General features: G+C 38.4%; 2 protein-coding genes across 13 annotated transcripts in view; both read right to left on the bottom strand.

The window, feature by feature from the left end:
• CHPT1 (choline phosphotransferase 1) overlaps positions 1 to 28,006 on the bottom strand; it is a 30,873-nt gene extending 2,867 nt beyond the window's left edge. Inside the window, exons 1-8 of one of the 2 annotated variants that reach the window (XR_002725414.1) lie at positions 27,496 to 28,006; positions 13,037 to 13,184; positions 12,619 to 12,760; positions 10,459 to 10,543; positions 7,033 to 7,164; positions 3,932 to 4,090; positions 3,407 to 3,532; positions 497 to 700 (exon numbers count right to left, since the gene is read on the bottom strand). Coding sequence is in view for 1 of the 2 variants with exons in the window: in XM_023187260.1 (XP_023043028.1) it covers positions 590 to 700; positions 3,407 to 3,532; positions 3,932 to 4,090; positions 7,033 to 7,164; positions 10,459 to 10,543; positions 12,619 to 12,760; positions 13,037 to 13,184; positions 27,496 to 27,768 (1,176 nt within the window). In the remaining variant the exon portion in view is untranslated. The remainder of the gene's footprint in view (positions 1 to 496; positions 701 to 3,406; positions 3,533 to 3,931; positions 4,091 to 7,032; positions 7,165 to 10,458; positions 10,544 to 12,618; positions 12,761 to 13,036; positions 13,185 to 27,495) is intronic. The other variant, XM_023187260.1, reaches the window with a different exon arrangement.
• Positions 28,007 to 38,305: 10,299 nt separating this feature from the next.
• Positions 38,306 to 137,190, bottom strand: MYBPC1 (myosin binding protein C1). 11 transcript variants are annotated; one of them, XM_023186493.2, is made up of 32 exons: positions 137,027 to 137,150; positions 117,201 to 117,236; positions 113,950 to 113,991; positions 104,467 to 104,505; positions 103,565 to 103,600; positions 101,827 to 101,937; positions 99,601 to 99,749; positions 99,182 to 99,299; positions 96,714 to 96,765; positions 94,608 to 94,664; positions 88,688 to 88,854; positions 86,478 to 86,610; positions 84,410 to 84,534; positions 83,138 to 83,243; positions 81,996 to 82,162; positions 80,040 to 80,202; positions 78,637 to 78,743; positions 78,174 to 78,307; positions 65,079 to 65,238; positions 63,639 to 63,743; positions 62,155 to 62,343; positions 61,138 to 61,272; positions 56,813 to 56,980; positions 54,273 to 54,361; positions 50,820 to 51,015; positions 49,039 to 49,178; positions 47,039 to 47,198; positions 46,213 to 46,349; positions 43,964 to 44,150; positions 41,517 to 41,575; positions 39,749 to 39,791; positions 38,306 to 38,596 (listed from the first exon to the last, which is right to left on the bottom strand). In XM_023186493.2, exons 1-31 carry the CDS (start codon positions 137,049 to 137,051, stop codon positions 39,768 to 39,770), a joined length of 3,516 nt encoding a protein of 1,171 aa, XP_023042261.1. In that variant the 5' UTR covers positions 137,052 to 137,150; the 3' UTR covers positions 38,306 to 38,596; positions 39,749 to 39,767. The 11 variants fall into 11 exon arrangements, with proteins under 11 accessions (XP_023042261.1, XP_023042334.1, XP_023042179.1 ...); XM_023186323.1 differs by lacking the exon at positions 39,749 to 39,791 and adding an exon at positions 57,899 to 57,952 and having other exon boundaries at positions 38,546 to 38,596; XM_023186566.1 differs by lacking the exon at positions 41,517 to 41,575 and having other exon boundaries at positions 137,027 to 137,190.
• Between the last annotated feature and the right edge of the window lie 6,989 nt (positions 137,191 to 144,179).

Below are 144,179 nucleotides of genomic sequence, written 5' to 3'. Positions count from 1 at the left end.
CCTTTTAAATTCTAGTATACTAAAAGCAAGTATTTTCTTTTATGACATACTAATTAACATGCCTCTTTTGAAAAATGATTAGTATAAAACATATCTTAGAACATCACTTGACTCAGTAATTACAATATTATAAGCCATGCACTTAAGCAGTATTGAGCTCACTTTTCAGTTTTTGGCAATCAAAGCAAGCACCCTCAAGATGGCTAAAATCCTTTATGTTCTGGATATTTATGTAATCCTTTGGTGGTGAAAACCCTGTGTCTGATACGTCTCAGAGACAAAGTGCTACTTAGAATTACAGGGGTTCACTTTGTTGTCCTCAGGATTGACATTTCTTTCTTTAGTCTTTCTAATTAATATATAGACTATTCAGAGAACATCTGTGATAAAAAATGATAATACACACAATGGGGGCGTCATAACTGAAAGAGACACAACGAAATCTACAGGGTTTATGTTTTATATTCAAATATAACCTTATTTATGGTATACTAGCCTCCTGCACAGGGGGATTTCCTTCACTCATAGATTCCCCTAACTTCATCTCCTCTTTTCCTTGGGCTATTAGTCAGTCAATATGCTTGTGAACCTGTTCAGGTGCTTGATGACATGTAGTCTTGAATATATTTAGATGAAGGTGTCTTGAAATTTGCAGGCACAAAGCACTAAAGTATATCACCATATCAAATGAAGAAATCACCTTTAGAAGCAAAAAAGAAAATATAAAATGAATTATGATGTATCTTTTCTCAAGTAGCACTATTCTGTTTCTCCTCCAAATATCAAACCTTAACCTAAAATTCTTCACCAAAAATACTTTTTTTTTCTTTTTTGAGATGGAGTCTCGCTCTGTCACCCAGGCTGGAGTGCAGTGGCATGATCTCGGCTCACTGCAACCTCCACCTCCCAGGTCCAAGCAATTCTCCTGCCTCAGCCTCCCAAGTAGCTGGGATTACAGGCGCCCACCACCATGCTCAGCTAATTTTGTGTATTTTTAGTAGAGATGGGGTTTCACCATGTTGGCCAGGCTGGTCTCGAACTCCTGACCTCAGGTGATCCACCCGCCTCGGCCTCCCAAAGTGCTGGGATTACAGGCGTGAGCCACCATGCCCGGCAAATACTACATTTTAAAGCACTTTAATACATTTCAAATTTGGACCTCACTGTAGTCCTCTGGAAAATGCAGGTTATTTCACAGTTATAGACACTGAGGCTCAGAGGTAAAAAAACGACTAAAATACAGAAGCTAGAAAGTAACAGAACCCAAATCTCCTGATTCCACATTGTTTCAACTTCCTGCTATGCCATTAAGCAGCAAATGAACTAATTCCATCATAAACATTTCTATTTCTTTGAGGTTAGTTGTAAGAAGGTAAAAGGTCTAAAAAAAATACCATACTTGAGGCATATACAAAATTATGTTTACAAATTTAAAGATGGCCTCTATTTAGAAACTTTGCCCAGAGTCTACAGTCAAATGCTTCTCTTCAGAAAATGAAACCCAGGAGAAAAAGGAGCCTTATAGCTCTGCCCTTGGAGAGGGAATTCTCACCCATGAGGGGGAAATCTCTACCATTTACGTTAAAAGCGTACTTGAAAAGCACCATGTTGACCTCCACATTGTGGGTGTGGCTTTTTTTTTTTTTTTGTCATCCACATAGTGTTTTAAATAAAAACTGAATTTGACTTCCTCAGTTTACCAGTCTCCATCACAAGTATAAACCAAGCCAATTACTTGTTACAAAAGATGATTGATTTTTTTAACACCTGATATTTTAATTCAACAATTCCACTTGGTAATACATACCTAAGTTCACTGAAAGAAAACTTACATTGAGTTTTCAGTAATTAATTTTGATTAATTACCCCCTATTTTTTAAATTGGATTGTTTTGAAGCCCTAAAAATATTTATAGTGGATACCAAATTAAAGGACATTATTCTGATTTTTAAACATTTTTTTAAAAATTTTGTCTGAAAACATTCATTGTCCACCTCAAAGAATTAAGTACATCTCATTGCCACCATAGGAAGAATGGAAGACTTCTGAATGGACTATGAATGAATATTACGTTATTCACTTACTCCAGAAAAAGCATACTACACAACCTAGTAAAGGATCATCAGATGTATTCCTGTAATCCATGCACAGAATTGATACAGATTTTTAAAAATATCCAAATCTAACAAATATGGTGAGATTATTTGAATTATCAAAAGATTCACTGCAGGGTTTTGGCGAGTTTTGTTTTGGTGTACTTCAGTATATTTATATATCACTTATGAATTTGGTGACGACCAGTGGGGTCCAGAGATAGAAATACAACAAAACTATATCTCAATAGAAAAAAAATGCAATAATGCTCCATTTATCCAATTTTGTAATTGAAGTGTTACCAATATTGATTTCCTTTTCCTTAAATGGCTAACATGTCTCTCTCAAGCACTATATTCTGTATTTTATAATTATTTTGAATAGAAATTAATATCTATGACATCCACATCCTTTCCTTAAGCAGGATATAATCAAAGAGAATTTAATATAATTGATGACCGAGTCATCATTAATACAAATTATGCACTATCCTCAAGGACCATACACATATAAAGGGTTCCTTACATCTAGCATAAAATGGTCTGAGAATCCTGTACTTAGTAGCACTGTCTATTCTGTTTTGTTTCTTCAATATTAGCTGACAATTCTCAATACAATAAAGTGCCCACCTTTGCTAGTACTAACCCCATCTAATTTTCCTGTTACTTGCTGTAAACTGGGAATAAAGTCCTTTGGGCAGAGTAAAGTGGTTTTGGCATCTTTGTACTGGTACTTTGGGGAAGAAAAATATAGTTATTTTCAGGTACACAGTTGTGTTTCCAAGAATCTAGGTTGTTGGAAACCTGGCCTATAGATACGTGGCCATTTCTACACACAATATAAAATTATTCACAGCTAAGAAGTAATTTCAAATACTCAGAAACATTTATTGTATATATTATATAGAGTAGATCTTTTTTTTTTTTTTTTTTTTTTTTTTTGAGACAGAGTCTCGCTCTGTCACCCAGGCTGGAGTGCAGTGGCATGATCTCGGCTCACTGCAACCTCTGCCTCGCAGGTTCAATTGATTGGCCTGCCTTAGCCTCCTGAGTAGCTGGGATTACAGGGATGCACCACCACACCCGGACAATTTTTTGTATTTTTTGGTACAGACAGAGTTTTACCATGTTGGCCAGGTTGGTCTCGAAATCCTGACCTCAAATGATCCGTACACCTCAGCCTCCCAAAATGCTGGGATTACAGGCGTGAGCCACCATGCCCGGCCTAGACTAGATCTTGAGGCTACTGATATCTCACTGAAATAGCTCTTAAGCATGGTTAAAAAATAAATAAAATGGAGAAAAATACTTACCATTGCTATCCATAGAACAACATATTCGTCTATAAAATTATTAAAGTACTGGTCTAAAAACAAAAGACCTGGCCCCAAAAAGACAGTGTCTTGAAGATACAGTTCACTTTTGGTCATGTGAGCTATCTATAAAAAAATGAAACAAAATAATTTTACTATTAAGTTTTAAATGTGTTAGCTTTTAAGACAATTAATTACAACTTTAATTCAGTATTAAAACAGACCATTTAATCTCACATTTGATATAAGAATCCTTTTTACACCTTCTCAAATTCACGATTGGGTAGCTTATTAAAGTTTCCAATGTTAAAATTTCTTGATATCAGAAAACTGTAAATGACAACTACAGCTAAACAATTTAACTGAATATAATATAACTCCTATCACAGTTTGCTTGGAGCACAAATAGCTAATTATTATGATTTTGACACTACAAAAGAAAACCTATACATTTTATGAAATTTCCAGCTTTGTGTTAGAGGACTAAGTATATTATTTATATCATAAATCATAAAAATTTCTTACCACTAATTTTTGTGAGACTTTAGCAAAGACACATCCAAACATTAGGGTATAAAGACAAGGATGCTTTTCAAACACATCAGTTGCTGACTTTTTATAGATCATTATTGCCAGTATAATAATTAGTCCTATGTGGAGTCCAGGTGACAAGACACTGGTGCCCTAAGAGATAAAGCAGAAAATCAGTATTGTACTTTAACACTGCATTTATTACAATGTAGATGACCATCTATTTTGTGCAAGACCCCTAAAGAACAGTGTGATGTAGTGTATGGCCTACAGGAGTATACAAACCTGAGTTGTGCTTTTCAAGCTTTCACAGAACCTGAGGGTGACAGAGACATAATACAGTGCTACAGATGTCTGATTCCAGTTCGATATTTACACACATTTTAAAGTGGCTAAAAATTAATGCAGTTTATTCTATGTCAACTTTTACTATGTTGAAGGCCATCTACATGTGGATTGCCAAATTAACATATTTCTGCGGAGATACTGAAATAGAGCTTATTCTGCCAATTCTACAAAACATCACTGATGAAGAAGAGTAAGAATAGTTTAGTTCTATCCAGGTTTCCTTCTTTTTTCCTATTTTCTTTTCTTTTCTTTTTTTTCTAATTTTTTTGTGTTTTTAGTAGAGACAAGGTTTCCCATGTTGCCCAGGCCAGTCTCGAACTCAGGCTCAAGCGATCCTCCCAGCCTCAGCTTCTCAAAGTGCCGGGATTATAGGTGTGAGCCACTGCACCCAGCTTATCCTGGTTTCTTTCTACACCAACATCCCCACCTCCTGTTTTTTTTTTTTCATTCAGACTGCCAATGTTCTTTTATGTAAAATGGTAAAATCCAGACCTTACATTTTTATCTGTGTGAATTAGTATCCTCTCGGCACTACTTATCCTAAACAAAATATTGAAATAAGTTTGGTATTGAGGTTATTAAATCTATAACCAATTTAAATGGGTTCACAAGAATAGCTTTACTCTTGTTTATGAAGTTTACATGTTTTAAGTTAGAACTTATATAAAATTACAGTAATACTATATTATAAAATTATATATATGACACTGTATAGTAATAAATTATAAAAATCTGATAGCACTTTATATTATGGTTCTTAAATCTCATTCAAGAAAAAAAATCTGCTCCTAAAAAAGTTGGAAAAATACCAGTTTAAGAATTTGAAACCAATCACTTCCTAACTTGTGTTGAAGTCATCCATCAAACATCTAACAGTTTTTTTTTATGAAAAAAAAATTTTTTTTTTTTTTGAGATGGAGTCTAGCTCTGTCACCCAGGCTGGAGAGCAGTGGCATGATCTTGTCTTACTGCAACCTCCGCCTCCCAGTTCAATCAATTCTCCTGCCTCAGCCTCCCGAGTAGCTGGGATTACAGGCATCCGCCACTAAGCCCAGCTAATTTTTGTATTTTTAGTAGAGACGGGGTTTCACTGTGTTGGCCAGACTGGCCTAGAACTCCTGACCTCATTATCTGCCTGCCTCAGCCTCCCAAAGTGCTAGGATTATAAGCGTGAGCCATCGCACCCAGCCAAAAATATTCTTTAGAGTAGACAATGATCATTACTAAATCTTGTTTTCTTCAATGGAACTTAATGTTCCAACTAATGTTCTATGTTATCATCCACAATCAAGCAACATGTATTCCTAAGCACAGTACTATACTGAGATCAACTGACAAAACACCTCAAAAACTGACAACTTTTCCAAATATATCAGAACTTATATTTCTAGATGAATTGTATACTTTGCTTTTGAATTATGTATATGGTGTATTCATAAATATTGATAATTTATCAATTATGAGGATCCCTTTGAAATTGTCTCGAAAATCTATTTACGAGTCTTAAAAGAAAGAGACTTTTTTTTTTTTTTTTACTAAAAATGCTATATCTAATGCCACATCTAATGTTTAATACTCTTATTAGACCTTGCTCCAAATGACTTTAAGGATAGAAATTTTGAACTATACAACAAAAGAAATTAAAGTAAATATGCTATAGTTTAAAGCAATCCTAAAAAGGCATTCTTTTTTTCTTTTTCTTTTGAAACAGAGTCTCGCTCTGTCACCCAGGCTGGAGTGCAGTGGCACTGTCTCAGCTTACTGCAACCGCCGCCTCCTGGTTCAAGCAATTCTCCTGCCTCAGCCTCGCAAGTAGTTAGTTGGATTTACAAAAGCATGGGCCACCATGCCCAGCTAATTTTTTTGTATTTTTGGTAGAGACAGGGTTTCACCATGTTGGCCAGGCTGGTCTCAAACTCCTGACCTCAAGTGATCCACCTGCCTCGGCCTCCCAAATTGCTAGGATTACAGGCATGAGCCACTGTGCCCAGCCCTAAAAAAGGCATTCTAACAATGTTTTGGTATAGGATGGTATCACTGGAATAAGTATTTGTCTTCTTCTGTTCAACTACCTTGAAAATGACAGTAGGCTTTTTAAAAACATAGGAGTTATATTTGTTTAAAAAGTTTGCAGGAATTCCAACTCTTGCCCACTTAAAATTACTGAAGTTTTAAAAAACAAATATGAAAACATACAAAAGCGTTATATTTAATACTTGCATGAGCAAGGTGTAAAGAACACAAGCACAAAGTACACCCACTTAAGAATTAAGGCTAAAATTTTACCTTTTGAAATATTAGTTCTTTTAAATATATTTCAGTAAAATTTCAATAAAATTTACTTGATGAGTAATAAATTGCCCCATACGTGAAACCATTGACCTCTGGCCACTTTCCTGCCTTCAATCAGGAACTCATACATTCCCTACCCTTCCTCCTGTCCCCTACCTCTTCTCCCCTATTAGTTCAAGGCAAAAAATGCAGGAAAACAAATGGCAACGCTTAATTATGTGCAGCAGTGAAACTAGATGTCAGAAAAGTCTATGTAGAGCAAGCCTGTAGAAAGAGGAAAGTATCAGTTTAAACTGTTTTTAAAATGCTTTTGTACTATGTGCCTAAAATAAATTCTTTAAGATACTTAGTTTCCTTCCCCATTCTTGAACTTTGGCATATTTTAATCTTTTTATAGCTGGTGATAGGAAAATTTATCATAAAATTGATACTGAATGATGAAATCAATGCCTTACTGCTATAGTGGATCCATTCTTGCCAACACCACCATGGAGGATAACATGGAAATAATTTGAACAGGAAAATATTACTCCACCTAGAAATCCAAGAACTGGAAGGATCTTCAATTTTATTTCTAGAATGGGAATCTTTAGGGGTAGAAGAAAGAAACAATTAAGACAACAGAATGTTGGTTTTTTATTAAATAATAAAGAAACAATGATAAGCCCTATACAATAAGCTGTCCTTTTTCTTGTGATCAAACCTTAACTTCTGGAATATAGTCCAAAGTAATAACTTAAAAACTTTTTTTATTTAACTTTTTTTTAGTTTTTAAATTTTTATTTTTATTTTTTAGAGTAGTCAAGTGCAGTAGTGAGGGGGGGAAAAGAGAAAAACAAGGAATTTGACCTGTAACTGACTGTGAGCGATCAACTGAGATAACTACCATTGGACCAGCCTAAAGTGACTTTTTTTTGAAAATGCTTTCTTCATAAGTGAAAAATGAATCCACCAAACCAGCTTAGTCTGTTTACATAACTATGATTAAATGTTTAATGTCATAAGCTTTCATCTGACTTAAACATGAAAAAGGATAGTTCACTTGAATTTAGTAGCTTCTAAAAAGTAGCATCACAGGAAAGGGAGGCACCATGATTTGCATCATAAATGTAACAAATATCATGATGTGTATGCAAGCAAAAAATCTGTGTAGTTACTATCCAGGATTAAATCTCTAGCAATATATTTACCTGTTGGTCAACTGCTGTTCAAGAAAACTTCCAAAGGCAGCAAAGGATTTAAAAAACAGTAACAATGAATTGCCAGAAGCTATAGGCTACTATGTTTAGAAAATAGACTGAAATAATGTACCAAAATTTGTGGAAACTACAGGTTAATAATTAAATTTAGAAAACCTGAATCAAAAGTAAGTATTCTTGTTGGTAAGAATAAGCAGGTATGTTTTCTTCCTATGATATCTCCAAAACATTGAGTGAAACAATTTTAAGATTCAATTCCAAATTTAAGACAACCACACCTGACTTAATAACTAGAGTTATCTAACTGCTTCTAGGTCTACATTTACCTTCTTTTTTATTTTTTGAGACGGAGTCTCCTGTCACCCAGGGCTGGAGTACAATGGCGCGATCTTGGCTCACTGCAACCTCTGCCTCCCAGGTTCAAGTGATTCTCCTGCCTCAGCCTCCCAAGTAGCTGGGATTACAGGTGCCCACCACCACATCTGGCTAATTTTTGTATTTTTTAGCAGAGACAGGGTTTTGCCATGTCAGCCAGGCTGGTCTTTAACTCCTGACCTCAGGTGATCCACCCATACATTTACCTTCTTACAGGCACAACCTGAACAGTTACTATAAAAAACACATAGCATCCCTCTGTTATCTTGTATGGGCCTATAATAGTGTATCCTTGATTCTATTTACTCTTACATGATAAGAGGGAATATGAATGTACTGGGGAATGTACCACTACTATTTAAAAACACGCCCAAAGTCTATTTCGGAGCCTACTGACAAATGATAATTGGCAATTCTGACACTAAATGCTACAGGGAATTTTTTTTTTGTTTTTTTGTTTGTTTGTTTGTTTTAAGAGATAAGGTCTTGCTCTGTCACTCAGGCAGGAGTGTAGTTAGTGGCATGATCACAGCTCACTACAGCCTTGAACTCCTGGGTTCAATCGACCCTCCTGCCTCAGCCTCCTGAGTAGTTGGGACTACAGGTGTATGCCACCATGTCTGGCAAAAATTTTAAAGAATTTTTATAGAGGCAAGGTTTTGCTAAGTTGCCCAGGCTGGTCTTGAACTCCTGGCCTCATACTGTGTTTTTAATGGACTTAATTTTTTTAGAGCGGTTTTAGGTTTACAACAAAATTTGAGTGGAAAAGTATATAGCCACTCCTTCTGCCAACAACATCCTACACCAGAGTGGGACATTTGTTAGGTGTACCTACATTGACACATCATTATCACCCAAAGTTCATAGTTTACATGAGAGTTCAATCTTGGCGTTGTACATTCTATGTGCTACGACAAATGTATAATGACATGTAGCCACCATTTAGTATCATACAAAATAGTTTTATTGTCCTAAAAATTCTCTGTGCTTCACCTATTCATCCCTTCCTCCTCCAACCCATGGTAACTTCTGATCCTTTTACTGTCTCCATAATTTTGCCTTTTTAAAGAATGTCATATAGTTGGAATCACACAATATGCAGCCTTTTCAGATTGGCTTCTTTCTCTTAGTAATAAACATTTAAGGTTCCTCCATAACTTCTTGGAACTCCATAAGTTCCTCGCATAACTTCTTTTCATGGCTTGATAGCTCAGTTCTTTTTGGCATTAGTTTATCCAACTAAGATGAAGGACATCTTAGTTGCTTTCAAATTTTGGCAATTATGAATAAAGCTGCTATAAACATTTGTGTACACGTTTTTGTGTGGACATAAGTTTTCAAATCATTTAGTTAAATAACAAGGGGTGCAACCGCTGATCATGTGGTAAAACTATGTTTAGTCTTGTATCACTTACTATTTTTACTAGATATACAGCTTAGTGATCACATACAGTCTGGAATCAGTTTTGTTTAATTCCAAGCTCCAGTACTTCTCATGTGGCCTTGGACAAATTACTTAATCACCCTAAGACTTATTTATAAAGCATAATAATAATCATATCTATTTTCATAGGATTATTCGGAGGGGCAGATAAAACTGATGGCAAATGTTTAGGAACATAAGTATTGAATGACTGTTAGTTGTTGACTATTGATATCCTTATTATTATTCTTAACACTATGAGCAGAAAGTGTGAGTCAGTTAGACAGTATGGTGGACTTAGGTTGTGGTAACAGGATAATTGTTTCTTCAGAAATGTTCTTCTTTTGCAAAAAAGCTTCAATTTATGACAGTGGCTTCCTAAGAGCCAACTTTTATGAAAATACTGAGGTCACCAAGCAGGCAGAAAATAAAAACATTCCTTAATATGGGAATCTTCACCTCAAAGTAGATTATAAAAATGCAAATTAACTACTTTCCTAATATTGAGTGACAAGTTTTAAATGTAAAATATTTTACTGGACTTATTTTTAAAATATTTATTTTATTTCACTCTGGAAAAAGTTATTCCAATGTGTGTTTTTTGTTGTTGTTTTTGTTTTATTTAGTATTAGGGAAATGAGGTTGTTTTCTTCTATGTGGCAATATATTCATGCATAGTAGGAAATGCCATAAGGTATATAGGATAATACACATTATAAAATGAAGAAAAAAATGTTAAGAAATGGAACAAATATTAAATACACCAATAAAAAAAGAAAAAAATAAATACAATGCCAAGGATTTTTGAAGAAAATTAACAATGCAATACTTTTTCCTAAATATTTGAAAAGTACTTAAATATAAATTTAAATATTCAGATTTACCGTATAGTCCCACATTGTTGCTCCTCCAAATGCAGACAATACAAAGACAATCACTAAAGCTATCTGAATTTCAGTTACATCCACTCTAAAGAGGAAGGACAAAAATAGATAAGGTGTTTGTAAATAAAATTTCTGAATATGGAGGTTAATCACATATTAAATAGCAAAGATGTAAAAATCTCTGTAGGCTTAGTTTATTTTTACCTTTACTTCCATTATTGAATTATCAGCTGACTACACTGTTAAGTTAAAAAGGTTACAGAACAACATATGCTCACACAGAGTTAACAGTATAAGGAGAGGGAAGATATATATATATACACACACACACACACACCATATATCAAATTGCTAATAGTTATCACTGAAGTTATGAAGACTTTTATTTTCTAATTTAGGTACTCCTGTAAAGTCTGAAGTTTTTTTTTACAACACTTACCCACTACTTGTGTACATAGAAAAAATTATAATAAAAACAACCATATGATTTAAGGCAAATTTAAACACTCCCAGGTCAGTTTCACTTAAAAAGTAGGGAAAATCCCAATAGTCTTCTTTATTGAGGTACTAATCGTCACTGTAGTTTTTTTAGTTTCCATAGGCATTTTCCCCCAATAAATATGCTTACATTTTTCAAAAAACCACTAACCAACCAGCATCAGTCCCTCTAGTCTATATTCCCCTGAAGCTGTCATTCTCTCTCCTATGCTCAATGAATAGGCTCACCGAAAATTAGTCAACATTTGTAATTTTCTTCTCTCTTCATGTTTGTTGCCTAACCCACTGTAGCCTGGCTTTTGGCCCCATTATTCTACTAAAATTGTTTAAGGTAAATTGACCTTCGATTTTCAATTTCAATTAAAGGATACTAATCTAAGGGATATACTTCATTAATTATCTTGCATAACTTCTTTACAATATTTAAGATGCTGATCACACCCTCTTTCTTGAAAAGTTCTGCTGTGTTTTTATCTATTCCATGTTCTCGCCTGATTTTCCTACCTTGCTGGAGCTCTTCTCATGCTCCTTCTAGACTGCCTCTTCATCCATATCTTAAATGATGCTTTCAGAATTCCATCTGAAATTTTATAGTCTGTGAACAATTTTATCTATACTTAAAACTACCATCTATATGCTAATGACTTCTAAATCCTTATCTCCAATCTATGGTTTTTCCTGAGCTCTAGATTTTGATATCTGTCTACATATTTTACATCTCTGCCTGGATGCCCCAATGTCTTTAGATGGAGGTAATACCCACCTTACGGGATAAATATAAGGAATAAATAAGATAATGCCTGTGAAGCACTTAGTACAATGCCTGAAACATGTAAGTGCTTGATAGGTGGTAAATACAATTATTCCATAATTTAGAATCAACTGCCTGAAGCCTGTCCTCTGCTAAATGACCCATAGTTTTGAGCTTCTCCTGTCATTTATCATTAGAGATTTTTTTCAGAGCTACTGTTTCTCCTTTTCAGCAATAAAGTGGGGCTAAAAAGAATCAGTAGACATGGGAAGCCAAAGCCCAAAATAAGCAAATGACAAAGTTCTTAAAAGGATCAGACTGAGAGGGAGCTATATGAGAAAGAGGAACAGAGAATAGCATTCTTACTTTGTGCACTATTTCCTGGTCTCTAAGAAAGAGGCACCAGAGGCAGATAATACTATCTAATGTTTAGCACTAGCATTTACAAGGTGCTTTTACATTGTCTCAGCAATTGCCTACCACAGTTCAGAGACTGTTGTCAAGGGGGGTCCCCTTTTTGTGCACATGAAGATTCGACCAAAAAAGGACCTTAGACTCCATACTGCATTATTTTATTATATGAATCAAATGCTTATTTAAGTACTGCATATCCCTTTTCTATATTATCCGGGTCCCTTAATTTTCTTTTAATCCTCTCTGTTGTAAACTTGGGCTAGTGATTAAGTTGGAGAAGGGGAGAAGAAAAATAAAATTATTATCAAATAATGTAACTATTTATAACATGCAGAATACCTAAAAGACTAAAGGTATAGCATTTATGAGTACTCCAACGAATTAATTTAAATTACTGATTGAAGCTTTGTTCTCCTTATTATCAGTGAATGACATAACAGATTGTGCAAATGAATTCAATTATATTTTTAAATGTACAACTTAAAAAACATACTTACTTTCCAAATCTCAACACGCCTGAAACATAGGTCTGCCAATGAGCGCAATAAAACACAAACATCCCAATAAAAGAGCAGAAAAACAACCAGTCAGGATGAGTTCCTAAGCGAGCGGCAATTGAAGCTCCCACTGCCATAAATACTGAAAGAAACAAAGTTTAAGAATCATTAAGAATTAAAAATAATTTATGAAATAATTGCCCTATGCTGTTTAGAAATACAGAGTTCTAAGGAAATAATCAGTGGCATTAAAATAAAGTACACTTATCAAAATGAATTCTTGACATACTTTTTAAACAACTCCATAAATTTGCTCCCAAATGTATATCCATCCAAAAAACTGAGCATTCAAACAACTCAGTTCATTTTATTTTTAAGGTATCATAAGAAAAAAAAAAAAAAAACTCCACTAATTTACCTGTGGAAAGAGAGTCACAACCATGGTCAAAGAGCTCCCCTAAAGGAGAACAAGAGTTTGTTCTTCTGGCTTGTTTCCCATCAATGGCATCCAGTGACTGGTAGATAAAAAGTCCCAGGGCACATAAAAGGTATGTCCAGTATGGTGCCTATAAAAAAATTTAAATAAAATAAAGATTGTTAAGTGATAATAAGCTTTTTGAAAACAGCTCAACCTAAGGCTTCACACTTTGTAGCACCCCAGTGTGTCATAAAGAACGTTGCTAACCCTCATTCTACTGATGAGAATTAAATTGAGAAATGAAATTAACTGCTTTAAGTCATCTAGGTAGAGGGTCACAGAACTCCATAATGTGAGAAACAGAAAGTTAAGCAACTGAGCAAGGGTTAGGACCCTGATCTTGATTCCTACATCCATGGCTCTTTTAGTATAATACTATGCATTATGCCACAGATTTGAAATTACTCAGTTAAATTTTTGCTGTGAAAAAAGACTTTAGGGGCCAACTGCCGACCTCTGCTACCATTCACAATGGAATATAAGGGACTAGATTTACTCTCCCACCTTATATAACTAGAAAGGCAAATACACACACACACACACACACACACACACACACACAAACAATTTTCAAACACTACAAGCAGTGCAGGCTTGTGATCCCTGACAGAAGGGAAACAAATGAGATAAGCCCTGCGATTGCTCCAGCTAACTTCCCAGGGTCAGTTTCCAGGCCACGGTGCAGGTCCCATAACCAGAACAGAGCCCAGCGTTCTTGCTGTGTTGAAGAGAAACACAAAGTTCAGGAAGGTCAAGGCAGTTAGGATTTGTGAGGCAGAGTGCCTGAGAGGATGGAGCTGCACAGAGAGGAGCACAAGTTGTGGAGGTCTTACAGAAGGGTATCTTTCTTTCAGTCTTCGGCTAAGAACTCACCTGTGCCTGAATGAGACGAAACTAACAAAGGCCATGGAGGGAAGCACTGCAACGTAGAAGGTCAGATAATTCTCGAAGCTCATACAAGGCTGGGACATTCATGTTCCCGCCAGGCAAAGCAGAAAGCCTCATTAATACTTGGGGCATTGGGTAAAGTTCTCAGAAGTGTACTGCCTTACCAGCAGGCATAAATTAACCATAGACTGAAGGCTTCTCTGGACAGCCCTAATGAAACTTAAAATCCAGCCTCAAAAGGATCCAAGTAATTTCTGGCAACTTAACTACAGTCAGCACAAAGTACATCTTAGAGGAAAAAAATCTAGTATCCCAAATGTAAAATTCACAAGGTTTGGCATTCAGTAAAAAAGTACCAGTCATGCAAAGAAGCAGGAGAATATAATTGACAACTAGGAGTAAAATCCGTATAATCAGAATACAATCAGAATCAATATGAACAGAAGTTAATAGAATTAGCAGATGAGGACATTAAAATAGTTATTATAAATATGTTCCACATGTTCAAGAAAGTAGAGGAAAACAGGAAAATTATAAACAGAAATGGAAGAAAAGACTCAAGTGAAACCTCTAGAAATGAAAAATACAATATTTGAATTGTAAAATAAACTGGGTGAGATTAATAGCATATTAGACACCACAGAAGAAAAGATCAATGAGCGTGTACCAATGGACTACCAATGAAAACTACCCAAAATGACGAAAGAAGGACTAAAAATAATTGAACAGTGCTGGGACAACAGAAAGATGTCTAGCACATACGTAACTGGAGTCTTAGAAAGAGAAAAGAGCAGATGGGGCATGAAAAATAAAAGAAGAAATAAAGGATGAAAAATGTATAAAGTTGATGAAATCTATAAACCCACATGTCCAAGAAGCTCAACAAACCCCAAACAGAATAAGTGTTTTTTAAAAACCCATCAAGGCACATCATAATCAAACCAATGAAAACTAGTAATAAGGAGAAAATCACAGGACAGGTGCAGTGGCTCACACCTATAATCCTAGCACTTTGGGAGGCCAAGGTGGGTGTATTGCTTAAACCCAGGAGTTCAAGACCAGCCTGGGCAACATGGTGAACCCCATCTCTAGAAAAGATATAAAAATTAGCCTGGTGTGGTGGCATACACTTGTAGTCCCAGCTACTCAGGAGGCTGAGGTGGGAGGATCACCCAAGCCTGGGGAAATCGAAGCTGCAGTGAGCAGTGATAGTGCCACTGCACTCCAGCCTGGGTGACACAGCAAGACCCTGTCTCAAAAAATAAAACAAATAAAATATCATATTCAGTTCCAATGAGCATGTTCTTAAAAGTTTATATGGGAAACTATGAAACAATTTAAGAAAGGGCAAACAGAAAACTGAGCAGTGATCATGACAGTACAAAAATGAAAAACAACACATCCCACCTAGAATCTTTCGAAAGAATCCCAAAGTGTCTTGCAGAGAACATTCTGTTAACCTAGTAAATTCTTTTCAACTAGTTAATTCTTTTTTAAAGATAAATTTTATTATGTATACAATATGATGTTATGGGATATATAGATAGATGGAAACAGTACTAAACTGAAGCAAATTAACATATCCATAATCTAACATAGTTACCCATGTTTTTGTTTTTGTGGCAAGAGCAGCTAAAATCTATTCATTTTACAGTTCAATTTTTTTTTAACCTACACCCCTCAGGTTGTACATCAGATCTCTAGACCTGCTCATCTTCTAAAGCTGTAATGTTGTTTCCTTTGACCTGCTTCTTCCCATTTCCTCCCCTTTATGCCCCTCTGCTCTTGATAACCAGTTTCTTTCTCTATCTCTGATTTTTTTTTTTTTTCAGATTCTGTATATAAGTGAGATTAAGATCACACAATATTTCTCTTTCTGTGTCTGGCTTATTTCACTTAGCATAATGTCTCCCAGGCTCATCCATGTTGTGGTAAATGGCAAGATTTTGTTCTTTAAGGCTCAATAATATTCCATTGTGTATACTACAGTTTCTTTTTCCATTCATAGGTTAACAGACACTTAGGCTGTTTCTGTATTTTGGCTATTGTGAATAATATCACAGCAATCATGGGAGTGCAAATATCTTTTTAAGGTGGTGATTTCATTTCCTTTGGGTATGGTTTTATAGTTTGTGTTCTTATATTTAGGTATTTTATCATTTTGTGTTTATTTTTGTATACAGTATAACACAAGGTCCAATTTCATTCTTTTGGCCTATGGAAATCATTTTCCCAGCATCATTTATTGAACAGACTATCCTTTCCCCATTGTGTCCTCTTGGTGCCCTTGTCAAAAATTAGTTGACCATATCAAACTAGCAAATTCTTACCCATTTTTTCTACTATGAGAAATTGTTTTTAATTTTGATGATCAAAGAAAAGCAAAGTTACACGTCAAACATATGTAAAATTGGAAGTTGAAGTTATCAAAATTTCTGTAATGACAAAATGTCAGAGGGATCTTCCATTTCTCTATGTAATTATACTGAAAATCTGGAACTTCTCAAGGAGAACTCTAAAAGTCAACGTTTAAAGCTTAATTCCGACCTCTGATCTGAGAAACTAGCTGCAGGCAGGTCTAACGGTCAGGTATTAACAGAACTTCTACTGAAATAAATTTGATTAACCCTTACACCACATGATGGTGACTCTGCCCCAAATTATATCCCGCTCTTCATTTAGAAAAGGGAAATAAAGACTGTTCAACAGTTTAAAAGTACTTCATTAGGATACTAGAGGCGTTTAAATAGGGAGAGACTGGGAATTTAAACAGGGAAGAGAGGAAGTCTAGGCGGAAACCAAAGTTTCTGGCTGAAAGTAAAAGGTTTACTGAAGTCAGTGACTAGATCCATGTTCCTGGAACAGGTAATTTACAAGAGATAATATTGCAAAGGTAATGTGATCTTAAACAGTATAACAAAGGGCATTTCTTTTCTTTCCTTTTTTTTTTTTTTTGTTCTTGAGACAGGGTCTCCCTCTGTTGCCCAGGCTGGAGTACAGTGGAGGATCTTGGCTCACTGCAACCTCCGCCTCCCAGATCCAAGTGATCCTCCCCCTCAGTCTCCTGAATAGCTGGGATTACAGGCACACGCCACCACACCCCGCTAAATTTTTGTATTTTTGGTGGAGATGGGGTTTCGCCATGTTGCCCAGGCTGGTCTCCAACTCCTGACCTCAAGTGATCCACCTGCCTCAGCCTCCCAAAGTGCTGGGATTACAGGCGTGAGCCACCACGCCCAGCTAACAAAGGGCATTTCTAATGTATTATTTCAATTAATACAGAAATCCACAAAGATAGGGCAGTTATTACCATATTCTTTTTATTAAAGATGAAAGTGAAACATACGGAGGAGTGATAATTTACATCAAGGCAAGCACTTAGGCTGGGTCCAGGAACTAGATCGAGTCTTCCGACTTGCCCTTTGATGAGATTTATTGATGAGATTTATCCTACCACAGGCCACACAGACTGAATGGAACTCTTCGCCTGAAATCTTCACAAACTCCCTATTCCATCAAACCAGCTGATAAGCACTTTCCCCCTCACACAATACAGTTTCAAGTGGCAATGAGCCACAGGAAATGGTGCCAGCCACAAGAGTCTTTCTTTAAAACCCAGAAAGGCACGATGATCTGTCAATATTTGATTCACTCCTTTTCCAATTCTTCCCAAATCTTTCCAAGTTTTCCCAGTCTTCCCAAGGCCTCAGAAGCCAGACCTATCTTCTCTTTTCCATCGGTCACCACCTCCATTCCTAGGTGAAAGCTATTAAATAGTTTGCATATTCTCACTTTTTTTCTAACTTCCTAGCCAGGAAGTTATACACTCCTACCATAGTCTCAAAGACACAAAGCTTATACTGGAAAAAAGCAAACCAAGTCTGATAGTCCATCAATTTATTCAATTTCACGCATGATTTACTTTTCCAGAAAACATCCAGAGGTGAACTGCACCTCTGACAAAATCCTGTATGCTCTCTGCATTCTCTGGGAAAAGGCCCATAAGTATAAGAATCTTAACATTTCCATATTAAGAGACAGAAGTACGCAGTGACTGAAGGAGAAAGACTGAGGTGAGAGAGGAGGCATCTACTTCTCTTCTTCCTTGCCCACAACCCTGTGACTCACTGAGAAATAGCACTAGTCCTTTCATCTCTGTCTCCCTAATCAACGCCACGTGCCCCCCACATACCCAATCCAAAACTCCAAAATTAACTCTTCCCTTTTCCTTGCCCTCTCACCTAAGATATTTCATTTTCTAAGGCTGAACTGATAAAAGCACAGAGAGGGCAGGGATTGTGTGTTTCTCACTCACGCCTACATTCCCAGTACTGTAGACCATTACTCTGGCACAGAGTATATGTTTAACCAATATCCCTCAATTAATGGACCGAGTGTGACAATAAAGGTCTTTGTGCAAAAATAATTTTCTATTTGTATTACAGGAGATTTAGGGGAGGGCCTTCACGTGCTTAGTTTAGGAGCACATCAAGGAGCACATCAGTTTAGGAGTAGCTCTTCTGGCCACTCCTAAACTAATCTTAGAAAAAATAAAAGATGGCCGGGTGCGGTGGCTCAAGCCTGTAATCCCAGCACTTTGGGAGGCCGAGACGGGCGGATCACGAGGTCAGGAGATCGAGACCATCCTGGCTAACACGGTGAAACCCCGTCTCTACTAAAAATACAAAAAACTAGCCGGGCGAGGAGGCGGGCGCCTGTAGTCCCAGCTCCTGGGGAGGCTGAGGCAGAAGAATGGCGTAAACCCGGGAGGCAGAGCTTGCAGTGAGCTGAGATCCGGCCACTGCACTCCAGCCTGGGAGACAGAGCAAGACTCTGTCTCAAAAAGAAAAATAAAATAAAATAAAGAAAAAGTAAAAGATATAGAATGATCACAAGCTCTTTATTCACTAATGCGTCTCTTCACAGCATAACTCTCAATCACCCACCTTCATACTCCAGCTCCATTCCACCCACAAAGTCCTCTTGTTTATTTATGACTTCATACTATTTCATGGCTTTTTCCTTTCTAAACACTCTTCTCACCCAATTCAGCAAAGCACTCATGTGCTCCCTCCTTCAAGGACTGCCTGATATACCTCTTACTCCACCTAGGGGGAGTGGAGTAAGGGAGAAATCAAAGGACACAAACCTACCTATCTCCAATCATTCCATTCCTACCTACTCCCTTAAAAATACGCCTTCTACAAATATTTTTCAGGGTTAAAGCAGTCTTTGCAAATATATAGGCCTTCTGTTGTACAAAACATGCTCATTAGATGGTTAGTACCTCAGGTATACAAATATAAGGAACTACATAAGGATGATGTTCATGGCTTTATAACAATGCACTGTTTCGGTTGTATAGTTTCCTTGATTTTAAATGATTTCACAGGCAGCAGAACAAATTTAAAAAGCAAAGCTTTGAAATTATTGTCTTTAGTTGGAAGTAAAGATCTAATTTAACCAAGGGAAGTAATTCTATATAAGTCATTAATTGTTTCATAATTATAGCCTCCCATTTTTTCAAATAAGAGTTGTCTAACTCCATTTTCTGTTGCTATAACAGAATACTAGACACTGGGTAATTTAGAAAGAAAAGACTCATTTGGCTCATGGCTCTGGAGCCTGGGAAGCCCAAGAGCATGACACTGGCATCTGATGAAAGCCTCATGCTGAGATCCACTGAGCTCACTGGACAAATTTCACTTACAGCCTCAAAATACTGATTTTTCTGGAACATCTTCTTAGGTCTTCTCTAAGTGAAAATAGTAGACTAGATAGTTTCTGAGGTATGTTTCAGCTCTAGACTGATGTGATCTCATTTGTATGTGGCCCTATCTTTCATATTAGAATGTAATCCTCTCATGGGCATGAGACACGTATTTTCTTTATCTCTCTTCCTCTCTTCCTCTCTCTTTCTCTCTCCCTTTCTCTCTTTCTCTCTTTTCTTTCTTTTTTCTCTCTCTCTCTCTCTCTTTCTCTCTTTCTTTCTTTCTGAGACAGAGCCTTGCTCTGTCACCCAAGCTGGAGTGCAGTGGTGCAATCTTGGCTCACTGCAACCTCTGCCTCCCAGGTTCAAGTGATTCTCCTGCCTCAGCCTCCTGAGTAGCTGGGATTACAGGTGTGCACCACCATACCTGGCTAGTTTTTGTGTTTTTAGTAGAGACAGGGTTTCACCAGTTGGTCAGGCTGGTCTCAAACTCCGGACCTCGTGATCCATCCACCTAAGCCTCCCAAAGTGCTAGGATTACAGGCATGAGCCACCGTGCCTGGCCACGTATTCTATTTTTAAAAATCTTCTATAGGAGCTAAATACATAGATGATGAAAATCAGGCTGGGTGTGGTAGCTCACACCTGTAATCCCACCACTTTGGAAGGCTGAGGCAGGCAGATCACTTGAGGCCAGGAGTTCAAGACCAGCCTGGCCAACATAGTGAAACCCCCGTCTCTACTAAAAATACAAAAATTAGCTGGGCATGGGGGTACAAGCCTGTAATCCCAGCTACTCGGGAGGCTGAGATGGGAGGTTCACTTGAGGCCACTAGGCCAAGGTTGCAGTGAGTTAAGTGAGACCCTATCTCAAAAACAAACAAACAAAACAAAAAAGCAATGGGAAGAATACATGCCCCAGGTTTTTCTTGCAGAGTGGTTGGGGCATAGACTCTAGATTCTACTTGCACCCACATTTGCTCTACTACTTACTGTCTAAATGAGTTGGATGAATTACTTTACAGTGCCTTAGTCTCTCCATTTGAAAATGGTAATAATCATTGCTCCTCTCTCATTGTGAAAATTAAATGACTTATCACATGTAAAATGTTTATAAAAGTGCTGGGCATATGGAAGGAGCTCAGTATTTGTTACTGTTACTGTTATTACTGATACTCCATCAGATAATTTTAGGTGATCTGTAGGTAAACTTTTCATCTGAATATTTATATTTATTTTAATATATTTTGAAAAAATTTAATGTATTTTGAAAAATAGGGCCAGGTGTGGTGGCTCATGACTGTAATCCCAGCACTTTGGGAGGCTGAGGTGGTTGGATCACCTGAGGCCAGGAGTTCGAGCCTAGCCTGACCAATATAGTCAAACCCCATCTCTACTAAAAACACAAAATTAGCCAGGCATGGTGGCACACACCTGTAATCCCAGCTGCTTGGGAGTCTGAGGCAGGAGAATCACTTGAAGCCAGGAGGCAGAGGTAGCAGTGAGCCAAGATTGCACCATTGCACTCCAGCCTGGGCAACAACAGCAAAACTCCATCTCAAAAAAAAGAAAAATAGCATACCATATCTATGATTTTATCAATGCTAAGTCAGAGTAAGAGTCTAAGTTTGTAAAAGAGAGTTGATTTAAAGTTGACGTAAAGAAAAATAGTAAATAAAAGTGAGTATAGATAATATATAAAAGCAAAAATCTTCCCAAACTAGGAAATATTGGAACTATACAATGTTCATTATGTAAATTTTTATACTGAAAACAAACAAACAAAAAAAAACAACTCTTTGCTTGAAATGGCCTTGGATGAATTGACATCTATGCAGAAGAGAATTAGATAACCAATAACCATTAGGTCAGCTGGTAACAAGAAGATTTCAATTATCCAAATATTGATTGACTTCTTTCTTCATGAAAATAGAAACTGCATTTCTAAGAGGTAGGAAGAAAGGAAATTAGAAGACATATTGTGCATATGTGAAAAAAAATGTAATGCTAGTATGCTGTTAAAGGTAGACTTTCTACCCAGACAGGTGACTCTTAAGATTTTTTTTTTTTTTTCATTTCATTATTCTAAGGGTCACAAGAGATTCTATGATTTTTAAAAGAGAATGTATGGAGTTTCTAATAGACTGCTAACCTGACTCTGGAAGACATAAGAAGTAGAAATGACTGATTGCTCCATTCCTGCAACTGCTCTAACCCAGTAAGTGCCTAAGATGTGGTTATGACATTGTTTACTGGGAGCCTGTGATGGGCAGAGCGCTTCCTTGTTTACAGAGGGAGGGTTCCCACCTGAGACCTGGGGAGGCTCCAGAGGAGCCTTGGTGGTCAGAAAAGGTAAGACCATTCTCTGCCAAGCCAATCAGGAAGGCCCTAGGGACTTACTGGTTTCCACCCAGACCTTTGGTCTTGGCTCAGTTTAAGAACCAGCATTTGAGAAGAGCACATCCATTTTCAGGAAATTAGGCAGGTTATAAGCTGCAGCAAAGGAAACCAGACAGACATCGCACATAAATGCAGTTAAACCAGCACTTCAGGGCCAACGGGGTTTTCTCACGACCTGAGAAATCTATACTTTGAAAGGTGGCCTTTATTTTTATATTTAGTGTGAATCATTTTGATTTTCTTTCTTCTTTAATACTTACTAGGGTTCTTGTTGAAAATGCCAGCCTGTCACTGTGCTAAGAACAAAAAGAGCGAGGGGTGTGAAGAGAATTGCCCTGAGGACAAATGTATTATCCACATCAATTGTACTGGGTAGCTTCTGTTCTGTTCTTTAACTTCACAAAACTCAAGTGGTCTGGTTGTAGCCTTATACCCCAATCAAATGCACCAGGGGGAAAATTTAAAGCTTCTTCTAAATACCACAATGCCATGTTTTATCCACACTTGAACCAGAATTTGAAAGGAGAAACAATTTTATTCTTTAGGAATTAAGTATAGTGAAGCCATAGGAATCAAGGGAAGCTACCTCCACATTATCTGAAGAGTCTCCTTCTAGAAGGCAGGGGACTAAGGGTGAGGCAAGGAGACACCATGGCTGCAGAAGTTAAGGAGACATTCATTCTCACGGTCCTGCAAAGGCCTCCTTAAATTTTGAAACCTGGCTTGCCTCACCCCAAGTCCCTCCCTGCTTCTATCTCCTGGAAATTTGGAGTTTACATTTTGTTTTAATGAGAGAGGTCATGCCCTTACAAGAGTCCTGCCTTAATAAATGATGCTTGAAAAGTTACTGAGCTGGTTTTAAAAAAGTGGGAGTAAAAGAGTGATTAAAAAGGAAATATACTAGATCTCAAAGAAACTAAACCTATAAAAAAAAAAGTCTGAGTAGGAATCTAAAGGTTATTTTCTTTTCTTTCTATTATTCCCCCCACCAAAAAAAACTCTTCAATATGTAATACAAAGACAATATTTAGTACACAGATAACCTTAAGAAATGGTTTATTCTCTGTTTAAAATATGAGTTATTTAAATGAGTTTTTTAAACAGAGAATAAACCATTTCTTAAGGTGTTTCTGGCATGCTCAGGTATACCTGCTTTTCAGTTCAACTCTTTATCATCATAAACACAAGAATTGCATGAATTAATGCCCTTTGAACTGACCTTAAGCTAGGCACTTGTTCCTGCTATAAACATATTCTTAATAAAGACACTCACATGGATTTATATGTACAGATCACAAAGACAGGGCAGAAACATTTAATCAGATATGTAATAGAGAATGGAGTAAGAGTTTATACCAGTCAAACACAAGTGCATGGAGTTAGTAGGAGAGAATGCTACTAGGCTGGAGCTAGAAGAACTAGATTCAAATCACTGGGTAGGAATATATATGTAGGAATTGCATTAAATAATCTCTAAGGTCCTTCCAAACTCTAAGAATCTGTGATTCTATTTTAAGATTAGGTAGCCAAGGAATGGGGGCCAGGGACTACCTACTTAGGGTGATGTTCAGATAGAACTGCTTCATCAAAGTGAGGAGACAAAGTTCTTGTTTTCTCCATTCGCCCTAACACTTGCTTACTCTACTTAAAACTACCAAGGCCAAACAATTGCTAGGTATTTAACCCAAGAACAGCTAAAACTGAATAAGGATTGAAAAACATCATCTCTTGACATTACATTGTGTTATTTCATTCATGCATCTGTTTGATGCAAAATTATAAGCATCTGTTTGATGTAAAGCCCTGTGCTATAGAGATTATACAAATGAATGAGCAATTGCTGTCTGAACTTAAAATCCAGTAGGTTGTCCTGCTCAATAAGGACACAGACAACCAAAATAAAATGATGAAGATCCACAGGAGAGCTACAAAGCCCTACAAAGGAAGCATAGCTTCTGGCTTGGAATCCTGGCCCCCACTTAAATATATGTGACTCTAGAAGAGGTTAATTTTCCTTCAGTTTCTCATCTATAAAATGAGGATATTAGTAGTACCTTATTCATAAGGTTGTGAGAGGATTCAATGAGATAATAGGATAAAAGTGACTTAAAGTCATCTCTGATACACAGTAAATACCCGGTAGAAGTTATTATTGTCATTATCGTGGGAATTCAGAGTGGTAGATTTGACTTAGGAAAAGGAAGATAACTTTCATTAGGATATAGTGTTAGAATTGGGTGTTGAAAGATAGGTACATAGTTGGATAACTGGTACAGAAGAAAGGAAGAGGAAGGGGAAAAGAGAAGGATATGAAGGAGAAAAATCCTTGCTATAGTAAGAAGTTCAATTTGGCTGGAGTAGAAAGTTCCTTAAAAGAAATGATGGCTTGAAAAGCAGTTTGCAGAAGCTAAATATTAATCACAACTTTCTTTTCTATTAGTTTTCCTTTATCCCCAGTCATGTTCTAGAAATTAGCATTGTAGTTAAAAACATGTCAGATGTTATTATTAATGCACTCAGCATTAAAGCCTATATGAGTAGATAAGGCCAAGCATCTAAATCCAAAAATCTTATGTGTTTTTTCTGACCCTTTCTGAAAGCAATCTGTCAAGTCTGAAAAAGCACTAAGAATTCTTAAGTCTCAGAATCAGAAAACAAGTCTCAAGCCAGGTGAAAGTCACTTAACATCTCTGGGCTTCAATTTCCTCTTATGAAAACATATACTACTGTTACTTTAGGATAGATGGATAGAAGAAATATTGAGGTGGTAGGAAGGCCATTGCAGGGAGTGGAAAACTTGCCAACCTCTTTGGCTGATACAAGACACAAATGCAACCATGGATGTAAAAGCACTTTACATATTTGTATTATATAAAACATAAGAGCTTTTTATTTTTGAAGTCATACCAACTTAGATCTGAATCCTACCTGATCCAGTCATTTGCTAGTTCTATGACCTTAAGGGAAAATAGCCAGAAACTGCTATGCTCTTCACATTATTGCTGGGCTTTCACCAAACAAACAATGTGGATCCTGTAATGGCATATCCCCTCCCTGCATCAGTCACTCAGAAGCATATGCAGGTTCTAATGACATACATTTCAGAAACTCTTGTTTTCAACTCTAATTTTCCCTTTTGGGGCCATTTGATTTTGCACTTTATTTTTAAATGCCTCCAATCCCCACCCTCCACCCTTTTTTAATTTTTTTCACATGAGGCTGATCCTAAAAACTAATTCATCATAAATGTACCTCTTCCATCAGGCCTCTATTTACCTCCCTAAGCAGAAGGTCTTGACTTTTTTTGTATGCCCTGCTCTTTCTAAGTGTTCAACAAATGCTTCTTAAATTAATAATAACATTGAAGAGTCCACAACTTAACTGGCCAATATCAGAAACATCCAAATGCTGTTAGCTAAATCTGGACCCAATCAAAACTAAATTTCATTATGTGTTTTCAGGATGTGGTCTAATAACAGTAATATTTTGAATGTGTTGAGTAATATTTTTAATTTGTTAGGCACATCACAATCTTTTACATTTATCTGCATATATATCATTTGGTCCTCACTGCATCCTTGTCAAGTTGTTTTGGCAGGCATTATTTTCTATTTTATATGTGGGAATACAGACCCAGCAGGTCTGTGGTGGAAGAGGCAGTTAGAAACCAAGACCTCCATTTCCAACCCAGCAATCCTTTCATTCTAATACACTCCCTCTGGTAAATTCTAGAAACAGGCAGCAAAACAACCAAAAACTAAAGCAGTTTACCTTTTCACATATAATATGTAAATGAATAGCAATGGCAAATGACAATGGGAATGTCTATTAATAAATATATAATAAGCCTGGCACAGTGGCTCACCACTTCTGTAATCCCAGCATTTTGGGAGGCCAAAGACGGCGGATCACTTGAGGTCAGGGGTTCGAGGCCAGTCTGGCCAACATGGTGAAACCCCATCTCTACTAAAAATACAAAAATTAGCCGGCCATGGTGGCAAACGCCTGTAGTCCCAGCTACTCAGGAGGCTGAGGCAGGGGAACCGCTTGAACCAGGGAGGCAGAGGTTGCAGTGAGCTGAGATCACCACACTGCTCTCCAGCCTGGGTGAGAGAGCAAGACTCTGTCTCAAAAGAAAGAAAGAAAAAGAAAAGAAATACATAATAAGCATATCGATCTATTGACAAGATATTTTAAAATGTAGGCTCAATCAAATTTTTGTTTTTAAAGGATGCATGAGCCTGGACAACATGGTGAAACCCCCCGTATCTACTAAAAATACAAAAGTTAGTCGGCCATGGTGGCGCGCGCCTGTAATCCCAGCTACTTGGAAGACTGAGGCAGAAGAATGGCTTGAACCCTGAAGGCGGAGGTTGCGGTGAGCTGGGATCGAGCCACGGCACTCCAGCCTGGATGACAGAGTAAAACCCTGCCTCAAAAACAACAACAAAATGGATGCATGCATGGAGGGCATGAAATATTTCCACTGTATTTCTGTTAATCCAACCTCAACCCCCATGAGTCCTCCACAAGGCCTACACTCAAACTATTATAAAGGGACTTCACTATTTGGAGCAGATAATAGAAAGTAATGTCACAGAATGTGCAATGTAAGATTTATCCCACGTAGTATAAACTATACACGGGCGTGAACTCCACTCTGCCCCCTATCTCTCCACACTCAACCCCAAAGGGTGCTTCTGATGAACAGCTATCCAAAGCCTAAATTTACTCCTTATTTTGGACAAAGGTCAAATGTAATTATTGCTGATAAAATATTGGGCTTTTTTAATCCCTAGGTTGTGATGACAAAAAAAAATTTTGCCTTGATAATATTCCAGTTTGTTTTTCTTGAAAAAGTCGATGAAGCAAAGAGGAAGTTACCTCTTAACTTATCTTTGATCAGCGCTACCAGTCATTTCAAGATCACTAGCTCAACCTTCCAGAAACGAACGGTTATGAAAGTATTCAAAGAGCGTCTCGGGCTTGGCACAAGTCCCTGTGCCAGGCAGGACGGAGATGGGGGGTTCAGCCCCTAGTGTGCAAAGCACCCGACCGCGGGTCCACCCCACAGGTTGGCGCCCAAGGGATAGCGGCTGGGCAGGCGCCCTCCGGCCGGTCCACCGCCGCAGGGAGGATCTGCGCGGACATAGGCCCGGGGGCAGTGACCTTAACAGCCCCTCCGCTGCCCAGGGAAGGCTCAGGATGGTCACGGGATTGGGATAGTGGCGTGACAGTCTCCAGGCGGCCCGGGGTGGGCCCCGCCCGGGACAGAGGCCAGTCAGCCCCTCCGGGACCCGGGAGAGGCTCAGCCGCGCGTGGGTCTGCCCTTTCCCCGGCGCTTCCAGCGACCCGCCCGCAGCGCATCTGGGGCCAGGCTCGGGCGAGCGGCCAGCCCTACCTCCTCGGTGGCCGTGGGACAGTAGGAGATGAGCACGAGCGTGGTGACCACGTTGACAGCGAGCCCGAGCAGGGTGATGGAGTTAGGGGCCATCCAGAGTGGGATCCACTGGAGCAGCCAGGTCCAGTAGAGCTGCAGCGGCGGCTCCAGCAGCGAGACACCCGCCGCGCTGTAGCGGTGCTCCTCCAGTCGCCGCAGCTGCGCCGCGCTCAGCGGCTCGCTCAGCGCCCTCAGCCAGCGCGGCGCGGGCCTGGCCCCGGCGCCTGCCGCCATGGCCGCCTGCGGGCCCCGCCGCAGCCACCGACCGCAGCCCGCGCCTGGTGTTGGGGGCAGGGAGAGGCGGAGGGAGGGGCTGGCGGCCGGGGCCTGCGCCGGCCGGGCTGGACTCACCGGTCGGGCCCGCACGGCGGAGGTCGAGGTCAAGCCGGGCTGCCCGGGTCCCGGGGCCCCAGCCCCGAAGCGGTGGGGCCGCGGGTGCGGCTCGCGGGTGGGGCCGGACCTCTGGGAGGGGTCTGGCTGGGGGCGGGGCGGAGGGGGTCCGGCTAGGGGCGGGGAGGCTGTCGCGGCGCTCGCGGGTCACCCTCGGCGCCCGCCAACGGCAGCCTGTTATTGGCGATCCAGGTCCCTGACTCCCCAGGGGCCGGCTGCACTGCGCCTGAGGTCTGATTTCTTAACCCACGGCGTCGGATTACGCCCTGAGGTCGTCTCCTCGCGGGCTGCACCGCGCGACCTAGCCGATTTCTCTCCTAGGGGTGGGAACACGACTCCTGTCGCCCAGTGTCAACCGCTGCAGGACCGCGCTGCCTGCAGAGCCTGGGGGTTTTCGTGTGAGAACACAGTTCTGCAGGTCTCGGGTCACCGGGGTGACGACCCCATCTGTCCCGCTTCGTAAAACACATAAGCACGATTCTCCCTTTCTGCACGGAGGAAGGCGGCCCTGCCATGTATTTGCCCTAGAGACCCCTCGCTGCGGGTTCAGAGACCAAGGTTTTGAAATTGAAAATCAAGGCTGAGAAACACTAACAAGGAGACCCAATGGCTGAAATCCCAATACCTATATTCTTCAGCGCATTTGATACCAACAAGGGTGGATATTTTTACACATACTCTTCCCTGGAATAGAGGTCAGGAACCCAGGAGTGTCCTCCCCCTGCACGGGGGAACGGGCTGGCTTGCCATATGCATTGGTAGGTCACTGGCCCCTTATCTCACAGTGCGCTCACTTGGACAGGGGTCATCTGTCATAAACACGTTCTGTTGCACAACCTGAGACAGGCCTGTCTCTTGCTTTGCTCTTCACTTCATGGTTCTGATCTGCACGCACTCTCTAAGGTCTAGGACAAACCAGAAATTGCTTCCAAGGCACTTGTGTGGCCTAACCTCTATCAGCGAGTGCAGTTTGCCTCACAGGCTTAGTCAAACACTTGGCACAGGGGTCCACAAACTGCTGCCTGTGGGCCAGACCCAGCCCACCACCTGTTTTCCTACAGCCCTCCAGCCAAGAATGGTTTTGACAATTTTAAATGATTGGAAAAAATCAAAGAATACTATTTTGTGATGTGAGGTTATATGAAATTCAAAGTTCAGTGCCACAAGTAAAGCCATGTTTATTCCTTACATATTGTTTGGCTGCCTTCATGCTACAAGGGCAGCCGAATTCAGTTGTGACAGAGGCCATATGGCTGTCAAAGCCTGGAATATGTCCTACTAGGCCCTTTAAGGAAAAAAATGGCAACCACTACCTTAGAGCAATGAGTGTGTCTACAGACCAAGCATATATGTTTTAGGAATATGTACCTCCTCATCTTTAATGTGTAAAACGATGCTGACAAATGCAGGAAAGGAAATGGAATGATGGAGATCCACTTTTAACAATGCCGGTTTATGTGCAGTGAACTTGACAGTACTTTTTAATTTACCAATTACTACTTTTTAATTTACCAATGCCATGAACAGTCCAAGGAGAAAATCCTTTTCCAGATTAGCAGATTTCACTATATTAAAGATTATTTTTAATGTACATCAAAAGACATCATCAAGAGAATGAAAAACAAGCCATAAACTGGGAAAAGGTGTTTTCCTCAAAACCCACAATGAATAGTACCTAGATTATGTAAAGAACTCCTAAAAATCAATCAAAATAAAAAATATTCAACTGGGCTATGTTCAGTTTCTGTAGGAGAAGCCTTGGAACATGGTAATGTTCCAGGGTACACTTATGAACATGAATGAATTGCACAAGCACATGTTAAGTGAAAAAAAAAGCAGATGTATTAGTCAGCTTGGACTGTCATAACAAAATGCCATAGACTGAATAGCTTAGACAACAGGAATTTATTTCTCACAGTTCTGGAGGTTGGGAAGTCCAAAGTCAAAGTGTGTTTCTTAGTGAGGACTCTCTTCCTGGCTTGCAGATGACCACTTTCTATGTCCTCACATGGCCGACAGAGAGAGAAAGAGAGGAAGCTCTCTGGTGTCTCCTTATAGAGTCCTTATAAAGGCACTAATCCCATCATAAAGGCCCCATCCTCATGATATCCAGTATCCTAAAGGCTCCATCTCCAAGTACCATCACATTGTTGAGGATTAGGGCTTCAACATATGAATTGGGGGTGGAGCGGGGGCAGGATACCATTCCGTCCATAACAGCAGGTCATAGGCAAAATGCACACAGTATTATTTTACTTATATAAACTTCAAAAACATGCAACTGTACTTTGCAGCTCCCATGTGGCAAAGTTATGAAGAAAAGGGAAAGAATTATAAATACAATCCTGATAGTGGTTACTTCTGATAAAAAGAAGGGAAATGCAATTGTAGGCACGTTTCAAAGGTATTGGTAATTTTTTAGAGTACAGCTAAGCAAACTACAGCAGCCTAAATGGAATAGAAGTTTAGTTTTCCAACATCAATGTCTGGGTAGGCATGGTAGGGCTACATGGCAGCTCGATGGTGTCAGAGACACAGTCTTCCTCCATTTTATTAGTCTGCCTTAGGACCCTTAGGATGTTGCCCTTGTCCTTGTGATCAAAAATGACTGACCAAGACTCCCAACCAATTGGAAGGGGAAAAAGAGAAGGGGCTGCTATGCTCCTTTCTTCTGAAGGCCATGATCAAAAGTTGCACACATCACTTCTGCTCTTATCCCACTGGCCAGAACCTGGCCACATGGTTGCTATGCCAAACTGTAAAAGAGCCTGCAAATGCAGTCTTTAGACAGCCAGCCACCTGCCCAGCTAAAATTCCTTCTATTTATTTATTTATTTATGTATTTATGTACTTAGAGACAGAGTCTTGCTCTGTCGCCCAGGCTGGGGTGCAGTGGCACAATCTGAGCTCACTGCAACCTCTTCCCAGGTTCAAGAGATTCACCTGCTTCAGCCTCCTGAGTAGCTGAGACTACAGGCATGTGCCACCATACCCAGCTAATTTTTTTTTTTTTTTTTTTTTGAGACGGAGTCTCGCTCTGTCGCCCAGGCTGGGGTGCAGTGGCCGGATCTCAGCTCACTGCAAGCCCCGCCTCCTGGGTTTACGCCATTCTCCTGCCGCAGCCTTCCGAGTAGCTGGGACTACAGGTGCCCGCCACCTCGCCCGGCTAGTTTTTTGTATTTTTAGTAGAGATGGGGTTTCATCATGTTGGCCAGGCTGGTCTCGAATGCCTGACCCCAAATGATCCTCCTGCCTTGGCCTCCTAAAGTGCTGGGACTACCGGTGTGAGCCACCACAACTGGCCAAAACATTTCTATTATTATTGAAAAGTGAGAGAGTGGGTATTGCAGGGGGCCATCAAGCTACCTCAATCACAGTTTTTTAACTGAGTAGTAGTAGCATGTTCATTTTACTATGATTTATGCCATCTATACAACTATATATCTACACAGATATAGATGGCACGGTTGTATATTTTGCAAATATGAAATGTCATAATTTAAAAATAGTGAAAGCAATAAATATAAAAACCATTTTTAAACTACTCATCATGCTCTAAATTGATTTTTCCCTGTGCTGCTTTGTTGAATTTTTGGAAATTTCAAATTAATTCAAGACATACTAAGGCATATTTATTTCTTCTACCTTACCCCACTCTAACATACTCTAAAGTCAAAAAAGTATATTAGAGATTTTCTACTATTTTATTTCTTGCATCATGACTCCCCTCCATTTTCATGGTTTATTACATATAGTGATTGATACATACAATGTTTCCCTTTTTTCTTGAACTAACATGGTAGCTCACATTTATGAGTTTCTATCCTACGCCAAGCACTGTTCTAAACATCAGGAGTTATTTCAGTTACTCCTCAAAAAAACTCTGTGAAATAGACCACTGTTATCCCCATTTTATGGATGAGGAAATTGAAGCACAGTGAGGTTCAAAACTTACCCATGGCTGCACAACTAGTATGGTGGATTCAAGCCCATGTAGTCTGACTTCGGAGCTTATGTTCCCAATGACTGCAAAATGCCACCTAATAACTTACATGTATTAAATATAGGACTTTGGTGGGTACTTTTGTCAATATGGAACAGTCCAGTTTCTATATATCATGTTGGTTTTGTGCCATTCCAGGCTATTCTAAATATTATGAAAAAAGTTATTATACTAAATTTACTAAAACTAATAATATATCCCATGTTCAGAAGCCTTTGCTAAAGTCCAACCTCCCTCACATGGCATTTGAGGGCCTGGTCTACCCTCCTAGTCTTACCTCCCTAACATCTCTTCCCCCATTCTTCTCCCTAAGTCTCATGCTCCAGCTGCATGGGCCCATTGGCTGTCCCCAAACCCACGCTCACTTGTTCCCTGTTGGGCAGCTGTCACCAAAACCCACTCTCACTTGTTCCCTGTTGGGAATCCCTTATTATTCCTATCACATTGCCCGTCACTCAAGACTGAGCTTAAATTCCACCTTCTCAAAAATGAACTCCCAGATTCTTCCAGTTTGATCCCTCTTACTCCCACACAACCAGAGCGCTTTGTAGCTTGTAATGCAGGCTATCTTTGTTCAGTTATTTGTGTATTGATCAGCCTCCCTGCCCAGGTCATAGAGTGTCAGATCAACCCTGCACTGAGTGTGCTCCTCAATGCCTGGCAACCAGTAAACATCCATGATTAAAAATATATATATATTTAAAAATGATTACAGACACACAGGAAGTTGCAAAAATAATACAAAGAATCCCTTGTATACCCTTCACACAGCCTCCTCCTATGGTAACATCTTACATTTCCATAGCACAATAGGGAAGCATAAATGTTTATTTGATGATTTAACTAAATTGAGTTCCTTTTCCAAAGGAGAAAGAACATCTTGATTTAGGATCTTGGTTTTACTACTAGTTCTTTTGTGTAACTTTCACTCATATTTCAAATCTTCCTTAACATCCTCAATCTCTAGGCCAACTTTCCACAAAATATTAAATCGTGTCATATAGGCAGATTAGGCACTGTTGTGTGTGAAACAACCAGTTAGAAGCCCATGGACTTTCACTGGTTTGGAAGAAAGAGTGGGTTGCAATAAGAAATCATGTGGCTAGAGGCCGGGCGTGGTGGCTCATGCCTGTAATCCCAGCACTTTGGGAGGCTGAGGCAGGCAAATCACTTGAGGCCAGGAGTTTGAGACTAGCCTGGCCAAAACAGTAAAGCCCAGTCTCTACTAAAAGTACAAAAATTAGCCATGTGTGGTGGCATGTGCCTGCAATCCCAGCTACTCAGGAGGCTGAGGCAGGAGAATTGCTTGAACGCGGGAGGCGGAGGATACAGTGAGCCCAGATCATGCCACTACACTCCAGCAGGGGCAACAGAGTTAGACCCTGTCAAAAAAAAAAAAAAAAAAAAAAAAAAAATCACCTGGCTACGCTTGCATTGCAGTAGAATTTTATCATCAGGGCATCAAGCTATCTGTGTGAGTGTTTAGAATTCTGAACTTTAGATCCACAGGCTGGAGTATTTGTGATAAGCATAGTTTGATGGGATAATACTTGCTTTACTTGCTTGGGTTTTATATTTTTATAGTTTTGTACTTTGAGACTCTGAAGTCTAAATTTTATGGAACTCTGATACTTTACAAAATACATGGGTAGATAGTATTCAATAATAGATTGATTAAAACCTTTGCTCTCCTCTCTAAAAATGCTTCATTTCCTGGACAAGATCAGAAAACAAAATTTCACAATACAGTCCCCGAGATGTTATGATTGTGTTATTTATCTGAAATTGCAAAAGCATTTTAGGGTTAAGAAAACTGATTTCCTTCAGAGACACAGTTCTTAGCATTGGGTCTTGTTTATATCCTTTAATTATATTTTATATATAATCTTTTCCGAGTTTATCTTCTACTGCTCTAAAATACTTTGCATGGTATGATTTGAGAAGCACTAGAGGGAACACCCTTCTTCAAAAATTCCTTTTTCAGGAACCCACTTTGCCTGACATCCCACAGTGAGTTAGCCTTTGAGTTAGGGCTTTTAGGAGTAACAGGTTAAGTTATATTTAGACATTAGACTAGGTCATTATCAGCAACACCTGGGAGGGCATACATTTCTCAGGATGCTTTTCCTCTGGGACATCTAAGAGAGAATGCCTCCAAATAATAGCCATGCAAGGAACAAGACAGAGAGTCTGGAGCATGGCCTCTCCAACATGAATGAGCACATGAATCACTGGGGATCCTGTTAAAATGCTGATTCTGAACTTAAGGATCTGGAGAAGGGCTAGAAAGTTTTCATTTCTTTTCTTTTTTTTTTTTTTTAGATGGAGTCTCACTCTTGCCGCCCAAGCTGGGGTGCAGTGGCGTGATCTTGGCTCACTGCAAACTCCGCCTCCAGGTTCAAGTGATTCTCCTGCCTCAGCCTCCTGAGTAGCTGGGCTTACAGGCATGCGCCACCACGCCTGGCTAATTTTCGTTTTTGTTTTTTTTTTTTTTGTTTTTTTTGAGACGGAGTCTTGCTCCGTCGCCCAGGCTAGAGTGCAGTGGCCGCATCTCAGCTCACTGCAAGCTCCGCCTTCCGGGTTTATGCCAGCCATTCTCCTGCCTCAGCCTCCCGAGTAGCTGGGACTACAGGCGCCCGCCACCTCGCCCGGCTAGGTTTTTGTATTTTTTTTTTTTTTTTTTTTTTTTTAGTAGAGACGGGGTTTCACCGTGTTAGCCAGGATGGTCTCGATCTCCTGACCTCGTGATCTGCCTCCCAAAGTGCTGGGATTACAGGTTTGAGCCACCGTGCCTGGCCAATTTTTGTGTTTTTAGTAGAGACGGGGTTTCACCATTTTGGCCAGGCTGGTCTTGAACTCCTTACCTCAGGTGATCTGCCTCCCTCAGCCCCCCAAAGTGCTGGGATTACAGGGGTGAGCCGCCATGCCCGGCGGAGAGTTTTCATTTCTAAGAAACACCCAGGTGGTCAGCTGAGTAATGAGGGACTGAAGCACACAGTCTTAGGAGGTTTGGGTGGGGGCACCACTTTGAGCTCTCTGGCTCTCAGGCCTTCAACTACACCTCCAGCCTTCCTAGGTTCTGTGGGCAGCAAATCATGGGCTCTCAGCCTCCATAATTCCATGACGAATACCTTATAATTGATCTCTTTCTAGATTTTTCATTCTTTTTCTTTCCTCTTTTCCCTTTTTCTTTCCATTCCCTCCCTCCCCTTTCCTTCCTTCCATCCCTCTTCTTTCCTTCCTCTCCTATTAGTTGTTCCTCTGAAGAACGCTAACATAATAGCCAAGTTACAGCCTTCAAGACTGAAAGACCCCAGGTCCACACTTGTCAGGGATGTTTCAGAGTCACCTGTCCTTGAGTGAACCATACCGGGTTTGACCATTAAACTAAAAGAACTACTTTTGCTTATTCTATGGGTGACTTTTTTATAAAGTGTAATACAATGACAGGCATCTCCACAGGCACCAGTGTGGATTGAAGACCAGAGGCCTTTCCTTCTCTCCATTTTCTGGGCACCAAGAAAGATTCCTGTTGACTCTGGAATCTGAATCCCTAAACATGACAGAAAATTTCTCAATCTCCCTAGCTAGTGGAGAGCTCAGAGTTACATTTAATCTGATTTTGAAAAGTTAAGTAATATGGTAAGTCCTGTACTCCATCCTAGTATGATACACACATTGACAATAACGAACACAGAAACCACATTACCCAGTTTCTGTATTGTTGTCGTCCTCTCTTATACCTGCATCCTGCCCTGTTTATATGTTCCCCTCTGTGTACTAGTCTCATACATTATAAATTCCTTGAAGGCACGAAGTACGTCTTCTTTTTTTTTTTTTTTTTTGAGATAGGATCTGGCTCTGTTGCCCAGGCTGGCAGTACAGAGGTGAGATCTCAGTTCACTGCAATCTCCACCTCCTGGGTTCAAGCAATTCTCATGTATCAGCCTTCTGAGTAGCTGAGACTACAAGTGCATGCTATCACACCTGGATAATTTTTTGTAGAGATGGGGTTTTGCTGTCTTGCCCAGGCTAGCCTTGAACTCCTGCACTCAAGTGATCTGCCTGCCCTGGCCTCCCAAAGTGCTGGGATTACAGACATGAGCCACCACGCCCAGCCTGAAGTACCTTATTTATCAAGTTGTAAGCTGAATCCATTACAGTGCCATGCAGATATCAGACATTCAATAACTCATTTGTTGAGCTGAATAGTGTTTCAGAATTTATTCTAAAAATGAATGGTTAAGGGCATATTACCTTGTTCCAATGTCTCTTAGAATTAATTTTTTTCTACTTTGATATTAATTTAGATGAGAACATTCATTAAGCCTTCTTTTAAGGTAAGTAAAGAAACATGAGCCTTAAAAAAATTTTTTTTTGAGACAGGGTCTCACTTTGTTGCCCAGGCTGGAGTACAGTGGTGCAATCTTGGCTCACTGCAACCTTCACCTCCCAGGTTCGAGCTATTCTTGTGCCTTAGCTTCCCAAGTAGCTGGGACTACAGGTGTGTGCCACCGCATCCAACTAATTTTTGTATTTTTAGTAGAGACAAGGCTTCACCATGGTGCATAGGCTGGCTCGAACTCCCAGCCTCAAGTGATCTGCCCACCTCGGCCTCTAAAACTGCTGGGATTATAGGCGTCTGAGCCACTGTGCCCAGCCTAAAATTTTTCATGAATGTTTAGTTTCCCAAAAGAATTTTTGGTAAATTCCTGTGATATGTTATTTTTTAATACAGTGAAATTCAAACAAAATTATAGAAAACCTAATAGTAATAACAGCTTCTGATATTTTTTGCTCTTTGCAGTTTCACAATAGACTTTTTCTTCCTTATTAGAACTTTGCAGTGTATGTGTACCCTTAATATAAGGAAAGATTATATGTAGAAAAGTAACATTATCTAATACAAAATATAATTAAAGAGCCTAAGTCATAAGTGAGGAACCAAAATTCAGCAGGGGGGTTTTACAGTCTCTTTTAGGCTATGTAAAACCATACATGTATAAGCAGCCTAACCAGCTTGGCCAATGTCTTGGCAAAACTGCTCAGTGCATATTTGAGTTAAGTAGCCAGCTCAGCTGCTGCACTATGGCTAAGACCCAGCAGCTGGGCTGCAGGGACCATGTTGATTGGGTTTGCCACATTGTCATTTCTTTGGTTTGTACATAGACATAAGGCCTTCGTGTCTTTATAGATGAGCCAGACTTCCTTTATATAAAATACCTTAGCCAATGCTGTGCACGTAGACACAATATTATTCTGGAGTTGTTGGGAGCATAGGAGCAGGGATGATAGCCAATGTCATTAACAACCAGTAAGGCAACATCACCAACCAACTCCAAAAGAGATATATAGAGCCACCATAGTTTGGACATAAACTAGACTTTCTCTTGTTCTCAAATGTATTGCAACGAACTGAATCATTCACCCTTCCCTTTACGAGCCTAACATCAACCCAGATCCATGACGACCATAGAACTTCTCAGCTAAAATCTGGAAAGAAAGCAGAGCAGATATATTTAAAATGTCATCCAAAGAAGCCATGGGCCCACCAACAAGTGACAACATATTTAGCCCCTGCAAAAAAAGACCGAAAAGAAAAACAGAAGGGAGGCAAGGGAATAAACAGTAATGGTGTGGTACCTTACAGTTCAATTCTACTCCCTTAACTGAAACTTTGTATCAGGAAGAGTAAGGGAAATTGCGGAAAAGATTATGGGTTAGTATAAATGTTTCTCAGCTGCTAGATCTTTTTTTATAAAGGTTTCCATCAAACTGAATGGATACGGTCAGCAAACCCTAACTCTATAGTAGGTCTGTTGTCTGTAACAGCCCTCTGTCACTATGACAAGCTGTTTTGGCAGAAGCTCTGGCAGAGTTGGCCAAGATGCCTTGCTAGAGCCACAGGGAGGGCAGACCTGGGTTCAGGGGCATGCTGGCTCCCAGCCTTTAGCCTCAGTTCTGTATCTAGGCACACGACCCCAAATACATAAATGAATATTGTATCATTTCATCACAAACACTTCAGATTTGTTGTACCATTCACTGAATTCATTTTCCCTTCTGAGGAAATTTGTTTGAAAGTTAGACTTTTAAAAATGTTTTATTGCATTCAAATAAGAAAACAGGGCACAGATCCTGGTGTTAAGCAGGGCTGTATGAAATAAAACAACTCTGCTTTAGTTAGAAAAATCTATTAGATCAAGAGAAAGATGGGTTTTCAAGGTCCAGTTGTGGTGTATTGTGTTACATTATTTGAGAGGAAAAAAAAAGCATTTATAGCCTACTATTTAAAATAACTGCTTTTGTTGATTCTATGGCTTGCATTTTTGTAAAGTATAATACAGTGAGCAGAGATAATAATGACCAAAGTGCAAACAAATGAGATTTTGTTTGCAATTTTTAATTAAGCAATCTGGGCAAAAAAAAAAAATTTTTTTTTTCTCTTCAACATTAGGAGGAAAGAAAAAGACCACACTTGGGGGCCTGGTGGAAAAACAGAAAATGCTTTTTCTCATTTCAACCAGATTTCAAAGCAGCAGAGTGCAGAGAGGCAGTGGCCAGGCCCTCAGTATTCCTCGGGATTGCTTGAGTGTACGTCTCGCAGATATGAATCAATTATGTTTGGAGGTACGCCTTGCAAGAGGAGCCTGCAGAAGGAGAGCCCACCTAGAGAGGACCAAAAGGAGAAATAAATCAAAACCATCTCCGTGAAAAATCACTGAAACAATACTTCTTGACTAGCTGCCTGGAAATGTGACTAATTATGTTCCCATTAGTTACAAAGATTCATTCAGTCTCTACTTGGAAATCTTCTCCTGGTTTTAGTACATTTAGAATTTAAAGCACTTGGCATCTAGAAGGAAAAGCAAGTTCCCAGCAGAACCATAGCAGTTTTTCCCCTACTATTGTTCAATCTTCATTTAAATTCCCAAGTGGTTGGAAAGTATTTATTGCTCTTTGAGAGGTTTTGTGATTCCTCATAGATGATTGAAGTGTTCTGACTGAACAGCAGAATACATGCATACCACCTTATGGATCAGCAGGAAGATCTGCTTCCAGTTTATTAATGTTGTTTTAAATTAGGCACAGAGAGTTTCAATTCAAACACATTGGAAAATATATAAACTACCCCCTTTAACTTTGGTCATTTATGCACATAAAAGCACAAAAACTGGAAATATTTTGTTAAAGTTATAATGATAAGACCAGTCCAATACTTTCTGAAGGTGTGAGAAACACCTACCAATATTTCATACCTACCTTCTGAGTCTCTGATTTATATCAAAAAAATAAAAGTACCCTTCAAGAGAGAATCCATGAAACCACAAAAATTCATGGTCCTTTAGTGAAGTGCTTCACTACTTGCTAATAAATTCACGTCCAGACAAAGCAGCATGCCATTTGAACATTCTTAAAAACTTCTTTAATGCAAATTTGAGAAAGTCATTCTCCTTTTTTAAAAAAAACAACTCAAGTCACATATTGGTAGAAATGATGCCACTTATGTACATGTCCATTCCTTGATGCAAATAATTCAGAATGCTTGGGTATCACCCGTTTTTGTCTACATTAAATGCTTTGATTCATGCTCTACTGCATTCAACAACTTGCTTCATGTCAACAGGAGACTGCTGTGATGGATAAGTACTAGCTGTTAATTTCAAGATAGTGAAATGCAAATTAAAACTACAAAGTTAGCTATTTAAAATAAGTCTATTTTCATTGGATTACATAATGAAAATCATGCCATACTCCACAGGCTTGGTATGGCTTATGACAGTCATAAGCTTCATATGCCAAAACCATATGAAAGCTTACCTTAGATGATATTATACATTCAAAAATCCTTATTGTGCAACGACTAAGGAAAAGAGAAAGAGGGAGAGAGAGAGAAGTCGTAAGCATTAATAAAGTGCTAACACCAAAGTTGAGTACTTGTTGGATGAAATTATGGTCATGATTATGATGAGGTGATTTCATTAATCCTTAGTCATGTAAAAGATGTAGGAAAATAGAAGCACATGAAATGAAGGGTGGGGATCCAGTCATGTCAAAAGGATCATTAATATGTAAAACATTTATTAATATGCACAACTACTTTGCCTGAATAGGTGGCAAAGCCAATCCGATTGTATAGTGAATATCTATGGTAAGAGCTTCCAAACCATTAGCTTAGAACAAATACAAAAACCAAAACCCTACAACATATATATATCGTGTTTTTCAACAAAAGAAAAACATAGACAATGGACAAAGTGTTAGTGTACATATATATATGTTGAAATTCTAAAAGGCAAAATTATCAAGTACAAATATTAGACTAGTGTATCCTATAATATTGTATTCTGAATGGAATATATATGACTGATCTAAATAGACACAAAACTTAACCTTATGTTACAAAGCTATTCTGTATACAATCTACAAAGCTTTCAAGAAAGAACCTTACTTTTTTCTCTTTTGAAAGCTGATATTATCTTTGGAAATTCACAAAACAAATATTGTAAACTCAGGCATAGATCTACATCATCAGGGTTTTAATCAGGTTGCATACCCAGCTGCAAATAACTCTTAATTTGCAATTCCAAATGGGGGCGAATCACATGTATATGATAGTACTCATTTATTGCTTGATACATTTTATAATAGAGTCTAGAATTTTCTTTCCTTTTAAGTTCATAAACATGTGAAATAATTTGAGTCCCCATGAAAATGTCTAAAATCTTCAACAGATAGATGGCTTACAGATATTCTACTGGTGAATTTGTAATGGAATATTTTAAATATGTAAGTTTCCCAATTTATTATTTTTATTTGTTATTTTTTTGAGACAAATTCTCACTTTGTCACCTAAGCTGGAGATCTCCGCTCACTGAAGCCTCTTCGACCTGCCACATTTAAGCAATCCTCCTGCCTCAGCTCTCCAAGTAGCTAGGACTACAGGCTTGCGCCACCACACCTGGCTAAGTTTTGTACTTTTTGTAGAGATGGGAATTTGCCATGTTGCCCAATCTGATCTTGGATTCCTGGGATCAAGCGATCCACCTACCTCGGCCTCCCAAAGTGCTGGGATTATAGGCGAGAGCCATCATGCCCGGCCTTTAAATATTGGATTTTTTTTATCCTCTTTCCATAAAAAATGCTCAGAACATTAAAAAAAAAAAATGTTTAAAACGTTCAGTTCTCTGAATTGCATCATGAATGTAAGGAAACTATGCTGTAAACTATCTTTAAAAAAGTATTTCTACAGTTAAAAAATGAAAATAATAAAGAAATGTTGATTCCCAAGTTTTGATAGTCTTATTATATAAAACGAGATCATCTTCAAATGTAGCTTTCTGGCTTTATTCATGGAGACATGTGGTAAGGTACGTAGTTTTCTGATAAAACTTAGTTTCTACATTACTTAATATCCTTGAATAATTTGGCCTTCCTTGTTCATGGCATAAACACTGTATGCCATGAGCTGCTAAGAGGTACAATTAAAAGCAAATGAGAAAGTCAAGCTCTACATGCAAGGTGCATTTTCATGTAAGAGGAATGGAACGGAAAGTAGAATATCCAGTGGGATATAAACTTTTTAAACCTGTTGCTGCCCCTCCAGGAAGACTGGTTGTCCAGGGGTATCTACTCCTTGATATATCACTGCAGAATCAGAATATTTGTACCGGTATTTATTTATTCTCAGTTGACATTCTTACCTTTTTTCACAACTTAACTTGATTCAAGTTACCTATTATCAGATAACAATCTGATGACAAACAATTTCAGCTTTACTTTTAGGACCAAAAACTTTTATCAATATATCACAGTTGATACTTTATTATGAACTTATGTACTAGAATACATTATTCTTTTTATCAAATTTAATTACTGTACCATTTACTATATTTTCATTAAAAAGAATATATCATGTATATGTATAATACTATTCACTTTTAAGGAGGGCCTCAAATATTGTTCCATTTGTTAAAGCGTCATTTTATATCATTAACAACATTCAGCTAGTTTCAAAGCATAAATAAGTGGTACTGTTTTTTTTTTTTAGTTTTTGTTTTTTGGGGGGATATTGAAACAAAAGCATCAACAATACTTTGGAACTAATAAGGCCAGCAGTTGAGAAACCAGATGATTTGCAATTATGACCTTAATAATCATTTAAAGTCAATAAAGGAGCTAAAAATGTTTAAATTCATAAGGATTATCTCAATAGTAAGGCTTGACATTTTCTAAGAACATTATATGCCTTATATTTGTGAGAAAAAAATCAAATCTTTTTCCTTTCACTCAATTATGAATCGTAAAAGAAAAAATACAGCTTTAAAAAGTTATAAGAGGAAAGCGGCTGGGTGCAGTGGCTCACGCCTATAATCCCAGAACTTCGGGAGGCCAAGGTGGATGGACTGCTTGAGGTCAGGAGTTTGAGATCAGCCTGGCCAACATGGCGAAATCCCATCTTTACTGAAGATATAAAAATTAGCCAGGTATGGTAGTGCATGCCTGTAATCCTGGCTACTCAAGAGGCTGAGGCACGAGAATTGCTTGAACCCAGCAGGCAGAGGTTGCAGTGAGCTGAGATTGCACCCTTGCACTTCAGCCTGGGTGACCTTGTCTCAAAAAAAATATATATATATATACACACACACACATATGTGTGTGTGTGTGTGTGTGTGTGTGTGTATGTGTATATGTATATATGAAAGTAATTTTGTTCAAGAAGTTTCTCTATCATATTTATATTAGACTTAGGACTAAAAGATCTTTTTTTTTTTTTTGAGACGGAGTCTCGCTCTGTCACCCAGGTTGGAGTGCACTGGCGTGATCTTGGCTCGCTGCAACCTCCACCTCCTGGGTTCAAGCCATTCTCCTGCCTCAGCCTCCCGAGTAGTTGGGATTACAGGCATGTGCCACTATGCCTGGCTAATTTTTGTATTTTTAGTAGAGACGGGGTTTCACCATGTTGGTCAGGCTGGTCTCGAAATCCTGACCTCGTGATCCGCCCGCCTCAGCCTCCCAAAATGCTGGGATTACAGGCATGAGCCACTACGCCCGGCTAAAAGACTCTTTTTTAAAAAAATATAAATACCCAAGCATTTACTATGATTTTCTAAAATAGATAGTTACTTTCTGAGTTTTAGATCATAGTTTCATTATAGAGAGATTGGAAAAAGAAAGATTTTGGTTATTACAGAATGGCAATATAATACAGATAAGAATGAGAGAAAACACACTAGGATCATGTCACCTATTATCTCATAATGGTGACTCTTTGAAGGGGGTTTCATGGTGTCCCAAAGTAGGTTCTGCTCGTAAAGAAAAATGTCAGTATAAAAATGGTAGTTGATTAATATGAAAATTGATTAAGATGGCAGGTTATGCTTTTCAACCACATAAATCCTTATGTGTTTTCTTGGTTTACATTAGTTGCCACACTTTGAAAACTAGTATAAATGAAATGTATACCTATATATGGAAGTTCTCTAGTTAGATATTTGAAAAGCAACCTGTTATAATATGTATATACTGTAAATTCTATATGTGTAATATCAAACACTTAATTAGCAAAACCATTTCTATAAATATCAGAAAATAATAAACTTAACAAAATAGTAAACTAATTAAAAATAGTGCAGATTCCTCAATTGCCATTTCAATAGATGGATTTTCACACTAGGCTTCTATTTATAGATGAATGATGTCACCAAAGTGATAGCCCCTTTCATTCTTACCATGGTGTACACATACTAACATTCCACTGAAATTAACAGTCCCTTAGCGCAAATCACATAAGACAAAAATAAGTTGACTTAAATAATCAAATAACCTTCCACAAATAAAGTGAAGTGAATGTAGGATGTAAAACTGCCTTCTCTCCCTGAATTCCCTCCCTGCTTCCCTCACCCTCACCACCCTCTCCCACCCCCACTGCAGCATTTTGGCAAACAATTTGGATTAAGAACAATAAGCATTAAGAACAATAATTCAATGATTTTCTTTAACTTTAGTCTATACATGAGATATTGGATGTCATACCTTTCACCTCCAGTTTGCATTCAATCTCCACTGTCCCAAGGTCATTGACTGCTTTGCAGCAGTAAGTGCCTCCATCATAGGGGCTGGGCTTGCGAATTTCCAGGGTACAGACTCCCTGGTTGCTGAACATCCTGTATCTTGGGTCATCCACAATAGCAACTTTGTTTTTCATCCAGGTTATTTTAGGCTGAAGTTCAAATTGAAGAAACTTAGGTCAAAATATACCTGTACTTGGCATATTAGTAGACCATCAAAGCCAGCGACAGAATTTTAAAGCATGACTTTGAAAGAAAGTGCATCTGAGAATGACAGATTTCTACTTGGGCACTATTTCTCACATTAAACTCTACTTCGTGCTTGGCAAAGAAACAAACGAACAGTTCTGACAAAGAAAGCCAGATTTGTTCAGAGGCAACTCTGGGGCAATCTTCTCAAATGGATTCAGTTGCATTTCAATTTGATCTACACGGGTATAAACTTTCAGTTATAGGATGAACAAGTTCAGGGCATCGAATGTACAGCATCGGTGGTGATGAATGTATTAATTTGATTGTGATAATCATTACACAATATGTACACATATCAAATCATCATATTGTTCAGCTTGAATGTATATGACCTTTATTTGTCAATTAAATATTTTCAAATTAAAAAACAATGTCATCCATAGGTCCATGATATTAACTCATTGTAGAGAGTGCATATTTGCTGGGCATTTTTTTCAGAGAATCCCCATAAGGTGTCATGACCATTTGATTTTCCTCATTTCCTTTTCCTGATACTCTTTTTTAATTATTTATGAACTGCATCTGCCTCCTCATTACTTAACCTGTCCTCTGATGTCTATATGCATCATCCCATGGCAATGGATCTACTCCAATCAGATAATGCAAGATCAGTAACGACCCAATCACCCAGGAAGATGACTTCATTCTCCTTGACCTCTGAACAGCATTTGATATCAGTGACTCCTCACTCTCATATTGTCTTCTCCTTTCTTTTGTAAATATACACCCTCCTCATTCTCTCTTCCACCTCTTCTATTATTTTATCTTGCTCAGAACCTAGAGATGGCACCTTTTCTGTCTCCTTCACACAGTCTTCTTCCTTCCGCCCTTTACATGGGAGCAATCACTGAGCCTCACACCTTGGTTCTTGGCTTTTTACTCGCTATCCTCTTTCCTCAATGATATTCCTTTCTAAAGCTTTGGCAAGGGGTAGAATGTGGCATCTTTATGTCTGGGACTCCCAAACCGAGAACAAGAGCCCTGGCCTTTCTCCTAGGCTCTGGGTGAACCTCTCCATCTGCTTCCTGATCATTCCCATTTGGATGTACCAACATCATTTCCAAGTACACATTAATTTAGCAACTTTCGCTCATCCTCAGTCTGGCTTTTTCCTTTGACTTTCCTTTTTTTTTTGGAGTCTTCTGTCACCCAGGCTAGAGTGCAGTGGTGCTATCTCAGCTCACTGCAACCTCCACCTCCCAGGTTCATGCAATTCTCCTGCCTCAGCCTCCCAAGCAGCTGGGATCACAGTTGTATGCCACCACGCCCAGCTAATTTTTATATTTTTAGTAGAGACCATGTTGCCCAGGCTGGTCTCGAACTCCTGATCAAGTGATCTGCCTGCCTCAGCCTCCAAAGTGTTGGGATTACAGGCATGAGCCACTGCACCCGGCCAACTTCCCTATTTATGATCAAGGTATATACAGGAAAAAAAAATGTTCATAAATTTTCCCAATTCTAGGGTACTTTCTCTCAGTGCACCCAGAGATATGTACATCCCTATGGGTGATATTCATTAAATTGTTGTTCTTTCCAAATGCCAACATGAAGCCTTGAAACCTTTCTCATCTCTTCAACCGGATATGATATCTCCCTTCTTAGCACACTGTACCCTTATCAAAGCACATTTATATTCTGTCTTACAGTATAGTGTAATTGTTGTTTAATCTATCACAGAATTCTTGACATTACCACCTAATTTTCCAAGTGAAACAATGTTATTACACATCCATCTTCTTATACAGGAGATGTTCTTTTTTAAATAGGTGGTTTGCTTTTTCTTCAGAGGAATCCCTTAGTAAAGAAATGTAAGCATTTTCTACTACTGCATCTGAATAGTGTGCCTAATTATCTACCACCAAAACACAAGGAGCAGCTGGATTTGTTTATATTGTTACTTACATTATAACACAACAAATACAAGCGAGGGACTTTAACTGATGTGATAGAAGAACATAGTACCTTAGGATTTCCTCTCACACTGCAGTTTAGGGTGGCATTGTAACCAGCGATGGCATAAGTGTTAACCAAAGGCTGAGTAAACATGGGTGCCTCTGAGAAATCAAAGTCTTCATACACTGGATTTTTGTAGATTTTACCTTAAAAACAAGCATTACAAATATGTTAAAATTATGTAAATTGGCCTGAGACTATATTATTGGTGGCATCCTTTACTCACGATTAAAACTTTCCTGAACTTAGAAACACATGGAAAAAGATGAGCAAACGCCATGTGGCAAACATTCTGAGGGGTACAAATGCATAGCCAATCATACATGAGATACAAAGCCAGAAGGGTCATCTGAAACTGAACCAGATATTGAGAAGACTTTGGTGTCTTTCTGAGTATTTTGAACAGAAATTTGTTCTAATGTGAAAATTCACAAGGAAGGTTTTAAAAAGAGTGGTTTATGATGAAGTGAAAAGATAAGGATAGAATTGAGTTTCTCCCTTTATAATTGAGTGGGTCCCATGTGTAGCTACATTGAAGGTGTCCAAGAATAAAAGTAGAAACTCTAGAAGAAGATGTCTACTTTTTCCTGTCTCTGGGGTATTAGCCATTTATAGATCCACTGCCTAGAAGCTGGAATGAATTAAAGCCTAGATTTGTAAAAAAATTCAATAATAATATAATTTCACTTAAATTTTACTTGAACACCATTGTCATAATTTTACAATGTACATTTACCATTTTTTAAATTCCCTTTCACCACATCTCTTTTTCCAGTCTTCTCTGTGTAGTCACTGTCAACCAAGGTTTTCAAATGTCAGTCCATTCCCAACTCACCATCCTTGGCGATCACAGCACTCTCTTTAGTCATGGTGGCATCCTCACTGAGGCCGCACATGTTTTCAGAAAAGACCCGGAAGTAATATTCATTCCCTATGACCAGTTCAGTAATGGTGGCACTGGTTCGGTGATAATGCTCGATGACAGTGAACCATTCCTAAAAGAAAAAAATAATAATAACTGGAGGAAAATCACCTAAAAGTATACAATTTTTCTAACTGTAGATTGGGATAAATAAGTGCTTTATTAAAAAAGGGAAAAAAGACTACTCATTTTTGTACGGAGAGTAATAATATGTTGTTAAAATATGTTTATATGGAGAGTAATAAACGTTGTTAAAATATGTTGAAACAATGTATATTTTGTTTAATATTTTACAACTTATTTGCAATTGACTATGTAATTTAATCTTCATTTACACATTAGATTCATATACCCTAGATGTCATCTACGATCTTTATATTTTTTCATAACCTTTAGGTGTCTGTCATCTATTTATCCACCTGTCTACCTACCTATTTGTCTTCCTAGCTATCTTTTGTAGAATAAAGTATAATTACAGAATTTTAGTGCCAACTTCTTATGAGAAAGACCTGAAGCTAAATCACTGGAGAAACATTAGTAATATCCAGTACATTTACTTAACATTATTATTATATATTTTTTTCTTTTTGAGACGGGGTCTCACTCTGTCACCCAGGCTGGAGTGCAGTGATGCAATCTTGGCTTACTACAGTCTTGACCTCCCGGGCTCAAGAGACCCTTTCACCTCAGCCTGCTGAGTAACTGGGACTGCAGGCACGTGCTACCACACCCAGCTAATTTATTTTTTATAGAGAGGAGGTCTCCCTATGTTGTCCAGGCTCGTCTCAAACTCCTGGGCTCAAGCAATCCTCCCACCTCAGCCTTCCAAAGTGCTGGGATTACACGTATGAGCCACTGCTCCCAGTTTGTATTATTAACTTTGGTTCTGTTTTTCCTTTTTGAGATGGAGTTTTGCTCTGCCATCCTGGCTAGAGTGCAGTGGCACAATCTTGGCTCACTACAACCTCCGCCTTCCAGGTTCAAGCAATTCTCCTGCCTAAGCCTCCCAAATAGCTGGGAATTCGGGTGTGAAAAAATCTGGTGATCTTTAGCAAGTCATTTATCCTCTGTGAGCCTCAGTTTCCTCATCTATAAAATAAGTTTATAATATATCACACTCCAACTAGGTTGCTTTTTAAACACATTAAGCCAGGAGTTTTCAATCTTTTGGCTTCCCTGGAAAAAGAATTGTCTTGGGCCACACATAAAATACACTAACACTAATGATAGCTGATGAGCTGAAAAAAATAATCATCAAAAAAAATCTCATAATGTTCTGAGAAAGTTTACAAATACATGTTGTGCTGCATTCAAAGCTGTCCCGGGCTGCATGTGGCCCGGGGGCCACAGGTTGGACAAGCTTGCATTAGGCTCTTTTCCTCCTCCAGACATTTCCGCATTTGCACATACTGTAACCTTGGAGAATCTTTCTTTTCTAACTGGTGTCTGTCTTTTTTCTTTTTTTGTAGATATAAATGCATAGTATCCAACTTATTTCACAAGGAGACAGAGTTGCATGGGTGTGAATCTGAGTCAAAGTCTCGAGCAAATATTTGCGGAAGGAATGAGTTTATTGAATTCTATGGAGCATTGAACCAGTTGCTTTATATCATTTCAGCTTTGTAATAATCAAGCAGGGGATATTTGTGCCCCCATTATATAGACCAGGAAAACAGAGATGAAAGAGGTCAAGTGATTGTGGTCACGTGTGGTCCTTATACACGTGGTCTTAAGTAGCAATGTTGGGGTTTAATTCCAGCTCTGTGACTCCACAGGTCTTTTCCTTTCTGCTCTGCCACATCACTTCTCCACGGCCCCAGCTGGCTCCTCACCAGTGAGGCCCTTGTGCCACCTCATTTACCTCTGATGAAATGGGCTTTTGCTGCTGATAACCAGAGAAAGCCAGACCTTACCATGCTCTTCTTGTCGGCCTTCTGGATGGTATACCCTGTGATAGCAGCATTTCCATCATCCTTCGGTGGAGTCCATGTGAGAGCGACATTTTCTCCCCAGACATCCTCAATCTTCACAGTTTGGGGTGGACCTGGACGGTCTACAGGATGAATTCATGGTGTCACTGCAAGGTCACTTTCTTTCCCAGTCTACATTTCATTTCAGGAGGATATTTTAAAAGACCCTTTCCTCTGTTTTAGGAGGCATCACTCTTCTAGACCCTGCCTTGGGGGCTTCTGAGACCCTTTGCCTTCCAGTAGAATGGAGCCAGGCCAGATCAAAGGGCACAGAGCAGCCTCAACACTCCCTTCAACTTAACAAAACTCAAAAAGGATTAGCCAGTGGGAAAAGAGTGCTTAGTTTAAAGGGAATGACCCTTTAAACCAAGAAAGGAGGCTGTTACAGGAAGTTGCCCCGTTGGTTAGAGAACCTCAACTTTCAGCAAATTTACTGAAATACAATGATAACAATGATTGAAAACAAGGCTTTTTTTCTAGCTCTGCTCTTAAATTTCTTTCTTTTTGTTTTTTTTTTTGGAGACAGAGTCTTGGTCTGTAACCCAGGCTGAGTTGCAGTGGTGCAATCTTGGCTCACAACAACCTCCTCCTCCCAGGTTCAAGTGATTTTCATGCCTCAGCCTCCCAAGTACCTAGGACAAGTGTGTGCCACAATGGCTGGCTAATTTTTGCATTTTTAGTACAGACAAGTTTTTACCATGTTGTCCAGGCTTGTCTCAAACTACTGGCCTCAAGTGATCTGCCCGCCTTCCAAAGTGCTGGTATTAACAGGTGTGAGCCACCATGCCCGGCCTTAAATTTATTTCTTGAAGTTGCAAAAATTACAGAATAATTTAAATAATTAAGAACTAACATTATTTATTCTTTGGGCAGGTAAGTATCTAACTACTCGGCAGGATCAAAGAGTTCAGTGCTTAACTGTTCAGTTTTGCTTAGGCACATCTTACTTATATTAATATTTTAAAAAAATTCTTCATTCTCCATGAAAACTTTACCAGTAAATTTTAGGTGTAGTAAGAAACATGCTAAACTATAGCTAGAATCTATAATGTCTAGAATGTAAGAATTCAACCTAAGAAATAATTTTATCATCAGGGAGATGAGAAACTAAGAGTAAGAGAGAGCCAAGTTGTAGAATAGTGCAGAAGGATTTCACTAAAAAGTACATTCATTAATTTTCTTGAACATATATGCCTTAAATCTCTCGTGATTAGTCCTTTGAGTTGGTGAGAATTCATTTTGAAATGGTAACAAATCTTACTGTCTTTTTTTTTTTTTTTTTTTTTTTTTTGAGACAGAGTCTCGCTCTGTCACCCAGGCTAGATAGAGTGCAGTGGCTTGATCTCAACTCACGCAACTTCCACCTCCTGGGTTCAAGTGATTCTCCTGCCTCAGTTTCCTGAGTAGCTGGGATTACAGGTGCACGCCACCATGCCCAGCTAATTTTCGTATTTTTAGTAGAGACAGGGCTTCACAATGTTGGCCAGGCTGGTCTTGAACTCCTGACCCCAAGTGATCCACCTACATCGGCCTCCCAAAGTGCTGGGATTACAGGTGTGAGCTACTACGCCCAGCCTAATTTATCTATTTTTAAAAAACAAATCTAAAAAAAGAGTTTTATGTAGAGCCAGCCTAACAAAACTCCTGCTCTTGCCTTAGGGACAAGGACAATTCATCCCTGTACTGCTTTGACAGAACGTTCTGGCTCCTTCGTCTAAACCTACCAACAATCTGGATGTCAATTGATGCGGTCTCCACAAATTTGTCCACTTTGACTTGCAGATCGTATTTCCCAGAGTGGCTCCTCTCTGCTTTTCTAATAAATATGATTGTATCAGTCTCAGAGTTGCGAATGTTTATTTGATTCTTATCAATTTCTACACCATCCTTCTTCCAAGTTAATTCTGGTCTTGGTTTTCCCTAAAAAGAAAGACAGCAAAAGTAGAGGGGGTAAATCACATTGTCTCAAGATGTTTCTTCAGCATTATGAGAAGGACAATGACTTAACTTATTCTAGGCAGGGCTGGAAAACACCACCCTTCTAGTCTGGTGGTGAGCAATTACAGCAGCAAAGTTGTCATCTGCATTTTATGTGCAAGGCACTACCTTAAGTACATCACACTGATTATTTTCCTTAGTCTTCACATCAAGCTTAGTATCATTATTCTCATTTTTTGGATAGATAAGTTAAATAATTTGCCCAAGGTCTTGCAGTTAAGTAAGCACTGGAACCAGGTCTCCCAGCTGGGTCTGTTGGCTCCAAAAGCCTACACAACACAGGATAATGGTTAAGAGCATGGGCTCTGGGGCCCTGGAATCTATATCTGGCTCCTGATCACTTAATGTCTGTGTGACCTTGGGCAAGTTACTTACTAAGCCTTCTGTGCCTCAGCGGGAATAATGGTAGTACCTATCTCAGAGAGTGGTTATAAAGATTGAATTCCTGAGAAAGTTTCTGCCCAATACATAAGTTTTTGTAATTAATATCATCTAATTTTTTTTTTGGATGGAGTTTGGCTCCTGTTGCCCAAGTTGGAGAGCAGTGGCACAATCTTGGCTCACTGCAACCTCCACCTCCTGGGTTCAAGGGATTCTCCTGCCTCAGCCTCCCAAGTACCTGGGTTTACAGGTGCACACCACCGTGCTTGTCTAATTTTTGTAGTTGTTAGTAGAAACAGCGTTTCACCAAGTTGACCAGGCTGGTCTCGAACTCCTGACCTCATGTGATTCACCCACCTCCGCCTCCCAAAGTGCTGGGATTACAGGCGTGAGCCACCGTGCCCAGCCAATATCACCTGAATTCTCTCTCTGTTCCCTCTAGCTGTTGAAACTATTCCTTAAGAGCAGAATATAAGAAATCATAATCGCATTCATGAACCTGAGTTTCCATTTCTATTACAAAGGAATTTCCTAGAAAATCTGAGCATCCAGGCTCACCCTGGCAGACAGGAACCAAGCATGAATTCTGTCAGGTAAGGCACAGCTTTCCTGTGGGCTCTGAACATGGCTGGGTTATAATAAGAGATGTGGAGCTACACACCAAACCCTGCTCTCAGAGCCTGAAGAGTGGCTGGGGGTGCTCAGACTCACACATGGGAAGCGGAAAACAACATTGTTGAAGATAGGGAAAGACAGTTGAAGCTTATATTTCCTTAAATGTACAACCTGCTCTTAGCCACTAGGGGAAAATGTGGGTTCTCTAGTAACACATAAAGTGAAAAAACCACTGAATTAAGTCACGGGGCCACGGACTCTGTTCTTGGCCCTACCATTGACTTTCTGCGTGACAATGGGCAAGTCACTTAACTTCCCTGTCAGTTTCTTCCCTTCTCAAGCAAGGTAAGGAAATCTGGCCTTTCTGCCTCACAGGGTGTTTCTGAGGATCAAATGAGAAAATGTTTGGGAACTCTAGAGATTACGCAAATATACTAACATCACATTTTGGTCTCATCTCCCTTCCTGGGGGCTGAACAGTCTCTGGGATGCCAGATCTACGGGGAACTTGTTCTCATGATTTTTCTCTCTCAGACTCAGGGACAGAAGCAGAACACACAGATCCCCAGATCTGGGAGCTGGGATTAGCTGTGGTGGCAGGAACGGTGTGGAGACTTGAGGGCTGATTCAGCAGCCCCACTGCAGGGTTGGGGCTAGGTCCCCAGTGCCTGCCTTGTTGCCGCTTCTGGTTTTATTTGATGCTGTAGGAGAAGGAAAGTGGGAAGAACCTTGCCAAGTCCCCCGCTTCCTCCATGGCTGTGTTCCGCTTCACTTCCTCCTTGGCTTTCATTCTGATTTCATGCTGGGGTTATGTAGTACACAATGCCTCTCCTTAGGTTTGTGCCCGGAGTGCAATGAGGATGGCCTGAATTGGCCATCCCTTTAGTTTGGTTTCATGGGAGCCTGGGTTTGAACAGACTTCTCTCTGTGTGTGCGTGCATGTGTGTGTGTGTGTGCTTGTGTGTGTGTATGAGTGTCAAATGTGTGTAGAGACCTACATTCTAAGGCCAGCCTGGCTGATACAATAGCCACAAGGTACAAGTGGCTATTTAAATTAAAATTAATTAAAATTAAAGAAAATTAAAAATTTATTTCTTCAGGCTGGGCGCGGTGGCTCAAGCCTGTAATCCCAGCACTTTGGGAGGCCGAGACGGGTGGATCACGAGGTCAGGAGATGGAGACCATCCTGGCCTACACGGTGAAACCCCGTCTCTATTAAAAAATACAAAAAACTAGCCGGGCGTGGTGGCGGGCGCCTGTAGTCCCAGCTACTTGGGAGGCTGAGGCAGGAGAATGGCGTGAACCCGGGAGGCGGAGCTTGCAGTGAGCCGAGATCGCGCCACTGCACTTCAGCCTGGGCGACAGAGCGAGACTCTGTCACCAAAAAAAAAAAAAAAAATTATTTCTTCAGTCACACTAGTTCCTAGTTACACATTTCAAGTGCTCAATAGCCACATGTGGCTGGTGGCTATGATATTGGACAGCGCTGATACAGAACATTGGTATCATTGAAGAAAATTCCATTGAACAGCACTGTCTGGAGGTGCCATATGAATAGGGAGCTGGAGAGTAAGGGTTGGGAGGTGCAGGGTGTGTGTGTGTATTTGTGTAAGACCAAAATTGACTATTGTAAGTGAAGACTAGTGAATTTTGTGAAGAACAGATTCTTTTGCTGGAACAATGATTTAATATTGTTCCTATATTTCAGTTAGTGTCATCGTGATTTCAAATTTCAGTTGTCCTCCTTATTGAAATTATTTTGGTTTGTTGGGGTCATCGTGGGAACTAAGCACACACTGTTTTCCTGAATGTGACACTGAGAGCTTCACTTAAAATCATGGGTTTTTACAAATATATACGACCAAAAGAATCTTCAAGCATTTCTTCATTTGATATCTCCTTGATGTTTCTTCCCTGCCCACCATAGTCCCTGAGTCTCAGGCAAGACTATATCTCATTTGTCTCATGCAGAAAGAAAATCTATGATGGTTTCTATAGATTTCTCTATTTTGATAGCAGGAGATTGCTTAGTCATTCTCTAACACTCTTTTTTTCTTTCTTCACCTCCTCTCCCTCTGAGGAAATCCTGAATTAGGATGAACTTCAATGTTAGAGCATGTCTTCCTACTTCCTAAACTAACCCAACTGTGGAAAGAGAAAAAGAACAACCTTTGAACTCTTACCTGGAAAGGTATAACCAGATTGACAGCTTCTCCAACTCTGCGGATATAGGTTTGCTTCAGGTGTCTTGGGATGCGAATCTTTGGAGGTTCTGAGTGAGGGTAAAATAGCACAATTTTGCAGGTGTCTGAAAATAGCCTTACAAAAGCAAAATGGCATGATACTCACCAGAGTACCCTTGTGGTCATATCTCTGCAATAAAATCTGAGATGTGCCACTGACAGACAATATATGGTAACTGGTTCAAAATGTGTGTGTGGTTTTTGTTTGTTTGTTTTGTTTTGTCTTGTTTTCTCTTCAAGCAGAGATGTTTTAACAGTTTGACTCAGCAAAATTTATCCCTGACATCCTTGGCTTTATTGCAACTTTGTATTTTTATTGTTGTAATCAGCCTAAAGCAACTTTATAGAAAAATACATTTTCTCTTAGGGCCTTATACATTCTATGCATACTTTTCACAGTTTCTTTCTTTCTCTCTCTCTTTTTTTTTTTTTTCAGACAGAGTCTCTGTCACCCAAGCTGGAGTGCAGTGGCATTGCTCACCACAACCTCCGCCTCCTGGGTTCAAGCGATTCTCATGTCTCAGTCTCCCGCATAGCTGAGACTCCAGGCACATGCCACCATGCCTGGCTAATTTTTTTATTTTTAGTAGAGATGGGATTTTGCCATGTTGGCCAGGCTGGTCTCAAACTTGTGACCTCTGGTGATCCACCCGCCTTAGTCTCCCAAAGTGCTGGGATTACAGGCATGAGCCACCGCATCTGGCCAGTTATTCATAGTTTCTAACAGTGAGTATATTTGCCAGGGAACATTCCACAAAACATCTATAGGCACCACATTAGCTGGGAAGACTGTCCATTCTTCCTTACCAGAGAAAAACAAAAACAAAACGTTAGCACCCAGCACTTGCTATTTAGGTGACTCTGTTGGAGTTTAACAGTAACTTGCTCCTTGTGTGACTATGGCGGAGTACATAATAGGCAGCCCTGGCCCACTGTGTATTAATAGTCATTAATTAAACATCATGAAGATACTAGAGCATGTCGCTGCAAATCCTTCAGGAGCAGGGAGTCAAAGGCTCATAGGCTTGCAGGGATGAAGCAGTTCTTCTTACTTATTTCCTCAAGTAAAAGTGGAGCTTCTATGCAAAAAAGTCACCTATTCATCCTCCAACTCAGTTGTACGGTGCTTTTCCTGGGATAAACCATTGTACTGCAGTGTGCAGCCTAAGTGTTCAGACATACTTTGCATTTCATTGTCACACAAGTCTAGAAAAAAAATGTACTCAAGAGCCAAGATTTGATGAAAGCCATTATTCTTATTCTTGTTTTGTTTTGTTCGAGACAAGGTCTTGCTTTGTCACCCAGGCTGAAGTACAGTGGCGTGATCTTGGCTCACTGCGGCCTCCGCCTCCTGGGTTCAAGCGATTCTCCCACCTCAGCCTCCTGAGTAGCTGGGACCACAGGCGTGTGCCACCACACCCAGCTAATTTTTGCATTTTTAGTAGAGATGTGGTTTTGCCATTTTCCCCAGGCTGGTCTCAAACTCTTGGGCTTAAGTGATCCACCTGCCTCAGCCTCCCAAAATACTGAAATTACAGGTATGAGCCAAATTAATTCATGCTCAGCCAAAATTAATTATTTTTATGCTTCATTAAGAACACTCTAAGGGCCAGGCATAGTGGCTCACGCCCGTAATCCCAGCACTTTGGGAGGCTGAGGCAGGTGGATCATTTGAGGTCAGAAGTTCGAGACCAACCTGACCAACATAGGGAAACCCTGTCTCTACTAAAAAACACCAAAAAAATTAGCCAGGCATGGTGGTGCATGCCTATAATCCCAGTTACTTGGGAGGCTGAGGGAGGAGAATTGCTTGAACCCAGGAGGCAGAGGTTGCAGTGACCAAGATTGTGCCATTGCACTCCAGCCTGGGCAACAAGAGCAAAACTCCATCTCAATTAAAAAAAAAAAAAAAAAAAAAAGAAATTCTCTAAGGCAAAACTGGCCCTTTTATTTCAACTGTTGAGTTCATGGTGGTGAGGAAGGCAAGGTTGGCTAGTATTACTCCGTGGCAGTGACCTGATTTCATGCTAAGGTATCAATAGTTTTACTCATCTTCATTTTTATACTATCAGTGCAGATGTCAAAACATTGAAAGGTACAAATAATATATTCATAATATTATGAAAACGGTTCTGACCCTGCAGATTCATTGGAGGTACATGGTTGTTGGGGGGATTGTTTGCATGGTTGCATTAACATACTCTCTCTCCACTGTGAACAGGCAGCCCAGCCAGGGTTGGCTCCTGGAACCAGTAGAGGTTAACTAACTGGTCCTCAGAGTACCAAGATAAACCTGAAGGTGATCTCCCATATTGCCTGAAGACAGCTGTTTTGTTAAGTTCTAACTCCTAGGAAGCATTAACAAAATATCAAAGGAGTAGCAACAAAATAGGAGGTTTCAAGAAAGAAAGTCAGTTTGAAGAAAAAAAAAAGTGAACAATGTAAAATGGAATCTAAATTTTGAAAGCCTTGTCACCCACCTATGACTTCCCTCACGAGAATGGGCTGAGAATAGTACTTGGGCTCGCTGGCACCAGCTGCATTAACAGCCTTCACACGCACAAAGATCTTTGAATCTGTTGGCAGATCTGGGATGGTGAACTTCGTCTTGTCGATCAGATCTTTGTTTGCAGGTAACCAGTTGTCAGCTGAAGTCCATAAAAGAAGAGGAAAAGAAGGAGGAATGCTGTTTAGTGAAAAAAATCATCTTAACCATTACAGTCAACTCCAAATTAGTATTTTACTCATAATAATACATCATTTAGAGAGATTATGACTTTGGTCTGGACTCCGACTACAGGGGTGGACATTTTTCATATGTTAAATAAAAAACAGCCTAAAATAGCTAACATAAATAATAGGAAAAATAAACTATAAGCTTCTGCTGTTTCTGAAAAACCTCTTATTCAGCATGAAGGCATCCTGAATAATAGTAACTGTCCACAAGAATTCTGTAACAGTTTTATTCCAATTTGGTTTTATAATGATTCATGCAATCATGATTGCTAGCCATCTATACACAATAAAGTTCAGAAAAACAAGAAAAGGCTATCTTTATGAATGAGAGACATTGACCTTTATAGCCATATCATACATTTTTATCTTGGTTGATTTACTGTTGTAAGACCCTAACATGGGTATAGAGAACCTGATCATATTTATTCACATTGATGAAGAGAAAAAGCTTATATCACAAAGAGAAAACACAGTTCATGGGCTGATACCTCATAAGGAGTTGGTAAAATTCTAACCTTGCAACCAAAATCTAATTTTAAAAAGTTTTTGGCAGCTTGTGTACAAGAGAATTTTAACCCCACAACCCCACATTCAGGCCTTACAAATGTTTCAGCATCTAAAAGTTAGTATGCATTTTGCCCATAGGAAGAAAGAAGACTTTGACCCCACATTATTAACTCACTGCTCCCTCTCCCCCAACTCTAAGGATCTGTGTGTGTGTGTGTGTGTGTGTGTGTGTGTGGTGAGTATACTTCATGCTTGGTCATTCGATATTCCCAGAAACATTATAATATAGTAAGAAAATTTGAGAGCTTCACGGAATACTTTACCTGGCAGATCATACGCAGCCTCCCCATTTTCATCAGACTGTTTTGCTGATGTACCTTTGAGAATCCGTCATTAAAATTAATTAAAGACACCCACTTTCACACCAGAAGAATATCGTATCAGCAGTCAGCATTCTCTGTTAGTAAAGTATGCAAAGTGTGCAAAGAGATTTGTCCTCAGAGCAGTGACGGAAGAGACCAAACGGTGTTAGGGGGGTTCCTCAGGAGAGCACAGCCTGCTCTGTGCAGACTGTGGCTTCTGTCCTGAGGCACCTGCCACAGAGAAGAGGAGAGAAAAGAAAAGAGAAGAGGAGAAAGGAGGCTGGGACACCTCCAGCAGTGGGAAGAAGAGATAGAGAAGAACAAAGCAAGACCCTGAAGAAAACAGAGGAGCAGGTCCCGGAATCCACAGAGGAGCAGCGCACAGTGAGACAGTCTATCCTTGTTCCTGTCTCTGCCACCCCAGCAGGGGAGGATTCTCTTGGGTCCCCAGGAAACACGGTGCTCCCACAGTGGGGCTCCCTCATTCAAGACTGGGAGTGCAGGCCCTTGGGATAAGGCCAGCCCTGTTTTACCAGGGGCCAAGTTCTGAATAGAATTGGAGGCTGCCTCAGCAGCTAAGGAGGGAACATTGTCATGTTCCCATGACAATGAACTCTGTCAAGAAAACAAATTGAGCCTGCCCGGGTCCCTGCATCCCACATGGGTGACTCACAGGGTGGTCTTGGGCATACCCCACTGGTGTGAGATGATGACTTTCTCGGGATCAGGAGAGGAGTGGGGGCATCGGGGACTGGACTGGCTGTCCATTGGAACCTTTGCCTCTTTCTTGTTCTAACCCTACCAGGATTATCAAGGAGAAGGGGCAGGCGGCTAGAATATCCTGGCAGCTAGGAAGGCATGTGGAGAATAAAAATTCCTTATGTCTTTGAAAAAGAGACACATCTTTAAACAAATTGTCTGCTTGGGAGCTTCTGGGTTGGTATTTTCAGAGTCGAGAGACAGTGGATGAGAAAGTGAAAATAAGAGACTCAGAAAACATGTACAGAAGAGTGAAGAACTAGTAAAGGAGACAATTTCAAGAGAAAACAGGACAAAACAAGACCAGAGGGGGAACAAAAGTAGTCCATCTCTTCATATTGGAACCACTTTAATTGGGGAAACACAGACAAAGAAGATGGCATCCCAGGGGATGGGCAAGGAATTTGTAAGTTATTTAACATGTGAGGAGAATTTTTAAGAAAGGAAAGAACAAACTTGAGTGCAGAAAGAAAACAAAGAAGAGTAAAATGTTGCAGGCATTAAAAAAAATAACAAAACAAAAACGAGAGAAAGGCAGAGTCCAAAACAACACACGATCTTATAAAACAAAGAATTCTCTTACAGAATAGAACCTGACGTCTCTAAAAGCATTAAACACTATAGAAAATTAGTCTGGAGGACAATAGCCATTAAAAGAGAATGAAGAGTCGGCAGCCACATAAAGAAAATAAGAAAAGACTGCAAGGAGAAAGAGATACACGTTGTGAGAGAACTCCCATAGAAAGCTAATTCCAAAACATTACTCAGCAAAATATATACATAATGACTGTGTACATATACATATGTATTCATGGGTATACATATGTATCTACACAGACCACACGCAAAATTATGTAAAATACACTTCGTTGTATTTTATCTAAGGTGGGTAACATCAAAATGACAGCCATCTATCATTTTGCTGTATCTTCTTACTTTTTAAACCTATCAGAAAGAAAAGAGTAAAGAATTTGCTCGATTCATACATACACAAAAGGTTTATGCTCAAAGGCCACATCACACATAAGATTGGGATATTCTGCTGGCTGGATAATATAAAAAACAGAATGGAGTGCTCATGACTTTTTTAAATGGGGGCGGGGGGATGGAAGAGGAATAAACTGAAGTGCTCAAGAATTTACTTGTTGCATTAGTGACACTACCCCCTTCCCTTGCTGGGTTAACCCTGGGAAGTTTCTGACAACGTTTCCACTGCTTTTGGTTAGTGGCTTTTTAAATCCTGGAGAAACCAATCACAGGACTCTGTGTGTGGAGTAGGCGCAAGAGGGATTGAGGGGTATCAGGATACTTCATTGTCCCTCTCCTCTTCTTCCCTCCAGAACAGAGGTGAGCATTTCCATAGGTGTCCCAATCCAGGCACCTGGGATTTATTTTTCAGTAGTTTTCTCTTCATAGGAAGTTTCTTCTCCATAGTGAGTTTCCTCCAGGGGAGGTGCACTTGTGTTCACATTCCTGATTTCCCGAATGTGCTTCGTAACCTCCTTCCTTCATTTGGAGGATCTATGTTAAAATTTGGTGTCCAAAGAGTTTTCTTGGAGGTGAAGTCTTGGGCTATTGTTTGTGGAATTTGAACAAGTTTCCTGGATGATTCTTTACCTACCATCATCTAGAATGGAGACCAAGTCCAGAGCCATTTTCAAATGTCATCCCTTTCTAGTTATGGCAAATAAGAAACCAAGAAACACAACAGGACTTTGGTAAGTTTCACATTCTTTTGGTTTTCAGGTAATTCTGGCCCATACTTTCTTCCGTCATTTTTTCTTTTGCTAATTTCTATCAGTGATTTTAAAAATTTATGGCCTTGTTTCTCTTCCTCTCCTAAATTAAACTGATTACATTTTTATATCCCCAACTCCTGAGATAAGTTACTGCTACATATTGAACTTATTTCTTATACATTCGAGGATTTAACGCTGCTTCCTTTAAAACTAAGACTGGTTCTTAATTCATCTTATTTTTAGATGAAGGCAGGTGGTGATCACTAGACAAATACGTAGTCTCCCTTTATTACCCAAAATAGGCCACTCTTTTGATAGTTACCTTTGGCTCAGTATAGGTTTTAGAATTTCCAACTGGCTTCATCATAACTAGACTTTTATATTGCTGTGGTGCAATTCAATTCCACCAGTTTAAGAAGTGGAAGTCCCCGAAGTTTTGTTACAATCTCTTCCTGCCATGTCTTAGTTCAATTATGGTGTCCAATCTGACAGCCTAGTCAAGGTATTTTTGAGATATCAATTTATAAGCACCGAGTACTAAAAAAGGGCTTAGTTTGTATACATCTCAGAAGGATGACATTTGGCTTGATCTTATTTTCATAGGAAGGTGATGCATTCTTAAAGAAGAGAGACAAAAGAAAGGGAAGGGATATATCTCACCTATTGATGACAGTATTCGTTTTATCTACTGGTTGTACTTACATCCTTCAAAGCAATACTCTAGCACATAGCCATCTAAACCTGCTGCACCAATCTGGTCTGGGGGACGCCACTTCATCGTGACAGTCGTGTCAGTGACAGAGTCCACAGCCAGAAGAGTAGGAGGGCTTGTTACAGCTTAAAGATAAAAGAGACAGAAAAGATTAAAGTATTTACTACATAGCAATAGTGCAGGAACTGTGATAAAATCATGGGGACACAAATAAAAATAGACATAAAAGCCCTACATCTTAATGAAATTCAATTAAGACACCTTGAGCATGGTTGTGTGCCAGGCAAAGATCTAATCAATGTGAGAATTTTGGAAATGCTGTCATGTGTTTTTTCCAAATTGAGAGGCTGGTGTGGGAAGCTGGGAGGCCCAAGGAAGTTGAAGAAGGCAAGGTTTGGGATCTAATGATCTAGAGTAATTTTCCCAATGCTCTCTAATTTCTAAGTGCAAACTCTTGTATTACATTTTCTTTCCATTGAAAAAACTACCTCATTGCCATAAAATAATGGAGATGTCTTTTTTTTTTTGCCTTCACTGAACTAACTTTTTTGATTTAATAGATAACGTTTAAGGTGTGACCGTAAAGCAAAGAAACCAGTTTCCAAGTGTAGCCTGTTGAACTGACCTCAATTTGTTTCAGTGATAGTTGTTTACAATAAGCTGGGTTATATTAATAGGCTAATACCTTCAGAAGGGCAAATGGAGAGTAGTCATATGTCCATGGACTCAGCAACATGCTTTCAGTGGGGAATGGCAACCAGAGCCATCCACAGTTGGCAATGGAATTATGGTAATGAATTTCAGGGCCTATGTTATGAAGCTATTCAACTTAACCTAACCTACTTTTTAATTTCTTAGACACATAAAATTGTCCCTAACTGTTTCAAGCTCCTGCCACCTACCACTCTAAGAAGCGTCCAGGCCTGTTCCAGCTAGGGATCAGAGAGAAAGCAGTCATACTCTGGGGCAATGATGCTCATGACAAAGACTCATCTCTCTTGACTTACCCAAAGGAACAAAAGGCCTGGAGGGCATACTGGGCTTGGAGATGCCGATGGCATTGACTGCAAAGATGCGGACCTCATAGGCCACACCTTCAATCATCTTCTTGGGCTCAAAAGTTGTTTCTTTGCAGAGATCAAAATTCAGCCTCATCCACCTGGAGCTTTGTTTCTTCTTCCTCTCAATAAAATATCCTGCCGGTATGCAAAATGAAAACTCAGGTTTTTCCTTGGTCTCTGAAAATAAACTTTGTCAGATATTAGAAGTCCTTAAAATTTTGCATTTTGTCATCAATCTATGTGAAATAGTCATACATGTATGTAAATATTTTTAACCTACCTTATTCCAAGAGAATATAAATATTAATATAAAATATAGATGAAAATAATGGGACTAAGAAATTAAAATTGTACTACAAAGAAAAGAAAAATGGATCATAGATAAGTCAGCCATAGCAACTTAGTCACTGTAGGTGAACAATATAATCAGAGCCAATGTAGTTGACTCTGAGTCCCAGCAAGGAAGATAAGAAGGGGGAAATGACCAGTTTTGTGAGTCTCATTGTTAGCAAAGAGAAAAAATTCTCATGGCATAGGGGAAGCAAATGTTTCTAAGCATTTACATCTTTTTTTTTCTTTCTTTCTCTTTCTTTCTTTTCTTTCTTTCTTTTTCTTTCTTTTCTCTTTCTTTTTCCCTCCTTCCTTCCTTCCTTCCTTTCCTTTCTTTCTTTCCTTTCTTTCTCTCCTTCCTTCCTTCCTTCCTTCCTTCCTTCCTTCCTTCCTTCCTTCCTTCCTTCCTTCCTTCCTTTCTCTCTCTCTCTCTCTTTCTTTCTTGCTTTCTTTTTTTTTTTTTTTTTTGACAGAGTGTCACTCTGTTGCCCAGGCTAGAGTGCAGTGGTGTGATCTTGGCTCACGGCAACCTTCACGCCCCCGGGCTCAAGTGATCCTCCCACCTCAGCCTCCAGAGTAGCGAGTAGCTGGGACCACAGGCGTGCACCACCATGCCCAGCTAATTTTTGTATTTTTAATAGAGGTAGGGTTTTACCATGTTGGCCAGACTGGTCTTGAATTCCTGGCTTCAAGTGATCCACCCGTCTAGGCCTCCCAAAGTGCTGGGATTACAGGTATGAGCCACCACGCTCAGCCTAATTATTTAATTCCAAAAGAAATTTCTTCATAGATAAAATCATGTAGAATCAGACATTCACTGGCTAGGATAGTGGAAGTTAGCCTTATAGTTGCCTCAAAATTAGTGTGTATAAATGTCAAACAAAAAAGAAAACCGGCAATCAGATGATATTCATCAGAGTTATTTAAATCTTGAGTAATTACAGAGCATCTCAACATATATATTTCATTTTGAATGCATAAAGTTACAGTAAAATAGGTTTTCTTCTGAATGCAATATTTTAAAATGTGCTGTGTACTAAGATGCGTAAAGAGGACACAACTGTACTGGCAGCTACACAGACTAACCAATGGGCAGTTACCTAGGATTGGAGACCCTCCATCATAGGCAGGAGGCTCCCAGTTCATGATACACCAGTCATCTCCCACCTCTGTCACAGTCGGTGCCACTGGAGGATCAGGGAGGTCTGTGGCAGACAAAAAATAGGATAAAGTAAAATAAGGAAGAGGGAGTAGAAAAAAAAAGTTAATAGGAAAACACGTTTCTTGGTGATAATCACAGAAACTGTTATTTCTGAGACTTTTCCATGTTTATTGAATTATGCTTATGATATGGTTTGGCCATGTCCCCATCCAAATCTCATCTTGAATTGTAGCTCCCATAATTCCCACATGTTGTGGGAGGGACCTGGAGGGAGAGAATTGAATCATGGGGGCAGTTTCCTACATACTGTTCTCATGGTAGTGAGTAAGTCTCAAGGGATCTGCTGGTTTTATAAGGGGAAACCCCTTTGGCTTGGTTCTCATTCTCTCTCTCTTGTCTGCTGCCATGTAAGACATGGCTTTCACCTTCCACCATGATTGTGAGGCTTCCCCTGCTACAAGGAACTGTAAGTCCATTAGACCTCTTTTTCTTTATAAATTACTCAGTCTCTAGTAGGCCTTTATCAGCAACGTGAAAACAGACTAATACAAGTTAGTAACTAATTTGGGCAAAAATGTGTGCTCAATGTGGGATAAGGGAAGATAAGCCCATCCCTCACTCCAAATAAAAATAACGATGTCTCCAAATCCCTTAAACTAGTGTCCCAGCATTACAAAATAAGCCCCATGTGAAACCCAAAACTCTCATTCCTTACCTTGAAAAATGTTAACCAAGAAATTATTGTCTAAATGTTGAATATGGTTGTTGTGGTTGTTGTAGTTGTTGTTTTTAACTACAAAGTGAACTTCCAGCAGAACTGAATCAAGGAGTTTTACAAGACTCAAGATGTTGGCTGGTAGAAATCCAAGTCAGAAATGGCAAGTCACAATATCTTGTAAGTATAGTTTAGTGTCTGATAAAAATGACCTTAGTTTTTGGTCAATTTGAAATATGTCATTTAAGGAGAAACTAAAGTGAGAAGAGGAGAGCATCAGACCTTGGAACAGTAGTAATCTGCTAGACTCATTTTACTCAGTTTTGGGCTTAGGAAAAATGCACTTAGATAGTTGTCTAAGGACCAAGGCAGATCTTATCCCTCTGTAATGATTGTGATGTGGGAAGTTATTTAGCAATTGTGTTTCAGTGATGTTTAAAGGGCACCAAAAGGGAGTATGACTGGAGAGCTAATGACCAGCAACCCCAAATGGCTGACCTTAGCTATTCTTCCTCCATTGATAAGTCCTCTAGGCAAGAAAAAAAAGGAAGACAAAGGAAAGACAAAGGAAGGAAATGGAAGGGAAGGACAAAGAAGGAAAGTCTACTCTGAATCTTGACATGTCAGCTTGATTCTAGAAGTGTGTTTACCTGGAGGACTTACCCACAACTTTAATCTTGATGGCTGCATGTGCCTCTCCAGCTTCGTTTTTCAGATTGATGTGGTAAACACCAGAGTCATCTCTTTCAGCTACATCAATGACCAGAGTGCTGCTATCAGGGTAAGATTCTGCCCTTATCCGGCCACTGCCTTCCATAATAGCCTAAGAAGGAGAGAATCAAAATGTGGCATGATTTACACATAAAAAAGGGCTACTTCAGAGTGTCTTATAAATTGAGGAATTCAGCAGACTATACAGTGTAGAGTGTATAGATTATATAGTGTATTTGGCAGACTATATAGTGTAACTATATACTGTTCATGCCTATTATATATTTTCTTAGTTTAATTCTTCCCCAACTCTAACGACAAGGTATTATTATACCATCTTACACATAAAGAAACTGAGACTTATCTTGCTCAAGGTCACACAGGTAGAAAGTAGCAGAATTGGGATTTGATCCCAAAGCCCACTAGCCACCAACTTTCCCAAGAGAAAATTGGAGGGCTAAAAATACAAGCGCAGAAATGTCATTCTAGGAGAAGAGGCCCTGTCTATGAAATTAGAAACCCTCAAACTCCTATCAGCAACTAAATAATGATTTGTTCACTTTCTTAGATGTTTGGACAATTTTTAAATACTGAGAAGGATTGAAGAAGGCTGCAAGGCCAATTTTCCACTTTCTTCTTCTAGCAAAAATAAAAAAGAATAAACATCTAATTCCCAAAGTAAAGACAGAGTGAGGTTGAACCTCCTATTATATTTTCTTTCTTTTATTTTCTTCCTCTTCTATTTTTCACTTTTTTTTCTTCTTTCTTAAACCTGAAATTTAAAAAGGATTACATTTTTCTGATTCCCAGGTTGTATCTTCTATAAGACAATAAACAGCCAATATACAAAGAGGAAAAAGAGAGAAGGTCAAAGTAATTTAGAATCTGGTTATTTGCCACTAACTACTAGGTAAACTCTCTACTCTTTTGTGTCTGTATTAGGACTCATAAGTCTTCAACAACATAAGATTGTGATCACAGCAAGAATATCTGAAATAATTCTCTAATTCTTCTATTTTGTAATAGAACAAAATTCCCTCATATCAGCCAAATTCTAATGTAAGATTATAATAGATGTTCTCATTTGTTTTTATTTTTTATTCTTCTCACTCCCAAAGCTAATCCATCTCCTTTCTTTTTAATGTGAGAAAAAAAGTTTATATAGGGTCATGTTACACTATCATCTTCAGTTTTCTATATTTTGTTTTGTTGGTTTGCTTGTACACTATAATTTACATAGAGCAAAATTCACACTTTTTAGAAATATAGTTCTATGAATTTTGACAAATTTGTGTTATCACCACAGTCAAGATATAAACCATTTCCATCACCTTCAACGTGGCTCCAAGCTCCTTGGCAATTAAACTACACCCTACACCCTGGAACCACTGGAACCACTGGTCTAATATCTGTCCTTCGTTTTCCTTTTTCCCAAATGCCATACAACTGGAATCCAATAGTATGTAGCCTTTTGCCTCTGGCTTTTTTCTTAGCATGATACTTTTTAGATACTTCCTTGCTGCTGCATGTATAACTAACTAGTACATTCCTTTTTATTGCTGAGTAGTATTCCATTGTATATTCCATGTGTAGTTAGTTCATGTATGTACCAAGTGTGTATTTGTACAATTGGACTTTTGGGTTTTTTCTGGGTTTTGAGAATAATGAACAAAGCTGCTAAAAACATTCATATACAGGTTTTTGTGTGGACATGTCTTCATTTTTCTTGGGTGAATGACTAGACATAGCATCATAGAATTGTATAGTAAGAATACATTTACTTTATAAAAAACCACCAAACGATTTGCCAAAGAGGATGTACCATTTTACTGGTACATTCAATCTGGAAAAGTGATGTCTGTACATTTCATTGTTCCATATCCTTGTCAGAACTTGAAATTGTCATTTTTAAAGTGTTTTTTTTTAAAAAAAAAACTGATTAAAATACTTTTTTAGTATACTTTCTTTCACTTAGCATAATTATTTTAAGATTCATCTATGTTTTTGTATATATCAGTATTTCTTTTTATTGTATGACTATTTATTGTATGAATAAAAAGTAGTCCATTGTATGAATATATTAAAATTTGTTTATTGATTCACCTGTTGATGGACATTTGAGTTGTTTTCAGCTTTTGGATATTACAAATAATGCTATTATGAACACTTGTTCTGGTAGTTTTTTTATTGTTGTTGATTACATTGAATTTTTTACATTGGTAACCATGTCATCTGCAAATAAAGACAGTTTTACTTCTTCCTTTCTAATATGGATGTCTTTTATTTCTTTTTCTTGTCTGGTTGCTCTGGCTAGAAGCTCAAGTATGATGGTGAATAGAAGTAGTGAGAGTGGGCATATCTCTCTTCTTTCTGATTTTAGAGGAAAAGTATTCACTTTTGCATTGTTAAGTAGGATAACAGTTGTAAAATTTTTGTGGGTGTCTTTTATCATGTTAAGGAGGGTCTTTTTACTTCCTGGTTTGTTGAGAGATTTATATTAGGAATGGATCCTGGATTTTGCCAAATGTTTTTGCTGTGTCTACTGAGAGGGCTGTATTTTTTTCTACTTGTTCATATCATGACTTATATTGATTTTCAAATATTAAACCAACTTTTGGATTCCTGAGATAAACCCTACTTTGTCATGATATATTACATATTATTATTTTTATATATTGTTGGATTTGATTTGCTAAATTTTGTTTAGAACTTTAAAATCCATGTTCATGAATGATAATGGTTTGTAGTTTCCTCTTACTGGAATGTCTTTGTCTGATTTTACTATAAGGGTAATACTGGCCTTAAAGAATGAGTTGGTAAATATTCTTATTCTCTCTTCTTCAATTTTGGGGAAGAGTTTTTGTAGAATTTGGTATTGTTTCTTGCTAAATGTTTGTTAGAACTGTCTAGTGAAGTCATCTAGACCTGAAATTTTTTTTGTGAAATGTTTTTAATTACAAATTTCCTTTCTTTAATTGTTATAGGGAAATTCAGTACTGATTTAGTAGTATTCTGCAAGTCTAATATGTGATGTGTTCATAAATATTTTCTTTTTTGTTTTTGAGATGGAGTCTTGCTCTATTGCTCAGGCTAGAGTGCAGTGATATGATCTTGGCTCACTGCAAACTCTGCCTCCTGGGTTCAAGCAATTCTCCTGCTTCAGCCTCCTGAGTAGCTGGCATTACAGGCACATGCCACAATGCCCAGCTAATTTTTTTGTATTTTTAGTAGAGACAGGGTTTCACCATGTTGGCCACGCTGGTCTTAAACTCCTGACCTCAAGTGATCTGCCTGCCTTGGCCTCCCAAAGTGCTGGAACTACAGGTGTGAGCCACCGCACCCTGTCATAAATATTTTCTAATTTACCATATGGTGTCTTTGATCCATGAAGTATTTAGACATGTGTTGTTTAGGTTCCAAATATTTGGGAATTTTTCCAGATATCTATTATTGATTTCTAATTAATTCCATTGAAGTCAGAAAACATACCTTGCATGACTTGAATCCTTTAATATTTATTGAGAATTATTTATGGTCCAGAATATGGTCTATCTTGCTAAATGTTCCATGTGCGGTTTAAAATAATACTCATTTTGGTTTGTGCAGTGGAGAGTTCTTTAAATGACAATCAGTTCAAAATGGCTGCTGGTATTGTTCAAGTCTTCTAAACCTTACTGATTTTCTGTCTTCTTGTTCTATTAACTATTGAGAGAAGAGTATTGAAATCTTAAATTCCTCGATTTCTCCTTGCAATTCAATCTTCTTGCCATTTATTTTCAGCTTGTCCCATCTGTTCTTTGTGCCTCTTTTTCTGCCTTCTTTTGGGTTAAATATTTTTATGATTCCATTTTATTTCCTTTGTTGATTTATTAGCCGTAACTCTTTGTTTTATTATTTTAGTGGCTTCTTTAGGGTTTATAGCAAACCTCTAACTTTCCACAGTCTACCTTCAAGTGATATGACACTTCATGTACATTACAAACAGTCCCTGACTTACAATGGTTTTAACACACAATTTTTCAACTTTATGATGGTATGAAAGCAATATGCATTCAGCAGAAATCATACTTCGAATTCTGAATATTGTTCCTTTCCCAGGCTAGCAATATGCAGTATGATACTCTCTCGTGATAGTGGGTGGCAGCAGCGAGCCTCAGCTCCCAGTTAGCCATATAGCCATGACGGTGAACAACTGATCTCCATAGTGTACTGTGTTGCTAGATGATTTGTCCATCCGTAGGCTAATGTAAGTGTTCTGAGCATGTTTAGGTGGGCTAGGCTAAGCTATGATGTTCAGTAGGTTAGGTGTATTAAATGCCTTTTTTTCTTTTTGAGACAAGGCCTTGCTCTGTCACTCAGGCTGTAGTGGCTCACTGCAACCTCTGCCTCCAGGGTTCAAGAATTCTCCCGCTTCAGCCTCCCAAGTAGCTGGGACTACAGGTATGCACCACCACAGCTGGCTAATTTTTTGTATTTTTGGTAGAGACGGGGTTTCACCATGTTGGTCAGGCTGGTCTTGAACTCCTGGCCTCAGGTGATCTGCCCACTTCTGCCTCCCAAGGTGTTGGGATTACAGAAGTGAGCCACTGCGCCCAGCTGCTTTTTCAACTTATGATATTTTCAACTTAATATGGGTTTATCTGGTGCAACTCCATCATAAGCCAAGATGTATCTGTAGAAGAAATCTATAGTAGTACAGTTCCCTTTTTACCTTTACTAATTCTTACTTCTATTTCTTCCCTACTGAACTTGTATATTTGTTGTTATAAATTTCATGTACACTTATGTTATAAACCCTATAATGCATTGTCATAATTTTTGTTTAAACAATTTTCTTTTTAAAATATTTAAATATTAAGAAAAAATCTTCCACGTTTATCCATGTAGTTACTATTTCTGGTGCTCTTTGTTCTTTTGTGAAAATATTTCCAGCTGGTATCACTTCCGTTCTAACTTTAAGGATTCCCTCTAACATTTCTTGTAGTGCAGTTCAGCTGGTGATGAATTCTCTCAATTCTTGTATATGTGAAAATAATTTTACTTTGCCTTCATTTCTTAAATTTATTTCTACTGAGTATAGAATCCTAGGTTGAGAGTTGTTTTTTTTTTTTTTTCAGTTCTTTAAAGATGTTGCTCCTGTTTTCTCACTGGCCATGCTTCCAGAGAAATATGCTGCCATCCTTGCCTTTGTTTCTCTTTACTTAATATGACATTTTTCTCTATCTGCTTTTAATATTTTTCTTCATCACTGGTTTTAAGCAGTTTGATTGTGATGGATCTTGGTGTAGTTTTCTTAATGCTTCTTGTGCTTAGGGTTTATTGAGCTTCTTGCATCTGTAAGTTCATAGCTTTCACCAAATTTGGAAACTTTGTGGCCATCGTTAATTAAATATTTTTTTTTCCTTCTCCTTGGGGAACTCCAGTTCTGTCCTGTCTTTGGGGACATACATTTGACCCCTTAAAGTTCTCCATAGCTCAACAATACTCTTTTTTTGTTTCCAGAAAATGGAAGAGGAGGAAATACTCCTTCTCCAATTTTCTTTTGTTTTCATTAATAAACTTAAGTTTTTAGAGCAATTTTAGAATCACAACAAAATTGAGTGGAAAGTATAGAGAGTTTCCATCTATCACATGTCCCCACACATGCACAACCTCTCTGACTATTAACATCCTGCACCATGGTGGTACATTTGTTACAATTGATGAATCCATGTTGACACATTATCATCACCCAAATTTCACAGTTTCCATTAGAGTTCACTTTTGGCATTGCACATTCTATGGGTTTTGACAAAGTATGACATGTATGCACAATTATAGTACCATACAGAATAGTTTCACTGCCCTAAAAATTCTCTGTGCTTCACCCTGTTCATCCCTGTCTTCCTCCCAGGCCCTGGCAACCACTCATCTTTTTACCACCTCCATAATTTTGCTTTCTCCAGAATGTTCTATAGCTGGAATTAGGCAGTATGTAACCTTTTCTGACAGGCTTCTTTCACTTAGTAATATCTGTTTAAGGCTCCTTCATGTCTTTCTTGGCTTAGTAGCTTATTGCTTTTTAGTGCTGAATAATATTCCATTGTCAGGATGTACTGTAGTTCATGAATTCATTCACCTACTGAAGGATATCTTGGCTGCTTCTAGGTTTTGGCAATTATGAAAAAAGCTGCTGTAAACACTTGTGTGCAGGGTTTTGTGGGTGCATAAGTTTTCAACTCATCTGAGTAAATATCAAGGAGCACAATTGCTGAATTGTATGGTAAGAGTGTGTTTAGTTTTGTAATAAACTGTCAAACTGTCTCCCAAAATAACTGTGCCATTTTGCATTCCCATCAGCAATGAATGAGAGTTCCTGTTGCTCCACATCCTTCCAAGCATTTTATGTTGTCAGTGTTTTGAATTTTGGCCATTCTAATGCGTGAATGACATTGTTGTTTTAATTTGTAATACCCTAATAACATGAGACATTGAACATCTTTTCATATGCTTACTTGTCATCTATGTATGTTCTTTGGCGAGAGGTGTTTTTTCAGCTCTTTGCCCATTTTTCAATCAGGTTGTTCATTTTCTTATTGTTGAGTTTTAAGAGTTCTTTGTATTTTTTTTTAATAACGATTCTTTATCAGATGTGTCTTCTGTAGCTATCTTCTCCGAGTCTATGGCTTCTCTTCTCATTCTCTTGACATTGTCTTTTGCAGAGCAGATGTTTTTAATTTTAATGAAGTCCAGCTTATCAAATGTATTTTCCACTAATTGTGCCTTTAGTGTTGTATCTAAAGGATCATCACCATAATCAAGGTCATCTAGGTTTTCACCTATGTTATGTTCCAGGAGTTTTATAGTTTTACATTTTACATTTAGGTATATGATCCACTTTGAGTTAATTCTTCTGAAGGGTATAAAGACTGTGTTTGCATTCATTGTCAGTTGTTCCAGCCTTATTTGTTGAAAGACTACCTTTGCTTCATTGTATTGCCTTTGCTCCTTTGTCAAAGACCAGTTAACTATATTTATGTGGGTCTATTTCTGGACTTCCTATTCTGTTCCACTGATCAATTTTTATGTTCTTTTGTCAATACCACGCTGTCTTGATTATGGAAGCTTTATAGTAAGTCATTAAATTGGGTATTATCAGTCTTCTGAGTTTGTTCTTATTCTTCAATATTGAGTTGGCTATTCTGGGAGTTTAGTCTCTGCATATAAAATTCAGAATCAGTTTGTTCATATCCACAGAATAACATGCTTGGATTTTGATTGGAATTGCATTGAATCTCTAGACTAAGTTGGGACATCTTGACAATATTGCATCTTCCTATCCATGAATATGGAGTATCTCTTCATTTATTTATTTTTTCTTTGATTTCTTTCATCAGAGTTTTACAGTTTTCCTCATATAGATTTTGTACCGATTGGATTTATATCTAATTATTTCATTTTGGGGGGTTTGAATATAAATGGTAATATGTTTTTAAATTTATATTACACTTGTTTATTGCTGGTATAAAGGAAAAGAGTTGGTTTTTGTATGGGAACGTTGTATTATCCTGCAACTTTGCTATAAATTATTAGTTTCGGGAGTTTTTGTATCAATTCTTTTAGATTTTCTACACAGACAACCATGTCATCTGTGAACAAAGACCATTTTATTTCTTCCTTCTCAATTTGTATACCTTTTTTTTTTTTCTTTTATTGCATTATCTAAGCCTTCCAGTACGATGTTAAAAAGCAGTGGTGAGAGGAGGACCCTCTTGCCTTATTTCTGATCTTGGTAGGAAAGCGTCAAGTTTCTCACTGTTAAGTATAACTTTGGCTGTTGGGTTTTTTGTTGTTGTTGTTGTTGTTGTTTTATTCAGTAGATTTTTAAAACTCAAATTGAAGAACTTTCCCTCTATTTTTATTTTGCCAAGAGTTTTCTTCATGCATTTTGTCAAAGATTCTCTCTGTGTCTATTGACATAATCATGTTATTTTTCTCCTTTAGCCTGTTGATGTGGTGGATTACATTAACTGATTTTCAAATTTTTAGCCAGCATTGCATACACAGACTAAGTTCCACTTGGTCTTGGTGTATAATTCTTTTTATACATTGTTGGGTTTGATTTGCTAATGTTTTATTAGGATTTTTGCATCTACATTTATGAGAGATATTGGTCTAAAATGTTCTGGTTTTGGTATTAGGATAAAGCTGACCTCATAGATTGAATTAGGAAATATTCTGAAAGAGATTAAGGCACAATTTCTTTTTTAAATGTTCGGTAGAATTTACTAACAAACCCACTGGGGCCTGTTGCTTTCTGTTCTGTAAGTTATTAATAATTGATTCAATTTGTTTAATAGAGATAATCCTTTTCTGATTGCCTATTTCTTCTTGTGGGAGTTTTAGAAATTGTACTTTCAAGGAGTTGGTCCATTTCAACTAGGTTGCGAAATTTATGGCACAGAGTTGTTCATAATATTCCTTAACTATCTTTTTAATGTTCATAGGATTTATAGTAATGTCCCTCTTTCATTTCTGTTAATTAGCCTTGACTCTTCTTTTCCTACTTAGCCTGGCTAGGGGGTTATACGTTTTACTGATATTTGCAAAGAACCAGCTTTTGTTAATTTTCTCTATTAATTTCCAGTTTTCAGTTTCATTTATTTCTGCACTAATTTGTATCATGTCTTTTATCTGCTTACTTTGAATTTAATTTACTCTTCTTTCTCTTGTTTTCTTTTTTTTTTTTTTTTTGAGACGGAGTCTTGCTCTGTCCCCCAGGCTGGAGTGCAGTGGCCGGATCTCAGCTCACTGCAAACTCCGCCTCCTGGGTTCACGCTATTCTCCTGCCTCAGCCTCCCGGAGTAGCTGGGACTACAGGCGCCCGCTACCTCGCCCGGCTAGTTTTTGTATTTTTTTAGTAGAGACGGGGTTTCACCGTGTTAGCCAGGATGGTCTCGATCTCCTGACCTCGTGATCCGCCCGTCTCGGCCTCCCAAAGTGCTGGGATTACAGGCTTGAGCCATCGCGCCCGGCCTTCTCTTGTTTTCTAACATGGAAACTTTGATTACTGGTTTTAAGTCTTTCTTATTTTTAAATATATGCAATCATTGCTATTAATTTCCCTTTAAGCACTGCTTTTGCTGCAACCTAAACATTTTGATATGTTGTATTTTCATTTTCACTTAATTCAATATATTTTAAATTTTCTTTTAAGATTTCTTCTTTGATGTGTGTTGTTTAATCTTCAGGAATTTGAGGGATTTTCAGCTATTTTTCTGTTTATTGATTTTTGGTTTCACTTCTGTAATTTATTTATTTTTAGTTTAATTAAATTGTCCCTGACAGCAGATATTGCATGACTTCTATTTTAAAAAATTTGTTAAGGTGTTTTTATGGCCTAGAGTGTGTTCTATTTTGGTGAATATGCTATGTATTCTTGAAAAGAATGGGTGATCTGCTGCTGTTGGATGAAGTAATCTATAGATGTTAGTTATACACGATTGATAGTGCTGTTGAATTCAGCTACATCCTTACTGATTTTCTGTCTGCTGAATCTGCCCATTTCTGATACAGGGATGTCAAAGTCTCCAACTATAATAATGAAAGCATCTACTTTTCATTGCTGTTCTATCATTTTTTGTCTCATATATTTTGAGGCTCTGTTGTTAGGTGCATACATGTTAAGGATTATTAGGCCTTCTTGGAGTATTGACCCATTTATCTTTATGTAATGCTCCTTTTTATTCCAGATAAATTTCTTTGCTTTGTAGTTTGCTTTGTCTGAAGTTAATATGGTTACTCATACTTTCTTTTGTTTAGTCTTAGCACAGTATGTCTCTCTCCATCCCTATACTTTCAGGGATGCAACTTTATATTTAAAGTGGGTTTCTTATAGTCAGCATATCTTCAGGTCATGTTTTTGCTATACTGACAATCTTGGGCTTTTAATTTGTATATTGGACCATTGACATTTAAAGTAAATATTGGTATAGCTGAATCAATATCTGTCATATTTATTATTATTTTCTATTGGTTGCCCTTCTTCTTTGTTCCTATTATTGTCTTCTACATTTTTTTCTGCCTTTTGTGGTTTTAATTAAGCATTTATGTGATTTCATTTTCTCTCCTTTATTAGCATATTAATTTTACTTCCTCTTTTTTCAACTTTTTAAAGTGGTTTCCCTAGTTTACAATATATATTTACAATTAACTCAACTCCACTTTCAAACAACACTACAGTGGTTCACAAGTAGTGCACGTACTTTAAAACAATGAAATGTCCCTAATACTTCTCTCCCATTTTTTGTATTATCGCTGTCATTCATTTCACTTATATATAAAAATACATAAATATAACTATATAAGTATACCTAATGGAATACATTGTTGCTTTTATCATTTTGAACAAAATGTTATTGGTTAGATCAACTGAGAGTATGAAAAATGAAAAATAAAGTTTATTTTACTTTCACTTATTCATTATTTTATACTCTTTCTTTATGTAGATCTGAGTTTCTGACCGATATCATTTTCCTTTTTTCTGAAGAACATCTTTTAACATTTTTCGCAAGGCAGATCCATTGGCAACAAATTCTCTTTTTGTTTGTCTGAGAAAGTCTATTTCTCCTTCACTTTTGAGAGAGAATTTCAGAGGGTACAGAATTCTAGGTTGGTGGGTTTCCACTCCGAACACTTTCAGTGTGTCACTCCACTCTCACATGTCAGCAGTTCGCCCTGTATCCTCACTTCTCTGACATATCTAAGAGGAGTTGCTAATTTTTCAGATTGTCCAGCTTTTTACTTGTTGTTAGGCTAGAGTGGCAACTTCTAAGTTGATTACATGCCAGAATGAAAATTGGAAGTCTAACTGATTCTTTAAATTATTTTGGACTTTTTCTCTTGTGTTTCATTTTGGATCATTTCTATTGCTATGTCTCCAAATTCACCTGCAATGTCTAATTAGCCATTAACTCCATCTACATATTTTTTTATCTGAGACATTTTATTGTTTTCATCTGTAGGTGATTTGATTTGGATCTTTTTATATTTTCCATTTCATTTCACTTTTTTCACTTAATTTTCTGTATTTAATTCAAATGAAGAGCTTAACATTTCTCCACCTAACTTTATGAACATATGGAATACAGTTAAAACAACTATTTTCATATGCTTGACTGCTAAATCTAATTTACATATGAGATCTGAGTTGGCTGTAACTGACTTTCCTCCTCATTTTGAGCTGTGTTTTCCTGCTTATTTCTCTACCATAATGTTTGACTGGATGGCAGAATATTGCTAATTTTGCCATGTTGGGTGCTTGATATTTTTGTATTCCTATATAAATCTTGAGCTTTGTTTTGAAATGCAATTAAATTATTTGGAAATTGATTGAATCTTTTAGGCTTGTTTTTATGACTTATTAGGTGGGTCCATGACAGCACTCAGTCTAGGGTTAATTATTCCTGCAACCAAGGCAAGGCTTTCCCGAGTACTCGACTCAATGCACTGTGAATGATGAGGTTTTCACGTCTAGCTAGGGGGAACAGGCACTACTATTGGCCTTGTGTGAGTGCCAGTCCACTTCTCTTTAATCCTTTCAGATGTTCCTTTCTTGAATCTTGGGTAGTTTCCTCATAAATATGCACTGATCTTTGCTGAATACTTGAGCATGATCCTCTGCCGAGCTTCAGGGGGACTCTCTGTGTAGCTCTGTCCTCCAGTATGCATAGTATGTATCCTATGAACTCTAGCTGCCTTGGTCTCCTTGTGAATGGGAGTCCTAAACTTAGGGAGTCCACTGGGTTCTGCCCAGCTTTTTCTTTCTTGTGCCACTGCCTGGATACTCTTTTATGGCAATAAGCTTGAGGCAATTACAGGGCTCACTTCATTTGTTTATCATATTTCATAGTCACTGTCTTTCATCATCTGATGTCCAATGTCTTGAAACCCATTGTTCATACATTTTGTCTATTTTGGTGGTTATTTCAAGTGAGTAGGTAAATCTGGTTCCTGTTATTCAATTATGGTTGAAAGTAGAAGTCTCACTCTGCTTTTTATCATTTTATTTTATTTTTAACACTAAAAAATTTTTTTTTGAGATAGAGTCTTGCTCTGTCACCCAGCTGGAGTGCAGTGGCGCAATCTCGGCTCACTGTAACCTCTGCCTCCTGGGTTCAAGCGATTCCTGTGCCTCAGTCTCCCGAGTAGCTGGAATTACAGGCATGCACCACCATATTTGGTTAATTTTTTTGTATTTTTAGTAGAGATGGGGTTTCTCCATGTAGGCTCAGGCTGATCTGGAACTCCTGGCCTCAGGTGGTCTGCCTGCCTCAGCCTCCCAAAGTGCTGGGATTGCAGGCGTGAGCCACTGCACCCAGCCTCATGTCTTCTTTTTAAATGTAACTGTTTTTTTTTTTTTTTTTTTTTTTTTGCTTTTATTTTTGTAGAAAGCCACAGAGTCACACATGAGCTGGCACTACTCTACCATTTCACCCTCATTTGTCTTTCTCCCCATCATTCACTTTGCCCCAGACATGCTGGCTTTCCTTCTGTTCCTCCAACACATCAGGCTCATTCTCTCCCCTTGGCCTTTGCACTTATAATTGCCTCCATATGGAAATCTCTTCTCTTTGATCTTCGCATAAAGGGTTCCTTGTTCTTCACAGAGGCTGCCATTGACCATGCAGTCATTTGTAATTGTATCATTCTCTTTTATTATCTTCTTGTACTTATTACTATCCAAAGTGACTTTGTTCATTTATTTAACAATTCATTTCCTTTTTCATCTCCCCGATTTCCATTAGAATAAAAATGAGGCTTTATTCACTGTGCATCAAAACGTGCTTTGCTACGTAATAGTCAGAAATATGAGGAGTAAATGAATGATGATCAGATTTGCCTGAAAATCAGTCATCTCTCTTTTTCAAAGGAATTACAACTGTACTGTACTGCTGTACATTTATTCGTTTTCTCCCTTCATCTGACTAATGGAGGGCAAGGGGTGGAGTAGGCAGTGTGTATGCATATGTGTGTGTGCATGTGACTGTGTGCAAGCAAAAAACAAACCTTATCTGCCCGGCTCCAGATGGCTTTAGGAGGTGGTTCTCCACTGATGGGGATCTCAAGACGAAGCTTGTTTCCTGCAATCACTGTCACTGTATTGTCAGCATCAAGACCATCCAGGATGATCTTAGGAGGATCTAGAATATTAAACATAGTCTTTGTTATCAGACAGTCATTTCTGTGTGAATATCTGCACTAATGTTTGGCTGTATGATGGTAGTAACCAATATTTTATCTGATCAAAAAGAATATAAGAGAAGTCAAGATAGTTGGTGCCTGGCACCTTGCAAAACCATTTTATTGTAAGGTGTTGGTATAAGTCACCAATCTTTCTGATTGGTGATTAGTATCAATTGATGTATTTTTCCTTAAAGGTCACTTAGTTTTGAATATATTATAATTCCATGGTAAGCAAAAGCAAACAAAAAAGAACACAACTATGCAATGACTTATTTTATCTACTCACCAATAACATGAACTTTGGCAGGCAGAGTAACATTGTAGGCATCAGGTGCAAATACATAATCACCTTCATCTTCAGTGAGGGCATTGGCTATCACTAACTTGTGTATCCTAAGGAAACAAGGAAAATGTATTTCTAAGACTGCAAAGATCTAGTTTATATAAGACCCAAACTGAAAAGACACTTGGCCTTTATCTGATTAACTTCTGTAGTGCAGGAGAGAGAGGAAGAAAGAGAGAGAGAGAGAGAGAGAGGGGAGAGAGAGAGAGAGAGAATGAATGAGAAGCCTTAATTATCCTACTTATTGATTCAAATTAAATGTTTATTTTGGACAATAAGGAATTATCTCCACAAATACAATCTGCTTATTGTATATGCAGAGTCTATTATTCTTTTTTTTAATCTCATAGCTTTAAAAAGGCTAAAATAGAACATATCAATAGTGCTATACTTTAAGATTCAAGAGATTGCCAAGAATAATATTGATTTTGACTTTATATCGCAAACCCTAAGAACAACAGCTCTTAACTTTATTGGGGTCACAAACCAGTGAATCTCTAATGGACACTATGAATCCTTTCTGTGTAAAAAGTATGTATTTTTGTACACACAGAATTTTCTCACAATTTCACAGGAATTACGGGGCTTCCTAAAGTTCATTTATGATATCCTAAAAGCCCATGAATTCAAAGTTAAACTCTTGCCTTAGATCTTTGCCAGATTCTAGGATATTATGCCCCCTACACAAAGATTTGTGGGAAGGCATTGTGACACTTATTGGTTAGAGATAGTTAATCCATTTGATCAGGTCCTCAATTACAATTCAGTATTTTTCCTCTAAATTCATGTTTATTATTTATTTTAGAGACAGGGTCTCTCATTCTATTTCCCAGGCTGGAATGCAGTGGTGTGATCTCAGCTCACTTCAACCTCCCCCTACTGGGCTCAAGCCATCCTCTCACCTCCCAAGTAGTTGGGATTATAGGTGCATGCCACCACGCCTGGCTAGCTTTTGTGTTTTTTGTAGAGACGAGGTTTTGCCATGTAGCCCAGGAGCTCTTGAACTCCTGAGCTCTAGTGATCCGTCTGCCTCGGCCTCCCAAAGTGTTGGGACTATAGGCATGAGCCATGGTGCCTGGCCTCTAACTTCATGTTTAGATGGAAAAAGGGTCAATGGATTTTGAATAGACAAAGTACCATAGTATGAGGTACAGATACAGGATTATGAGTAGGACATGGTGTACAACAGAGAAATCACACCTTCTTGCTAGTTGGAAGCAAAGAATCAGGAATAGATTATCTCCCTATGGCTACCCTTCAAACATCCTCAACAAATATGTAATTTAGAAAACGGAGAAAGTAGAAAAGGGACCAAACCTCATTTGCGGGTCACCTGGCTCACTTACCTTCCCTTGTGAACCAGCTTTAGACGGTCACTCTCCTGAACAGGTAGGCCATTTTTAGTCCATTTTCCAGTTATGTTTTCAGAGATTTCACACTTCAGGCAGATTTCTTTTCCAAGATTTACAGTCTGATCAGTCAGAGGTGTCAAAATCTTCAGAGGTTTCACTGTAGAAATGATGGACCATTACAAATGCAAGCCCAAACTCCCGACAGGCCAAGATGGTGGCATTTCACAACGGTATAGTGAGCTCTACTACAATGTTTGTTTTCAAAGTGAGAAGTTGTACCAATGCAATTAACATATTACGGGATAATTTCACATTTGATTATGTACAACTTCATTCCTTAGAAAAACCAGGTGAATGCAGAAAATTGCATCCAGCTGAAATGAGCCAGCGAGGAATGCACAAAATCCGCAGACTCACACCTCAAACGTATATCAGCTACCTCAGTTCATCCATGTGATATAAGCCACACCCATTTACATCAGAGGTCACAACTACTCATCAGATTTTGAATAATCCTCTTTCTACTGCTTCACAACAGTTCACAAGCCACAACACTTCCAGCATTACTTCTGTAAGCAAATCTCAGGTCTTTTTCAACATTAAGTGCCATATTTATTACAATATTTATCAACCATTTAGCATGTGTAAAACTGTGCTACTACTTTTTATTAGGTTATTATATTTTAAAAAAACATGTCGTTGACTGATATGGTTTGGCTGTGCCCCCACCCAAATCTCATCTTGAATTGTAATTCCTATAATCCTCACATGTCATGGGAGGGACCCAGTGAGAGGTAATTGAATCATGCGAGCGGTTACCCCCATGCTGCTGTTCTCATGATAGTGAGTGAGTTCTCATGAGATCTGATGGCTTTAAAAGGGACTTTTGCCCCTTTTGCTTGGCACTTCTCCTTGCCAAGGACTTATTTGCTTTCCCTTCTGCTATGATTGTAAGTTTCCTGAGGTCTCACAAGCCATGCGGAACTGTGAGTCAATTGAACCTTTTTCCTTTATAAATTACCCAGTCATGGGTATGTCTTTATTAGCAGCATGAGAATGGACTAATAAACCAACAAAATTCTTGAGTGTTGTACCCATAATCCCATTTCCCCTACAAACCCTATGGTTTTTATTCCATGACTTTGCAGAGCATAATTATTTTTAGAAATGCTCATGTTACACAATAGCAGAACTGATTGTAATTGCTTTAAATGGATACAAATATCAGATAAGGATCTGTCTATGGCTGAAAGACTTCTTGATATTAAACTAAAATGACCACAGTTCCACAAAGCATAAGGAATGTATTGGGAGTGATCCTGAATAATTCAATGATTGTATGAACTGCAACTGGACTAAGCAATAAATACGGAAGTAAGATTTCTACTCTGTTTGTGACATCATCTTGAGATATTTGCTGTTTTAATTTTTATGGCAAATTGGGAAAGATTCTGCCATTGCTAACTGACTAGGAGTAGAGGGCATTGAGGGAAGTACGTTAATTATCTCATGCCTCTGAAGCTTACTAGGAAATGAGCTCTTACAGTCTTCTCAACTGAACCCTTTTGGTTTGAATTACTTTCTTCTCATGTCAAATGTAATTGCAGAGTGTTGAATGTTTATTTGATGAATAGCTAGCTAACATTATCAGGATATGACATAATATCTAAGTATTTATCCCCTATTTATATGGTCTTGGAATTATAACTTTTCTGGCAGGTGATTTTTATACTTCCTTCCTAATACTGGTGCTCTACTATTAAATTGAGTTGTGGTTCCTTCCTCAAAGACCCTGACTGATCTGACATAGACATTTAGCTAGAATGAAATCCATTTTACATACTTAAAATCACTGCAAATAGAAACCAAAGGGAAACTTTTCTAAAACCAAATTAACACAACCATCATTAGTAAGCCCACTTAGAAGACATCTAAAGAAGTCTTACTTACAGTCAACACTAAGTTTAGCAGATGATTGTCCTCCTGTTGTCATTACTGAATATTCTGCAGAATCAGCCTTTGTTGCTCCCTCTATGATCAAGATGTGTTTCTTACCCTCAACTCTAATTCGGTATCTCGATTTTGGACCAGGGATAATCTCTTCACCATTCTTAAACCTGAATTAAAATAGTAAAAAGGTTTATAAAAGATCCTTCAGGAAAAATACCTTGTCGATCATGCCTGTTGCAATATCCTGAAGAATTTCTGGCAGATATGAGACACACAAGAACTATTTGTTGAATTAAAAAATGTACGAATCAATCTCTGTATCCATCAGTAGATTCATAATGTAACAAATACCGTCTACAAAATTGTGTTAAAAGAACACAAGCCACCTGTTCTCACTCAAGATGAATCAGATGCAACTGCTAAGAGTGGACATTATCCACTTGGAGGCTCTTGAAGCACACTAGTAAGAATATCATTTAATGCACTTTAAAGATAACTATGATTCTCTATTAGAATGAACAATCTACACCGTACCAATAACTACAAATCCTGCTGTGTAATTTACTGTACCTTTCAATATAACATTTCATTTTAAGATTTAAAATTTCTAGTTTTTAATTTTAAGGTTACTCCCAAAGAACCTGAGAAAATACTCCCCACCTAAGCAAAACAAATAAGCTCTTGTTTCTAAAAGCAATTGGTGATTCTCAGCCTAAATGTTTTTTCCCTGAGGTACTATGAAAATAAAGTGACTAGGGGTTACATGAAAAAAAATAAATATGCTTTTTCATGTAAGTTGCCAATATGGCATAGTGAGAGGAAGCCTGCTACAAAGGTTAAGAGCATCCATAGGCTTTGGGGTCAAACAGATTTGGGACAACTTGAATCATCCACTTCGTAGTAAGTACCTACGTCCCTACATGCTTGCTCACATATATCTCTGGTTCTGTTTTCAGTCTCACGAGTGGAAAAACCCCAGCATGTTAGTATACTTTTATTTATCATCTCTACTAACTCAAATGAGGTGGAGATTCTTTTCAAAGGTTTAAAAGCTATTTGTCTTCCTGTCCTATCAACTATGAAGGTCCAATTTTTTTTTTTTTGCCTATTAAAAATGGACAGACTTCATTAAGGCTATTTACCATTTTACATTGGCATCATCTTCAGACACCTCACATTCTAATTCCACTCTCTCCCCACAATAAGCAGTTGTATCTTCCAGCTGTTTGGTCACCATAATTGGAGGCTCTAGTATACAAAAAGGGGAAATCAGAATCATTAAATATCCAAAGCCTATCCCATGAACCCTGATTTGTTCACAGATGAAAAACCAACAGTAAAAAAGCAACATCTATGGTTGACATGGTGGTAACAGTAAGTGAGTTTTTTGTTTTTGTTTTTGTTCTTGTTTTGAGACAGAGTCTCACTCTGCTGTCTAGGCTAGGGTGCAGTGGCATGATCTTGGCTCAATGCAACCTCCACCTCCCAAGTTCAAGTGATTCTCCTGCCTCAGCCTCCTGAGTAGCTGGGATTACAGGTGCCCGCCACAACACCCAACTAATTTTTGTATTTTTAGTAGAGACGGGATTTTATCACATTGACCAAGCTGGTCTTGAACTCCTGACTTCAAGTGATCACGTGCCTCGGCCTCCCAAAGTACTGGTATTACAGACATGAGCCACTATGCCTGGTTGTGAGTTTTCTTTCTTTCTTTTTTTCTTTTTCAATGTCTGTTCTTGGCAAAATAAATAGCAGGCAACCCTGGGTAAATTCTCCCAATTTTTTCATAACTCTCCAAGTCAAATAAATTATTGCTTTCAAGAACAAACAAAACATATATCAAATATTATTCTTTTAGCAAAGAAGATACTAAGTGTTAGACATTTCTGATGAAGGAGAATATATAAAACTCAAATCTTTGATCCTAGTTCCAGATAAATGACAGAGATCTCAGAGTTGTCTGTAATCAGAAGGCCTCATAAAGAAAATAAGGAAGACATGGCCTCATTCACACCCTCCAGCTCTTTTCACAATGTCTTAGTAAATGATAATTTTCAGTGTGCTTGGTGCCAACCACTTATTAATGACGCTGGATTCAAGAGAAACCTATATGTGATCAATTGAGTGTGTGAAATAGGGATTATCCAGTAAAATCTGTTGGGTTCCAAAGCTATAACTAGAATAATTATTTTTGCAAAATAGTGCTTGACTTGAGTCAAAATCATGAGGCATTTGTACTCAGCAGGTTTCCTTTCTCCCCTCTGCTATTCTAGTCTTCAACAAACCAGAAGACTCATTGGGATCCATAATAGCTGCCAGTGTAGAGGAGCCTCAGTGGCTTTCACTTTGATCATTATCCCTGGGAGAAGGAGCCAACAGCTCCTGGTGACCACAATAAGAGATTTCATTTTTACCTCTTACAAAGAGCTCAGTGGAACATTTCTCATCACCAGCTGTCACATAATACTCCGAATCATCTGTCATCTGACAGTTATTGATAAACAGGATTCTCTGGCATCCTTTGTGTTCAAAGATGTATCTGTTTTGAATAGGAGGAAAATAAACAGAGTCTGTGAATGTGATTTTATTCTTTTCTTTATTTCCAGCAAATTTGGCTTATAATTTGGTAATGTTTGAAAGTCAAGGATCTATTTCTTGAGACAAGGTCTTGCTCTGTTGCACAGGCACGAGTGCAGTGGTGCAAACATAGCTAATTGGAGCCTCGACATCCTGGGCTCAAGTGATCCTCCTGCCTCAGCCTCCTGTGTGGCTGGGACCACAGGTGTGGGCCATTAGGCCCAGCTAACTTATTTTTTGTAAGACTGAGTCTCACCATCTTGCCCAGGCTGGTCTCGAACTCCTGGGTTCAAGCGTTCCTGCCTCAGCCTCCCAAAGTGTTGGGATTACAGACATAAGCCATCGTGCCCAGCAGGGATATAATTTTGATCTGCTCTTTGGGTATCATATCTTACACAGTTTAACATCAAACCAAAAAAAAAATTTATCTTTATAATGCATAATATATAAGCATATTTATAGATAATATTTAATTTCCATTATAATTTTCTTTTACATAAGGTTTTTATTTCAAATAAAAATCAATACTCACATATTTGCTATTTAATTTTTTTAACCCACTGTTGGAAGATAGAGTTGGCTGAGGGTGTGAGTTTAACTCTGTACATTCTTTGACCAATTCATGTGCTTTATAGGTGGGTAGAGACTTGATCTTATTCACTGATGTACAAATAAGATCTATTCATTGCCTATCCCAGTGGTATAGTAGATCTCTTTGGGTGAATAAATGATTATACAATTTAAGAAATAATGTGATATAATCACAAACACACGCAGCAGTTCTGTCGAATGTGATGTTCTCTTAGATGAGCTTAAGAACTGGTGCTATCATACAGTTACATCTACTAAGAAAGAATGTGAGTATTTGGAAACAAACTAGAAGCCAAGAAGATTGTAAAATATAATTATCTGTGATCTGTATTATGGAGGAGCACATTATGGGATTAAAATAGACTAGAAAATAACTGCTTTGGGAATTTCTCAAATTGAAGCCTTCAAGAACAAGATATTTAAAAATATTTTCTACATGAAGATAACCAATTAAAATTATGTTTTTGGTAAATTCAGGCCATCTTCAAGAGATTTTTAACCAGATATAAATGTTATCATCACAAAGTCACTCTTGTGGCATGACCACATTAAGAATTGGAAACCACCTAATTGTACTCCAGAAGTAACAGCTTTACAGTATTAACATCTCTTATAAATGTACACGTGGCTCCTGTTAACCTGAAAAAATATATTGGAGTTGAAAATCTCTCAGGCTGAGGAGGATCTCTGTAAAGTAGTTTTATAGTAGACTGGAGATACCATTAGACATCAGGGATTAGCCTGTCTTTAGTCTGTCTCCATTTGCAAGAAGGCCAAAAAATAACAAAACACAGGCTTAGACCCACATTTTGTTTTATCTCAACATTAAAGAGTTCCTTTTAGATGCAATATTGCAAGTGCTCAGAACAGTACCTGAATTGAAAATAGAAGGTATTCACCCATTATTAAATATAGTTGTTATTTTGGAAAAGCAAAAGTCATCTAATTATAAGATGTGATTCCCAGGTGGCATATCAAATATGGATTGCAAGTTATTTTTCAATTTTATTTTTTAAAATTGGGAGAAATTTGGCAATACTCTGAAATAATCACATATAACCTGCAGCGACACAAAACCATAATTGGAAAACACTTTAGTTTTACAGAATTAAACATAAAACAAGGTTTAGTTTACATAGAACTATCATGTTTCCATAATAAGTAAAATATGACTTAAATGTTTACTCTCTCTCCATATGATTTTGTATTATGAAAATATAACTAAATATCCTTTTATTCTCAGAAAAGTAGGTCAAACTACTATTTGGTTAATTTATTGTAGAGCTATCACTGATTTTTGCAAAGCCCACTTACTTGGTACTGGGTCGAATTTCTTGACCATTTTTATACCATTTCACCTCCAACTTCGGATCTGCCAGCTCCACAACAAACCTCACTCTGCCTCCTTTGTCAACCTGATATGCAGGATCAAGAATTTTTGCGAAAGCTGATAGAATAGAAGAAGCAAAAGTATGTTAATATATGTATACATATGCTATGAATTTAGATAGTCAATACACGTAGGAGAACCTAAAAACAAATGAAAAAATGAATCTCAAAGAAGAAAAAAATCAGAAAGCTTTCAAATTATCCTTTATATTTTGAACACTGTGTTGACTTATATACAATAAGATGGTTTAAATTGAAAAGAGAATCCACACGTTTCTGGAAGAAACATAAGAAAAGAATCATTGAAGAAGCTTTACAAATGGCCTAATTCTTTAGGGAATGTGCACTATAAAACGTCCAAATGAAAGTGAACTTTAAAAACATGCTGGGGCTGGGAACGGTGGCTCACGCCTGTAATCCCAACACTTTGGAAGGCTGAGGCGGGCAGATCACTTGAGGCCAGGAGATCGAAACCAGCCTGGCCAATATGGGGAAACCCTATCTCTTCTAAAAATACAAAAATTAGCAGGGTGTGGTGGTGCGTGCCTGTAATCCCAGCTACTCAGGAGGCTGAGGCACGAGAGTCACTTGAATCTGGGAGGCAGAGGTCGCAGTGAGCTGAGATCATGCCACTGCACACTCCAGCCTGGGTGACAGAATGCGATCCTGTTTCAAAAAAGTAAAAATAAAAGAACACGCTTATTCTTTCAGCACAATTACTATTAGTGTCATTGGCCTTATTTCTGCACTTCTTCTATGTCACAGATGGTTTTTTAAATAATAGAATTTATAAGATAAATTCAGTGATTCGTATTAAATCGAATGTCTTTGACTAATTGAAACAGTAGGCTTACCAAAGTTTTTTATACTGTGGTAACTTGCCCAAATAGTGGCATTTAAAACACACCCCTTGCACATACGTGTAGGAATCCAGGATTTCCAAAGATTTTAAATAACATAGAACACAGCAATGAAAAAAAAAAAGTTGTCTTTGAAAGGTCCTAAAGATAGTTAACTTCTTTTTTTAATTTAATAAGTTTTTTTTTCCTGGTTTTTAAAAGATAATCATTTTCATTTAGCAGTTTGGAAAATACAAATGTGAAATGCTTCATGTTGTCATGCTTGTATTTCCATCATTCCAACCTTATTATACTATTGTTTAGGTAAGCTTGCTGTCCCATATTTTAACAAGTTATAAATAAACCCTAGCTTTTAAAAAAGCTGTCTACCACACACCTTAAGAGATGAATTCAGAGCTAAGTGATAACAATAACAAATTTCAGCCTGGGGAAAAGAGATGCCAGCTGGCTCTCCCTTGTAGCACGCACACACCTCTCAAAAATATAACATCAGGAGTTCTGGGATAGTGGGAACGGCTGAACTCCAGAAACTAAAAAAATATACCCTTCTATATTTCTCTGGGGCCATTTCTCAACCAGTTTCCAGGAAGATCAGAAATAAAGGTCAGATTTTTTAAAAGAGGTGGTAAAAATCTTTAAATTCTATTTGAACATTAACAAAATAATAATAACAGGATTGATATATTACTAATCTGATGTGTCATAAAACCCATAACCAATAATGACCAAGTACAGGAAGCTTCGAAGAGCTAATAATGGTCAGTGTAAAATGCATTCCTTTTTCTTTCTTTAAAATTTCCACTTTAAAAAGGTATTTCAGACCACAATAAACTGGACCCATTTCAGACCCCCACGGAGCTGCTTATTGGTTTTACAAAACATTTTGCTAACCATGCTGGGTGTAAAAAAGTGAACTCTCCACACGCCATCAAGTGGGTGGAAGAAAAGGATGGTGAAAGAGTCCTCTCTGCTTAAGTAAAAATCAGTAATTTGACAGTGAGAGGGGATGTGGAGGCTGGAGAAAGGGGGCCGCTAAGAAATTCGCAGTAACAGCGGGGGTAATGTACTACTACATTTACGTTGTGTGTGGACCATGAATCTCCTGTTACCTTGAACCTTCAGGAGCTGTCCGCCAAGACAACCGTGACCCCTGCACGCTTACCCAGGCCCACTCCCAACCCCGCGGGAGACTGGAAGGGGCATGGGATGGGGTTCAAGTCTTTCGAACGCTGCCACGCCCCTCCCCCCGCTGCCACGTCCCCCGGGCGCGCTTACCTGCGCTCTTCTTCTCCTCCCTGCGCATGCGCTTGAGGCGCTTAAGCATGCCGCGCAGGTCGGTGATTCCATACTGGAAGGCGATCTTCTCGTATTCACTGGGTTTCGCGTTCTTCAGCAACTCCCACACGTCCACCTCGGGTTCTTCCTCCTGCTGCTTCACCTCCCTAACCGGGGAGAACCATGGTCTAGTTTAGTAGCTGCACTGGCCCTTAGAGACCAGGAAGGTCGAGGTATGATTCTGCTTTTTCAGTTCAGTGTAAAAAAGCTCTGTTTAAAGCCTGAGTACTTGAAGCCCAGAAGTCAAATCTTGCCTTGCTGGAATGGAAGTCTTAGGGAAACTTGCAGGTAGTAGAAGATCAAATGTGTGCCCTTATAGTAACACCTCTCGTTTTCCTAGTTAATAAAAACAATTTTAGGGGGCGTAGAGGACATCAGGAAATAACCTAAAAATATATTTTACTTATTTTCAAATTTAAAGTCTAATTAGAAGATGGGATTTTGAGAAACGACAGGTTTCATCTAAGATACGGATATTGAATTATTGAAAATTGGACTACAACTAAAAGGTTTAGATTTGGCCTATGAAATAAAAATGATCTCTTTCTATTTTCTTTGATGTACATGCCCTAGCTAAATATGGAGACAGTACAGATACATTATTTCAAACATTTGGATTTTGCAAATAGCAATTTCCCTACCATATTAATAACTGAATACATTAACCATTTTTTACCTTTTTTAAAATAAAAAAAAAAAAAAAAGAAAGAAAGAAACTGCCATGAGTTTTTTGTTTGTTTTTCACATAGTGTTTATGGATACTGATGGTTTTTTAATTTTTTTTTTTCTAAATTGGCAGGGGGAAAGGAGACTGGGTTTAAAAAATTCTCTTACATTTCATCTTAAAGTACTGTCTTGAATGTTTTTTGGAAGCAAATTGGGTATGAGTTATAAAAATATAAATGTTAAACTGGAACAAATGATTTAGGGCACCATGAACAAGGGGAAAGTAACTTCTTAGGTTGCGTATCAAAATTATGACCCAAACTTTTGATCATCGACTACAGAACACATAAAGAACATACATGACTTTAAAAAATAAGATTTAAGATTTACACTTGCCTTCCTTTCCTTTAAAAGCATAAAATAAAAATAAAACTCAGAAATAAACACTCTTTTGGAAAACAGGCTTAGTATAAACAAATTGGTTTCCTTCATTGAATAAATAATCCTGATTTTGTTTATGTTTACATGACTGTTTTTATCAGGTTAATTAGAAAATGTTACAATGACTGCTTACCATAATGCTGATTTGGATATGATTTTCTAGAAAACTGGTCAAACATCTTATACATCAGTGTGAAAATGAATTCATGCTATCATGTTAGGGAATGATGGGTTACGTCTGTTTGCATTGTCATGTTCATTACACCTGTTTCAGAGTGCCTTCTTTTTTTTCTTTTTTTTTTTCTTTAAGACAGAGTCTCACTCTGTTGCCCAGGTTGGAGTGAAGTGGCATGATCTCAGCTAACTACAACCTCTGCCTCTTGGGTTCTAACGAGTCCCCTGCCTCAGCCTCCCAAGTAGCTGGGATTACAGGTGTGCGCCACCACACCCAGCTAATTTTTGTATTTTTAGTAGAGAGGGGATTTCACCATGTTGGCCAGGCTGGTCTCAAACTCCTGACCTCAAGTGATCCGTCCACCTCAGCATCCCAAAGTGCTGACCACCACACCCAGCCCAGAATGTCATCTTTATACTCATGTGTACTTTGAGAAGGAAATACTGGGTTGTAATCATGGATAAAAATATGCAGGGGAGGGGAGGAGATTATAAATATTAACATAGAGTTCAGGGTGGCATTAAGCAAGGATGACATCTAAATATCTAACTTCCATTTTACATTGTCATGTAAGTTTTTTGCCCAGTGGGTTGGGGGACATTGAGGCAGAACTCCTGGAAAATGGAGGGAAGTGAAAGGTCACTGGTCTCTCCAATAATCTTGATGGGAAGGACTAGACAACACCATTAGCAAAATGTGCCTCTTAAAAACTCAAGACACAAGCATTATCTTCATCTCACTGATAGTAGCTACATCCTTTATTAACATGGGAAAATTGAAAAGCTTAAGAAAATTGTTCTGAAATTGGAATATTGGTGATAATTTGCCAGATCCACTAGATCTACTTCCTGGAAACAGTAAACACTTCAAATACATCCTTTAAATATTTTAGTAGGAGTCTAGGAGAATCGCAATTATGATGTATATGTATAGGCCGGTGAGGTGGCTCAATCTTATAATCCCAGCACTTTAGGAGGCTGACGTGGGAAGATTACTTGGGCTCAGGAGTTCGAAACCAGCCTGGGCAACATGGTGAAACCCTGTCTCTACAAAAAATACAAAAATTAGCTGGGCATGGTGGCGCATGCCTGTCATCCCAGCTACTTAGGCTGAAGTGGAAGGATTGCTTGAGCCCAGGAGGTTGAGGCTGCAGTGAGCCAAGATTGCGCCACTGCACTCCAGCCTGGGTGACAAAGTGAGACCCTGTCTCAAAGAAAAACCCAAAAAAGATGTATATGTATATTCATATGTATATATTTTCTGTGGGGTGTTCCCTCAATCTAATTTATTAGTGTTCTATTTTTGTCACATTCCAGCCTAAATATAGTCCTCAGACTATAAAATTATACCATACTGGATTATGTTAAATTTGTATTTGAACCATGAAGAATTGCATATATACATTACATACTTCAGGTATCCTCCTGACATTGGCAGAGGATTTAATGATATCAAGCTAGATATAATTAAAATAGCTAACAAGAGGCACAAGTCATTGAGTCCTACATAGATCCATGAGGGGAATATTTATATGAAGGAAACCTTTTGATAATTTTGCGTGTGATTTCCTGAGTCAGTTTTGTTGATAGATTTATAAAACCAATCATCCTCACCATTTTTCATTAAAATGCCAGGATACTCTCCACTCTATCACATACTTAGTCGTATCAAATTTCATATAAGAACACCAATGACCTCTTGCCTATTCCTTCCTTTTCTTTCCATTACTTAATTGTATCTCAATTAAGTATCTCAATATAGGGAAGCATCTATCTTGTACTGAAATGTGAGGTCGAGGCTCTCACCTTCAGCATTTCCTTAATGCACCTGGAACATATCTTTAGTTACTTACCATGGTGGCTGCACATGACCCTGTCTGCATGGCTATGTTAAGTTACAATGAGGAGAAAAAGCCACATTTCTGTAGGCACTTCTGATTCTTTTCCAGGCTTCGGGATAGACCTGTATAATGCTCATGGTATTTTCATCTACATCAAAATTTCAATAACTTGGTGATCCTAGTGAAGAGTAAACAGTTATAGAAATTTCATGTAGAATACAACTTACAAGTATTTATACAGGTCAATTCCTATAACAGGATGCTGCCCAAAAGATTTAATCTGATTTAGCTAATGTCTATTTGAAGTAAGCTGGCTTTGTTCAGAGCAGGAAGATCTTTCGTTGTACAGAGATGTTGGTTTAAATCATATTTTCTTTTCTCATGGGGATTTTGGCACACACACTTGGAGGAGTAGAAATGGTAACCATGTGTCATTACCACAATGAAAACACAGGCAACTCACTAATTAGTAGGAGAACACAATGAGTTCTAAAGTTATATTAGTGGATTAGCACAGTATACTGAAAGAACATAACATAGCCTTATATTAACAACAATCTAATTATGAATGAAAATCTTAAGTAGGGGGTAAGAGAAAATGAGAACTGAAGACACATTGGCTGCCCATTAAGTGATTGTTAAATTTTGTCATTTTGACCATGTAATTAGATTTATTTTATTCTGGAATTGTTGATTGAAAAAGTCTGTTCTTTTTTCTTTCTTTTTTTCCTTTTTAATCAGAGCATGGTGCTTAATACCATATCACATTTTTTGTTGATTGATTGTGTGTGTGTTTGTGTGTTGTCTCCTTATGAATATAAACTATGTTAGAGAAAATGATACATTTCCTTAGAGGAGGTGCATATTTATTTGCAACCTACTGTGAACCAAGCTTTTTGACTTAATTTAATTTGCACAATAATTCTATTAAGTAGCATTTGTTCTTCACATTTCCAGGTGTGAAATCCAAGTCTCGGAGGGGTCAAATATTTGACCAAAGTCACATAATTAGTAAATGGTAGAGTTGAGACTCAATTCCATGTTTTTACCACTGTTTTTCCTCCCACAAAAGTGTATCTATCCTTTTCTATGTGCCAGGCACTGGATGTCTTTTCCTCACATCAGTAGCATTATATTCTACACAAAGATAGTGTTTAGTATTTTCCTGAATGAGTAAATGATTGTGGGGAGAATAAAAAGCTCTCTTGTCTTCCTAAAGTGTCAATTTGTATTATAAACTGAAGCACCAGCTTCCAAGGCAAATTCAGAGTGGCATCTTTAATGTGGAGTCACAGGAAATGAACTGACTCATAAAAGGGAAACCTGGATTTGGGTCCTGGCCCTGCCTTTAACTCCTGTGTGACTTGGGATAAGTCACTTGTTATCTCTGGACCTTGGTTTCTTATCTGTAGAATGAGGAAATGTGAGGCTCACTTAAGGGCACTTCATATACTATTGCTTTAAATGCATTTGGGGAATTAATCAATACTATTGAGACTAATGGTTATTTGAATTAGTCTATTGATGGGCTGATATCCCTCAGTAATTAATAAATCACACCCATTAATATTTCTGTTCTCAACCTACATGTTGAGGGGTAGGTGTAAATTTTTCATTCATAGAGACTTGAATAAAGCTATCTAACTAAACAGAGAATAAACACAATCCCAGTTTATTTCAAGTGTTTGTAATTTGTTATGAAGCATATTTGTACTTGTAGTCTTTTAATACATAGAAAGCACTAAAAGTAATTTTAAAAGCCTGGAAAGTTAAGTGAAAACTGATATTATGTACAATTAATTTAAAATTATAGTTTTACTCTGTTTATTTATAAATTTGCTAGATAAAACATAATCTCAGAAAAAAGTATTTCTTTTTGTTGCTTCTGCACTATAGTAAATATCTAGATATCTCTAATGTACATATCGTATATATATATAAGGAATCCTAGTGAAGAGTATAGCTGTTATAGAAATATATATATAGAGAGAAATCTTATAAAATGGTTATGTTCTAAGTATCCATAATGAAATTCTATAAATTTTATTGCAGGAGAGAACAATGAAGTGTGAGTGTATGATAATACTAAACTTTTATTTCCATTTTATCACTTCTAAAACACATTTTTGAGGCATTTTAAAGACCTCCGAAATGACAATGCATCTTATAATCAATGGTGTGTCAAACCATTTGGAACAATTTTTTCATTGCTTAGTGATTTATAAAGTACTGGTATATCTTAAAAGCAGGTATATCTTAGACCTGCAGAAATACAGTACATCATAAATAATATATTAAAGTAGGTGTGCCTCTTACAATGTGTATACCTTCAGACTTCTACCAAAATTGTTAAATTGATTTTCTGATCAAATATCAAAGAGAATGAAGGCTTTATTTATTCAGTCATGAGAAGGAATCATATGTACAGTCTTAGAGGTTTCTAGGTATTTGTCTTATTGTCTCAGTTTTCATGTCTCTTCATCCCCACTTAAAAAAAATAGGTGAAGAGTCAGGAAACATTTAAAAAGAAAGTTTAAAAGCATCCGTTAAAGTCTTTAAAAGATTAGTATGCAATTGTTTCTCTCTTCCTTAGTCAACTCTGTTATATTCTATAAGCAAAACACATTTTCAGAAATGAAAAATTCTTTGAAAAACATCCACTTTAAACTTGACTTCTCTAAGTGGGTGTCTGAAAGACTTCCAGGCCACAATGTCTCACTCCATCACTTGGTTCTCACCTACGTTTCAGGAGACCACTAAAGTCAAGTTCCCCTGCATCGTCTTGACCTTCTCCACTGTCGTTAACAAAAGAAAAGCAAATCTGGGTTTAATGCAGAGACATACACAACGATTTCCCCCAAACACTCTACATGTAACGTATATGCAATTTTGTACCACACAAGGACTAAATCAACACAAACTATTTCTTTTCACACAAGTGACATGTTAAGTTTTTGGAGTATGTACTTGTGGAAAAGTAAACATGAGGAGCTTGTGTTACTCTATGATTTCAGAAGACACATTTTTGTAGATTGCATATATAAAACTGCTTGGATTTGTGTTAAAACCAGGTAACACAAATGCACTTAAGCCAAGCAACACAAAGTACTTTGTTTTTGCAAGTTGGGGGCTCTGGAAACATACCTGTGTAAAAAGCAAAGAACTTTTGCTGATCTCTGTTATTCATGTAAGACAGAGATTGGCTTGGAGGACCAAGTGTACCAATGTCAGATATATAAGTACAAAGCCTTATATTCAATGGTAACCTCTTTGTGTCCATGAACAGATGAATCAGATAATGTGATACCAACATGGCAAAATAAAAAAGGAGCTAACACAGAACTTTTTAAAAGATGCATTCCTTTCTGTCTTAAAGGGTGATAATTATTCTAATTTTCTTGTTAATATTTATACCTTCTTAAATGTATTTTAAAAAATTTTGTCTTGAATTGTCAACGAAACTTTTACTAGCAGTTTTAAAAAGTGCTTTCCTGTAGAGAAATGCATCTTAAATTAGGCATGCAGCCACCATTGTGATTTCATATAAACTCTAACTAGAAGCTATAGAGCTAACATTTAAATGGCACTACATAGTTACTTACATGTTTAATTTTTAAATGAAGTTTTGTTTCCTGCTCTTTACAAATGTTAGTTATGGTTTCTAAGAAAAGAGTCTGTGGGTTTAAAAACAGTGTGTATAACATAAGTCATAAGAATTAAACTCAATAACGTGTTTTCAAAATTTCTTCAGGTGTTTGCAGGCCTTTTGAAGTAAATACATTTCTGTTCTTTTAAAGCTGGAAACTTAGTAGGTCATGTTTCCCTCTCCTGAGATATACATGTATACAGTATGAGCATAGTTTTAGACCTGTGCATTTGCTGAGCATGGGATGAAGGGGAAGTGGAAGGAAAGTAATAAAATTTGAAAGTTATGACATTTTTTAAAATTAAAAAATACCTAATATCAGTAATATTAAATAACTTTTCAAAGCAATTTTTTTATTTATTTGTAATATTGGAGGAAAATATGCCTCATTAACAGGCTAAATTATTGTTTTGTAATAGTTTGGAGTGACTTTCCTTATTCAGCAAAACTGTATGTGGATTCGGTCTTAGGAAAAACAAAACATTTTGTCTCATTAAAGAATTTATATTACGGAATAATTAAGTACAGAGAATAACATAATGACAGGAAGGGGCTGGTTATATTTCTTAGAGACCAAAAATCTCTTAATTTTTTTCCTTGACCTCCCACCCCCAATTTTTCAGCCTTGGTAATTGCAAAAATATATGAAATAGGTATCTAAATTTTGCCTTTCTGTGGTATTCTTAATGCCAGTTTCATTTAGGATAATCCAAAATTATATGGCACTAACTTCAGTAAGTAGCCACTTAGTTGTGGTTTTCTTGGGCACATGGTTCAGTAGCTCCCTAAGTGATTTCTAGATGAAAGGCAATATAAATAAAAAGTTTTCTGCCATGATTTAACCAATGAAATGAGTCTCTTTGCATATTTCTTTTGGCCATTTGGTGGAAAATAATGCTTTAAGGAAGAAGCCACGTATGAATAAATTGCAAGTGTCTTTCTAAGGCAACTGTGAAACCTCAAAAACAGGAACTTCATTATAACAAGAATATTCCAAAAAATGGTCAGTATATCCTTGACTGGGCCTTAAACCCATGGCTTTTCTAGAACACCCACGTTTAAATATATGATGTGTTTGACTGCAGTGAAAAGGGTTGTTCGTATTTGGAATACGGAATACAGGGGAAGGGAAATGTGTTTGAAAATCTTCCACTTCTGTGTTATACAAAAGCTATCTAGATTTTCCTTTTGGAGTTACCTTCTCTTGAAAGCAGATCTGATGTCAATGTTTGGAGTAGTCCCAGTAGATTCTTTGAAAGGAAAGAAAACAATAACATAAATACCCATTAAGGCGGTAGTTTGTGTTCAGTTCCTTCATAGGCTGTGGGGATTCTTTAGATGGAAGAATGTCAGGTGAAGTGGGGATGCTTTTCCCCTGAACAGCCGTGCTGCCACAGCCTCATCATACCTCCACGTCCCTCATAAAGAACCAATGAAGGGACCTTGGGGTCACTTTGGCCAGGTGTCATTCAACTTGTCTGCCCACTAGAATCACTGAGGGACTTAAAAATGTATCAGTTTCTTGATCCTGTCTGCCAGAGATGTTGATCCACCAGATCAGGGAGGGGCACCCAGAAATCAGTATTCTTAAAAAGCCCTCCAGGGGCCGGGCGCAGTGGCTCACGCCTGTAATCCCAGCACTTTGGGAGGCCGAGGCGGGTGAATCACGAGGTCAGGAGATCGAGACCATCCTGGCTAACACGGTGAAACCCCATCTCTACTAAAAATACCAAAATTAGCCGGGCATGGTGGCGGCCGCCTGTAGTCCCAGCTACTCGGGAGGCTGAGGCTGGAGAACAGCATGAACCCGGGAGGTGAAGCTTGCAATGAGCCGAGATGGTGCCACTGTACTCCAGCCTGGGCGACAGAGTGGAGCAAGACTCCGTCGCAAAAAAAAAAAAAGAGCCCTCCAGGTGATCTTCTCAGAGACAGCCATGGTGAAGCAGTGCTGCCCAGGATCCCAGATCCCACCTGATATGGAAATATCAACAGCACTCGACCCATGGCCATCCAGCCTCTGCTTGGCACCGCTCTCAGTGAGACTCTCACAACCTTCCCGGGCTGTCTATATAGCTTTAACCAAAGAGCTCATCCTTTTTTTTTTTTTTTTCTTTTTTTGAGATGGAGTCTTGCTCTGTTGCCCAGGCTGGAGTGCAATGACACGGTCTCGGCTCACTGCAACCTCCGCCTCCCGGGTTCAAGCGATTCTCCTGCCTTAGCCTCCCAAGTAGCTGGGATTATAGGCGCCCACTACCACGCCTGGCTAATTTTTGTATTTTTAGTAGAGACGGGGTTTCACCATGTTGGCCAGGCTACTCTCAAGCTGCTGTCCTTGTGATCCGCCTGCCTCGGCCTCCCAAAGTGCTGGGATTACAGGAGTGAACCACTGCACCTGGCCAGCTCATCCTACTGTTAAGACAAAATTCACCTCCTCATTGTTTCCACCTTTTGATTCTAAACTGCCTAAATGTTTCTCATGCATGGAAATTTGTTTTCCATGTTCTGTGTGACAGCTCCTTCCCCTCTTTGCAACAAGCCATGTGTGCCTGACTTCCTTCACCCACACACTCAAGCTGGTTTTTGGATTCTTCATCTTCCTGGTTACCCTGCTCCAGAAGATGTCCAGGCAGAGGTACAGTGCCCAGGCTAAAGACATCACTCCAAATGTAGAACAAGTAGCGTGTTGTAGAGAGAAGTATCATTTCCTAAACTTAGATCCTATACCACTTGGAATAGCCCAGTTTAAAATTACAGTCATGGTTGGGCACAGTGGCTCACACCTATAATCCCAGCCCTTTGGGAGGCCAAGGCAGGTGGATCACTTGAGGCCTGGAGTTTGAGACTAGGCTGGTTGATATGGCGAAACCCCGTCTTTTCTAAAAATACCCCTGCAAAATTAGCCCAGCGTGGTGGCGCATGCCTGTAATCCCAGCTATTTGGGAGGCTGAGGCATGAGAATCGCTTGAACCCAGGAGCTGGAGATTACAGTGAACCAAGACTGTGCCACTGGACTCTAGCCTGAGCAATAGAGTGAGACTCTGTCTCAAAATAAATAAAATAAAATAAAATTACATTTGCTTTGTTTATCTTTTGCAACTACATCACACTTTACATTCGCCTTAAGTTTATAGTATTTGCTGCCAAGTCAACTTTTACTTTGTATGCTTGTAAAAGTGAGTTTTTTTCCAACCTCAATGTATGCATTTAGGCCTTCTATGTTTACTCTGGGTAGTACACAGAACATATGCATGAAGAACTGCCATGCCTGACATTAGTCCTTATAAAAGAAACTCTCCCTTCCACCTGGGTCTCCTGAACTCTCATAGCATATTACCCTATCCCCAAACCTAAGTGGGAAAGTGGACCCCATGAAACATACATTCTGTAGCAGCAAAAACTGACAACATCTTTTATCTGGGAGATTGAAGAAATATAGATAGCATGGACAAGAGATATTTAGCGATAAAATCCCCCCAATTCTACTTTTAGTATAAATTATTTCATTACAATTCAATTCAGCAGGCTTTCTGAGACTACCACAATCAAAACCACACAGTTTTAAAGGAAAAATTTCCCCGAAATCTCGTAGTATTAAATGAACTTCTCCTCCATCCCCTCACACCCCATTAAAAAATTATGTTTATCTAGGCAAGAAGATTCTCTTACCGCGCACTTCAAGATCAAATGAACAGCTGTCAAACTTATCCTTATAGGTGACCTCGCATCTGTAATTTCCTGCATAGTTCTCTTTGGCCTTGATGATCTGCATCTCAAATGTGTACACCTGCAATGAAATGCATCCAGACACACACATTTCATTTGTTTTCCAAATTTCTCAGCATTGGCTTAAAGCTGTGTCTATCTGTGGGAATTCCAGTACAATGTTCTCAATATAGGAGGGCAAATGTGTCCTGCAGCCCCCGGACACAGCAGGGCAATCGCAAGAGAGTGTAGACACGAGCAATGGTAACTTCAGAGGATTTTCTGGAACTGAAGTCTCTCAAAGCTGAACCTGAAAATGATCATTTATTCACACAGAAGGAATGCGCTAGCTGAGCCCCCGTCCTGGGAGTTCAGGGCCTTACCCGACTGTGCCTCTCAAAGGTTTCCTTCAACTGAAGGTGCTTCCCGGCTTTGCTGGCCAGATCCATCCATTTTCCTTTGAACCATTTGACAGTGGGTTTTCTCAGAAGATCTTCAGCCTTAACTTTGGCTATGAAGGTGATATTTTCACCTAGAAGAAGCATAAGGGATTCAGCTTGCTCTTTAACTAGTGTCATTTGTTTTGCTTTCAACTGGAAGGAGTTGACACAGGACTGCACTACAGAATATGGTGTGATTGGCGCCCTTGTATTGTGCAATGAATTGGTCCTGATTTTTTTATGAATGCTCTAGAGGTCCTTAGGCTGTTCCAGCTTGTTCTGCTTTGGGGGTTTATGAAGCAGAAAAAACAATAAGGAAACCAGTGAAAGTAATTTTTATATATGGATAATTTTACATTTGGATAATTTTTAAACTTCATATATACGGATGTATATGAAATTTTATTTCATAGATATGGATGTATATGAAATTTTATTTCATAGATATGGATATATACAAAATTTTATTTCATATAGATGGATAGATGTATATATGATATGTATAAAATTTTATTTCATATATCTGGATATAATATGAAATAAAAATGAAAAAATTGAATTTTTTTCACCCTTTTTGTTAGGCAAAGTGATGAGAAGCCTGGAATTATAGGAATGTGACTAAATCAAACTGATCTGCTTGAAGTAAACCTGCCAATCTGTTTGTATTGAGTGATTTAGACCCTGAGGACATGACATTGTAGTCCAGCTTCCAGCCCAGCATTTCAGTGTCTCACAGGAACACAAGGGGAACCAACATTTCTGTTCACATGCCGTGTACTTTGACATTCTAGCCTGGAAAGAAGTGATTCTGGAATACAGTTAGCTATGTACTCATTTGCATAATATTGATAAGTGTCAAAGACTAGTTCAGATCATAATATATCCCTTATAAAGATTTATTTGGTTAAAATTCTTCAACCCTCAGGTCCTCCTCCACCTCACCATCCCTTCATAGCACTTGGCGTTTGTGATTATTTGTTTAATTTTTTGTCTGCTCTTCTCAGACTGTAAGTTCTGAGTTATACTCACATGTTATACTCAGTGCCTAAAACAGGAGGTATATAATCAATATTTTGAATTTGAATATTTGAAGAGTGGAACCATTTGTCCGATCAGCTGTCTCAGATATTATGAATCATGGCCTAGTGCATGTGTAGATTTGGAATCATCTTATGGAGTGAGCTATGATAATGTCAGCAGACACTGGCTCAGAGCATTATGGTGAGTCAGGCACTGTTCAAAATACTTCACAGCTAGGTCCTGTTATTGTCACCGTTTTACAGATGGGGAAACTGGAGCATAAAGAAGTTAAACTGTCTTTCCAAGGGCAATAGCTAGCAGGAAGCAGAATCAAGATTGGAACTCAAGGTTCCAGGGTCCAGGCTCCTATGTGCCGAAGGTTACTGAAATCATAGCTGTCACTCATCTTTTCAGGTTGTAAAAAGCAGGATTTAGTATATATACACAGTGGAATATTATCCAGCCATCAAAAGGAATGAAGTTCTGATACATGCAACAATGCGGATGAACTTTGGAAACATTATGCTGAGTGAAAGAAGTCAGACACAAAAAGTCCTGCATTGTCTGATTCCATTAATATGAAATATCCAAAATAGGTAAACACAGAGAGACAAAGCAGATTAATGGTTGCCAGGGCCTGGGAGGAGAGGGCAATGGGGAGTAACTGCTTAATGGGATATAGGGTCTTTTGGGGATGATGAAAATGTTTTAGAAATAGAAGTAGTGGCTGTACAACATTGCAAATGTACTAATAGCCACTGAATTGTTCACTTTAAAATGGTTAATGTTATAAGTGAATTTCACCTCAATTTTTTTTTTTTTTTTTTTTTTTTGAGACAGAGCCTGGCTCTGTTGCCCAAGCTGGAATGCAGTGGTGCCTTCTCCGTTCACTGCAGCCTCTGCCTCATGGGTTCAAGAGATTCTCCTGCCTCAGCTTCCTGAGTAGCTGAGATTACACGTGTCTGGCTAATTTTTGTATTTTTAGTAGAGACTGGGTTTCACCACGTTGGCCAGGCTGGTCTTGAACTCCTAAGCTCAAATGATCTGCCTGCCTTGGCCTCCCAGAGTGCTGGGATTACAGGCGTGAGGCACCACGCTCGGCTCACCTTAATTTTTTAAAAAAGGTAGGATTGAATGCTAGGCACTCACCAACTTTCACTGTTCCTCCTTGAGGTTTTTCAACGAACAAGATGGACGGCTGGGAGTTGGCATTCTGCTTGTCTTGTTCCTCCCCAGCAGGTGACTCGCCAATGGACCATTCTGAGAAGCAGAAAGGAGGAAAAGGATTATTTCAGGGCCAGGCTCTTCTTAGGCAGTCTTACCTGGATTTGTTGTTCTCACCAATGTTGCAGCTTTTCTTTGTCTAATAAACCTAGATAAATACAACATCATTCTTTCCACTCCCAGCAGCCATCAGTAGAGGGGAACAGATTCCCATTCTTACAGGGGTATCTCTTCCATGACAGCACAAAGGAACATTATGTAATTCCTAGAAATAGTGGAACTTTCCAGGTAAGCTGTTATTCTCTCTTTGTTGACTGCCATAGTTCCTTTGCTTCCCCATCTCGCCTGTCCCCTAACAGGTAAACAATGGTGGTCAGTGTATTAAAGCAGTACTCTTGGTGTTTTTCTAGGTGATGGACTATAAGGCCACATCGATACAACTACATGAAAAAGACTAAAGGGATAGGTCATTTGGAGAGTAAACTGTCTGACAAGGGTCAGAAAGCCAAGCCTGGCCTGGTATTTCTAGATTCCTTGCTTTTGAAAGAGAGTTTTATTAGGGTTGTACAGGTGTGGCCATAGTTTGACAAGGAAGTAACAGATCATGACCTGTGGTACAAATTGCAAGGATACAAGGATTGTGCTGCAAGGGGAAGAAACAAAACAAAACAGAGAACTGGAAAGAAAAAAACTGAGGCTTTCCCATGAAGAGAGACAAGCTGGAAATAGAGTTTCTTTTGCATCTTCTCATTTGCACTCTGGTGCTTAGTGTTAATCTGCAGTCAATTCCAATTCTAGGATAGTAGAGAGAACTGTAGATATTCCCCCTGTCTCTGAGCCGAATGCAGAGTTCAGGTGCAGCCACTTAATAACTGGAAAAAAATGCATAGGTTGCAAACTCTCTGCTTGTTAATGTTTCTTGAAAAGAAGGAAAATGCACATTTAATTGTTTTAGTTTTCATGTATCAATCATGCTTGATATTTCTATCTGTAGTAGTAGGCCATCAATGAAGTTAAACATTTTCACAATCATGTGACAATCATAGTCATATGATTACACGTTTTTAAACACCCAAGTTAATGTTAAAATTTTATGTTGTTTGTGTTTATGATATTAATAGGAACACATTTAGAACATGAGGATAAGTGTTTCTCTTGTTTTCTTCACTTCTATACCTGCAGTGCCTATAGGAGTGGCTGGCCCATAAGAGGCCCATAATAGGATCATATTAGGTCCTCAATACAAATTTGTCGAATGAATGAATGAATGAATGAATGACTTCACAGAACAGGAGCTACAGCTGATAGGATGCATTTGAAAGTGTTTTATCGTCTGTATGTAAAGTTCTATAAAAATGTGAATTATTATCTAACTTTAGCACATCCCCAAAATGAAGATTGATCTCTGTGTATTTGCTAAATATTAAATATGATAGAACAAATCTGTGGCATATGTGGCTAGATCTTTGAACGTGTGTGTATCATGCAAAATTAATCGTTTCTCAATACATTAGTTTTCTTGTAAGAGGAAACATAATGAAAGATTGCTGTAAAAACTACAATCTGAATCACAAGGATTAGAATCAATACAGCTTCAAGAAATGAACTCATTAGTGATTGTATTAGGATGAGGTCAGGATGCCTTGTCTGGGCTTGTGCTCACCTGAATCTTTTCTCTCCAGGGCCCGACTACCCAAACCTGAAAGGAAAGTGTGATTTGGGTGATGCAAAGGGATGGAAAGGTGATGAAAATGGTGTGCTGACTTCAACCTTCTTGGACTCCGCTAAACCCTGTCTCCTCTGGTGATAGGAAGGAAAAAAACCCTACAAGTTGGCTTGGATAGAAAATCAGTAGAGCTCTAAGTATGAAAGCATCTATAAAAGTGTATGTCTTATTTTAAAATGATAGAAACATTAAAAAAAATCCCAGCTGGGCGTGGTGGTTCACGCCTGTAATCCCAGCACTTTGTGGGGCCAAAGTGGGTGGATCACTTGAGGTCAGGTGTTTGAGACCAGTCTGGCCAACATGGTGAAACCCCGTCTCTACTAAAAATACAAAAATTAGCCCAGCTTCTTGGTGCACCCCTGTAATCTCAGCTACTCGGGAGGCTGAGGCACGAGAATCACTTGAACCTGGGAGGCACAGGTTTCAGTGAGCTGAGATCGCACCATTGCACTCCAGCCTGGGCAATAGAGCGAGACTCAGTCTTAAAAAAGAAAGGAAAGAAAGATTTAAAAATCCAAATATCTAAGTTTAAAGAACAGGGGGGAAACGTGGATATACAGTGAGAAATGGAAGACAGGTATGTTGACCTCTAACATTTATACCCAAGATTTACCAGTCTTATTTATTTCTCAAAGAATGCCTCTTTCTAAGAAGTTTCTCATGTCAAACAAAAAATTGTCATTAAAGCCAACATTTCCTTCTTGGTGCCATCACAGGCGAAACCTGTTGCCCCTGCTCTGTGCACTGGCTCAGCAAGGAGGCTCACTGCCTTTTCTTTTCCTCTACTGTCAATGAATAATAAATTTAAAAGCAGGGAAAAGGGTAGAAATTATCCTAACCTGGAGGCAAGGCGCTAGGCGGGGAGACTTCCTCTTCATCTGAAACAAGAAATAGGAGTAAAAAGTCAAGGAGGAAAGGACTTCATCCCAAGTAACCTGAGAAAAGAGAAATCTGAAAAAGAAGATGACAAACCACGCAATACACTTTCAACTGCTGAGCAAGCCTTAGAAAACTTGGTACCTGAAAAGTGAAACCTGAGTATTGCTGGCAAAGAAAGAAAAATTAATAAATACAAAGTTGATAGAGTAGGGTAATCCAAATGGAAGCGCAGATTTAAAAATGGAACACTGCAAGTGTTTTATGTGACTGTAGGTTAGGAAAAAATGAATGCTAAAAATCAAACCTCGATGAAATCAATAATGGAAGTGGTTTTCAAGTCCTGATTTTGTAGCTAAAGTGAATGGCAGACATTATTCATATATCACATTCATTTAGACACAGACATAAAAGTCTATATATGTACTATCTGAGAACTCATTTCCACCCAGAAAACCTCATGATTAATTGCTCTTCAGTATTTAAGAAACAAAAGTCAAGATAAATTAATATAAATATAAATTTTATAAGCATTTTTTCCAACATTATATTGGTATTCAACAGTGCTGTGTAATTTCTTAATATTTACCCATACATATTTGTGAAATTCAAAATATGTCTTTTCATGTTTATATGCAGAATATTTCCCTTTTTAAAAACATCTGAACTTCAAAGTTCACATTTTATGTGTTTATTTTGGATAAACAAGTTTATATGTAAATTCAGTCAGCATACCTAGTTGACTTAAAAACTTCAGTAGAAGGATAAATTTTAAAACCACTTGGAAGACCATCTCTATAAAAGTGGTTTTCCCAGGATAGTAACCAGACACAGCCTAACCCAACACCATCTTAACTGGCAGAGGTTCAGTGGGCTGGAGCTTTATGCTTTTTGCTTTTTATAATACAAATGCTATAAGAAAAAGAACGTCAGTATTGTTTCCTGTTAGCAGAGGAGGAAAGCTCAACCTAGTTAGGAGACCAACCACAACAAAATGAAAAGCTGCACTAACTAATTAAGAATATTAGTAACACATGATGCTGGTATGAACAACTTGTATTTTATTCTAGAGCCCTTATAAATAAGATCTCCCCAGTTAGTGTTTATATTATCAGCCAGAGGGTTAGTTATCATGTGGTAGAATGAGGACTTATGCAAGGTATAAATGCGCATAGCATTTCACCACCATGAAAACAAGTACAGTCCAGTTAGAATAGAACCAACTGGACTCTACACACACCTTAATGATAAGATTCCCCATCACTTGTGAATGTAAAACATTTAATTTAAAAATGTTAATATTCCAATATATAAAACAGCTACTATGAATGCACCTGCTATATTCTATAGCTGCCAGGAATTTTTTTTTTTTTTTAAGGAAACTATAAGTTACAGTGTGGTTAAGACATTTATCTTCATCTTTGAAAAAGCCCACATTCTATCACAGTGATGTCTGGTCAGACTTAGCAGTCCTAATTGTTAAACACTTGGATCAAGTCATAACCAGTTTTATTGCAAAGGACCCTGTATACATTTGTCAATTCTAGTACCTTCCTAGTTACCCAGCAAGTCGCTAACATACAGAAACATTCATCATGAGAAGCAAGAAATACTACCCATCGCTTCTGCATTAAAGCAACTTGTTACTCCTGAGCAACAGTGCTCACATCACGGAGGTCTGTGAACAGTCAAAGTTCACATTTTACATCCTTAAAGAGGCATTTGGTGTCGTCTGGACCTCTGCTGTGCTCTTTCCAAAGCATACACTAGTGTTTTTATGAATAATAAAATCTTCGTACTTAAAATACTAGAATATTTGTGAATTCACGGCCTGGGCAACGTAACAAGACTATCTCTGTAAAAAAAAAAAAAAAAATTAGCCAGGCTTGCATATTATTTGCATGCTGAGAGCTTGGTGGTATGTGCCTGTAGTCTCAGCCACTCGGGAGGTTGAGGCTAGAGGGTTACTTGAGTCCAGGAATTGGAGGCTGTAGTGAGCCATGATCATGCCACTGTCCTCTAGCCTGGATGACACAGCAAGACCCTGACTCTAAAAACAAAAACAAAAGCAAACTAGAATAACTGTAGATTTCAAAATGTAAATGCGTATGACTGTATAAAACAGGATACAGGAAATACATGCACAGGAATGTTAATTAAAAAGTGCTTTAAAAAATTCCTGACAAAAAGACATAAAATAGTATGTTTTTATACAATCTATTAGAATATTTACTACAAGTATTACCTGCTGGCCTGAAATTTCTTTTCCCAAACTGTCAAACAAGGATATGTGTTATTATTACTTTTTATTAAAATAACTAATGTATTTGTAATATATTAATATAACATATTAATATCATTACTTCAGAATCCAAGAGGTGATTCACTGGGTCATGTGGGATTTCAGATTCTTAACACGAAGCTCTCTGTGGTCAAAGAAGCTTGAAAAATGCTAGGCTGTAGTTAAATGTTTGTATTTTATTGTTTTGTGTTTGTGTGTTTGCTGCAGGACATCTCAAAGCTCTCAGTGTGCAAATAATGTGTACTGGAAATGGGGGTGACAAGAAATAGTATGGTCGTTAGCATCTCCCAAACTTAGTTCACTTGGAATTTTTTTCTCCTGAACTAATATGCATGCATTCACATTCCACAAAATTGTGCATTTGCCTGGTATAGGGGTTTCTGAGCTATTAGGAGAATTCTGTGTTTCAGAAGACTGTGAAATAATTAAAATTTTACATTATCAAAAATAAAATAACTTGTAATTTTCCCATAATATTACTTGCCATAGATTTAATTCAGTATTCAGTACTTTATTCTTGTCACCTAGTCAAAGACTTTTATTTACTGAAATATATAAGATTGTTAATTTAAAGTCCTGTAAAAATGAACAGAAATGAAGTTAAAATTCAATCAAATCCTAGAAAGGAGCTTTCTTTGTTAAATGTAAACTAGAAGCTTGAACCAGTTTGATTCAAATGAACACTTTATAAAGGTTTTGTGGTGGTTTACTTTTTGTTTGTGCACAGAGCATAATGAAACATTGAGTTAATTATCTAGAACACAAAATGAGAAGAGTATTCACTTACTTTCATGAAACTAAAATGAAGAAAAATAATCTTGTCTTTAAAAATTTGATTGATACATAATGATATTTGCACATATTTACAGGGTACATGTGATGATTTGTTACATGCATAGAGTATGTAATGATGGCAGTCCGGGTTTTTTTGTTTGCTTTTTGAGACAGAGTCTCACTCAATCACCCAGGCTGGAGTGCAATGGTGCAATCTTGTCTCACTGCAACCTCTACCTCCAAGGTTCAAGCAATTGTCGTGCCTCAACCTCCTGAGTAGCTGAGACTACAGACATCTGCCACCACACCCAGCTAATTTTTGTATTTTTAATAGAGACAGGGTTTCACCATATTGGTCAGCTGGTCTCGAACTCCTGGGCTCAAGCAATCCTCCTGCCTCGGCCTCCCGAAGTGCTGGGATTACAGACATGAGGAGGCACCACGCCTGGCCAGCAATCTGTTTTTTAAGCAAAAATTTGATAGGTGAGTAGTTTCAACGTCTACTAAATGTTAAGACTATTTGGAGGACATGCACAATTGGTTTAGACTATGAAGGAACACATATTAATGCAATGCTTCAGAGTATCATGAAATAGTCTTCCTCTAGATTACCCAACAGTAATTTCTAGCAGCAATTACTTCTCAATTGGCAATCTTTGATTCATTGCACATAATTTTTCAAATTTACAAAAGTGCTAGAAAACATAATCAACATGAGCAAAGTTTACTGTTTCCTTTCTTTTATTTTTATTTATTAATTAATTTTTGTTTTAGATGAAGTCTCACTCTGTTGCCCAGGCTGGAGTGCAGTGGCGCTATCTCAGCTCATGGCAACCACCGCCTCCCGGGTTCAAGCAATTCTCCTGCCTCAGCCTCCCAAGTAGCTGGAAATACAGGTGCTTGTCACCACGCCTGGCTAATTTTTGTATTTTTAGTAGAGATGGGGTTTCACCAAGTTGGCCAGGCTGGTCTCAAACTCCTGAGCTCAAGTGATCCTCCTGCCTTGGCCTCCCAGAGTGCTGGGGTTACAGGCATGAGCCACCTTGCCCAGCCAGTTTCCTTTCTTTTAAAAGTTGTTTCAGTCCTGGCACTTTTTTAAGACTGGGAAATGTAGTTAAGATATTGGGATTCTGACCTTAAATTCTAAAAGAAAATTGCCTGGTTTGATTTGGTTGAGTTCGATGATACTGAAATGTTTAATGGTTCTTATTTGTCATAGAAACCAGATTCTATTGCTACGAGGTAGATTGAATATCCAAATCTTTCTGGTTGTGTCCAGTTCAATAATATATATATATATATGAATGATGTAGCATCTTACAAACAACATTTTCAAACAAACCAAAAAATATATGTGTCATATTTCATTTTGTTCCTATCTAAAAGTGGTGATGATGAATACATAAACATCAGGTTTTAGCTTGTTGGAATATGACATACAGGGAAACCACACACTCGGTGTAGCAGGGCTATCTTCCCCTAGCTACATAGAAGGGCAATTTACCAAAGTGGAATTTTATTCATCTGTAAGTCATGGGAAAATAGCATTTGTAAGACCATGAAAATGATTCTTTAAACAACTGAAGTTCCCAGAGAAGAACTTCTAGAAAGTAGGGAAAGAACCCAGTCTTATATTACAAGCCTGGGATTTTAGGGAGTACACATAAATACTTCATAATGTGAGAGTCTCGTAACTGAATACAAAGCTCCAGAGAGAGTAGAATGTGTACATTCTTCTAGTTATCCAAACTCTCTTGAGCATAAAATAACTCCTACCTATAGATGATTTTAAATTGCCTTTTAAAATTATTTAAGCAATATACACTTGAGACAATTGTTGAGATTTAAGAATAAAGACCAAAAGCTTATAAAATTGTGACTTGTAAACAAACAGTGACATACTGATACAATACCTTGTTTGACTGAGACAAATTCATGACTTCCTCAAGCAGAGCAATCAGTTGTAGTACATACTGGTGTTTGTGACCAAAATAACAACAGCAATAAAATATGGGAGACAATAACAATAGCTAACATTAATTCATCATGTTTTGAGGCATTCGGTTAATTTATTGCATTTTCTTAATGAGACGATACATGCCTTCACACTTTGGTGCTTATGAAACCATGATTTATCCTACAATACATATGTACATTTAATGAATTTTTCTTCGCAAAATCTATTAAATTAATCTTGCCTAAGAGTGGCTGTGTCTTTGAATTGAAAAGTGTGGTGACATTAATTTTTAACAAAGTTCATTACAAAGAAGTAATGTCATTAGAATACATAGATCAAGCATGGAGAAATTTTAATAGATGGTTGATTGACACCTAAAGGCAAACTGTACAAAAATATTTTAGCATGCTAGTAAAAAGCGCCAGGGTAATGTTATTGCAGATGTAAAAGAAGCTAAATTTTTTTAAAAATCTTTTTACAATTTAAAACAAAATCACATAATTCAGGAGAAAGTGTGTTGGAACTTCTGCTGATTCACTTCCTCATCTGTCAGTCACATTCATAAAAAAGAAAGATTTCATCTCAGGTTATGTGAGATATTTAATACACACAGGGTTCATTCACGATAGTTTATGTGGCGAATGCCTGGGAAAAGAAAATAAGTTTTTATTTCCCTTTTAGTGATTACCAAAAACAGTAATAAAAAAAGGAAGTAACTTTACCAATTGAAAAGATACAGACTCTAAGCTAATAAGATGTAAAAATAAAGTATCAGTACTTAGGCATGGAAATGAGTACTGGTCTTCAAAGTGGTCTCTGATTCTAATGCTGCTGTCACTTTTTGAACCAGCCACAGAACCATTTTCAGAGCTTTCCACAGTGCCAGCTGTTGAGGCACAGCGGAAACCTACTCCAGTTACCCTATGTTCAGACATAGGATGTTGGATCTTAGTTGACGAAAAAAAAGTATGATCCCACTTGATCACCCACATTATTCTCTACACATGGCCCTCTATGACTCTTGTCTGCTTCCAAAAGTGAAATCCACCTTCCTCTGTTGATGGTTGTTCTTCCCCATAAAGTGTAACTTGGCTCCAGGAGGGCAGGACCCAGTGCCCAGATCTGTGCCTGGCATGTAGCCAACACTCAGCAAATCTTGCTGAATAAATATGTGCTAGAATAAAAGGCGGATCTTTGGCCCTACTGAGCATACAGAAAAGAATCTATACTTAGCGTTCCATTGACTTGCTGCCTATAATTATTATGAAAGAATGCTAAGCCAGGACAGCATTATTTTTATAAGGGCATTGCCTCCTGATAAGATTCCTCTGAAGGAGATTTGCACATCTAATTTCTGCTATTACTGTTTGGTTAAACACATTTCTTTATTGTTATCTCTCTTGTTTCAATTCCAGGATACTTTGCCCAGGTCCCAGGACAAAGTGGTCAGTATTAAGGAACAGGATAGCTGGATGGATAGCCAGATGCAAACAAGCAAGCAAGCAAACAAACAATAATAAAACCCCGTGCTGGGAAATCGGCTGCTTTCCAGACAGAGACTTTTAGCAAATCTGAAAAAGTTGGCAAATCTAACCACAGACACTACTTCTAAGATTAATATCAGAATCAACTCTCTGTGGCTTCAAAAAGTATTTTCAGAACATTTCTGAGCTGTTGCAGAATGATTCAATCAATCTGGGAATGATGTTAAGGCTGCATTGCCATGATTAATAATCTTAATAGTGACAGATTTGGAGCAATTAATTGAATATCTGTCAACTAATTAAAGACCAGTTAAAGTGCTGAGAATGTACCAAAATCCAGGCATGACCATTTTCAGTAGCTTTAGGCAAGTTGGTCTTACAGAGAAAATCATCCATTTGTTCTGCAGCAGTGCCTCATTCTAACCCTCAGTGACTAAGAACGTACATGGGATGCTCATCCCTACCCAGCACTCATGGTGAACAGAAATAAAAATCGATCCAGATTACCCCTGAATGGTCAGCAGCTAAGCCAGCATGGAAATTCAACTACTCATTCATTTTGCAAGTATTTATTAGATGATTGCTCTGTGCAGCTCTCTGCCAGATGCTGGATGGAATAAGATGAGGGACCCAATGTCAAAAAGCTTACAACCTGTTAGGAAAAGGAGTCAACCATTAATGCGTGATTGCATGGAGACAAGAGTGAATGATGGAGGCAGTAGGTCCAAGAGAAATCAGGAGAAAGAAGGGGAGATAAAAGTGAGCCAGGATGGTCAGGGGAAAGATGTACAAAGGAGTGAAACCTGAGTTGGATAGTTAAAAAAAAAAAAAAAAAAAAATTAGATAGACTGACAGTTGGAGAAGGGAGGGACAGCAGGAGAGTTCTAGCTCATGCTGGAGAAAAGGTAGGTTGCACCCATCAATCCTGTTTATGCCCATGCAGGACTCCTTTCTCAACTGGGGATATACATGTAGCAGTAATTATTGTGTCTACTTTTTGCTTAAGTATTTTGTCTGCGCTTGATGAAAGTGGGTAATAGTTGAAGAAGACTATATATTTATAATAAACTTCCATCCACTTACCTTCTTTATTTAGGGATGTCACGTTCTATCCTAAATTGATTTGCTTCCTAGGCATGTAAGGCAAATACATATATATACATGTATTTGCCATTATATAATATATATATATACACACACACACGGCAGTTTTTGTACCTGGGCGTGCAACTGCAGGTGGTCATGGTTTTGCTTATCTTCTGCAAATGTCAGAAAAATGCTACTAATTTCAAAATGCCCTAGTCATCTAGCCTTGCTCTTTCATCATGCTGTGTTCTCCATAAATAAGAGTTTTTGTTGGTTGGTTGGTTGGTTGGTTGAATTTAAGGAAAGGCATTTTCTCATTTAAGCATACAAGTATAATATGGTGACTTTTCAAATGAAGGGTCAGGCACAGGCTTTGTTTAAACTTTGACAGCTTGCCCTCTGGGATTACATCATCTGCTCTGTTGGTTGAGCCTTGCAGCCTGGCCCAAACACCTTTCCAAATTTGGAAACAGAGGTGTATGCCCGTTGGCCTTGTAGAGAATAATGTTACAATAATTTCGGCCAGTATGTCCAAACCGCCTTGAAACCATCCCATGGAAGGAGTTCTAGGAGTTTGCACTGTCTGCATTCCATAAGCAAATAACCTTCAAACTGTGGCCCACGTGGCCAGGATTAGTATTCATGTTACTCTCCATGGGAGCCACTGAAGGTCAAGGACAAAGTGAGTATACTAACATTATGCATTCATTATGAGAGCGTAAGTTCAAGTTAGCTGAAGAAAAGTAATCCAATGTACTGAAAGAAAGAAAAAAGTATTTTACTAATATATAGGAGACAAGAATATCATAGAAATTAGATAATGAAATATGACACACTGAGAACAAAGCGATACCTAACAAGCTTTTGAGCAGTGTCCAGGAAAAAGAGAAACTTCATGTTGCAGTCAGGAAACAATTATTTCAAAATTTAAACTTTGTTTTCATTATGCCAATAAAAGGTTCACTTTTTAAAATGACAATACAAACATACAAAGCAAAACTGTCTAATCCACCTTCATGAAAACTTCCCTCTATGAAAGACTAATGCTCCTTAGCTTAAGACAGATGAAAATCATTTCCTCCATGGTGAGACAAAGGAATTAGTATTTCATGGAGTAACAGAAGTATATGATTAAGATTATTTTGTAAAATGAGAGTATCTCCATATAAAGTAAAAATAGGATAATATTACAGGAGCTAGTTTTCTCAAACTGCCCTCCTGAAAAATAATCTCTGTACAGTTTCCAGTTCAAGAAGGAGCAACATGTTTACTTAATGTTATATTGTGAATCTGTAGAAATAATTATATAAATCTACATGAATCCATAGTCAGTGTCACAAAGTAAGATGCTAGCCTTCAAAATTACTAGTGGAACCTGGAACAGTTCACACAATAACACGAAAACATTTAATTTTTTAAAAAAAATCTGGGTAATTCAGATCATTTTCTGCTTTGGGTAATTCTGGGTAATTCTGATCATTATATCAATTGATATAATGATCAGATTATTATCAGGTAAGAAGACCAAACACCTCTTTTTCTTGGTATGCACATTGAAACTTGGAAACTACCAATTAATTGGCTGGCATCTCAACAAATGCTTGTGATATTTTTATCATTGTTGTTTTTCTTTTAGAAATACATGTAATGGAAACTTAACAACACACCATTTGTCATTATACTGACTGGGTCTTGCAGATAAGATGCAAAGGCAGAACACTAAACCACATTGATGAAAGATAATGCAGAGAAGTTCTATGGGGCCACCACGGCAATCATTACTGACCTCTTTCTGCTTCTAATTTTGTGGACTTCAGCCTCACTCTCCCTCCCGCCAACTCACCTTTTGCTGGTGTAGTTCCGGCCTCCTTCTCTTTACTTGGTTCTGTGTAGAAAGTACAAGCATATCTTTTAAAGTGTCTTTAAGCATTTTATTGTGTGATGAGCAATGGGGTGGAGAGGGGGAGGGAAGAAATAAATGACAACAGAACAGGTCATAAATGATACTGAATACTCGTGCTGTACATGGATTATGAATTTAGAAATTATAATTTAGAGCCACACTAAACTTTTTGTGAAAAGCAATTAATCTGATCATTTTTGGAAAAGTACACGTAAGAACACTCAATACAGATATTGTTAAAATGCACTCAGCTATACTTGGATCATCTTATATAACATGCTGGAGCAGAATTGGGCAAAAAAAAAAAAAAATGTGAGCCACTTAAGGGACTGACTTTTTAAAGAAAAATCAGTTTGCCCCATGTAATGATTCCAAGAGTTTGGACTTCTAGATTTTATAGTAAAGTACAAAATATCTAATTGTGTTACTGACCTCTTTCTGCTTCTAATTTTGTGGACTTCAGCCTTACTCTCCCTCCCTCCAACTCACCTTTTGCTGGTGCAGTTCCGGCCTCCTTCTCTTTACTTGGTTCTGTGTAGAAAGTACAAGCATATTTTTTAAAGTGTCTTTAAACATTTTGTTGTGTGATGAGTAACGGGGTGGAGAGGGGGAGGGAAGAAATAAAGACAACAGAACAGGTCATAAATAATACTGAATACTCGTGCTGTACATGAATTATGAATTTAGAAATTATAATTTAGAGTCACACTAAACTTTTCGTGAAAAGCAATTAATCTGATTATTTTTGAAAAAGTACACATAAGAACACTCAATACAGATTTTGTTAAAATGCACTCAACTATACTTGGATCATCTTATATAACATGCTGGAGCAGAATTGGGCAAAAAAAAAAAAAAAAAAAAAAAAATGTGAGCCACTTTATTTTAGACCTCAACAAAGGACTGACTTTTTAAAGAAAAGTCAGTTTGCCCCGTGTAATGATTCCAAGAGTTTGGACTTCTAGATTTTATAGTAAAGTACAAAATATGTAATTGTGTGCAGTGTATGTTATTTCAAAGAAAATGTTTCAGTGTCCATGTGAATCTTCTGGATTGGGTTTAGTGGCAATAAATGCAAAACAAGAGCAGTAACACCAGATTCTATCAGTTGAGAACATCTAGTTTGCATTTCTCTGTGTTTGGAATCATGTTAGTTTAGACCTGCAAATGGTATCTGACTTATGGTATATGTAAAAAAAGAATTGTTTCAAGAATGAATTCTCTTTTTTTGGACTGATGAATAGTGATTCAAATCTCAGTTAACTAAGAAGGACAATTTTAGCAGAATTTGGGAGGAGACATTTGAGCAAGAGGAAGTCAATATTGTGCAATGAATATGAAATATGGCATACAAAGGAAATGATAGTGGCTCAGTGGCAGTAACTAATATGAAAAACAGAAGGGAAGGGTTTGCTTGGAATGGTCAGTAGGTTCTCAGTGTACCAATGTTGATCAAAGTAAATTTGTTATGGGCAAGAAGAAAACATACCCAGAAAGAGGAAGATCCTAAGAAAAATGTCACACATCTATAATAGTTTCAAGATCAAGATCTAAAGAAAATAAATCTGAGCTTGCCCCTGTTTGAACTCATATGGCACTGAGCCAGTTTTGTTCATTTTGACACATAGTAATACTTCTCTATACTGTTTAGCGTTTAGTGTGTGAGTCTAGTATTCTTAGCTGGACAAACGGCCTCTTGTGAGCAGCTAGTTTTCTCAAACTGCCCTCCTGAGAAACAATCTCTGCTTGAGCCCAGGAGTTTAAGGTTGCGGTGAGCTGTGATGGTGCCACTGCACTCCAGCTTGGATAACAGAGCAAGACGCTGTCTCAAGAAAGAGAAAGAAAAGAAAAAAGAAAACAAAGAAAAGAGTAAAACAATCTCCAGGGAGGAAGAGGAAGAGCTTTATAATTGCCTCATAAGTTTTTGTGTGAAAAGATGATTAGAAACTGAGACCTTCTCCAACTCCTGCTTTCACCTAAGCTAGACCAGGTCTACAGTCACCTGCTGGTCTGTTTAAGCAACCCAAAAGTAATCACATACTGCTTGGTGGGGGTGAGGAGTTCTTATAATATTGCCTAATGTTTTAATGTTTTGGTTGCATTTTATATAATTGTTCTCCAGGCTGTATTCTATTTTCTACCTGGCTGCAAACAAACTGAATATAGGGAGATGTTTTCTATGTAGAGTTCCCCACTGCATCTGGCACAATATGCTTGCACCTAGCTATTAATACGTATATGGTAGGTATGTCTGAATCCCTCTGAAGGGTTAGGTCAGAATTGTGCACAAGGGAAATACCTAGTGAATAATTATTGAATGGATGCCAGTTTATCACCCTTTTCAAGGAGGAAGAGGGATGAGAAAGGCCACTTTGGAGTCTTTATAGGACAATGCATATGATTTTGGTTGCTTCCATCTTGGGGCTATTTGGCTGATAAATGACTCTGAAGAGCCATGTTGGGAATTTAAGCCATGTTGAGCTTTCAATCTTTCGAGCTTTCAATCTTTCAATCCTCTTCTCTTCTTTAGGTGTATGTGGACATAAAAAGAAGCTTCACATATTGCGTGCCATCGGGGACTGCCCTTCCTGCCAAGGGTCTCACTGGATCCTTGTACTTGTTCCCTACTGCCAGCTGGTAGACAATATGGTACTAAGAACTCAAGAAGTTGGTCCTCACGTTGAACCTCAGAAGCCACCAAACCTTTCTGGAAAGTCCCTAGGGAGTTTCTGCAGATGCTCAATAGTGACATATATCAAGTTGAGAAGGGACAGCTGATCTTCCAGGGTAGAGATGGATCCACTCCCCACTCTCATGAAGAAGATGTGGGTTTGTTTGACCTTCACTATATAGGAAAAAGCCTCACAAATCCTTCAACACCTTGGTTGGAGGCTCAGCCTCCATGCTGTAAAATGCGGACATAATAACTTTTACATAACTTGAAAGGTTTCATAGGAATTCTTCCCCTAATATATATGAAGTGCCATCCAAATTAGATTAACACAAGAGGATTATATAAACACAATGTATTATTTTTATTATTATCAACTTATCACAATGGTCACCATCCAACTTCTCAGTAGGAATTAGGTTAAAGCTCACAGCTCACAGCACCGTGGAGGCCAAATCATGCTGGGATGGACGTTCTGTATTTGCAGCCCAAACGTGTGTGAGGCAGTGTTTTTACTCACCTTCCGGGGGCGGGGCTGGGGCTGGCACTTCATTTTCTAGAAATGGAAAGAGTCATGGAAATGTTAGGCTCATTTATCACAGAGAAGAACTGCTTTCCACAGCCCCAGGCTGCTTCTGCTGCAGGCAGCCATCTCACCTGTGTGTACTCACAAGCGGGATGGAGCAGGAAAACACATTCTATCCTCTCTCACTCTCTCTTTCTCTCTCTCTCTCTCTCTCACACACACACACACACACACACACACCCTACTGCATCAAGAGGCCCAAGACATACATGCTGCTATTTATGTGTGGTATATAGATTTCCAGAAGGTGGCATGGTGTAGTGATGGAAAGATAAAAGTAGAATGGGGATCCAAGTGTCCTTGCCACTTAGTTATCCTCTCCAAGGCAGGCCGGGCATTTACTTGTGCTGAGCCTGTTTTCCTGCCTCTAGAGAAATGGCCACAACACCCATCTTACATGGGCAGGACTGCTGTTAGGATGAAGTGAAACACAGTGGGTAGCAAGCCTATGGCGAGCATATCCCGTAGAGTCTAAGGTAAGGTCGGTGCAGAAATGAGACCCCTTTTTCCCAGAAAGCAAGAGCACTGCATCTCCAACATTGTTCTGCCTGCGTGGGAGACACTTTCTGAACGCAGATGACATCAAAGTCCTCTGGCTTTGCAGCGCTTTTTGTTGTTGTTGTTGTTTTACAGGGAAGGTGCAATTCACTGGGAAACAGAATTAAGCCCTCTCAGAATCGCTTCTGGAAACATACGTGCTTGGAGTAGATTCCCACCTACACTTATTCAAAATTTTCCAAGCTCTGATTTTGAGGTTTTGGTTTACCTGGCTTTGGATGTCTGGTTATTACAGAGCAGTCTGGCTCTGAAGTCTGACAAAGAAACTTCTGTTAAAGAATATACTATTTCCAAGTAGCTAAAGGCATCCCCATGAACAAAGAGCACAGCATTTCCCCGGCCAAATCCCCGTGGATGCCCAGAATTGGGAATTAGTGACATGTGAGTATCACTCACTCATGAACCAGCTGCTTCATCTCCAGGACAAGAAGAGGCAGTTAATGAAGGTGATCGCTTCTAAAATTATCTTCTACTTGACTACTAAATAAAATATAAAGATAGCAAAGTTTTTGTATTATAGACACATTGTGGAATCCTGGAGGCCTTTGTCAACATGTGGGATTTTCCACATTTTTTCCCACAAGTGACTCTGGTTGAACAGGGAGAACGATGCCCCGTAACAAGCAGTTTGGCAGAACAGTCACCACTATGTGTAGGCCAAGTGCCCCATTCTAGTCTAGGAAGGCTGGAATGAGCATGGAAAAATGAATGGATTGCACCGTAACTGAAATCAAGAAAAGAGTAATACAGGCCTGCCAGGATGCAATAATGTCTTTTTCCATCACTCATTTTGTGGCTAGTATAAACTCCAATTTGTTGTTTTTTAAAAACTTTTATTCAGGTGGTCATAAATAAGTTTATTACTATTTACTAGTGAGGGAGAAGAATATATATAACCAATAGACAAAAAACATAATCTTATACATGGGCAGAAGAAAATGTAGCAGGATGTGATGTAATTCGCAGATACAGTGAAAACACAAATGTCCCTTGGATGGCATTGTCAGGAATGTTTTTGTTTCTTCACTACATCATGGAAAGAATCACTCAGGTTATCATCAATCAGAGCATGAAACCGTCAGTCAAAGCATTTTATTTTCAGAGATCTGAGTGCAGAAATGGAAATCTAATATTGTCCTCTTGGCTTTGAATAAGTTATTGCAGCACATGGATATCAGAATACTGAGAGTGAGATGCCAATTTCTTTGACGCGCTATCTTTCAGACAGGGCCATTGCCATGACATGCCCAAGGACTTCTTCCTGGTTCTGTCTACAGACAAGTTTCTCATCCCTCCAGTCTCCTTTCCCCGCAGCTGCAGAAGTTATTTATCCTACAACTGTGTTTCATCCCATTATTCTGCTTGAAAGAGTTTCTATTACTATTTGATTAGGTCTACACTCCCCAGGTTTGCATTCAAAGCCTTTGTTCATGGGCGCTTCTTTCTCTCCCTTCTCTTACTACGTTCCAGTGGCCCCTCTGTTCTAGAGTCATTTCTGTTCACCTTCTGACCTTTCTGCCACTGTTCTCCCCAGCAGACCTCCTGCTTTTTCTGAACATGTGATGGAGTCAGACTTAGGTCTCAATCCTGACTCTCTGCCTTATCCATTGTGCAATCATGTGCAATTCCTTAATCTCTAACAGTCTTGGGTCCTTCATCTGAGAAATAAGAATAACAAAATAAATAACCTCTTAGGGTGCCAATTCTATGTAAAATGCATAGGGTAGTTCCTGCCATGTAGAAAGAGCTCTATAATTCACAGAATGAACTGTTTCCATTACTATCATTTGGCAATCTTTATCCACATTGCCAACATTTTTCTCAAGGCGCTCGGAGCTGATTCTTCTTCTTTTTTTTTTTTTTTTCTTTTTTTTTGAGACGAAGTCTTGCTCTGTCACCAGGCTGGAGTGCAGTAGCGTGACCTTGGCTCACTGCAGTCTCCACCTCCTGGGTTCAAGCAGTTCTCCTGCCTCAACCTCCCAAGTAGCTGGGACTGTAGGCATGTGCCACCATGCCCAGTTAATTTTTATATTTTTAGTAGAGACAGGGTTTCACCATGTTGGCCAGGATGGTCTCGATCTCTTGACCTCATGAACCACCCACCTCGGCCTCCCAAAGTCCTGGGATTACAGGTGTGAGCCACCGTGCCTGGCCAGAGCTGATTATTCTATTCTGTTCTTCTTTCTTACTCTTTTGCATTCTGGACCATGTTATAATGCATTCTCTTTTCACTATGACTCAATTATTTTCTAATAGTCTCTGTATATTTATGTTTCTGTTTCTCCCCCATCTAAACAAAGCCAGGGGTCTTTCCTTCTTTTCTTATCTCCCTGGTGTCTCATTTTATTGCTGGAAACACATTAAATGCATAGAGAATTGATACAAAAGAATTAAGAAAGGCTTCTTTTGGTGGTTGGATATGAACTATTAAATTGATCATACCTGTTTAGCATGTATGTGCCCAATTCCCATTTTTTAAGGGTAACCATAGTTGCTTAAAAATCCAGCTAAGGCCAATGGTAAATTCTAATCAAATACGTAAAAGAGAATCATCTTGGGCACTAAAACTGTAGATGTTTCCTGAATGTACATTCTCCATTTCCGTTTTTTCTATAGCCCCATGGGCTATGTAACAGACCAAAAATCAAAATGATAATGTAAAGGGATTAATTCAACTTCCACTTAATCCACAAAACATTGGTCATGAATAGCCAACTCTATCAGAGAGAATGGCAGAAACATTATAGGATATTAATGTTAGGACCGTTGTGGGATGGTTGCAGGGAGTAGAAATAGAAAAATGTATACCGGCCTGGTAAATAGGCAGATCCAGAACTTTTTCTTCTCAAAATCACAGAAACCTCTTTATTTTATAGCCAGTGAAGGAGTAAATACATTGCAACCCCTTATTAGAACCCACCGCATGTAGGACCTAGTGTATATTAATCCTTTTAATCCTTACAACTCTATGAAATCAGTACCATGATTATCTCCATTTTGCAAGTGGGAACTGAGGCTCTTTGAGATCTCACAGTCCAGGAAGGGTGGAACCAGGCTGTACTCCAGGCTTGCTTGGCTCACCCTGGCCTCTGCAGCCTGGGCCTGCACTTCCTTTCCCTGCTACTTAAGTTGACCAAGTCAGAAGAGGGTTGATGGACTTCTCAGAACAATGACACCATTTTCCCCACTGAATTAGTTGGTCTTAATCTCAAGACCACATAGCCTCATATGGATGTTGTCCTCCCTATTTGTAGGAGTGGGGTGCACATCGATTTCCTCAAGTATGAGATAGAAATAATAGCACAGCCTAACTCGGGGGTCATTGGCAGAATGAATGCATTAGCCGGGGTAGAGAACATGGCAAATGTCACACGAGCTTTATCTTTTCATGATTTTTATCGTTATGATCATCATTTTTACTCAGACACACCTATGAAAAAGACACTTATGTCTTCCTCCACATGCTGCCTGCTAAGGATGTGTCTTATTTCTAGGTCTATGAGCTGTATGTGTTAAAACATGTTTGCATGTGGGGTGGGGACTGAGTAAGTATCTGGAGACTGGACAGAAGAGGTGAGTCCCTCATAACCCTACTATAAAGTGGGAATAGTAGTTGAGCTCGATGCAATTTATATGCATTATAGTTTGTACACTGCAGATAAGTAGATCAGTCAACGATTCAATCAATCAATCATGGTGAGACAGAAATGATCAGAGAAAATAGGACCTTAGTCCTTTTCAGAGCATTTGAAACAGAAAATTCCAGTTGTCTTAAACCTGGGAACTGGGAAACGAAGGAGCGGTAAAGGCCAAACAGCACATTACTTAAATGGAAAATGAGGCATTGCAGGTAAGTCTCAGAGACTCCAAGGTGTGCCCATTTACCTTGAAGGAACTTCTCAAGCATCTCTCTCACTCTAATTCATATGTTTGTCTCTGACAGGTCCTGTCATGGTCAGCTTTGCCCATTTCTCTAAAAATAATTTACATGTTCCTAAAATTCACTGTCTGCCTCTGTAACATTCGTTCATTAACAGCAATTTCCACAGTACCTCACTGAATAGGGACCATAGGCGGGAGCACCCTTGCAAGCTAAATTCACTGAACTCCCATTATGAATTTAACAAGGTCAGTGGGTTATAAAAGTGGTTACAATGAGGTAAGATACCTGTGTTTAGGAAATTCACAGGTAAATGAATTGCCTTTCAGTATCAATTGAGTCACTGAACCAAGTCACTCCGCTCTCTTAAAACATTCAAGACTCACTACTTCCAGAAATCCTGTAGAACTTCTCAAACTGCAGTATGCATATTAATCACTTAGGGATCTGATCGAACTGCAGATTCTGACTCTTGGGGTCTGCAGCAGTAGGGTTCACGATTCTGCATTTCAAGGTAGCACAGTGGCTCAGGAGGTCAAGATGGGAGGGTCGCTTGAGTCCAGGTGTTTGAGACCTGCCTGGGCAACATAATGAAATCCTGTCTTCACAAGAAAACATTTTACATTAGCTGGTGCTTCCTAAGTCCCAGTGACTTGGGAGGCTGAGGTGGGAGTATCACTTAAGCCCAGGAAGTGGAGGCTGCAGTCAGCCAAGATTGTACCACTGTACTCCAGCCGGGGTGACAGAGCAAGACCCCATCTCCAGAATTTTTTTTTTTAATTTTAAAAATAAAAAGATTCTGCATTTCTAAAAGGCTCCCAGGTGATGCTGCTGGTCCACAACCCACATTTTGAGTAACAAGGCTCAGCACACCCCCTAAATATCACCCGTTCCTCTCCTTTTTCAAATGTGACTGGGAACCCTAACGGGTTTACAGTAGATGGGGACTTTTCTTCTCCCTTTGATCACAAGCTTCTTGAGGACAAGGCCCTTCTCCTTCTCCTTTTCAGATTCCACACAGCAGGTGCTCCATAAATATAGTTAACTGGCAGGCTGTTCCTCCCTGCACAAAAGCCCCTTCTCCTTGCTGCCAAGAAACCCATAACCGTCCCCTGACATTCTGTGGGCAGCTTTCTTCGTCTGTGTTCCCCACAGGGAACACTATGTCTTTCATTGGTTCCCCTCCCGCTGGCCAAGGCTCCAGGGGCATTCACCCAAGCGCCATCATTTACATTTCTTCTTACTGTCAACAAATGTCTTCCATTTCTTAACAAGGGCAGGAGAGCAATTAGGGTTAGTTTTGGCTCTCCGGAACATTACACCCCTCGCCTTTCTAAGGAATCCTCCCCTTTTAAAATCAGGGCTCCCAAAAACAGCAAAGCAACTTGTGTCGAGGAACCTGTCCCACCAGTTTCTTAGCAAGTAACAGTCAGTCACACCAACTTGTCAACAAGGTTAGCTGTACTGCAATGTTCGGGAGGCACCCACCTTTGGTAAGCTCTCTAAATCTTAAACAAGCGAACAGATATTTATTGAGGTGAGGTCCTGCTGTACTTCTGCTTATTCAAAAGCCAAAGGGCAAAGTTCTGTGGAACATTCCTGCTCGGTAAATACAGCTGGTTTTTTGTTCTCCTCTCTTCGTTCTCCCACATAATATCTTTGTTGGAAAACGTGCTAACAGGACTAAAGAAGCATGTTTTAAAATGTTTGAATAAAAAAGGAAAAACAAGGATACTTTTTGAAAAAAATAAGCCCAAGGAAATATTTTAAGGGACAATCTAAAAATGAACTGGTTTGTGAACCAACAACTAAAGCTAGCCCCTTCTTTCCTGGGCAAGAGTGGCTGTTCTTTGATCCTTTCTAATGAACAGATACAGACTTTCCCTCTGCAGCACTGAAATGCTTTCAAAGTGGTAGATCTATTTATGGTGGATTTTTCCTATGGTCACCTACTGTAAAAAGCACAGGTATGCCACCAATGGCATGCCTGCACAGCCTGTGCCAAGGCATTCTAATTGACGGGCACTGGTGGCAGCTATGAAATAGCCCCATATGTGGCCTTTGTGCTGCTGCAGAAACACTAGGGACCCAGTAACTCCATAAATGGTTTGGCCCTCTCCAGTGGAGTCCATTTCTATTTTCAATGATCAAGGGTTTCATGGTCAGTAACTTAAAGGGGAAAAAAAGAAATCTTATGTCTTCAAATTCATTAAACTATCTCTCTTTCTATGTCTGTGTCTATACACTTAACACAAAACAAAACACCCAGTTCTCTTCTTCCCGTGGGCTGTCTCAAATATTACATTATTTTACCTACTTAAACTATCTTATGGGCCATTATGTACAATTTAATTTGTTTTTTTGTACAAGGAGAGCATATCACATGAATATACTATGTAGGCATAAAAAAGACAGAAGAACACATGATAACAGTTATCATTAAATGTTATGATTCTAGGTCTCTTTTTGTGGCTTTCTGTCACTGTCTTGGGGAAAATTTTTAAAAAATAAAAATATTCTTTGGAAATTTGAGACATAGGAGAAAGTTGTATGCTATTCCTAATTATTTCTTCTTATTCTCAAAGCAAAATTCTAGCTTTGAAAAAAAACGCGTGACGGCTTTATGTTTTGTAAACATCATGATGAATAAGGAAGGATCTACTTGGCCAACTCCTGTACTGTCATTTTTGGTGGCATAGCAAGTTATCTTTCTTTTTAGATTAAATATGTAATAAACACTGTCAGGTGTCTCCCCTCTTGATGGTGGGGTCTGACTCTATATGCATACTCTAACCTGGACCTCATTTGCCCAGACACGAGCACAATGGAAGCTGCCATAGCATAAAATATTGCTTTCACGGGGACATTAATAATGCTTAGAGATGTTTGATTCTGTTAATCATAAGTGTACCCCACGGCCAGGCGTGGTGGCTCTCGCCTATAATCTCAGCACTTGGGGAGGCAGATGGAATTGCTTGAGCTCAGGAGTTCATGACTAGCCTTTGCAACATGGCAAAACCACATCTCTACCAAAAATACAAGAAATTAGTCGGGCATGGTGTTGTGCGCCTGTGGTCCCAGCTACTTTGGAGGCTGAGGTGAGAGGATTGCTTGAGCTGGGTAGGCGAAGGTTGCAGTGAGCCAAGATTGCACCACCGCACTCCTGAGTGACAGAGTAAGACCCATCTCAAACAAAACAAAACAAACAAAACACAGTGTACCCCCAAAATCAGCAAATATAAATGACAGTGTATTTTTATTGGCCAAATTGCTTATGTATCAGAGATGCAGAATTTGGACAGAAATCAACATTGAATTCAACATTTTCACAGTTACTTGCTTATTTTGTTCCCCACTCTATTCATTATGGGCATTATGGGTCTGGATACCTTATACTTTGGGATTTAAGAGAATGACATACGTTTTAAATAAGTAGGCTGGGCTTGGTGGCTCACGCCTGTAATCCCATCACTTTGGGAGATGGGGGTGGGTGGCTTGCTTGAGCTCAGGAGTTCAAGACCAGGCCCGGCAATGTAGTGAGACCCTGTCTCTATACAAAAACAAAACAACAACAACAAATAAACTAAATTGATTTATATTAGTGGTTCTCAAAGTATGGTCTGGGATCTTCAGGAGCTCCCTAGGTAGGGAGTTTACCAAGTCAAAATGATTTTCATAATAGTAATGCTAAGACATTATTTGCCTTTTTCACTCATATTCTCTAAGAAATAGACAGTGAAGTTTCCAGAGGATACATAATATGTAATGATATCAATGTTCTGACAGCTAATAGAATTGTTTGTGTGTTCTTGTATGTGTATGTGTGTGTGTGTGTGTGTTTCTTTGAGAAGAGTCTCATTCTGTCACCCAGGCTGGAGTGCAGTGGCGTGATCTCGGCTCACTGCAGCCTCGATCTCCCCAGGCTCAGAGGATCTTCCCAGATCAACCTCCTGAGTAGCTGGGTCTACAGGCATGTACCATGTCCGACTAATTTTTGTATTTTTAGTGGAGACGAGGTTTTGCCATGTTTCTTAGGCTGGTCTCAAATTCCTGGGCTCAAGCGATCTGCCCACCTCAGCTTTCCAAACTGCTTGGATTACAGGCATAAGCCACCATGCTTGGCTGTATTCTTGTATTTTAAACATTATCAATTTTACTTTTATTTATTTATTTATTTTGAGACAGAGTTTTGCTCTTGTTGCCCAGGCTGGAGTGCAATGGCATGATCTTGGCTCACTACAACCTCCACCTCCCGGATTCAAGAGATTCTCTTGCCTCAGCCTCCTGAATAGCTGGAATTACAGGGGTCCACCAGCACGTCCAGCTAATTTTTTGTATTTGTAGTAGAGACAGGGTTTCACCATGTTGGCCAGGTTGGTCTCAAACTCCTGACCTCAGGTGATCCATCTGCCTCAGCCTCTCTGAGTGCTGGAATTACAGGCATGAGCCACCACGCCCAGTCAATTTTAATTTTTAATACAGTGAATATGACACACGAATATAATATTTACTATATTACAAATTAAATTAGTATGTATAATACACTATTTATGCACATAAACAAATGCTCTTTAGTTTATCAGTAATTGTTAAGGGTGCAAATGGATCTGAGACCAAAAGGTTTGAACCACTGGTTTTGAATTTATTGCAAACCTCTTTGAAAAAAGATTTTGTGCATGTCATTTTAAAAACAAACTCAGGTCATATACATCATATACATCTGCAGCTTTGATAAAACGAATGAATCAGTCAAAATAAAAACCATACATTGATTTTGAGGGCAATAACTCATTTTCCTAAGTGCACCGTGATAGAGACAAAAGGGCAATAGTGCCTAGTAGCACTTCTTCCTCTATGCAGAATTCAGCTATCTAGCAACTAACCTAATGGCTTCTGACCTCCCAAATAAAAAGACCTCTGAAGGGCCTCTGCATTTATCTCAAGCTCCTGCGTTCCGTGCACTAAGAGTTTCTGTGTTTTCCTCATGGAAGAAGGCCCTAGCTCCTTAGTAAACCCAGAGCCTGGGGCTTGGGAAAGGTAAGCAGGGTGCCCGAGGAGCAAAATTTAAGGAGGTCACTTAAGGTGCTGACCCTGCATTTTGGTGACCCAGAAAGTGAGTGCCTTCTTAAATGTTGTGCCTTAGATGGTGCTAAAATCTACTCAGCCAGATTAATGACCTGGAACGGAGTCTATCTGGAACGGAGTCTATCTGGAACGGAGTCTATCTATCTGGAACGGAGTCTATCTATCTGGAACGGAGTCTATAACAAAGGACACAGGGGCGTGAGGGCAACAGCTTCACACGCTGACTGACAAGAGTACTAAAGAAGACAGCACACTTCTAGGAGGCAAAAAGGGAGAACGCTAAGAAAAATTGGACAGAAATTCAAAATACAAATCAATATGAGCCCAGTTTTCAAAAAAGCAAATAATTTGGTCTCTCAGGGTGTCACATGATACTAGCAACTGATGTCTATAATTTAAGACAAATTATATCCACTGTACTGTATTTTTTAAATCAAGGAGTAATATACTACATTTTAAGAATGTTTCTGGCTGGGTGCGGTGGCTCAAGTCTGTAATCCCAGCACTTTGGGAGGCCAAGACAGGCGGATCACGAGGTCAGGAGATCGAGACCATCCTGGCTAACACGGTGAAACCCATCTCTACTAAAAAATACAAAAAACTAGCCGGGCGAGGTGGCGGGCGCCTGCAGTCCCAGCTTCTCGGGAGGCTGAGGCAGGAGAATGGTGTGAACCCGGGAGGCGGAGCTTGCAGTGAGCTGAGATCTGGCCACTGCACTCCAGCCCGGGCGACAGAGTGAGACTCCGTCTCAAAAAAAAAAAAAAAAAAAAAGAATGTTTCTATTCAAACTGGTGGAAAAAATAAGGCTCTGAGGTTATATAACAAAATTAACCTTTAGCTGTGCAGAGAATCCGGTTATACAGAATGATTGAATCCATATTTATTTACTGTGGTCAAATGTTGCCAAAGTCTGTACTGTACTCTAATGTTCTGAATAGATGAAGTCTAATGGTACATCAATCATGTAAATTTTCAGTGACTCATTATTCAACTTTTGGAATTTCCCTGAATCTACAGGGTTTTTTTCCTCCCCTAGTCAATTCATTCTTTTGTCCTTCTAATTATGCAAGTTTCAACTCAGGATGTCATTTCACACAGGAAGAGGATTAAAATAGGGTCCTTATTACATAGCAACAAATAACTTCTCATTGTTAACATGGGGCTGAAGGAAAATTGCTAAGATCTGAGGACTTGCCTTCCTCACCACGCTTACCATGTTTTAAAGAATCAAATGGGATTGGAGTGGCATGTATGAGGGTATGTTTTGCAGAGGAAGATTTACTCAAATTGAAGGAGCTTAACATTTTAGTATAGGTCAAAAGGAAATTATTGCACAAGCAATTTGTATTGTTAACAATTTCATCCTTTATTGTGTCTTTTCTGGGGATCTTGCATCACTTACTATTATTATTATTATTTTGAGACAGGATCTCGCTCTGTCACCCAGGCAGGAGTGCAGTGGCATGATCATGGCTCACTGCAGCCTTGACCTCCTGGGCTCAAGTGATCCCAAGTAGCTGGGACTACAGGTGTGCATCACCGCACCCAGATAATTTTTGTATTTTTTGTAGAAATGAGGTTTCACCATGTTGCTCAGGCATGAGCCACTGTACCTGACCTGTGTCATTTATTTATGTGGCTATAGGGTTATAGGATAAATCTCTTAAAGGTCTTGCTCCAAGCCATTGCTGGACCTCACATTGGGTGACTTTTTAAAAATAGAGGAAGAAGAGTCCTGACGCCAGGTGGGGTCATAAAAATAAAATTCCACCGCAGTAAACACAGTAACACTCAATCAATCACCCACCACATCCATGTGTGGTCATGGAGAGTTCTTTGTGTGGTTATCTCAGGAAAGTGCAGACTGAGGAAGACCCTATCCACCAAAAAGCACCCCTGATAGGGACAGAAATCTTTTTTTTTTTGAGACAGACTTTCGCTCTTGTTGCCCAGGCTGGAGTGCAATGGCGCAATCTTGGCTCACCACAACCTCCGTCTCCGGGTTCAAGCGATTGTCCTGCCTCAGCGTCCTGAGTAGCTGGGATTATAGGCATGCACCACCACACCCGGCTAATTTTGTATTTTTAGTAGACATGAGATTTCTCCATGTTGGTCAGGCTGGTCTCGAACTCCCGACCCCAGGTGATCCTCCCACCTCGGCCTCCCAAAGTGTTGGGATTACAGGCATGAGCCACTGCACCCAGCCAGGGAGAGAAATTGTAAAGTCCCACAAACCCAAGCCTTATAACCCTTGGTGTCAGATACAGTTATTGTTCAACTGTGTAGGGTAACTCTTTCATCTAAGTGGGAAAGGCCATGTTCCCACAATGGAACAGTGAAGAAACAACCCAATCGTTATCACCTTATGCTATATGCTGACAGCTAGAGACCCCCGAATTGGACATGGCTCATTTCAGTAAGAACACAGCAGAGGTCATGGAATATAGACCTTTTATTTGATCTGAGCTTCTATGGGTGAAAGTGAAGATGTCTCACTACAAGTAAAAGAAGGAAATGTGGTGGTGGCAATGAGGGTTATGGCTATCATAGCAGCTTTCTTGGCATGTATTATAAATATTACACTAGTGAGGAGGTGAGCAGTGGTTGTTACATCCCTTATGTTGAGGGAAATGCCATCAAAGTTTATATGAAATATGAGGCATTTAATACCTTATACCAGACAAGATTTCTAAAGTTTTAGGAGGAAAATGCTTGAAATCTTTCCATATGTTAGGCCCCGTTCTAAGCACTTTACCTGTCCAGGCATGGTGGCTCATGCCTGTAATCCCAGCACTTTGGGAGGCCGAGGCAGGTGGATCACTTGAGGTCAGGAGTTCGAGACCAGCCTGGCCAATATGGTGAAACCCTATCTCTACCAAAAGAATACAAAAATTAGCTGGACATGGTGGCACACGCCTGTAACCCCAGCTACTCGGGAGGCTGAGGTAGGAGAATTGCTTGAACCAGGGAGGCAGAGGTCGTAGTGAATCGAGATCACGCCACTGCACTATGGCCTGGGCAACAGAGAAAGACTCCATCTCAAATAAAAAATAAAATAAGATAAAATAAGACCTTTACCTGGTGTATTTCAGTTAATTCTTACTGAGACCCAATGAGTTGATACTATTTTATTCACATACAGATGAGGAAACAGGGGCATACAAAGTGTAAGTAACTCAGTTCATGGTGCAGCTGGAATTTGAACTGTCTAGAATGTTCTATGAATATTATAACTTTTTGTTTCACCATGTTTAATAATGAGTATGATTTAAGATGCATAAAGAAAAAGCCAAGATACATACTATGTGCATAACAACCCTAAAGACATCTAACTCTAAACATGACAAAATGTAGAATTACACAAATGGACAAATTTTTAGTTTTAAGTAGAGCATTGTCTTCCAAGATTCATAAAAGTTTTTAGAAGGCAAACAATATTAACGGATGCAAGCAAAGCAATTTATAAAGAATATTATATTATAGTTGAATAATTTATAAAGAGATCTGATACTATTTAGAGAAAGATTTAGACAATTTTGGAGAAGAATAATATTTAGCCAAAATAGCTAAATATACATCAAAATAATGAATAGAACAAAATCATAAGATCTAACATCTGACATATTATTAAGTGTAATTTTAGATACTGCCCTGATGTGCCAAATTGGCCTAAAAATGATTCCTAAGGGAGTATAAAAGGGCAAGCCTTATCAAAGTGGATTTAGACTTGAAAGGCATAATGAAAGTCAGATTACAGTTAGCTTTTTGTGAACTCATTTTAGAAAGAGAAATAAGTGTGAGATTGAATGATCCTGGTCTTTGCCTCTGCCACATCAATCAATTCAAGTCCCAATCTGATGGTACCTAAAACTTTACTCTGGAAATGTATATTAAAGCCCATAAATACTCTGTCCCATGAATGGGAGTATCTCAAAATTTGGACTGCGGTCTATCTTTGGGCTGTCTAAACCAAATATACTCTTTGTAAATTAAAACTGAGCCTATCCACACAGAGCAGAATTATGACAAGACAGTATCATCACTTTGATTTTGGGAGGCTGTCTTTGTAAAAAGCTGCATGGTCAGAAGCCCTCTTCTCATCTGGTTATGAGATAATTTGCATACATATAAGAAATTAAGTTACAAAGTCTTTTCTTCTTTTTCACAGTTTCATTTTCCTTAATTGCTATGCTCTCAAATTTTAGGAAACCCCTCTTGAATAAACAGTAGCTACTTCATGATTAACCTAACTCAGAGCACTAATTCAGCTGCTACCTTTCTGTGTATTTATTCAGTTTCCCCAGGATGCAGTACTCTGAACAAACCAAGGGTTCCAGAAAAGACATCTGTTTCCATCAAGAACTAACATGGAATAAGAACAAAGAAGACGTGGCCACACGCTCTCAGGTACACACATTAAATTAAAATTTCTGTACTTATTTTTGGTTGCTAGAACTTTAATCCCGTTCTTTATCATCTAACACACTTAAATATGTCTAGAGATGAAGTTTAGAATTACCACAGAAGATACTGGCAGCCAAGAGTATTTTGTATCTCTTAATATAGTTTTCATAGACTAATTAAGGAGCAGTGAAGATAAAAATAGCCATTATTAATTATAATAAAAATTATTCTCTGTGTCCATAAACAGCCTAAAAATAATTAAAAAAAAAAAGTTGCAATAATTTTAAATATAAGTAACAAAAATGCTTCCTTGGACTGTAAAAACAATAGCAATAATGACACAGCAATCTCCTCTCACAACCATATAAAATTGAAAAGAAGAATGCATTTGTTTACAAAAGTATTGCAAAAACGTCATTTTGTATTTATTCAAGTTTTTAAAGAGACCACTTATTTATTTCTTTTTGTGTCCAAGCATTTTTTAAAAGCAGCTTCAGCCTGGGTAGTTGACTTCAACACTCATGTTTGATTTGGGGATACTTTGAAATTGCTGTAAATAAGGAAACTCTATGAATTGTGTGTGTATACAGAGCCTAAAAAAAAAAAAAGTTTCAAGGCCATGTCTCATGGCCAAAATAAAGTGAATCATTGAGAGCATAAAGGATTGTAAGTTCTTCATGCTTTCCACCCTCCTGGGTTCCTTAGACCAGCTAGTGAGCCTAACTTCCACCTTTGATCATTCCACAATCTCCCTTAGTTTTCTGACCTCACTGTTTGAAACGCCTGGGAATAAGAGGGAATTTCTTTAGATTTACTGGGTGAGAAGTAAGGATACAACTTGTTTTTCCAAAGTGTTTTTAAAGCGATATATTTAGGGCGCTTCAGAGGAAAGAATTGGCCGGTCCTTTATTTATCTTCCTAACAGGTGCAGTCGGAGCAGTCATAAAAGCAGGCTACTGAAAAAGAAGGATTCTGCCAAGTATTAAGCCCCTCTAGCACGCATTTGCCCTAGAGTATTCCTTCTTACAACACAGAGCTCAATTATATGCCATGAATCTCCAGCACAGCATGGCGGTTTTTCTCAGGAGGAAAAAATATGATGGCATTCATTCATACAACTTCTTTATTTTCCGTCCAAATCTTCAACTTGGCCTAGATGAGCCATTTGAAGTCAAAAGGGAAACAATTGCCCTTAATAAACTATCTTTCCTCCTCCCCTCTTCCTTTCTCTTAGTTTTCTGCATTAATTATTAACTTTTCCCCAATTGGAGGTAAGGGTAATACTTATATATTAATAAATATTTCCAAAGACAAATTGATTTCGGTGTTTGAAATAGGCCATTCACTCTCTTGAACATAGAAACTGAAGGTCAAAGAAGAAATATGAGAAGGAGGTTTCCCATCAAGGGAGCTCCTTTTCTGATGGATGACTAAGCCCTGAGAAATGCTTAGAAATAGGCAAGAGGTGATGAATGCTGCTGTACATTCAGGTAGGTTTGGGGTTCGGCAGAACTTTAAAATGTGATGAAATCTCTAGAGACCAAGGAAAAAACATACAGAAATGGGAAAACCCTTATGGACTCAAACAACAACAACAAAACTGTTCTCTGTTCCCGTGGTCCCATCTATTCCTACTGAAATGTAGATCAAGATGGATAAGATGAATATTGTATGTTGACACAGCAAAAGAATCTGCAGTAACAAAGGCACGCCTTTGCCTCCTGAAGTTATCAGAATGGCACCTTAAAATTATGGTCATAATGGAACCTGTGTTTGGCCATACGTTTGAGTTTTCAAGAAGGGATCTTACACGGATAAGGAGAAAACTACAGTGACTCTTGAGATTTTTTTGAATGACACACAAGCACCAAAGAGGAACTTTTGCCTTTTTGGAGAATTTAAGTACATTAAATATAATAAGCTCTGATAAATCAGAAACAAAAAGTGAAATTCATGTTAAGGCCTCAACTCAGTGTTTTAGAAGGTATTTTTTCTGAGTTTTGTAGTATCTGACAGTTAACAGGCCAGGCATGGTAGCTCAGGCCTGTAGTCTCAGCACTTTCGAAGGCAGAGACAAGTGGATCTCTTGAGCCCAGGAGTTCGAGACCAGCCTGGGCAACACAGTGAGACCCCCATCTCTACTAAAAATATAAAAATTGGCTATTAGCTGGGCATGATGGCACACATCTGTGGTCCCAGCTACTGGGGAGGCTGAGGTGGGAGGATCGCTTGAGCCTGGAAGGCAGAGTTTGCAGTGAGCCATGATTGCACCACTGCACTCCAGCCTGGTGACAGAATGAGAACTTTTCTGAAAAAAAAAAAAGAAGAAGAAGAAGAAGAATCTGACAGTTAACAGGTGTCCCAGGATGTTAAAGAATCAGGTTTTATGGTTTTAATCATTACATATGCCAGAGGTAAAATTCTGAGGAAATCATTTGTATGTGTTTAGCAGCCATTCATATTATTCTTTAATGAACAGAGATTCTGCCACAGAAGAAAGGCTGTTGCAATTGTTTAGTTTGGGGTTGATAAAGTTTCTTTTTGACTCGAAAAGAGAAATTTCCAGTGAAAGGTGATTTCTTGGCCGGGCTCGGTAGCTTACACCTGTAATCCCAGCACTTTGGGAGGCCGAGGTAGGTGGATCACCTGAGGTCAGCAGGTCGAGACCAGCCTGGCCGACATGGTAAAACCCCGTCTCTACTGAAAATACAAAAATTAACTGGGTGTGTTAGTGAGTGCCTGTAATCCCAGCTATTCCAGATGCTGAGGCACATGAATCACTCGAACCTGGGAGGCAAAGGCTGCAGTGAGCGAAGATCATGGCACTGCACGCCAGCCTAGGCCACAGAGTGAGATACTGTCTCAAAAAAAAAAAAAAAAAAAAAAAAAGAAAGAAAGAAAGATGATTTATTTACACAGTAGGAACCAGGGAATTAACTGTAGGGCACTTACTTGTACTCAATTAATAATTGCTATATAAATGAATATATCAAAGGCATCCTGGGAGAGCCCCACAAATCTGAAGCTTCCTACAACATCCCGCCAATTTGATCGGAATAACTTATTTGTACTAGGCCTTAGGTTCTGTAAGAATTCAAAGTGGTGTAAGGTAAGTTTTATCTGGAACTGACAGTACAAATAACATAGTTCTCCAAAGAATACATAATATACAACTGATGACGGCAAAAAGTAGAACAATGGCAAGTGGTTACTCCTTAAGAATACTGCTTGCTTTCTCCAAAAGGACTCACTGAGCCACCCAGCATATTCCAAGAGTCTAAACAAGGACTATTGACTAATTACTTCCATTAGACTTCCTCCTCGAGATCCAGAGTTACAGCTGTCCTTCCTCATCCTTCTTAGAAGAACCAGCTCTCCCAAGATTTAAGATGAAAACTCCCAGAATTAGGTCACGGTAGGCTGGGAGGTAGTTGAGTGAGACATGTTTTGTACCTTCAGGTGCTGAAAACTCAGCCTCTTTTGAAGAGTTGCCAGATCCTCCTGGATCCTAGGAAGGCCAAACCAGCCCATATGTCCTATCAAGATTCATAGCAAGTGGTCATGGCCTCCCTGGGCATGGCTTTCCGAGGTGTCAGAAAGATTCAGAAGACCCATATTGGCTGGAGGAGCCTCTCCTTTGGGCAGGTTTCTGCAGATAGTTTGAAATGATTCTGAAGAACTGGTTCTAGGCCATGTTTTATTTTTCAGAGGGATGCTTATATGTAATCAAACTAACCCCAGTGAAAATGAAATCGCAGTTAGGAGAAGAAGAAAGCAGCAGAATAGTTCATGAATTGCCATACTACTTACTCTTCTGATGTAAACAATATTAAAATGCAATTATTTCACTAAGGAACGCTCTTCGAGGTACAGTTCCTTTAAGAATCAGTTGCCCTGGTAAGGGAACCAAAAAAATCTCTGTACTTCCTCAGTGGATTTTAAATATATCAGTAACTCTTTTTGCTCCACTCCCCATCATCCAAATTTACACTAACCAAAGAATTTATGGGTATAAAATTACTGTCCTGGGTGGAGGAACTGCTACACAGAATAGCAACGTGGTTTTAGAGCAAAAGAAGATCATGGAGTCTTTAGTATCCATGCTGATTTATTCAGAAAGAAAAAATATGTATCGGGGGGTGGGGGCTAAAGTTAAAGGTATATTTTCCTCTTTGCAGCTCTACAATTTCATTCCTTGTAAAAGCAGAGTGAATCAGACTAAGCTGTCAAATGAAAAGTAAACTTCATCGCCTCTAGTAATCAGAATAATTTAATTAGCTTTATTGGCTCTTACAGCCTGTCACCTTATTTATTGGTTTTTCAGCTTTCTTCTCATTTTCAATTAGGCTTTTAAAAAAATGTAAAATCATTCACTAAATTCAGAATAATTAAAACACTATTGTGTTTCCAGTTTGGAAACATGGTAGAATGCATTTCATCTGGGTACACTTCGGAGAGGTTAAAGTGACAGAGCAGATAAAAAGGACACTTAATACACACGTAAATCATTTGCATTACAAATAAGATACTTTAGCAGGGGTTGGACTCCCTGCCTGACAGTCAGGATTAAGTTCCCATATTAATGCATGCATTTGGTGTGGTTATTTTGGGTGAAAGACTTCATCCATCAATGCCCTCTGCCACTAAGTAAGGCCAACCTGTAAACTGATCACCACAGCCTGTCAACACTGGTTACTTAATTATATAAAGAAAATATATTTAAAAGACTTTTGATAATTTGGTTAGTATTTCAACTTTGAGTTCAACATGTAACATCTTTTTCAAGATTCCTTAAAATAATGGCTAAAGCATTTTTAAGAATTAAAAACTGAAAACTATGACTATTTTTATGTTTCCTGCTACTTTTTCTTTTTCTTTTATTTGCAGAAGGGAAAAATAAAGATTCAGTAAGCACTAGTGAAGATGAATATAAATGAAATAATATTTTTTAAAAAGATATTTTCATTAAAAATTAAATTCAATGCATGCATACTATTAATTTGTGCTTATTATTTATTTTCATAATTAGTAATTCCAATTTACTTCGGTTACCAATTGGTAGTTTTAATATATTAATAATTTTTTAGAAAGGAGAAACTTTGTTAGAGAAAACATTTCTTATAAGGAAGAATATTTTTTATACTTTCAGCTTAACTATTCTTAAAGGCTACATATTATGAAATTCTCTACAATAAAACTCGTGAAAGAACAATCTATTCATGACATTCAGGGATATCCTTTTTTCCCGGTGTTTGGTTTTCTTTCCATGCAAGAATTTAATAATGAACCTCCAAAGGCACTGGTAAGAACACAACAAAAAACCCTTCATCTGTATATTTTAAATATGTTTCCATTTAAAAATGTAGCAAATCTGGAAATAATGTCACAAATTCTTTTTTGAAATCGTGATCCAATGTATTAACCATTTTAGAAAATATTTTAAGTCTTCTACTCTCTGCAAATTGCAAATACATGGTAAAAATTTGTGATTAAACCTAAGAAAATATGCTTGAAAATGTAATCTGTTTACCATCAGCAATTAACATCCTTAAATTACGCTTTAAGGATTCTTTACAATTGAGTGATAGAATTATCATTTGATAATTTTAGTCAATATCCCATTAGAAACTATCATTATCAGAAATTTTTAAATTCAGTATACTCTCACTGTATTTTTCCTTTGGTCTGTTTAATTTAAAACATCTTTTCCTTAAATCATAGTGATTTTATTTTCTCATCTAGTTAAGAAATTTGTTATTTGTTTGAAGACAAATACCAAAATAAACACACTTTATTGAGGAGTACGACAAAAAGATTTCTGGATAAGTCTTACCCTCTTTCTTAGTGGGTTCTGGCATGACCACAATAAGATGTTATTCTTTAAATAGTTTTCTCCCCTCCACGACTAGTTGACAGAAACCCACAGGCAGGCGAGAGATAGTGCAGGTCGGTGTGACAAGCAGTTGGGGAGAAACCCAGTGCTTTTATACTGCCTCTGAACATCAATCATGATGGCACCTCCCTTTCTTCAGCACAAGGATGCAGGAACTTGACAGCTATGGGGACCTTTCTCACATCTGTTGTCTGCACTCTGCTCTCTCGCCTACTGGAAGGAATCTCCTGCCCATCTCATGTGGCTGATGAGAACACCTCTAACTTTCTAAATTCAGCTGCAGCCTCGTGCTCCGTCTTGCTCTTCTCTCTCTGACAGATGCATGTGCTGACTCAGGAGTGCAAAAAGTTTGCTGGATGATAAAAAAAATCTAATTAAAAATCATGATATGCCAATCCAACCAATGCCTTAATTTTCACTAAGACTAGGCAGAAAAGTCTTTGTATTCAGATGATCATTTTTATGCTCCAATTAGCTTTTCATTTTCATCAATCCTTAATTATTGCATTATATTTTTTCTTGTTCCTTATTGATATGTCAATATTAACTTTTCAAGCCAAATCGCTAGGTTAAATAACTTGTCTTGTGTTCTCCTCTAAGAATAGCAAAGATTTCTATCAAGGGATACTCTGCGTTTGCATTTTTTTCCAAAAGCATCATTTTTAAAAATTATAGGACATATTAAAGAATGAGACAATGACACATGCTACAACATGGATGAAGCTTGAGAGCATCACACTAAGTGAAAGAAGTCAGTCAGATATACAAACATAGACTATAAAATAATAGATCACTGTAATGCCTGTAATCCCAGCACTTTGGGAGTCTGAGGTGGGTGGATCACCTGAGGTCAGGAGTTCGAGACCAGCCTGACCAACATGAAGAAACCCCATTTCTACTAAAAATACAAAATTATCTGGGCATGGTGGTGCATGCCTGTAATCCCAGCTACTCGGGAGGCTGAGGCAGGAGAATCACTTGAACCTGGGAGGTGGAGGTTGCGGTGAGCCGAGATTGCACCATTGCACTCCAACCTGGGCAACAAGAGTGAAACTCCATCTCAAAATAATAATAGTAATAAAAAATAATAGATCACACGTTGTACAATTCCACTTATGTGAAATGTCCAGGATAGGCAAATCTGTATCAGTATATCAGTGTTTGCCAGCGGCCTGAGGGAGGTGGAATTGGGAGTGACTGCCAGGGCATACGGGGTTTCTTTTGGTCATGATGAAAATGTTCTGGGATTAGATAGTGGTGATGGTTGTACAACTTTGTGAATATATTAAAAACCACTGAATTATACACTTAAAAATATATGTGGAGGCTGGGTGCAGTGCTCGGGCCTATAATTCCAGCACTTTGGGAGGCCAAGGTGGGAAGATTATTTGAAGCCAGGAGTTGGAGACCAGCCTGGGTAACAAACCAAGACCCTGTCTCTACAAAAAATAAAAATAAAATAAAAAGATATGTATGGAGCCTGGGCAAAGAAAGTCAAATAGACTAGTAGCTACTGTTTTGATTCAAGATGGTAATTGGAGGGTACACAAATCTAACTTAAGATGTTGAAAGACTGTAGTAGATGTGGTCACTGTCTCCAAAAACGCTCATGGAACTGATAGAGAAATAGGAACTACCAAGCAGTCAACCCGAAGAAGACACCTTACTTTCTTTGCTCACATGCGCTAGTACTAACCTGAGTTTCTATGAAACGACAGCTACCCACATGCCTTTATTGGTGTGTGTTTTTGAGATAATTTTCAAAAAACTTTAATTGATTGGTTCTGAAGCAGCCGCACTGTCTCGTCTAATTTCCCTTGTGGCTGAGAGTGCAGCTGGTCAGACTTAGCTCTGCCAAACTCTGTGCCAAGCTGACTTTTCATATAAGGGTGGAAACTCGACTTAGAAGTCAATAGCATCATGCTTTAGTTATGTGGCGGGGAGGCGGGGAAGCCAGTCAAGATGGTAATGAACATCTTTTATAAAGAAAGCCTCTCCTTAACCACATAATACTACTGAGGACATTGTTGTACTTTAAAAAAAAAATGTTCCTTTGCTGAGTCTGGTAATATCAGATAATAGATGAAACAAATGAAAGAGCCTAGAATCTGAAGTCAGTCCCTTGGGTTCTATTTCTGGATCTATCATTAACCTGCTTAGTTACTCTAAGAAAGTCGGGGGGCTTTCTGGGCCTCAGTTTCTTTTTGTGTAGAAAAAGGGGGCTTTAAAAAAATGATCTTGGAGGCTCCTGATAGGTTTTTTTTTTTTTTTTTTTTGAGACGGAGTCTCGCTCTGTCCCTCGGGCTGGAGTGCAGTGGCCGGATCTCAGCTCACTGCAAGCTCCGCCTCCCGGGTTTACGCCATTCTCCTGCCTCAGCCTCCCGAGTAGCTGGGACTACAGGCGCCAGCCACCTCGCCCGGCTAGCTTTTTTGTATTTTTTAGTAGAGACAGGGTTTCACCGTGTTAGCCAGGATGGTCTCGAACTCCTGACCTCGTGATCCGCCCGTCTCGGCCTCCCAAAGTGCTGGGATCACAGGCTTGAGCCACCGCGCCCGGCCGATAGTTTTAACACTGTGATTTTATTTGGGAAATCTCTAAGAGAGAATTGTTTTTTTCAGCGTTCCCAGCACACTGAACACCACATATGAAATGGACATAGGGCAGAGTGTCATGTTGCATAAGAATGTTTATAGCGAAGGGCAGATTTCACACATGCCACAAAAGAGGTGCCATGCCATCATTGGCTTCTGCAGAAACCCCATTGGGTTTTTAATACACTGATCATCTTACTGAAGTGAACATATGCCAGGAAATACTGCAATCCACAGAGAAAGTATTTTATGACCTGGGGAACTTTTTGGTAATAAAGGAATTAATTATAAAAAGGCAAAGCATTATTATAGGAATTGGAAGTATGGACAAATTCTAATTTTCCTAGGGTTATATTGTTTTAGGAATACATAATCCCTATTTCAGATCTTATGTATTCATCTAGAAGGTTGCAGACGCCTTAGCTCTACTCTCAGGAAAGACAGGGGGATGGTCAATAGGCTTTTGTTTCTTTTGCTAAGTGCTTTAGTATATTTTTCCTTTTGTATTACTGAGAATGAGGTTTGTTCAAATACAACACAAAACCACCAAATACCAGCAGTTGAATCAAGATAGAAGTATTTCTCCCTCACATAAAGCAAGTCCAAAATCAAATGGCTTAGAGTCATACAATGGGTTCACAGTGTATCCAGGAAACCAGACTCCTTCTTCTTACTCTACCATCCTCCTGGTAACCTCATGGTCCAAAATAGCTGCAGATCCTGTAGCCACTACATTCCTATTCCAGGCAGCCGAAAAGAAGAAGAAGAAGGAGGAGGAGGAGGAGAAGGAGAAAGAGAAGAGAAGAAGAGTCACTTTCTTCATTTTAAAGAAACTCGTTTGAAGTCCCACACGCATCTACTACATTCCACAGGCCAGAACTTGATTACATGGCTATACCTGACTACAGAAGGAGCTGGGAAGTGTAGTCTTATTCTCAGGTAAAATTGGAATTCTGTTATTAAGGAGACCAAGGAGAATGGATGTCAGATAGGCAAGTATCAATCTCACACCTTTCAAAATATAAGCAATAATGTTCCCCGCATTAACCAAAGAATATGGAGAAGTTAAATAGTAAATAAACAATCTCAACAATTTCACTCTCTCCCCAACCTCATCCTCATTCCAGTGTGTGAATTAGGGTCTAATTTTCCTTTGTGCTCATACGTATGTGTACAAAATATTTTCATATGTAGAGAGTTCTTCATCTATTTTTTAATGAATGGGGTTATACTATTTACATTATTTTTCCATCTTCTTTTTCCATGTCACCTCTCATAGACATTCATTCATGTTAATATACATAGACCTAACTCAATCCTTTTTATAGCTAAATAATTGTTCATGGTATGGATGTGCCATAGTATGCCATATTTTCTCAATCACATACCTTTTGATGGGCATTCAGGTTGTTTTCAGTGTTTGACCACCATAACAAATACTGCAATCAACATCATGGTAAAATAACAGAAACTGGTGTTGGTATGACTCTCTGGTAAGTTGGAAGCACATGGCAGGTGTGGGTGGGTGGGGAATAAAAAACTTTAGATCTCTAATTCACACAATATAGAAGAGCAAATTATAGAAGAAATAAAGTTTTAAGATAAAAAATTAAACAATAAAAATATTTAAAGAACAATTATGAGAGTATTTGAATAACACTACTCCACATAAGTGGAGAAACTTGTGTTAAAGTAAGAAAATCTAGAAGCTATGAAGAAGGTGACAGATTTGAGTAAATAAAATTTTAAAATTCCTTATCTCTAGCAAAGACACCATAAAATCAAAAAGTAAAAAAGGAAAGGAGAAAAAGTTATTTTAAACACATCATAGAGTTCATATTATCAATTTAAAAATAGAGTAAACGATTTCAAAAAGCAATTCACAAAAGAAATAGAAACCATGAATACATATGATACATTGCTTAAGCTTTCAGGAAAATGGAAACAAACAATGAATAGTCATTTCTCACCCATTAAGCTAGCAACTTTTTGTTTTTATAATGACAACATTCAGGGTATGAGAAAACAGGCAATCTTATACATTGCTGATCAAACTGTTGGATAGGTAACCTTTTGGGAAAGTAGTCTAGCAAAAATCGATTACAATTTAAGCTATGTATATGCACCAGCAAATTAGTAGGATCCATTCTCTTTTAAAATCAATCCTACTAATTTAAAAGTATCCATATGTAAAATTATGGTTCCCTTTTATTTCTAATAAATATTTGTATTTTCTCCCTTTCCATTAGTAAGTTTTTCCAAGGTATAACAAATTTTATTGGCGCTTTGAAAGAACTAGTTTATGGTTTAATTATGTTTTCTCTTCCTGGTTTCTTTTTGTCAAGTTTTGTTTTTTGGGTTTTTTTTCTATATTAAGGATTTAGATTAGACCTTATTTTCAGTCTAGGGCTTTAACTATACCACATAGATTTTGATTTAATGTAATCATGTTTATAATTTCTGAATAATCTCCAATTTGGTTGTAATTTTCTTGTTGATCTAGGAGTTATTTAAAAGGGCAATTTTTGGCTGGGTGCAGTGGCTCACACCTGCAATTCCCATTTTGGGAGGCAGAAACGAGTGGATCACTTGAGTCCAGGAGTTCAAGACTAGCTTGGGCAACATGGTGAAACCCCATCTCCGCAAACAATTGAAAAATTAGCTGAGCATGGTGGCGAGCCCCTGTAATCCCGGTTACTTGGGAGACTGAGGTAGGAGGATTGCTTAAGCCTGGGAGGTGGAGGCTGCAGTGAGCCTTGATGGCACCATTGCACTTTCTTATGTTGAGATACTCATGTTTCTAGGATAAATTCTACTTGATCATGGGGTATAATCCTTTTAATATGCTATTGTATTCACTTTTCTAGCATTTTATTGAGGATTTTTGCATCGATATTTACAAGGGATATTGGTCTCTAATTTTTTTTCTTGTAGTATCTTTGTTTGGCTTTGGTATCAGGATAATACTGGTTTCATAAAACTAATCAGGAAGTATTCCCTCCTCTTCTATTTTTTGGAAAAGCTTGAGAAGGATTGCTGTTAATTTTTCTTTAAGTGTTTAGTAGAATTCACCAGTGAAGCTATCTGATTCTTTTTTGGTTGGGAAGTTTTTGATTATTGATACCACCTCTTTACTTGTTATAGCTGTTCAGATTTTCTATTTCTTCTTGAGTCTGCTTTGGTAATTTGAATATTTCTGGGAATTTTTGCGTTTCTTCTAGGGTATCCTATTTGTTATACTTTTGTTCATAATATTCTCTTATAATCCTTTTTATTTCTATAAGGTCAGTAATGTCCCCACTTTCATTTCTGATTTTACTTATTTTCATCTTCTCTCTTTTATTCTTTGTTATTTTAGCTAAAGCTTTGTCAATTTTGTTGATCTTTTCAAGAACCAACTTTTAGTTTTATTGACTGTTGTTCTTCTATTCTCTATTTAATTTATCTCTGCCCTAATCTTTATTATTTATTTCTGTGAGATTTGGATTGATTTTGCTATTTTTTTCTAGTTTCTTAAGGTGTACATTTATTAATTTGAGATCATTCTTTTTTAATGTAGTTGTTTATTGCTATACATTTCCCCCTTAGCACTGCTTTCACCACATCTCATATAGTGTGTTTTTTACTTTTGGTATGTTGTATTTTTGCTTTCATTTACTTCTTAGTATTTTCTGATTTTCTTGGTGACTTCTTCTTTGATCTTTTGGTTGTTTGAAAGCATGTGGCTGGATTTCCATATATTTGTGAAATTTCTAGTTTTCCTTCAGTTATTCATTTATAGCTTTTATTCCATTGTAGTCAGAGAAGATATGTATGATTTACATTTTTAGAAATTTACTGAGACTTGTTTTCTCACCTAACATATTATCTACCCTGAAGAGTATTCAACGTGCACTGAGAAGAATGTGTATTCTGCTGTTGTTGAGTAGAGAATTCTATATATATGTATTAGGTCTAGTTGGTTTATCATGTTGTTCAAGTTCTCTGTTTTCTTCCTGATCTTCCATCTAGATGTTTTATACATTATTGAAAGTGGGGTGTTGGAGACCCCAACTACTATTGTAGAGTGGTCTATTTCTCACTTCAATCCTGTCAATGTTTGCTTTATGTATTTTGGGGAACTGTTGTTTGATGTGTATGTGTTTATAATTGTTATACATTTTAAATTGACCCTTTTATTAACATATATTGCTATTTTTGTCTCTTGAAATAATTTTTTAATTAAAATCTATTTTGTCTGATATTGATGTGAACTCTGTACCTTTCCGACAATAAATAATATTTGGCCATGAAACTGTTTGGAAAAAATTATTTTCTGCCTCAAGGATACATTTCTAATAAAATATTATTTTGTGCTTAATAATGACTTATCAGTCAGTTTTATCTTTTAAGTTGCTTTGATGAATTGTGTACAAATAATACTCATATCAATAACTTAATTTCAAATACATTTAAAAATTACTTTAAATCCTTGTAGTCACAGAACAAAGTTTTTTGAAAT

This window comes from Piliocolobus tephrosceles, chromosome 10 (assembly GCF_002776525.5).
Source record: "Piliocolobus tephrosceles isolate RC106 chromosome 10, ASM277652v3, whole genome shotgun sequence".
NCBI classification, from domain to species: Eukaryota; Metazoa; Chordata; class Mammalia; order Primates; family Cercopithecidae; genus Piliocolobus; species Piliocolobus tephrosceles.
The sequence above is the reverse complement of the archived record's forward strand: the minus strand, read 5'-3'. Positions and strand labels throughout refer to the sequence as shown.

Coding starts and splice junctions, on each gene's coding strand:
- MYBPC1 (XM_023186323.1), bottom strand. CDS start 137,051: ATGCCAGAACCCACTAAGAAAGAGG. Junction 101,938..103,564: donor CCTGGAGAGAAAAGATTCAG/GTGAGCACAAGC, acceptor TCTGCTTCTCAG/AATGGTCCATTGGCGAGTCA. Junction 83,244..84,409: donor CACTGAGCTCTTTGTAAGAG/GTAAAAATGAAA, acceptor TTTGTATACTAG/AGCCTCCAATTATGGTGACC.